The sequence below is a fragment of the Paramormyrops kingsleyae genome, chromosome 19 (genome assembly GCF_048594095.1).
Source record: "Paramormyrops kingsleyae isolate MSU_618 chromosome 19, PKINGS_0.4, whole genome shotgun sequence".
In the NCBI taxonomy this organism is placed as follows: Eukaryota; Metazoa; Chordata; class Actinopteri; order Osteoglossiformes; family Mormyridae; genus Paramormyrops; species Paramormyrops kingsleyae.
In genome coordinates this window covers 28,091,388-28,235,566 of record NC_132815.1, presented here as the reverse complement: position 1 = coordinate 28,235,566, position 144,179 = coordinate 28,091,388, and the positions used below count along the sequence as shown (strand labels likewise).

At 42.1% G+C, this 144,179-nt stretch overlaps 4 protein-coding genes and 1 long non-coding RNA gene across 8 annotated transcripts; 2 read left to right on the top strand and 3 right to left on the bottom strand.

The window, feature by feature from the left end:
* The first annotated feature begins 12,077 nt into the window (after window positions 1–12,077).
* LOC140580934 (uncharacterized) lies at window positions 12,078–12,970 on the top strand. Its single transcript, XR_011984078.1, has 3 exons — window positions 12,078–12,303; window positions 12,618–12,637; window positions 12,877–12,970. It is a non-coding gene; the product is annotated as an uncharacterized lncRNA (long non-coding RNA).
* A 17,713-nt stretch (window positions 12,971–30,683) lies between these two features.
* LOC111838315 (ankyrin repeat and SOCS box protein 2-like) lies at window positions 30,684–74,051 on the bottom strand. 2 transcript variants are annotated; one of them, XM_072702649.1, is made up of 11 exons: window positions 73,788–74,050; window positions 71,940–72,272; window positions 71,438–71,539; window positions 69,323–69,492; window positions 67,662–67,817; window positions 66,900–67,145; window positions 53,504–53,675; window positions 50,317–50,370; window positions 49,304–49,874; window positions 32,861–33,014; window positions 30,684–31,336 (listed from the first exon to the last, which is right to left on the bottom strand). In XM_072702649.1, exons 2-11 carry the CDS (start codon window positions 72,194–72,196, stop codon window positions 31,191–31,193), a joined length of 2,028 nt encoding a protein of 675 aa, XP_072558750.1. In that variant the 5' UTR covers window positions 72,197–72,272; window positions 73,788–74,050; the 3' UTR covers window positions 30,684–31,190. The 2 variants fall into 2 exon arrangements, with proteins under 2 accessions (XP_072558750.1, XP_072558751.1); XM_072702650.1 differs by lacking the exon at window positions 71,940–72,272 and having other exon boundaries at window positions 73,788–74,051.
* A 3,930-nt stretch (window positions 74,052–77,981) lies between these two features.
* On the top strand, window positions 77,982–107,686 carry LOC111838318 (serine/threonine-protein phosphatase 4 regulatory subunit 4-like). Of its 2 annotated transcripts, none has more exons than XM_023801165.2 (24): window positions 77,982–78,332; window positions 79,666–79,739; window positions 89,804–89,906; window positions 89,988–90,135; window positions 94,011–94,084; window positions 96,516–96,622; window positions 96,789–96,896; window positions 97,761–97,882; window positions 98,226–98,348; window positions 98,782–98,945; window positions 100,389–100,508; window positions 100,931–101,008; window positions 101,654–101,737; window positions 101,828–102,007; window positions 102,431–102,536; window positions 103,055–103,202; window positions 103,366–103,510; window positions 103,686–103,724; window positions 103,809–103,880; window positions 104,633–104,696; window positions 105,045–105,135; window positions 105,308–105,369; window positions 105,957–106,032; window positions 106,621–107,686. In XM_023801165.2, exons 1-24 carry the CDS (start codon window positions 78,228–78,230, stop codon window positions 106,652–106,654), a joined length of 2,427 nt encoding a protein of 808 aa, XP_023656933.2. In that variant the 5' UTR covers window positions 77,982–78,227; the 3' UTR covers window positions 106,655–107,686. The 2 variants fall into 2 exon arrangements, with proteins under 2 accessions (XP_023656933.2, XP_023656932.2); XM_023801164.2 differs by having other exon boundaries at window positions 105,903–106,032.
* LOC111838319 (protein Z-dependent protease inhibitor-like) lies at window positions 107,130–120,196 on the bottom strand. 2 transcript variants are annotated; one of them, XM_023801167.2, is made up of 5 exons: window positions 120,081–120,196; window positions 112,242–112,859; window positions 111,133–111,406; window positions 110,485–110,632; window positions 107,130–108,024 (listed from the first exon to the last, which is right to left on the bottom strand). In XM_023801167.2, the coding sequence occupies exons 2-5, from the start codon at window positions 112,831–112,833 to the stop codon at window positions 107,833–107,835; spliced, it is 1,206 nt and encodes a 401-aa protein (XP_023656935.2). In that variant the 5' UTR covers window positions 112,834–112,859; window positions 120,081–120,196; the 3' UTR covers window positions 107,130–107,832. The 2 variants fall into 2 exon arrangements, with proteins under 2 accessions (XP_023656935.2, XP_023656936.2); XM_023801168.2 differs by lacking the exon at window positions 120,081–120,196 and adding an exon at window positions 120,040–120,074.
* A 3,841-nt stretch (window positions 120,197–124,037) lies between these two features.
* Window positions 124,038–130,315, bottom strand: LOC111838317 (photoreceptor outer segment membrane glycoprotein 2-like). The gene is made up of 3 exons (XM_023801163.1): window positions 129,656–130,315; window positions 129,039–129,285; window positions 124,038–124,292 (listed from the first exon to the last, which is right to left on the bottom strand). Exons 1-3 carry the CDS (start codon window positions 130,234–130,236, stop codon window positions 124,038–124,040), a joined length of 1,083 nt encoding a protein of 360 aa, XP_023656931.1. The 5' UTR covers window positions 130,237–130,315.
* Window positions 130,316–144,179: the final 13,864 nt, after the last annotated feature.

Genomic DNA, 144,179 nt, shown 5'->3' with positions numbered 1-144,179 from the left:
TTCAGCAAACCCGGCGATGCCGTCTTTAAAATTTTCTTTCTCTGTGTGGCGTTACTGTCAAATAAAGCTTTCAGGGCACTCCAGTTTCTTTTTATACGAGCCGACATCGTTAATATTTTTTCTTGAGAACGTAAGCAACAGGCATCTCTGGTCAAAGTAAACCAGATCTGAGTCTGTAGTCCTCGGGTGTCACGGCTTTTAAATCCACGAGCAGGTACCCATAAGGGACTTTTGTGGCGTCTTCGAAAGCTTCTAGAAAAAATTTTGAATGCCGCGGGTACATCTGACGTGCAAGTACGCTCGTCTGTAATTTATCTCTGGGGTTTTTAAATAATACGATGAAATTGGCATTCAGATTGATAGTCCGACTTTTCTTACCTTGGAAGAAGAGATTCTGCACCAGATAAATAACACTCAGATTTCTGTGATGCGTATACTTGGTGAAAGCTTTTTCAACTTCGTTATTGTCGCAGGCTTTTTCCATTAGATCGTCAATGATGATTAGGTTGATTTTATTTGGAGGCAAAAGTTCATCGTCACACAGAGACTCCGGAATTCCTTCCACAAATTTAATGTTCTTTATTTTGCACAGCAATTCATCATACAGCGGTTGCCAGCAAGAATAGCACCATACAACATTTTCAGGTAATGTACAATCCACATTTTCCAACAGTCTTTTAATAAAATATGACTTGCCAGAGTTACTCGGTCCCGATATAATACAAGAGAACGGATGCTGAAGTCTATTGTCGAACCCTTCACTAGTAGCCATAAGGTAAGGTCGTGTAGTCAGACTGTAGCTGCCGCTTAGTGTACACGACCTTGAAACACTTGCTGACTGTCTTATTTTTTAAATGGAAACCCCTTTCATCCCGCACAATCTGCTGCGTGGATGTCCTGATCTCTCTAGGGTGGTCACGTGGGTTACTCGCATAGTCCTGAACCAATCCTGTCAGAGATGCAATATTGACAACTTTTGAATTGGTGTTACGCAACGTGATCCCCTTCACTTTCATGCTCGTTTTGTCCTTTGCCGTTCTGTACCCATAAGTTTTGGGTCCCCCTGAGACAAATTCCACAATGTGATCATCTGGGTCCAGCTCGCTTGTTAGTTCACCGAGAAAATCGCCCAGAGGGGGCGCCCAGTCACCCGGTTTGCTGACAAAAATGACAGAGTCTGTATCATGATACAGCGTGCGCCGGCCCAAGTGGTCCATGAGATTGTACAGCTCAAGCCTGGCATAAGCTGTAGTGAAAGCGGCAATAAAAACATTGACCTGCCGCGGCATGCTAGGGAACACCTTTATGTGGCGCCATTGAACCATGGCCACATTGTCATTCAGGAAGGAAAAGTGAGACACATTGACCAGCTTTGAAAAAATGAAGGTGAGAAACTCATCGGGGTCTTTGATGAGCGTAGTGCTCGCCTGATTTATTCTCTGACCAAACTTTCCCCAAAGACTGTTTAGAAACAATTTGGAAATTTGGCGTTTCACTTTGTTAACCCCGATGTTCTCGGGGTTCAAACGGATGCCCTCCTTCTCAAAGTAAGTCTGAATGTATCTCTCTTTATCCTCAGCAGTCGTTGCCCAAGAGGGATAGCCGGAAGCCTCCTGTTTTCCCTTTAAATAATTATTAATATAGCCAGCAAAAAGTGTGTCTGTCCGGTCGGGGAAATGCCAGACCTCATAAATCTTTACGACTTTGTAGCCCTTTTCAACAGCCTTGTTGATTTCGACACTGCACCACGTGCCGATCAGAGCTCTCTGCTCATCTGTATGATTACAGACCCCCCGCGTCTCGGTTTCACAGCATGTTCTGCAAAGTGTGAACATGAGTTTACCGCCGCACCTGTAAGGCAGAACCGGTAGGTAAAGGCCTCTCAGTGGGTAAACTTTGGCTTTGATCACCCCAAAATAGTTTTCAATGATGTCAAAATCACTGTAAATGATTACAGGGTGGCCTAAAGGGTACTCCTTAAACTTGTTGACTGAGGGGTAAAGGCTAGTAAAGTCGTAGTAATCTATGCGCTCATCACTCTGCGCTTTATAGTGCAGTTGCAGAGCGTTAGTTCTGCCACCAAACAGAGCATCCCGTGGATCGATGCGCTCTGGAAAGTCAAATGCCCTCCAGAATGCCTGTACATCAGCCTTTTCAGTCTTCAATTTATTCCACTGGTACTCCCAAATAACATATACATTGAGGTTGTATGTGTTTTTAAGGGCAAAGATTTTGTCCTGAAACTGCTGATGCATGTCCTCAAAACGCAGTTTTGTTACAGGATTCACTTCGTGTGAATCAAAGCATTCTGGGCACCCGTGAAAAAAACACCCAGCAAATTCGTACGCCGTAGAACCCCACCGATTTCGGCATAGCCATCGAGGTAGTAGGGACCCATTTTCACCTCCCCTCTACACAGCGCGTGCTGAATCTCTATTTGTTCGCGATGGGCTATGTATTCCAGCCATTGAATAGATGGTGTGGAATATGCTTTTTGGCGCTTGATATAATTATCCGGAGTGGTTAGCGCGACCGTATTTTCAGGCAGAAAGCTCATGCAAAACTGTTTCATGCACACTGAGGCTATGGTCACACATTGAAAAGGATCTAGATTACAACTGTTGATGATCTCACCCCTGAATCTGAGACAACCCTCTCTTAAGATGACAACATCATTTTTACAGTACTCTGCCATTTCTTTCCTAAAATCAAACACACCCCCAACAACAGTGTCGTACCAATTGTTGGAGTACGCCGCTCCACCGGGTCCGGATGAGAAGGGAACACGCAAAGGAGACTCTCAGTTTGATTATAAATGATGTTTTTATTTAGTAATGCATTCTATTGTTAATGCCTCTTATTGCTTTAATGCGAGCCGGCTCGGGAACAGACTGCCTACACACCCCCAGTGTGTCAGCTCAGCGTGTTCTGGGTGGTAAAGCTTTACGCAGTCTTATATACTTGCATTATTCTGGGTTACTTCCTTGTTACATTGTAGCACACAAGCAAAAGAATAAAAGTCAAGCTGGTATATTTCCATTACGCAGTCTCTCATATCTACTGGGTTCTCGGAATCTTTGTTGTTCACAGGTGCAGACATACTTCTCGGAACAAGATTCCATATAAGGGGCAAGCAGAACATTCGTGGTTATAGGTGTGAGACTGTTCTATGCTTTTTGCAGCAGCTCAATGTTTTGCAGACATATTTCCTGTCGCGCACTCTGTCAGCTCTCCTGCCTGCCGCCCCCACAATTCCCCCTTTTGATCTCTGACCAGAGATCACCCTAGGACTACGGGATTTTTGGGTATCCCCCTTTTGATCTCCGCTAGGAGATCACTTTTGGAACACCGTCTCATCCTGGTCCTCGTCGGGCCCGAAGCCGAGGAGGGGCATCATGTGAAGTCCTGGGGGTTCACGCTTCTCTATGGCGGAGGAGATCAGGCGGACTGACAGAGCACGTAGGCAGGGGATGCAGCAGCACCCGCAAGTGACCAATATTGCAGCAAATGTAGCCATAGATATGAGAAGCGAAGCCACCACATCTTTCCACTGTCCAAACATGGAGGTCAGCCAATCATCCCAGACATTGTGAATCCCAGACTGCTCGTGCATGGTTTTTGAGAGTGTTCGCAACCCCTCTAAAGCTTTGGTGACGGACCCGTCAGGGGCAGTATTGTTGGGAATGTAGGTACAACAAACATCTCCAAACATAGCGCAAACACCTCCTTTCTCGGCCATTCCAGGGCCTCCCCCACACATTATCCCCCCAGACTGGGCCGTGCGGCTGCCACGCCCCGGTATACTTAGCCACCATGTGCCAACCACACGTCGGTGGTCCCCCTTTTCATCTGCCGTCCTCCCATCGTGATCTGCGCCGCTGGGGACTGCTGATTCTTCAACCGGCCAGGGGTAGACTACCCTGCCGGTTTGTCAGGTCGGGGAGTATTCTGCCCCTTGTGTGACCTGAGTTGAGCCTGGTTCGTCCGAATCAGGCGGTTCTTCTCCTTTCGTGAGGTTCTCCTGGATCTCCCCCACGGTTCGTCCTGGCTCCTGAGCCGCGGCGCACTGGCTCCAATGGAACCACGTGTCTCCTTTTCCTTTCAGCCGCATGGCGTGGGACGTCCTCTCGATGACCTGGAAGGGGCCGGTCCACCTGGGCTCGGACCACTTCCGTTTGATGACTTTCAGTAGAACCCACTCGCCAGTGTGTGGTTTGGCCGCGGCTGTCTCTGGTGCAGCTGCCTGGACTTGTCGGGAGAAATCTGAAACGATAACTTGCAACCCATCATAGTATGCTCTGTATCCCTGCCCCCTTTTCTCAGCAGGGTTCCAGGCCAGCTCTCTCGGCGGGCCCGGAAACTGTCTGCCTGTCTGCAGCTCAAATGGTGTGAATCCAGTCCCCTGATTCACAGAACACCTTGCAGACATCAATGCCAGTGGCAAAGCGTCGACCCAATTCATTTTGGTCTGTGCACAGATTTTAGCCAATTTCTGTTTGATAGTTTGGTTCATTCGCTCCACCTTCCCCTGGGACTGTGGGTGATAAACCGTTCCGAACGCGTGTTTTAACCCCAGTGCCTTCTCTACCCGCCTCAGGTCCTCATTTTTAAAGTGCGACCCGTTGTCTGACCGGATTCTGTTGGGGAATCCGTGCCGTGGTATGTACTGGTTGATCAGAAATTTCACCACGGAGGCTCCATCCTCCTTTTTGGTAGGCCATGCTTCTGGCCACCCAGAGAACGCGTCCACGCACATTAGCACGTACTTGAACCCTCTCACTGACATCACCATGTCTGTGTAGTCTATGACTATCTCTTCCCCTGATTTGACACACCTGGGAAATTGTCCCTGTCCCGGTTTGACTGTGGGATGTCAAATTACTCAACATCTGTCTTACTCCAGCATGCCCCATCCCGTGGGCCTCCTCCAACACTGCCTGGCGGAGGTTGCTTGGGAGCGCTAGCTTTCCCTCTTTGTTCTGCCACACACCGTCTGTCTGCTGTCCCCCTCTTTCCTTCCACATTGTCAGTTCCTCTGGGGAAGCTTTCTTTTGTTCGCCTTTCACTATCTCCAAGTTCAGTCGGAGTCCCGGCTGAACCTCTTCCTCCACCGTAACCAGTTGTTTGGCCACTGTATATCCTGTAACTCGCTTTGCTTCCGCATCTGCTACTTGATTGCCTCGGGCGATCGCTGTCCCTGTACCCTCGTGACCCTTGCACTTCACCACTGCCACTCGAGCAGGCAGCAGCAGTGCTTCTGCAAGTTCTCTCATTTCCATTTCATGCTTGATCGGTTTGTTTCCTGCTGTCAAAAACCCTGCTCTCAGCCACTGGCTCAGTTCTACGTGCACCGCTCCTACTGCGTAGGCTGAGTCTGAGTAAATGGTAACTTCCTTTCCCTCTGCTAGTTTCAAAGCTTCAATTACTGCCACCACCTCTGCTCTCTGAGCAGACTGCGCCCCTGTTAGCTTTTCGGCTTTTAAGGTGACGTATGTCTGATCTTGCCTTGCTACTACCGCATATCCTGCTTGCAAACTTCCTGTCTCTGTCCTGAAACAACAACCGTCTGTGAACCATTCCTCTGTTCCCTCTATCTTTTCTGCTTCCAAATCTCCTCTGACTTTTTCCTCCTTCTGTACCCTCCGTTCGCACTCATGAGGTTCTCCCCCTCCCATTCGGTCTGCCATGTTAATTCCTTCATGGGAGAAGTGTAAATTTGGTGCTTCCAGTAGTCTACTGAGCCTCTGTTGTCTGAGCGATGTCATGGTGAAGGTCTGTGAGTTCACGTAAGCCACCACACTGTGTGAGGTTAGGACATGTAGTGCATGTCCCATCACTATGTGTGCTGTTTTTTGAATGATTTTCGCAATTCCTGCTGCGTGTCTTGTGCATGCGGGGTGTCTCTTTTCTGTGGTGTCGAGTTTTATGCTCAGGTACATCAGTACTCTCCTCTCTCCCCCTTTTTTCTGAAACAGGATGGCGTTGACGAGCTCTCCTGTTTCAGAAACATCAAGGTAGAATGGGAGGGAATAGTCTGGCAAGGCTAGGTCCGTTGCCTGGGCGAGGCGTTGTTTCAGGGTAATGAAAGCTTCTTCCGCAGCCTGGTCCCAGTTGAGGAGAGCCCCAAGACGGCGAAGGCCGTGTTCCCGGACCAGGCGTCGGAGGGGCTGTGTGAGCCCCGTGTAGTCAGGTATATATGTGCGGCTGTACCCTGTAAGTCCTAGGAAGGACAGCATGTCCTTCACTGTGGTGGGCTGTGGGTGCTGTAGGATACTGGACCGATGGGCTGGAGAGAGACCTGTCCCTGTGCTGGACAACACTCGACCTAGAAATGAGACAATTGTCCGTGCGACCTGCAACTTGTCCTTACTGACCTTAAATCCTCTGTCTGACAACTGGAGCAACACAGCTCTCGTCCCCTGCAGAGCCGCTTCCGCGAACGGTGCCGCGATGAGGAGGTCATCTACGTACTGTACCAGGGTGACGCCTTCCGGGAGGGGGCAGCCCTCCAGCGCTCGTCTCAACACCTGATTGAAGACACCCGGAGAGAGAGCAAACCCCTGCGGCAGACGAGTGTAGCGCAGTTGCCTACCCCTGTACGTAAAGGAGAAAATGTCTCTGCACTCTTTAGCGAGCGGCAGACAGAAAAAAGCGTTAGCCAAATCAATGCATGTGAACCATGTCTGCCGCGGGGTCAGGTTAGTAAGGGCCACATAAGGATTCGGGACCGGAACGGTGGGAGTGAGCAAGAGGTCGTTCACGGCACGCAGGTCATGTGCCATACGGTACTTCCCTGTGCCTGCTTTCTGTACCGGGAGGATGGGCGTGTTCCACTGCGACGTGGACGCCTCCAAGACCCCTCCTCTCAGCAGGCCTTCTATTGTCTCGGCTATCCCCTCCTCTGCCGCTGGTTTGTGAGGGTATTGTCTAATCCACAGGGGGCCTTCCCCAGGGCGCAGCTGGAACTGCACCGGGGTACAGGCAATGAGGCCAACGTCCGTGGGACTAGTGGACCATAGGGACTCGGGCAGTGCAGCTAGCAGGGCCGCCGCATCTGGATGGTCCATCTTTTCACGCCCGTGATCCCTAGTTATTTGTTCGTGTTGGAGGAGAGCAGTGTCATGTGCAGTAACCTGAATGCAGTACGTGCTGCAGGAGGGTGAGAAGGAAACGTGCGGGACCTGGGTCGGAACCCAGTCCCCCGCGCCCCTGGCCCTCTTCACCATCGGTCCTAAGTCTTTAGCCTGATGTTTAGGGTGGAGGGCCAGGGAGACGTGAGGGACGGCCTCCTGGTCCATTCGGTACCAGGCAAGCTGTTCTGCAGTTAACCTGGTGGCTGAGGCGACCCCTTCAGGACCCACAAATATATTTTCAGAGACAACTTGCCACTGGCGGCCTTCCAGCTGCTCTGCGAAGAGGTCTCCATACCACTCCGTGTCCTCCCTGTCATAGAAAAGGGTCACATGGAGGGGGTCGGGAGGGGGCACATAGGGCTCTAGGAGCGAGATCCAGGGCCGCCACGCGGAGTAAGCTGCCACTATGCCCGCCAGGCTGGGTTCTATCAGGGCCCAGTAAATGTCAGCTAGTGCCTGGTCCTGGACGGGCCGCATCAGACACTGTCCCTTGCCCCATGTCCATGAACTGCAGCGGATGTGTGTGCCCCCAGGCAAGGTGACAACCAGTCCATCAGCACTGCACAGGATTGATGCTCCCAACTTCACCAGCATGTCTCTCCCCAACAAATTCACAGGTACAGAGGGAGACACGAGAAAGGGATGGAGTAATGTCTGTTTCCCCACAACCACTTTGACTGGCTTAGTCACTGGCAGGTTCTGTTCCTCCCCCGAGAAGCCCACAACGGTCACCGTAGATGTAGACAGGAACTGTTGTCCTGGGGCCACGATCAGGGTGGAATACGTGGCTCCGGTGTCCACTAGGAACGGCAGTTCTTTGTCCATGACCAAGAGAGGGAGCATGGGGTCTGCCTCCCCCGCTCCCTGGGCCATCCGTGGGCACCGTCAGGCCTGATTAGGCCCCCAATCCCAGTCATTGCTGGCCAGGAAAGGGAATTGACCCGCAGTTGTCACGCCCTGTACTGTAGGGGCTGCCTGTGCGTGTGGTGCTATCACATGTGGGGCTACGGCCGGCCCCTGACCTCCGGGAAGGACACTTCCGTTCTGACCTGCAGTCCCCGCCGGAACCAGACAATCACGGGCCCAGTGTCCTGTTCCCCCACACCTGTAACAGGCTCCGGGCCGCTGTCCACCTTGCAACGCACCCCTTCTCCCGCCCCGGCCCCTGTATCCCCGGCCCCAAGCCCCTCGGCCTCGACCCCATTGTTGGCCCCACCCGCCTTGTTGGTAGGTGGGGGGCCCATACCACGGGCCGGGAGGTTGTAATGGGGTCCCTCTGGTTGTACCCCAGCCACCATTTGTTTACTCTGTCCCTTCTTTTTCTCCTCCGTCGCCTTTTTCCTAGCCTCACCCACCTGCAGTTTTAATAACTGCGACTGTAACTGTTTCACTTCACTCTCCTCCTTATGTACTTCCTCCTTTGCTCTCTGTAAGTGGTGGACCAGGTGTCTGTCCCACACCTGGGACTCGGCCCCTGGGAGGTCGGGACTATCCAACATTGCATTCCTCACTCCCTCGGGAACTCCCTCCAGAACTGCACGCCTGAACCACTCTCGCTGATATCCCCTTTGTCCTGGATGGCACCCCGTCCGCCGGGTCCAGTCCTCCTTACAGTCATCCAAATACTCTCTCGGGTGCAATTTGGAGTCCCAGAAGAATTTTGGGACCACCGCTCCACTTGGAGCGGGGAACATCTCGCGCAGGACGTCACCCAATTTCATTATCACTCTGGTTAGTTCTATGTTATCCTCTCGCCTAAGAACTCCTGCTCTTGCCTCTATTTCTAACAGAGTGTGTTTGCCCATGGACCTGGCAGCCACAGCACGAAAGTCTCCTAGGGCTAAGTTCTGTCCTGTTGTTAACTGGTCCAATTTCTCTAACCATTGTCGTCCCCCCTCTGCGGGTGGAGGTAATTTATCCGTAAGCACCTGGACATCCCCTATGGAGAATGGCTTGTATCTATCGTGCATCTGACCTGCTTCCCAGAGGGGAGGGAGCTGCATGGCCTCCAGAGTCTTAGATCTAGTTGTCATATGGTGTTTCCTCCCTCCTTCCTGACGCATGTCTCTCCTACCTATACTGGCCCGTTCTTTTTGTTCAATCTGATCCTGCAGTCTCTGGAGTTCTGCCTCACATGCTCTCACAAGGTCATCGTCTCTTAAAGGAGGGTCTTCCTGCAATATCCCTGACAGCGTTCCTGTTATGTCGACTCTGGCACTCTCTAGCCCTTCGCGGCTGTCTGCTGAGGGGTCTGTTTCCCAGACCCCCGTCAATGCCCCCGCTACTTCCACTCTGGAACTTTCTTGTCTGTTTAATAGCGGGTATAGTCTCTCTTTCCCTGACATCCGGGCCCCACGTTTCTTTAACTGAGCCCTCTTCACTCGCGCCCCGAACGGCGTGGATGCTGGACACTCCTCCTCTCCCTCAGAGTCCGTTTCCTGACCTTCGCTCATTATCTCTTCCTCCCCCGAATGTGACCTTGTAACATCATCTCTTTCCTTTACTACTGATTCTCCATTCCGGGAGACATCATGCATTTGCCCCTGTCCCCGTCTGTCTGACTCTATCAAGACAGTTCCCGACGTTATGGTAAATTGGGGACACATATGTGTGACCGGTGCCACCGGGGCGGTGGGCACCGTTCCCCCAGAAGAGTAAGCGGGAGGTGCGTCCAGACACGTTTTAGTTTCGTTTTCTGACGACCCTTTCTTTTTGATCGGTTCCCTGTGTAAATGATCTATTCCCTGCCACAACACTGCCAATTTCCACCATATTCTCCTGTCTTCTTCCTGTTTTTTCCCATTTACCTTTCTTAAGTCTCCCTGCTTCATTTTTCTGACGCGCTGCCTCTTTTGCCTGACTTCCGTGTTCTTTCTCTTTTCGCCAGAACAATTCTCCTAAAGATAGCCTGTCTTCCAAATTGTAACCTGCACATTTAATTACTCCGATCATTCTTTCTCTGGCCTCTGTCACCGCCTTCTCTCTTCGCTTCTTATCTACCTCTTTTGATATTGTCACCTCCATGACTTTTATTTGATCTGACAGAGTTTTCCATGGACGTTTGGGGCTATTTCCCCAGCCTCCATCATCTAATTCTCTGTCGAATTCACCGTCCATTTTACTCTTTCTGACCCTTCTGGTAATCCTGTATTTTCCTTCCTTACGTATTGTACCTGTAAGTCTTACACCGTTTTTCACTCGACTATGTTCTATACTGTAGTCCGACAACACAATCTGTCTGGACTTACCAAGTCTCTTTGCTCATCAAGTTCGACAGCCCAACCCGGTTGGTACTTTTGAGACTTTAAACCAGGGTCTCAGACCCTAAACTTTTCGGGGATCCTACCCCCAGGACTTCTGACCCAGCTCACTGGACCTCGTCCAGTGTTCCTACCGCCCGTCGACTAATAGGGGGGTTGCCACACCAAGGATATCAACACTTTTATTTCTGAGACTGTCTATGACCGTGTCTCCAATACTTCCCTTTACGTCTCCGTAAATTCTGACGGACAGACTGAATGGACACTTCGGAATACTTTGTTTAGTATGTTCAATATACAGATTTCGATAAACAGGCTCTGCTTACCTTTATATTTGGGCCCATATATCCTTCCGTGTCCAGTCAAATCTCGTCCAGTTTAGCCGAATAATGGTGTCCTTCTCATTCCGGACGAGCCCCCAAATTGTTGGAGTACGCCGCTCCACCGGGTCCGGATGAGAAGGGAACACGCAAAGGAGACTCTCAGTTTGATTATAAATGATGTTTTTATTTAGTAATGCATTCTATTGTTAATGCCTCTTATTGCTTTAATGCGAGCCGGCTCGGGAACAGACTGCCTACACACCCCCAGTGTGTCAGCTCAGCGTGTTCTGGGTGGTAAAGCTTTACGCAGTCTTATATACTTGCATTATTCTGGGTTACTTCCTTGTTACATTGTATCACACAAGCAAAAGAATAAAAGTCAAGCTGGTATATTTCCATTACACAGTCTCTCATATCTACTGGGTTCTCGGAATCTTTGTTGTTCACAGGTGCAGACATACTTCTCGGAACAAGATTCCATATAAGGGGCAAGCAGAACATTCGTGGTTATAGGTGTGAGACTGTTCTATGCTTTTTGCAGCAGCTCAATGTTTTGCAGACATATTTCCTGTCGCGCACTCTGTCAGCTCTCCTGCCTGCCGCCCCCACACAAGCCATAAACTCTCTCTTTTCCTTTTCCATCATGGTTTGCACACCGTATGCCTCCGGTGGCGGGTAGGGTCCGATGTAATTTTGATTTTCTACAGCAGTGGTTCCCAAACTAGGGTACGCGTACCCTCGGGGGTACGCAAGAGGCTGTAGGGGGTACGTGAGGGAGCGGGGGGGAATCACGAATTCGAACAACGAGATAGTCAGTAATTCTCACAACAGCAGAGTCGGTGACCTCCAAAAAAGCCGTAAAACCCACAATACAGTCGTGTTTATGTTTTTGTGCTTATTAAATTTAAGTGTTTCCAAAGATTAATCCCACAACTGTAATAAAATAAAAGTCTTGCTTTAACATAAATACTAAAAGAAAATATTGCTTTAATTGCTATTACAGTTGGGTAGGGGCTTATTTAGAAAACATACAAAAAGAGACGCATATAATGTTTAATCATTCGTTTTGTATTTGTCCGGTCCAGGAGGTTCATTTTGGGGATCGTTAAAGTGATAGATCACCTATCTTGATTAAGCCTGATTCGGTTCGTTGTATATATTATTAAAAAGTAAATATTAAGTAATAATGAGAATATCAACAACCACGGGAATTATTTTTTCAGTGAAAACAAATGGTATTAATTATATTTTATGTTCTTGAGTAATCGATAAAATCAGCTTCTGTGTATATGCAAGACATCAATCTGTAATAGTGCAAAATATGTCCAGTTGATATGTCCACCCAGATAGCAGCTGACTCCGATCCGGATCCGCCTCTAGTCCGGCAGATCCGCGTTACAGTCACATCCGTTTTACAGCTGCGATACGGACATGGCCCGGGCCCAGGCTTCCGTGGCGGGAACGCAATAATGTCAGCAGAATCAAAGCAGCTACGGGCCGGATCCGGGGGACGAGCGCGCGAATTTTCATTTTCTGACAGGATCACCGGAGCGTGCAGATAAAGTTCTAGGAAGCCGCTTTATTGAGGTACGTGCAATTTAGTCACATAGTGCGGTCAAACTGTGCTAGAAGTAAATTAGTACCTTTTTGATTTTGGTGGGCTGTTAATTGTTAAGCTAGCTGGCAACTGAGTCTGTGTTAGCTATAGCTCGTACTAAAATAAGCGTGGGTCGGTTAATAAAAGCATGGGTCGGGTAATAAAAGGCAATAATGAGAGTTATAATACCCTGAAATATGTTTTTATTTTAATTAATTGTATTCTTCAGGTGAATTTAGTAGATTAATCGAGAAAATGTGCAGAAACATTTGACATTCAATAGCATATTCGGTCTCCATTTTAGGTTCGGCCACATATTCAAGGGTAAGTGTTTTTTATTCTTCTATAATTCTAGCTGTCTGGAAAAAATAGAAATATCACCGTGTAAAACTGTTGTCTGATAATTATACAAATTAGGGGAAAAACGTTTAAACGTTAATGAAGTTCAGTAAATTAATTTGCTTATATACCTTAAGTTACGGTAAGCTATATGCATTGATTATTATGACAGATAATCTTTAATATTCAACTAACAGCTTTTTTCTTGGTCTTTTTGTTTGCAGATGCCTCTTGGGAATTAAACCATATGTTGAGTAGCAAAATGATGTTTGTGCATAATTTTTCATAATGTATTTTTGTATGTTAAAAATAAAGAAGTTATAAATATCTAGTCAGTACTTGTGGTTGTCGATGTAATTTTGTATAGTTTTGTTTCTAATAAATTTCAAATGTTTAAATTTCCTGAGTCATATTTCATAATGCCAAAAATGCTAGTCTGTTTTTATTTTAGGTGGTGCTGTCATGTTGCTAAATTTCCAGAATTGCCACTTTATTGTGGTGAAGGGGTTTGTTACTCATTTGAATTAGTAGCATAAGAAAATAATTTTGATGTTCAACAAATGTATGCTACTACTTGATTTATTAGTAATATTAAGTATTTTTTAAATCCACAAAATGAGCTGGTCCAGATCCAATACGGATCTGGGCCAGACTTGCCCTGATCTGTCCCAAATGTGGACCAGATTCAGTACAGAACTGGTCCCGATCTGGCCCAGATTTGGGCCAAATCACTATAAAAGAATCCTCATCTGGGGCCTCATGTATAACGACGTGCGTAGAATTCACACTAAAACGTGGCGTACGGACAAAACTAGGAATGTGCGTAAGCAAGAAAAAATCCAGATGCATAAAACTGTGCGTACGCACAGATCTACGCACATTCCCTTTATAAATCCGAATGAGCGTGATATTTTACGTACAGTACGTGAACGAGCCCACAGCCACCCCCCCGACCCACCCATAATTATGTATATTTGCATATGTAAATCTATATGAACGTCCGCTTTGTTCTATGTTGTTCTTAAACAACAATGGATAAACCACGAGGGAAAAAGAAGTATTTCAGCTAGTGCGAAGTGGAGGTCATGTTAACAGAAATCGAGAAAAGAAAAGTGATATTATTTGGTGGTATAAGTGGCATCAGCAATAAACGAAAGTTTATGGAGTGGCACAGCGTGGCGGAGTCAGTTTAAAGTGTTGGTTCCGAAATTTGCACGGTGGCCGAAATTAAAAAGAAGTGGTCGGACATTAAAATCGACGGCGGGAAAAACGAGCGGCCGCTCACCTTAAGAGTCTTAACAGCACAGGCGGAGGTAGCGGAATTCCCGGTCTCATACCCTTTGAGCAACTAGTTGCTGCGATGATTGGGGACACACTTTTATCGGGTGAGGGGGACGCCGATGTCAGCGCGGGTGATTTTTTCTCGTACCATACTTGTTTGAATTAATTGCATGTTTATGAATAACACGTAGGGCGCAGATGCGGTGTTACTTTCGTTTATTCTGTTTGTTTATTCTTACAGACAACAGTACAAGAGGTGCCCCCAATGCATTAATAGAGTACATTAATAGAGTGAAAGTGCTTTCCATTTACATAAGCAAATTCGTTCACTGAAGGTTATAGCAATGTGCGCGCAGTCGATAGCTTCGACTACGTTGGGAAAACCGGACATCGCTGCAAATTGCGCTTTAATATTTGCCTGTTCAACCACAGTGTAAGGAAATTTTATATATCTGGGTGACAAGCGAATTATGCCGTCCCATACAGCCGGCATGGCGCGACTCAGAATTGACTGAGAAATACCCGATCGGTCCGCAAATTCTCGCTGAAAAGCACCTGTGGCTAAGAACCCGCGAGTGGACAGAACTTGTAAAGGAACAGGTAGCCTATAGCGTAATTCCTCATCGTCTGCTTTTGTAATACTGTAATGTTTAGCACACAGCTCCAAAAGGATTGCTCTTGGAAATCTTAATCGACTTAGAAGCCAGTCATCATCATCATTATAAGCTATGTCTTCCAATAACGCAAGAGCTGCCATGGTAGTTGTAATAGTTCGGTCATTTTCTGCACCGTTTTATTGTTACAAATTGATAAAAAAAAATCAGCTGCCGTACATTTGTAAACAACATACAATTAATGTCGGTTTATTTGATAAAGTCCGCGTCATGAGTGTGTGTCTGACACAGTGAAACTGCAGTAGCACTCTTTTGCCAGTAGGTGCCTCCATTTTGCCAAATCGAGCAGAAACTTTTGCGTACGCCTTGTCTGGGGTTGCCGTGAGAATGTGCGTGGCAGTACGCCAAGTTTAGTTTTTATACATCTCGACCTGAGCGTGGAAACGGGCGTGCGCAACATTTTTGTGCGTAAGCACCGTTTATACATGAGGCCCCTGGTCTGGAGCTGGCCCAGTTCTGGTCCAGATAAAGGAAACCGGATCCACGCCGGTATTGGCCTGTTGTGCCAAAGGACACCGGCCCAAGTCCGTTGTGCGGATCTGGCCCAGATCTGGGCCAAATGATTTTTGCTATCTGGGCAGTATGATCATCTGGCAATAGGTCTGTGTGGTCAGACACTGTGCAATAAACAGAATTTTTAGGAACATGGCAAATGTTCACATTGCAGCATGGAAGCAGGGTCACTGTCACAACGCTAACCGGGGAAGCAGAGGCGAGGAGACATAGGATCGGAGAAATGCGGGGTTTAATGAGCAAAAGGAACACACACGAGCGGTAAAGCAGAATGACAATACAATGACCGGACTGGAGAAACAAAAGGAAACGTGGACTAAATATACAGTAATGGACTAATGAAAAGTTTGACAACAATCAGGAGCAGATGGTAAACATGGGGAATCCACACAGGGTTAACGAGGGGGCGTGGCACACGGAAGGAGCGGACGATCGGGGCATGACACTCACTGGAGAGCTTTGTCACAGATAACTTAACTGTCTTTAACAGCGTCTAACCGCACATTAAATAAAGTCCTGCATATTTTTCTATTCTGAGATTCTGCCATGGCATGCACCAGTATGATGGTGGTGCAACCTTCCCAGGACCATAGTCAAAAATATCTGCCACTCTGGTCGCGGAAAACAAGCGGTAACGGAAATATATGAAAAACACGGGAACGGTAAAAGATTTTTTGAAATTTGACGGGAATGGGACGGTACGAGAATGACATCCCACGGGACTGAATGGGTTTTGAAAATTTGCCGGTTAAATTGGACGGGAACGGAAACCCTCCAACGGGAATGGGATGGGACGGGAATCAAAAACCTTTCCCGTGCCCATCCCTACTGTGAAATTCTCCCACCGGAGAGCATCAATCTATTACTAAAATATATTAATAAATTTATTTGGTGGTGAGAAATAATCGACTGTTCAGTATTTATTTTTATGCATGCGGTATTGCAATCTATTTATAGACACTAATTAATAGTCGTTGGTAGCAGGGGGTACACGGCTGGAAAAAGTTTGGGAACCACTGTTCTACAGTGTTCCAAAAATGAGGGAAATAGCCTTTCTTTTCGCTCTCAAAACCCAGAGCTGCAGGAAATGCGCTCAGCTTCATGGGCAGAAAGCAAAGTGAGTCAATGTATCTTTGGTTAAAGTCCTTGTCTGTCACACAGAGCAGTTTGCTGCCCTGCGTGATAATGTGTGAGGTGATGCCATTTTCAACTAAATATTTCATAAGCAGGTAACTGTCATAGCCTTTAGAGTTGTGCGCTATGAATGTACAGTATACCCCTTGTATTTACAGTTGCGGTACTTCTTAAAAAACACCCATCCCCTTTAGCGGACCAGCAATTGCCTGCATAGTCCATTGAGCAGATGTAATTTGCAATGTGAAGACCCACATCTTGTCTGCATTCAAAATCATAAAACACATACATGTAGCGCTCTGAGAGGTTCTCAGGTGCTACTGGCTTGATAAAACACTGATGTTCACACCCATGCGTCAAGTCCTCTTTACAAAAAACACATCTTGTATTAGGTGTACATTTATGTGCCTTTGGGTTTTTTTTTTTAGTGACGACGTACCGTCGGCAACACTTGTCACAATACTTGACCGAATCACACAAAATATAAAAACTGCCGTCTGGCTGTTGCTTTGAGATTTTGTGCTGCTCATAGCAATACCGCGATCGACAGAAAGAGCCACAGTCCTCACAATGGATGTGCGTTGTGGTGTGCTTATGGCACTCGGGACTGAGACACACGTTACAGTAATACTTGCATTTGTGATCTGTTTTAACACTGAATGCAGCGTAACAATAATCACAGACGTATGATTCCCCAAAAAACGCAGTTAAGCTTTTTATGCCAAAAAAATGTTGATCTTGAAGATACAGAAAGATTGTTTTATCACAAGGCTCGGGGTTTGTCTGAAATTTCTTAAAAATGTCAGACTTGTCACAGCGGTACCACACCACAATTTTGACCCCAAGCATTTGCTCAAACTCTGCTATGTTTGAGAATGACACCATGTCTGACTCAGTTAGACCTACTGCTTCCTGCAAACACTTAGCTTCGATCTCAGCAACCTGATGTGGCATGTCGGGGTTTAACAGGCGGACTACACAGTAAGCAAAGCATAGATTATTGCCAGAGTTTTCAGAAACGATAAGCCATCTGAGCTTCTTTTGCAGAATGTCAGACTTTAAAAGCTTTGTTAATTTCTGTCGTTCGGCTGCACCACCATTTCGATTATGAATAATTTGTACGACCAATTCCAGCGTATCATGGCTGAAAACCTCGGCATTGCTCTGTGAAAGGTTATCTATCATCGATAGCAGATCATTTAGATCGATCTCGCCTCGAACATGTATAGCTGTGTTATTGGTTACTGACGCCCCTTGCAGTTCCAACTGTATTATATCCCCATCCCCCGCTAAAGTGTTCACTCTGTCGACCAAATTCTGGAATGTCTGTATCACCGCCCTGTAAACGTCTACTATATCATCATGCTGGATTCCATCAGAATGAAAACACTGCCTTATTTCAGTGTTGTTAAACTGCGGTCTGCGTATCACATTAACATTTGCATCACCATTAGCTACAACCCCACCTTGTTGTTGTACCCCATTATCAACATCCATAATTTCTGGATCCACCTCCTCTGCCCCATCATCATTTAAATCATTTAATAAATTTTGCAAGATGGAGTTAAATTCGCCCGAATTCTCACCGTTCAGCTCTGTTAGCATCTGGTGCAGTTCACAGTGCATTTCCGCATCTGCATCCAGTCCGCTGTCACTCCTAACACCAGATCCGGTCACGTGGATTTCGTGGCCCCCCGTCTACATTATTACCCATATTAACACAGTCCATAGCTTCATCAGTACCATTCTCATTTAACTCATTTATCATGGCAAGCAAAAGGGGGTTAACCTCAGCCGGGCGGTCCGTCATTCATTTCATTTATCAACTGTTGTAGATCAGGGTTAATCGTTGCTTCTCCGTCGTCGTTTACATGCATCCTTCTAGACCCCCCAGCCCCATCAAAACTACACATCCACCGTTTTTCAGACATGTCCCCTGCTTATTCTTTAGATCTGGTCAGACAGATCCGCCAAAAAGTCACACATCTGATCCTGAGAATGCTAGTTTGAGCGCCTTCAAACGCTCCTCCCGGGAATCTGCTCCCGCTGGGGAATTTACAACAGGTAATTGCCAAGGTGTTAAGGGGGAGGTATCTTGCGACCACAGCGGTGGCTCCGTTAAGGCACGGGGTGAGGATGCTGGAACACCGCACGCAGATCCTCCTTGGTCCGATGGTGCACTTTGTGAAGCCCCAGGTCGCTCAAATTCCAGTTGTCCAGTCGGCTGGTTCTGCACGCTTTCTGTTGCTAGCTCCGCTTCAATTTTTTCGGCCGCAGCGACCAGCAATTCATCATCAGCTGTGTCTATTAAAGAACAGTCACTGTTAAGCATTTCATACAGAAAAACCAATGATACGGGGTAAGCGATACAGGCCAACATACCGTTAAAACTATCCGCTCTTTTCCGTTTATGGCTAACTTGCCAGGGTCCGGTCCCTTCACGATTATCTCTGAAAATAACCGTTGCCGTGCATAGCAGTTCACGCAGTTCAGTGTCGTCGTCATTAGCTGCAACTGTGAGCAAAAACACTTTCAGTCTTTTGTCACATTTAATCAGTAAAATCCATTGCTATGTTCGAGAACTTACCGCTATTCCAATCCTCTGTATCACATTGTTGCCAGGAGCCATGCTGTTGTTGACAGCATGGAAAATTCTTGGTCAAAATAACAATAATATGTTTTCACAGCAGAAAAACTCTATAACAGCAATTGTAAAATACATTTAAATGAAAATGTAGCTTACCTCGAGAGTTCCATTTTCCAACGTTGATATGTCGTAGATCAGAAAATGAAGTGTACGCTTCTTTCGCTCCTTGACGTGAGTGTTAATGTGAACCTAGCGCTCACCCCCTTAATAAACCCCCAGCTTGGTGGGGGTATACTTGTCATCTGGTTTACCAATCAATATTCTTTGTTTGATGTACAGTTTCGGGAAAACATTAGCGACGTTTTATGATATTACCGCAAATGGATAATTGTCTTGTGACCCGGTCTATCCCGAGGCAGGCGTCAACAGGTGCGTGGCCCCCCGCTGTTTCATAGCCCCTGGTGTGAACCCCTTTTAGCAAAATAAGAACAGTAGACAGCCCCACCTAGCGGTATGTGGTGAGGCCGTACCACACCCATGCTTCTAAATTTATGTTAAAACACATAGATTCATTCCCTAAAATTTATCGTCTAGGCTGTTCACATACATTGTATTAAACATTGCATTAAAACAGCACGTTCATGTTAAAGAGAATTATTTCTAGTTTAAAACTAGCGGCAGGCCGTCTTTTAACCACCACCGCTTCTGGGGTAATGCCGTATGCTCATTTTAACAAGAATTCGTTGATTCTGTTTGTCTAAAATGTTTATGGCGCTTTTACTTTATTATTCACATTGGTTGAAAAGTGCTTCATTACTTTAAAAACGTCACGTTTAAGGGGACTTATTTGAAATAGCGTTCGCTCCGTTTGTTGTTACCATTTTGAAATGGCTGTCTTACGAATCATTATTCTGGGTTCGCTGGTTAAATGTTTTCTTCAACCTAACACTGCTAAATATCGCTAAAAGTTTTTCTTCTTCTTCTTTAAACACGTTGGTTAAATGTAATAGGTTTAAAATGTTTGTGCTTGTTTCGCATTTGCTCTTTTGTGCTTGTTTAAAAGTTAAAAGTTTGGGACTTGTGTCGTTTGTGCTTAAAATACGGTGTTTTATCTTGTCAGTGTTTCGCTCGGACATGTCTCTACTTGTTTAAATTCCGCCTGCTTTTCTTTCTTTCTTTTTAAAAGTTAAAGTTTGGGACTTGTGTCGTTTGTGCTTAAAATACGGTGTTTCGCTCGGGGCATGTCTCTACTTGGTTAAATTCCGCCTGCTTTTCTTTCTTTCTTTTAAATGTAACACTAAAGTTTTGCCCTAGCTTACGTTCATCCTGCTATATGTTTTATTATTCCTTAAAACGTAATTAAAAATAACACATTAATAAAATACATGTAATGTATTTTTATTCTATTAAAGTCTAACAACCCCCCAAACCATACGCCCCCCTATCGGCAACACGTGGCATAAGCATGTATGGTACCATTTGGCCAAAACCCCTCCCCCCAACCAATCAGGACAAAGGATACGCCCACCTCCCGCTTATGACGTCATAGATGGGAGAGAGCTTTAAGCTCCGCCCAATCTGCCAACTAACCTTTTTTTCCTGACTCTGTGAAATAACAGTGCCACCCTACCCTTGATTTCAAAATAGAGCCTCTTTACATCATGCAGAAATGTTTTGTTAGATTTAAATAACAACAACAATAAAGTAGAAGTAATGACTGATAGTGAACTACTAAATAATATGGATGTATAATAATCAAGTAAAAGTGAAACAGAACAATGAAAATTTTAGTTATAGAAGGATATAGATATTGCTATATGGGTGCTGAAAACTGCAGGGTAATTTGGGGTTACTTGGATGAAGTTAAACTAGTTTCCCCCTTTGTTACATTACATAACAGCACGGTGGGTTAACAGAGCTTTCAGAGCATTGAAGGGTTACCTCTTGAAAAAGGGGCCTGGAATCTCCTAATTGCCATGATCCATGATTAGTGTAGTATTGCCTCTCATAACCGGCGCCCAGCCTGTAAGCTACATAGTACAACAGTCATGGTCCAGGTGACCCAGAGAACCTCCATCATGACCCAGGAGTAAATCTGATCAGCTTATTTCAGCTGTTATAACTGAGAATCACTAAAATGATATTTAAAAATCTGTCATCTGCTGATGATATAAATCTTAGACCTTGTGGTAGAAAAATTATAAATCAAGGACTTAGAATAAAAGTCTGGACCTCTTAGTTTGGTGAGTAAAGAAAATCTCTTTTATTCCAGCAAGTTCAGCAAAGCGCTCCCATCACACTCTGGCACTTGGTACCAAGTCACACCCGCACACAGAGCAACCAGTAGATAAAACATAACTCCCAGGACTTCTAAGTCCTGATTGGTCATGAAACATCAACAAACTAAGCTGAAACGTATAACAAACACAATTCTCCTGCTCCATTGGTTCACTTTGGTAGCAAGGTAAAGTCCACCCATTGTACGGAACTTACTGGAGACAGCCTCGGCTTCTAGACTCTACATGAGATATGTATATAAATATTAATTATATGACATTGAATCACTTTTAATGTTTGGGTGTTCCATTGATTAATGATTAACACATTGACATATTGTCCCTGAATCACTGAAAATACATGGTTAACATATGATTAGTATGATTAACATAAGTATGATTAACATGATGCGATCAATTGCATATAACAAATTATATATTGACTACTACTATTCTATTAAGCTATAACTCGTTGTGCACCAGTTGGGGTGGCTTCGAGTCTCTTCCTGCAATGGTTTCTCCCCCCCTTTGCTCCACTGTCTGCCCCTCCAAGGTCCGAACTTCTGCGGAGCCAACTGCAGGCAGCTATCACAAAGCGAGGTCACATAGTATTCAAAACAATCTCTTCTGGCCTAAGGCCTAAGACATAACAGACCCAATATGCCTCCCCTCCTGGGCCTACTAATGTCCAATTTTACTTCCACACTGTCATCTGCTGATGATATACATCTTAGACCTTGTTAAGGAGGGAGGTTGTGGTAGTAGGGGATTCAATTATAAGAGGTGTAGATAGTTATGTGTGCACCCGTGATAGAGGGTCCCGTACGGTGTCTTGCCTGCCTGGTGCCCAGGTAGGGGACCTTCCAGATCGAGTGGACAGGCTTTTGGCCCCAGCCGGGGTGGATCCAGTGGTCGTGGTGCATGTTGGCACCAATGACATAGGAAAGGGCAGAAGGGCTGTTCTGCAAGATAAATTTATAGAAGTCGCGGATAAGCTTAGAAGCAGAACATCCACGGTGGTATTCTCTGGAATACTTCCCGTGCCACGTGCAAGTCAGGCAAAGTGAGCTGAGATAAGGGGATTAAATGCGTGGCTAAAATGGTGGTGTAGGAAAGAGGGGTTCAGGTTTATGGGGCACTGGAAGACCTTCTGGAACAGGTGGGACCTGTTCAAGCCAGACGGGTTGCACATGAACCATAGGGGAACCAGTGTATTGGGGAGGCATATGTGCAGAATAGTTGAGGAATGTTTAAACTAGGGACTGGGGGGGCAGGGAGGTCAGTAAAGAATTTATGTGGGGAGAGACGGAAAGCCCAAATAAATATTAAAAGTAGACACTGTAAAAGGCCTACGATTAGTGGTCTGTATTTGAATGCTAGGAGTATTAGAAACAAAATTAATGACTTAGAGGCTTTGATTTCTTCAGACAATTACGACATTATTGGAATAACTGAAACATGGATGAGTGACAATGATGGTGATGAATATAATATGGATGGTTATACGTTGTTCTGTAGAGACCGGATAGGCAAGAAGGGAGGTGGTGTTGCAGTATACGTAAAAGAAAACTTGCAGGCAAGGGATCTCACTGATAAAAATAAAAATTCAGAAGCTGTATGGATAAAACTTGATGCTAAAGATTCAAATGGCCTAATTGTTGGGGTTTGTTATAGAGCACCTAATGTAGCTGTAGAGGAAAGCAGAATATTATATGATGATATCAGGATTATGAGTACCGTATTTTCCGCACTATAACGCACACTGCATTATAAGGCGCACCGTCAATCAGTGGTCTATTTTCAAACTTTTTCCACATACAAGGTGCACTGGACTTTAAGGCGCTTTAAGCAAAACAAAACAGTCAGATAAGCCAGTCAACGAAAATTAATTTTACATCACGTGTTCACAATGACTGTCAACATTGTTCAAATGTTTATGAGCGTCTTCACTACTCTTTAACACGTAAAAAAACAAGAGTCTTATACCGCTAAATCAAGTCAGCCTATTAACAATAACTCAAAATTGAACACTTATAATACGGTCCTATACCGCTAAATCAAAAGTCAGCGTATTCATAATAACTCTTGAAATTGTTAATTTATAACACGTGAAGCACTACACAATGCACTCACTTTTCAATACTAAAACATTCAAATCGCTTCGAGTTCAGTATGCACAACAGAAATTAATCCACGTTTAAAGCGCACTGGATTATAAGGCGCACTGTTATTTTTTAAAGAAAATCAAAGGCTTTTTAGTGCGCCTTATAGTGCGGAAAATACGGTAATAAAAATGATGTGGTGGTTATGGGTGATTTTAATTTACCTGGGATACAGTGGGACACAGTCTCTGGCTCTTCTGTAAATGAACTTGAGATGGTGGAATTAGTACAGGATTGTTTTTTTACTCAGTTTGTTAATACTCCTACCAGGGGCCAAGCCCTTCTTGATCTTGTTCTCTGTAATAACCAGGATAGGATTGGAAAATTAGAGGTTTTAGACCCATTGTACGGTAGTGATCATAACATGGTTAAATTCGAGGTTAATTTTAGTGTCCGAAGAGCAAAGTCGAAATTAAAAGTATACAATATTAGGAAGGCTAACTTTAATGGTATGAGACGGAAATTAGAAACTGTAAACTGGACAGAGTTAAATAGCAAAACAGTAGAAGAGGCATGGCAATTTTTCAAAAGCACATTGTTGCAAGTGCAAGAGGACTTCATACCTGTTTCCAACAAAACTAAATCTAGGAAACGACAACCAAGGTGGTTTACTAAGGAAATTAAGAATAAAGTCAGGAGGAAAAGGGCTCTGTTCCACAATTGGAAAATAACTAATGATTTCAAAATTAAGCAGGAGTGTCTAGGTCTACAGGCAGAGTTAAAAAATGACATTAGGCTATCCAAGAGGGATGTAGAAAGAAAAATTGCATTGGAGGCTAAGCATGACAGTAAAGGTTTCTTCCAATATTTTAACTCCAAGAGAGCACTAAAAGCTGAAATCACTAATTTGCAGGATAGTAAGGGACTTATAATTGATAATGAAATTGATATGGTAAATGAGTTTAATGATTATTTTTCAAGGGTGTTCACAATAGAGAACACAAGTAACTTACCACCAATTAATACGAATACAGCATCGTCTATGACCAATATATGTATAACTGAGGTTGATGTGATACTAAGCCTAGCTAAACTCAAAATAAATAAATCGCAGGGGCCTGATGGCATCTTACCTATAGTTTTAAAAGAGATGAGGGATATTATTAGCCAACCTTTAACTTTAATATTCCAGAAATCGTTATCTGTGGGTGTGGTACCATCAGATTGGAAGCATGCTAATATAACACCCATATTCAAAAAAGGGGATAGAAGTAATCCAGCAAACTATAGGCCAATCAGTTTAACTAGCATTACTGGAAAAATAATGGAAGCTATAATTCAAGTGAAAATGGTAGATTACCTAGATGCAAATAACATCATAAAGGATAGCCAACATGGATTTAGGAGAGGTAGATCCTGCTTAACGAATCTACTTGAGTTCTTTGAGGAAGCTACAAGTGAAATTGATCACAAAAAGGCCTATGATGTGATTTACTTAGATTTCCAGAAGGCCTTTGATGTTGTCCCCCACAAACGGCTCTTGCTAAAGCTTAAAGCTGCAGGGATTTTAGGAACTGTGGCAGCTTGGATCAAAAACTGGCTAACTGACAGGAAGCAGCGAGTAGTTATTAGAGGCACAATGTCACAGTGGGCCTCCGTTCATAGTGGGGTACCGCTGGGTTCAATTTTAGGACCACTATTGTTCCTAATTTACATTAATGATATTGACACAAATACATACAGTAAACTGGTTAAATTTGCAGACGACACCAAGGTGGGCGGGGTAGCAGATACTAATCTAGCAGCATAGAGGCTTCAACGGGATCTGGATTTAATTAGCGAATGGGCTGATACTTGGCAGATGAAATTTAACACAGATAAATGCAAGGTAATCCATGCAGGGAGCAGAAATTTAAAGTACAGATATTTTATGGGTTCCACTGAAATAAAGGTAGCTGAATACGAGAAAGATCTCAGTATGTATGTTGATGCTTCCATGTCCCACTCTCGCCAGTGTGGGGAAGCAATAAAAAAGGCGAACAGAATGTTGGGTTATATCTCTAGATGTGTGGAGTTTAAGTCAAGGGAGGTGATGTTACACTTATATAATTCCTTGGTAAGACCCCACCTAGAATACTGTGTGCAGGTTTGGTCACCATACCTTAAGAAGGACATTGCTGCCTTAGAAAAGGTGCAACGAAGAGCTACGAGAATGATTCCTGGTCTTAGAGGAATGTCTTATGAGGAGAAGTTAGCGGGACTGAATCTGTTTAGCCTTGAGCAAAGGAGACTAAGGGGGGATATGATTCAGGTCTATAAGATTCTAACGGGTCTGGATGCTGTTCAGCCAAATGACTATTTCAATATTAGTCTAAATACTAGAACTCGTGGCCATAAGTGGAAATTAGCGGGAGAACATTTTAAAACAAATTTGAGGAAGCACTTCTTTACACAGCGTGTAGTTAGAGTATGGAATAGTCTTCCTGCTAGTGTAGTGGAAGCTAATAGTTACTTCAGCATTAGTTCAAATACAAGAACTCGTGGCCATAGGTGGAAATTAGCGGGAGAACATTTCAAACTGGATTTAAGGAAGCACTTCTTCACACAGCGTGTAGTCAGAGTATGGAATAGTCTTCCTGATAACGTAGTGCAAGCTGAATCCTTGGGTTCCTTTAAATCAGAGCTAGATAAGATTTTAACAACTCTGAGCTATTAGTTAAGTTCTCCCCAAACGAGCTTGATGGGCCGAATGGCCTCCTCTCGTTTGTAAATTTCTTATGTTCTTATGTTCTTATACAGTAGTGAGCTGCTTACAGTATTGCTGAACTGTTTTAGTAAAAATTCTCATTAACGATATTAAATAAGAAAAAGGGCAAAGAAAACTGATTGTTTAATTTTTTTATTTTTAGCATACAACAGAAAAAAAAGATTCGTATAGAACTGGTGTGAAACAAGCCATGCACAATTGGATCCACTAGAACAATTGAAATTTACAAATTTAGTATAAAACAAACAACATCTACACATTTTTCAGTAAAAAACAAAAGTTTCTATATGTTTCATTCTGATTGCAAAACAGTAATATTTATCATGAAAACATACACAGTTGAATGTAAGTTTATGGAATCGCCTGGTTTTCTGTGGCTAAGAAAGGATGTGGTTCTTTAAAATATACATAATCTTCTTACTATTTTTTTATTATACAGGTTCACATACTTTAGAGATCTCTATACTTTAACTCATTTGTCAAATAAGCATATGGCAATGCATGTTGTGTTTGTTGTTTGCTAAATTAGACAGTCTTCATTTATTATTATGACGCAGATTAAGATCAGATCATGTTTCAGGAGCCATTCATGCAGAAATCCAGACAATTGCAAGAGGCTCACATTCTTTTTATGTATTGGTTTAAATACTGTTATGAGTAGTCATATGTCATATTTCATATCATGTCATATGATTTTATGATATATTTTCATATGTCATATTTAGTTACTCATATTTTAAGTACTTTCTCATTCAGAAAAAAATGAAACCGTAGAAACATAATATTTGGTAGGTGTTGTGATACAGACCATTTGTATAAGATAAATCAGATGCAGCTTTCATGATTTGACAAGTAATTCAGTAAGATAACAGTGATATAGAAAATTAACCACCCTGGATTATTCTTATAAAAATTACTTGAGTGAATGTGGCTCTTTATTTTCATCTTCAAATGAAACAGAGCAGTTCATAGAAACATTTTGCAAGTGTTTCAGTTTGGTCTCATAAAAAATGTTATTGATCTCCAATATGTGCAATTTCACACTCAACACACTGTAAAAATGTTAAAATATAAATATATTGTTTCTAAAAATGTACAGACTAATCACTTCAAATATGTCTTCAATCAATACACACACACCTCCTCACACTAATTAGTATTTACCATATTTGATATTTATTTGGTTACTGTGAATTTTGTTCATCCATCAACAAAGTGATACAGGTTTTGACATACACACTTATTCTGTTATGGAACTCACCAATATTGTGATGATTACCAGTAGAAAGACCATAAAAACATGTAAAGTGTCATTCAAAACGTTGGATAACTTTGCTTTCACTGAGGCCTCTTAGCCAATTTCAGGGTACTCTGACATGCCTTGACATTTTAAAATATTTCACCTGTCTAAAAGACATTTATCCCAAAGTGTTACACTGTAACTGTAAATAGTTGATGCATTTGTTGGTTCTCTTAAAGGCATGTATATGTGTAGATTAATGTGACATTTTTATTGCAACAGTATGTACTATAATACGTACTAGTATGCGTACTATAAGTAAATAAGTTCAATAACAGATAGCAAACAGAGCATCCATATGCTAGTCCAAGCAGTCATTTTGTATCTTTAATGTTGGGGAGTAATGGCAGATTGTTCACTTCATAACTGTGATGAGCGCTCCTCATGTCTCAGGAACTTTAATAATCTTCCAGGGATTGGCAAGGAATCGATGAGCTGCATCCTCTCGGCCCCTAACAAACTGAGAATCCTGAGTCTGCATAATTGCATTAGGGGCCGTGGAAGAACTGAAAAGTCACAAATTTAAGAAAGTGTCACATACCTGTCTGAGTGTGTAAACATTAAGGTGAGTTTGAGCATGTAAACACTGATCCTCGTTCCAATGATCAGCTTTATGCTAGTTTGAAAATTGCGCTCCTTTGCATTTTTGCATTAGAGAAATAAAGTACCCAGAATGCATCACCTTTTCATGTTCACACACTATTAAGCCATCAATTCAAATATATATGTGAATGAAGAAACCTGTTAGGCAGAAGAATAACTGACATGGGTTAAACCAAAATCAGAGAGGAAGTGTAACACCGACAGGTACAGAGTGGGGGATGGGCCAAAATAATTCACTGCATAATGATTGGTGCTTTATTGATCCCTGTGGGGAATCTTATTTATTATTTTTTTATTATACAGGTTCACATACTTTAGAGATCTCTATACTTTAACTCATTTTTCAAATAAGCATATGGCAATGCATGTTGTGTTTGTTGTTTGCTAAATTAGACAGTCTTCATTTATTATTATGACGCAGATTAAGGTCAGATCATGTTTCAGGAGCCATTCATACAGAAATCCAGACAATTGCAAGAGGCTCACATTCTTTTTATGTATTGGTTTAAATACTGTTATGAGTAGCCATATGTCATATTTCATATCATGTCATATGATTTTATGATATATTTTCATATGTCATATTTAGTTACTCATATTTTAAGTACTTTCTCATTCAGAAAAAAATGAAACCGTAGAAACATAATATTTGGTACTGTAGGTGTTGTGATACAGACCATTTGTATAAGATAAATCAGATGCAGCTTTCATGATTTGACAAGTAATTCAGTAAGATAACAGTGATATAGAAAATTAACCAAACTGGATTATTCTTATAAAAATTACTTGAGTGAATGTGGCTCTTTATTTTCATCTTCAAATGAAACAGGGCAGTTCATAGAAACATTTTGCAAGTGTTTCAGTTTGGTCTCATAAAAAATGTTATTGATCTCCAATATGTGCAATTTCACACTCAACACACTGTAAAAATGTTAAAATATAAATATATTGTTTCTAAAAATGTACAGACTAATCACTTCAAATATGTCTTCAATCAATACACACACACCTCCTCACACTAATTAGTATTTACCATATTTGATATTTATTTGGTTACTGTGAATTTTGTTCATCCATCAACAAAGTGATACAGGTTTTGACATACACACTTATTCTGTTATGGAACTCACCAATATTGTGATGATTACCAGTAGAAAGACCATAAAAACATGTAAAGTGTCATTCAAAACGTTGGATAACTTTGCTTTCACTGAGGCCTCTTAGCCAATTTCAGGGTACTCTGACATGCCTTGACATTTTAAAATATTTCACCTGTCTAAAAGACATTTATCCCAAAGTGTTACACTGTAACTGTAAATAGTTGATGCATTTGTTGGTTCTCTTCAAGGCATGTATATGTGTAGATTAATGTGACATTTTTATTGCAACAGTATGTACTATAATACGTACTAGTATGCGTACTATAAGTAAATAAGTTCAATAACAGATAGCAAACAGAGCATCCATATGCTAGTCCAAGCAGTCATTTTGTATCTTTAATGTTGGGGAGTAATGGCAGATTGTTCACTTCATAACTGTGATGAGCGCTCCTCATGTCTCAGGAACTTTAATAATCTTCCAGGGATTGGCAAGGAATCGATGAGCTGCATCCTCTCGGCCCCTAACAAACTGAGAATCCTGAGTCTGCATAATTGCATTAGGGGCCGTGGAAGAACTGAAAAGTCACAAATTTAAGAAAGTGTCACATACCTGTCTGAGTGTGTAAACATTAAGGTGAGTTTGAGCATGTAAACACTGATCCTCGTTCCAATGATCAGCTTTATGCTAGTTTGAAAATTGCGCTCCTTTGCATTTTTGCATTAGAGAAATAAAGTACCCAGAATGCATCACCTGTTCATGTTCACACACTATTAAGCCATCAATTCAAATATATATGTGAATGAAGAAACCTGTTAGGCAGAAGAATAACTGACATGGGTTAAACCAAAATCAGAGAGGAAGTGTAACACCGACAGGTACAGAGTGGGGGATGGGCCAAAATAATTCACTGCATAATGATTGGTGCTTTATTGATCCCTGTGGGGAATCTTATTTATTATTTTTTTATTATACAGGTTCACATACTTTAGAGATCTCTATACTTTAACTCATTTTTCAAATAAGCATATGGCAATGCATGTTGTGTTTGTTGTTTGCTAAATTAGACAGTCTTCATTTATTATTATGACGCAGATTAAGGTCAGATCATGTTTCAGGAGCCATTCATACAGAAATCCAGACAATTGCAAGAGGCTCACATTCTTTTTATGTATTGGTTTAAATACTGTTATGAGTAGCCATATGTCATATTTCATATCATGTCATATGATTTTATGATATATTTTCATATGTCATATTTAGTTACTCATATTTTAAGTACTTTCTCATTCAGAAAAAAATGAAACCGTAGAAACATAATATTTGGTACTGTAGGTGTTGTGATACAGACCATTTGTATAAGATAAATCAGATGCAGCTTTCATGATTTGACAAGTAATTCAGTAAGATAACAGTGATATAGAAAATTAACCAAACTGGATTATTCTTATAAAAATTACTTGAGTGAATGTGGCTCTTTATTTTCATCTTCAAATGAAACAGGGCAGTTCATAGAAACATTTTGCAAGTGTTTCAGTTTGGTCTCATAAAAAATGTTATTGATCTCCAATATGTGCAATTTCACACTCAACACACTGTAAAAATGTTAAAATATAAATATATTGTTTCTAAAAATGTACAGACTAATCACTTCAAATATGTCTTCAATCAATACACACACACCTCCTCACACTAATTAGTATTTACCATATTTGATATTTATTTGGTTACTGTGAATTTTGTTCATCCATCAACAAAGTGATACAGGTTTTGACATACACACTTATTCTGTTATGGAACTCACCAATATTGTGATGATTACCAGTAGAAAGACCATAAAAACATGTAAAGTGTCATTCAAAACGTTGGATAACTTTGCTTTCACTGAGGCCTCTTAGCCAATTTCAGGGTACTCTGACATGCCTTGACATTTTAAAATATTTCACCTGTCTAAAAGACATTTATCCCAAAGTGTTACACTGTAACTGTAAATAGTTGATGCATTTGTTGGTTCTCTTAAAGGCATGTATATGTGTAGATTAATGTGACATTTTTATTGCAACAGTATGTATTATAATACGTACTAGTATGCATACTATAAGTAAATAAGTTCAATAACAGATAGCAAACAGAGCATCCATATGCTAGTCCAAGCAGTCATTTTGTATCTTTAATGTTGGGGAGTAATGGCAGATTGTTCACTTCATAACTGTGATGAGCGCTCCTCATGTCTCAGGAACTTTAATAATCTTCCAGGGATTGGCAAGGAATCGATGAGCTGCATCCTCTCGGCCCCTAACAAACTGAGAATCCTGAGTCTGCATAATTGCATTAGGGGCCGTGGAAGAACTGAAAAGTCACAAATTTAAGAAAGTGTCACATACCTGTCTGAGTGTGTAAACATTAAGGTGAGTTTGAGCATGTAAACACTGATCCTCATTCCAATGATCAGCTTTATGCTAGTTTGAAAATTACGCTCCTTTGCATTTTTGCATTAGAGAAATAAAGTACCCAGAATGCATCACCTTTTCATGTTCACACACTATTAAGCCATCAATTCAAATATTTCTGTGAATGAAGAAACCTGTTAGGCAGAAGAATAACTGACATGGGTTAAACCAAAATCAGAGAGGAAGTGTAACACCGACAGGTACAGAGTGGGGGATGGGCCAAAATAATTCACTGCATAACGATTGGTGCTTTATTGATCCCTGTGGGGAATCTTTACACCACCCCCAACTAGCTCTCTGTAGATGGCAGCAAGCTGGTTGTGAAGGGCAGCCACATGTTATAGCATCCAGGGATCTGAGGGTTAATAGGCAGGTTTGAACTGGTGTCATTCTAATCACAGACAGAGAGGCTTAGCCTACTGAGCCACATGCTTAACAAATTACTCACAGATAGCCTCTTAAGTATGTTTTACCCCTAGCAGAGTCCAGCTAGTAAGTGAAGTTTTGGCAGCAGTAGAGTAAGCAAAATACAGTTAAGGTCAAAATACAAAAACATGGGACAGAAATGAAGAAATTAAGGCGTCATATAGGAATATCTCATCCACTTGAGAAAGTGATCTCAAGATCTGAGGTACTAATGAGAATTTATATTGAATCTGATTTAAAGATTTAAAGAGGCGGAGCTGCGCTCCGTTAAGGTGCATTTCGGACATACTGTAAGGAGGCAGAGCTGAGCTGTGCTGGGCTCTGTCCAAATTGAAACCCTGTATGTTTCATGGATTGAATATAAACTTGCATTTTGTCCTGGTTATCCCCCAGCCTTGTGCACTATGCTTCCTGGGATAGGCTCAAGGAACATGAAATACATGAAATCAGGGAGAAATGTCAGTTTTTCTGGAGCTGAACTTATCAGCCAGCTTGTTTGGTTTATTAGCACTAGTTCTCCATAAAGTAAACTTTTAGAAATGCTGTCCCCCCCAGACCTCTCTATGATGGTGTCTGTTAACCTAATAAGGAGCATCTACTCTTGGGAAGCATAGCTCTTCCTGTTCCAGACACAGAGTCTGACCAGAATAGCATGACATGGAGGTTTGACTTGATTTGATAATGTATTCCTTTCCTTTACCAGAATCTTACTGCTAACCAAACAACTGTAATCAATATGTACATCAGAATGTTCATCAATGATTACACCCATCCTTCCTTCCATCCGTCCATCCTATAACCACACATTCCAGCAATAAGCACAAGGCTGGTGTACACTCTGGATCAGATACCAGTCCAATATGGTTTTAGATAAAATTCATAGCAGACAAAGATTTTTACACATACATATATGTAGCAATAGAAATGGCTAAATGTTGGTTTCAGTCAGAAACAAACGAAAGAAATTGTAAATAACAGATGATTTTGACATGCTTACTTGATTTCTCCTTGATAACGCCCCAGTCCTCATAGCTATCCAGATGCTCTATCAGCCTGGCACACAGCTGCACATTGCCAACATAATCCAGGAGGACATCAATGATGGGTCCTGCCCAGCGACTCACTGAAGGCGTGGAAATCATCTCACAGAACTGAGGGTGAAAGACAAAGAACACATATCAAATAACAGGGGGTCCCTGGGCCTATCTCAGGCAGCAGAGAGCACAATGTAGACGTGCACTCTTGATGGGATGCCAACACACCGATCACGGGGCACATCCACGGAAAATCACCCACCATGGCCAAATTAGAGGCTTTCAGCTAGCCTAAATATCTGACTTTGGATTATAAGTGTATTAGCTTATGGACATAAAGTTTGTATTTAGAAATATATATATAATTTCAAGCAGGGACAGCATAAACAGGTGGCAGAGGGGAGGAGAGAGTTCCAATTGTGGCCCATAAAAATTTGGAACATCACTGGATTGGTCTGGGTTTGGGGCCAAATATGATATGCTGTCATGGGGCCTGGAATCTCTAGCGGCACTCCTGAGTTCAAGAAATTACATTTTCTATTGATATTCCTGTGATCTTTGATTTTGCTCAGGTATCGATACTGAAATCTAATCATTGTGTAAAAAGTACAGGATACCATAGATCAGCGGTGGCCAATCTTGTCCGCAAAGGGCCGGTGTGTATGCAGGTTTTTGGGGTAACCTTTAGGTCAGCTGTTCAAACCCAGGTGTGAGGACTCCTCAGCCAATCAGTCCTCGAACTAGTAATATAATTAGGGAGCTGCAGCGAAAACCCACACACACAGCGACCCTTTGTGGATAAGATTGGCCACCCCTGCCATAGATCCATCCATCCATCATACAGCCACTTTTCCAGTATAGGCAGCAGAGTGTCAAAAGATAGTTCTCAGGCATCATGGTGGCTTATTGGGTAGCACTGCAGATTCCAGAACTGTTGTTGAATCATGCATCTTTGGATTGTGGGAGGAATTTGGAGGAAACGGACTTAAAAGACCTGTCAGAAATAACTCTTGGTCATTCTCTGAAACAGTTTCTGTCCTACCAGATCTCCCACACAACATATTTTTTTGAAAGTGTCCATTTGCACCAGAGCAAGTGGTTTGCATGGTTGCATGTCACTTTAATGGCTGAAGGCACCAAAGTCTGATACAAATATATAAAGCATACTACTACTACTGATAATAATAATAATAATAATAATAATAATAATAATAATAATAATAATAACAACAACAACGTGACAATAATATAATAATACAAACAAACAACAACAATAATAATATAGAATTGTTGGCTACTGACACCTGGGTGCAAATAACATCTGCCCTTTTTAAAAAAATCATCCCATCTAATTGTGATGTATGTTTTGCACTGTTTCTATTGTTTACACTGTGAAATTACACTGCATTTAAACTATACCATATATGAATCCCCCCACTTAACCACCTGCCTGTTTAATGACTGCCTAATTTATTTGGGTCAACGAAGGAAGGACAGTACAGTATATTGTTTGCAGTAATTGACCTTTATTTCAATATACCATATCAGTTTACACTGAACTCACCATCCGGTGACTTTAGTTTGATGCATATGCCTTTTATTGCGGAATAGGGAGCCTCCAGTAGCATGTAAAGCACAGACGTTAAGGTTTTCCTGTCTTATACCTTTCTTATGTCTTCAAAAGTTTTTTTAGTTGTTTCATATCTTAGTTAATATATACAAGTGCTATTTTAATCCTATAATGTGCAAAAGGACGCTATAAGTGATTCATTGGATTGCAGTGATAATTTGCGATACATGCCTATAGGTTATTGGCGTATCATTTACAGTGAGGGAAATAATAATTTGACCCTCCCAATTGAATTCCTAAGTTCACCCATATATAAAGAAATGAGGTCTATAATTTCAATGGTATGTTTTTTTCAACATCAGAAGATAGATTTTCAACAAAATAAACAAGAAAAAAATCATTATGTAACAGGTACAAATCAATTTGTCATTTATCTAGGGCAGGGGTGGCCAATCTTATCCGCAAAGGGCCGGTTTGTATGTGGGTTTTCGCTGCAACTCCCTAATTAGATTACAAATTAGAAGACTGATTGGCTGAAGAGTCTTCACCAGAGCATGTGAGTGGAGTGGAGCGGTGAGAATTTCCGCTCCTCGCTGACGAAGCTGTTGGCTCCGCCCGCTCCTCCGCTCTAATTCGCTCTGCTCAACACCGCTCCTCGCTCCACTAAAATTTCCTCCCGCTCCAGTCAAATCGCTCCACGCTCGATCCAATTTAAAAGAGGAACAAATAATCTGCATGCCTAACAAATGTCACCTTAAACCGAAGCCTTATATCAGAAAGAGATATGAGCAACGGCAACATTGCCAGTCAGAACAGAAAATATTTATTTTTAAGCAACATATATAGGCAACAACGGACAGGTTTGGCAATGGCATTCCACGCAAAAATAGGCTTAAAAATAAAGGACAGTGGGCTTAATAGCCTAAAGAATATACAGGCACGTTTTAAATTTCTTTTAAATTTAAATTTCCTTTCATGATGTACTATATTGATTTCTAGCTCCAAAAATCGACATTTCCGAGGGGGAGTATCATGCAAAATACAACCAGACGTTTTGGGAACACCCTGGAGCCATGCTATGTGATCCCAACGCGAAAACATTACGGAGGTAGCTGTGCCCAGAGTGTAGGAGGAGGCAGACATCCCAAGTGTCCTGGAAGTTCCGGGAGTCTCCCGCATATTGATAGCGGCTCCCTGATGCCTGTGTCACTACCGAAAATGTTACACCTACCGAAAATGTAACTTCTGCTACTACGCATGCGCACATTCATCACGCATGCGTCCACGAAACCACATTTTCTGGCACTTCTTTATTACGCATGCGTAATGTACACTTCCACAGGCCCAATACTGCGCATGTATTCACATTTTGCGGCAGACCGTGATTGCGTGATTCAGGGCGTGGACGTCGTGTATCGTCATTCATTAGTCACGTACTGTATTGTGAGATGGGTCATTGATGTTTATATTTGTAGTTCAGCCGTCACTTTAGTGTGGTATTTAAACCATATTGCTTTGCCGATTGTAATATTTGCATCTGTGTGCGCGTTGTTTGTAGTGCCTGACAGTAATCTTACATAAGGTTTTTCCCAAGGGTATTGCTGAATAGATGCCTTTTCTTTAGAAAACGTAATAAAATTGGGGTGTATATCAATCTTGTGTACCCATATTGCTTATCAAGGGGCTGTGATATATGTACAGCATTTTCTAAAAAAAAAAAATCACACCAAAATAATAGTTAAGAACTTTTATTTGCACAACATAAACAATGTTTATGTTGTGCGGTTTGGCCCAAGAAAAAATAATCGGTCGTCTGTCAGAAACAAATATAATTTGCTTAATTTAGCACCACAAGACACAGCTGCCATAACTGACAGGAGTGTGTGGTAATTACACTGATACAATTAAGAAATGAAATGACTAAGGAGAAAAAAAGCAGGCTTAGTTTAAGTAACTTCACAGCACATCGAACTGGAAGTAGTACATAATGGTAACATTAAAGTAATGTCACCTTTGACTGTAAAATTGATGGCCATACCCTGTATTTTACATTGCTCCTTCTGAAGCACATTGGGCATTAAAGGCCTTTGCGAAATAAAATCTTTTAAAGTCGAAGGACTCCATCATTATCCGGTTAAATCTTCTCTTTCTTCTCGCTGTCGACAATCAAAAATCAACAGACGATGAAATGTGACGTGATGCCGTAAAAATAGCACGCCTCCTTCCAGAAGTCGCAAGCGTGCGCATGCGTAGTAGCGGAAGTTACATTTTCGGTAGGTGTAACATTTTCGGTAGTGACAGCTCGCAAATTGAATAAAATGTCCCAGAAACTAGAGCAAGCACACAAGAGCATGCGCGCGAGACAGTAACGTGTCCATCGCGCACATGAGAAAATCGCGCGCACGACAGAATGAGAGAGAGAGAGAGAGATGTATGGATCCCTGTGTGTGTGCCTGTTCATGTAGCCCGTGCTAGACAGACAGCATCCTGATTGGTCTACTTAGCAAAATAAGCCAATCAGATTTCAGTGCGGGCGGGCTTTTATTTAACTTCTCGAGGACCGAAGTTATCGGTTCAGTGGAGCCTTCGAAATTTAGTGTGCTGACTAGAAAAAATTTATTAACAAAAAATTATACATATGGCCAATGTAGAAATTGTCTTGTGTGAAATAAAGTCATTTCCCTTCTTGGCGGGGGGGGGGGGGGGACCTCCCTGAAATTAGTTTTTGCAGGTTGGAATGTCTGAGGAGGTAACGCAAGTTGTAAAAAAAATCTCTTCTTTCTGCAGCAGGAGTGGCACTTACGTGCATTTGCTGGACTTCGCGAGCCACTGAATCTTACGTTACGATCACCTTGCACCACATTAATGAGGATTGGCAACTGATTTCCCATGTTTTGTTGAAAGAGGGGCCTTTTTCACTGCTGCACCGCTAAAAATGTGCAGCGAAAGATCAAAAACGCAAGATATAGCTGACACTGGAGTTGTCAAAAAAATTGATTCTCAGATACTAATCGATATTAAAAATAAGTATCTGATTAGATACTCATTTTCACCATTATTGATACCAACAGTGCAGTTTTCGCCTCATTCGCCACACTTCACACAGCACCACTACAGCTCAGGAGCTCGTGTACGCACGCACACACACACTCGCGCAGCACCTCCCCGCCTCTCAATAGCAGTTGAATGGGCTTGCGCTGGTTAACACTAGGGGTGCAACGGTACAGGTATCCCACGGTACGGTATGTACCTCGGTATTTGGGCCACGGTTTCGGTTCGGTTTAAATACAACACTACAAATAACACAAGAAAACAAATAATAAACTGCCTCTTATTTATGTCTAAAATATCTATACATGTATAAAATTCAAACTTACAAAATGTAAACAAAAACACTCTAAACACTCTATATTCCACTCGAGGCTCTGTGCTTGAGCCAAATCGTTTTCGATGGCTTTGCGCGCTTTGTCATAGAGGTCGGGAATTATAACGTCGCTGAAATGTGTACGGCAGGGCACAACATAACGTGGGTCAAGCGTTTTAATTAAGTGGCAAAACCCCGCATCTTCGACAACAGAAAAGGGTTGCAAATCTTTAGCAATGAACGTTCCCACTGCACGGGTTATTTTCTTATGTTTTTTTTTTTTTTTTTTCCCCTTGTCGTGTCCGGCGGTTTAGCAAGCAGGATGTTAGTCTGGGTGCCTTATTGTGCCAACATTTTTATTTTAACAAGTGGAGCTTTGGATTTAAGCTCCTCTTGTTACTTGAGGTATACTCTTTATTAATCATTTTTATGTCAATGCGCCACAAAGCCGGAGCTGACAGGGGGGGGTTAGTGGGAAAGAGACAGAGAGAGAAAGTGAGAAAGGAGAGAAAGGGGTGAGAGACAGAGGAAGTAGAAAAATAAATAAATACACATAATAAAAATAAAATAAGGAGGGGGGTCAGAGAGAGAGAGACAGGGAAGAGAAATAATACATAACAAACAGTAGAACAAAAAGGAAAGAGTAATAAGAGGACAGCTTCTGCATCTTGCTGCTTTACACCGTATCATCACACCAGCTGCTGTATCTGAAAGATAAGATCCAGGGACACACACAAACAGTATACACACAAAGAAACCAGTGGTACCATTATGACATGGGAATGTGCTTGTGCCAGTATCTGCTTCTGGAATTAAATACGTTAATACCAATGAAAGAAAATAAATATATATGCATGAGCAGACCACCAGGAACACTGTCTAAATATCGTCGTACCCGTATCTGCATCTGAGAGGAGGGAGTGGAAGCCACACACCAACTTTCACACACACTCTCTCACACACACACACCCAGATAAGGGGAAAGAGGGATAAAATAGGGGAAGAGAGCCCTAGGCTCTCTTGTGTGTGTGTGTGTGTGCGCGCATGTCTGTGTGTGTGTGCATTCTAAGTGTATGTGTGTTGATATGAAAGTGTGTGTATGTGTGTGCATGTGCATATATACGTGTATGTGTGAGTGTGTACGCATACGTGTATGTGTGTGTGTACGCATTTGTGTATGTGTGTATGTTTGTGTGTTGTGAGTGTATGTATGAGTGTGCAGGTTAACATGGAATGATTCCCAGTGTGTGTGCGAGGCCACAACAACACCGCCCCGGGGCCCCCAGACGGCCGGGAGAGCCCTGACGGGTCATGAACCCAGCCGCCCCACAGCGGCCAGGTACCCGGGCCCCCGGCACCGGATGGCTGCGCGCCCACCCAAGGAAGGCAGGGAAGGAGGCACTGGGCGCCCCCCACCGGCGAGCACGAGCCAGGAACCCCACGGCCATAGGCGGCAGCGTGCCGGCCCCCCCCGGGAGGCCGGCCACGCAGGCACGGACAGAGCCCGGACCCCGGACCACCCGCACACCCTGCGGGGGCCCCGCCAGCCCCGGGGAGACCCGCCCCCCCCCCAAGACCCCCACCCGGGGGACCAGGGGGACGCCCCGAGAGTCACCAAGCACACCCGCCCCTGACCCCCCCTCCCCCAAGCCCAGATCCCAACCCTCCCTCTCCAGCCCCCGCACCCTCCCTCCCCTCACTGCCGCCCCCACACCGCCCCATCATCCACGTGCTCCCCGTACCAGGACAAACCTGCAGACACACAGATCCATGCATGCACGCATACACACACTCAGACACACACTCCCAGTCACACCTGCTCGTCTTTGAGGTCCGGCCGCAGATGCCCTGGACTTTCTTATGTTTATCGGATGTAGCAGGGTATGTCTGTTGAAAAGCTTTTTCGATAGACACTTGTTTACCTGCAGTTACCTTTTCGTCTGTCCTTCGTTCAGGAACCATTATATCAGCATGACTACGCTTGAGATGCTTAGCCATATTGCTCATGTTTCCATTAGCGTATGGGACACGTGTTAGGCAATGTTTACAAACAGTGGCATTTCTATTAACTGTTTTGACTCCCTGGTCGTTGTATTCTACAGCGACCCCGAAAAAAATCCATAATGGACATTTGTACGAAGCTAGTGCTTCTTCAAACTTCTGCCTCTCAACTGTTCCGCAAGTGCTGGCCATGCTTGTTTGTTTTTCTTTTTTTCTGCGTCTGCTTACCGAGCTGCAGGCTCAGCTCCAGTTACGTCAGTGTGAGAGAGCGAGTGGGTGGAGCCACAACAGTGATTGGACATTAACTCACGGTGGAGGGCTTTCGCTCATTGGCGCTTACTGTTTAACTGGAGCCTGATAAGCATTAATCGCCATTTTCAAAAGGAAGTGCAAAAACGAAATACCGCAGTACACAAGGGCGTACCGGACCGTGCAGCGCATACTGAACGGTCCGGTATTTTACCAAGTACCGTTGCATCCCTAGTTAACACACATACGGAGTTGGCCGGTCATGGCATAAGCTGCAGTTGAAGGCACTTCGCAAGCTGCTTTATTAAAAACAAAAAAAATGTCCTTTGGAATTATTTTGCAGAGGAGCATGGAAAGGCGAATGATGTCAATAAGCCTCTAAGCAAACAGTGCTACAAACATGTGGCGACGAAGTCAAGTAGCACGTTGAACCTGGCGAAGCATCTTAAAGACCACCATCCCGGTCTTTATAAGAAATTTCGCGAGGTCAGTAAAGCTCACGTTCCAGCAACACTGAGCTATTAAACACATCAAAAATGTTAACTTGGCCGGCGCACACCATAACATTAGCCATTTATCTATAAGCAGTTAGCCAACAAACACGTTAGCCGGATGTTATCATTAAGGTAGCGGATAGGCGCAATGGCAAATAAAGTAATATAGTTAATGTGGGAACAGTGCAAAAACGTATAACAAAAATGTGTCCTATAAAATCGTGTAAAATGAGGTAAACGCCCAATCATACTTTTTTATAAAAATACAGTCGTATACTGTGAAACCGATATAACTTTGAAAAATGCCATGATATAAATTTTTGGTCATACCGCCCATCTCTAATCATACCGTTTTATTTTCATTATAAGAACAGGTGATATGCTCAGTCCTCTACAAGCACCACACCAGCCTAAGATAACTGACTGGGTACTTTAATTTCTTATTTTCATTCTTATGCACTTTATCTTAACGTTTTTGGTGTCCACTAGTTCATTGTGTTAAAATGCAAAGACAGTAAAGTTAAATTTCAATTAAGAACATAAGAACATATGTGAGTTATGTTGTTTTGGCTGAATTGTTAATGTAATATGATTCATTAAGACCACCCAGATCATACACAGTAACTTGCATTTCAGCTCTATTTTTACATTTTCAGTGAACTAGAATATTGCAATATTATGCAGTGCGCGTTATAGTGCGGAAAATACGGTAATCGGATTGTGAGCCATGTACCGTGAAATGTATCGTGAGGTCCTTGTAAATACCCACCCCTATTTTATACTTTAATTTACTTTATAGACTTGATATGGTACATGTAGTGGAGGCTGCTGTTAGGATCACTCTCCCAAGTTGCTGGGTCTGATTCTAGTTATGTATATCCCGGAGTGTCAGGGATCCTGAAGAATCTTTTATTATTTAATTCCAGTGCAACATCCTTTCTCCAGGTCTCACATAACACAGGTGCTGATGTAGGTGCTTGGGTGTGTATGGGTGTATGTGTGGTCTAAAAGAAACAAAAGTATGGTAAGTGTACACTCAGCAAACTACCAATAACAATGTCAGCTTACCACCATACATGAATACAGCGATCTCTCTGTCCGCGTATAATCGAATCTGCATGCTAAAGTTAATTATACAAACACAGCATTGCATTGTATAATATGCCCCGCGTTATACAATTATAATCTCTCCCTAACTTAACATTAACAGAGATTATATGCATGAAACTCACGCTTGACATACAATTATATTTCGCAACGAGAATGAAGCGAATGGCGCATTTACTAATTACTTTACTGATTATAACAGGACGATTGCATAGAAATGATAAATATAACCACTTGTATACTGAAGGCGCAAACATAAAGATAACTAGACTTAATATTTGTCTTACCTTTTGGTCATTTACGCACACGAAAAGAATGGACTGGCACTCGCAGTTAGCCCCGCTATTAACTTTACTGTTACTGAACAGAAATAAAATGGAGACCGCAACTAAGTTCATGCCATGCGTGCCCACGTACTACCATGGAAACAATAAACTAATGGCTGCCCCCATGTAACATTATAAATGGATTAATGAAATCAACTAAATAAGAATTTCAATTACTAAATACTTAACAGTTGGGGGGCCTTTTGTACAGCCGCCCCCAAATGTATACAATAGATTTGCTCCTAACAAAGGGCCCGAAGTCCCCAAATTCTCATGGAGTTGAAGGCGTAGCGTTGTCCTCATCTTCCCCCGAAGGTAGAGCTGGGAGAACTACTAGTTTGGCGACAGGTCGGGTGTATACTCTGTCCTTGACTTGCACATCAGCAGACCTAATGTGACCATCAGGGCTGTAATGGGCCTTAGCCACCCACCCCATGGGCCAAAGAGCTTGTGGCATCTGTGGATCTACTATCATCACCACAGAACCCTCCGCAATGTCAGCTGGTATAGTATGCCACTTCTGGCGGATTTGTAGGCTGGGAAGATATAACTGGATGAAACAAGCCCAGAAACGATCAGCGAGTATCTGGGAGTGTCTATCGGCGTCGACTTAGGATGTCTCCTTCAGGATAAACGACTTGAGGTAGAGATCCATCAGGCCGCCCCCATCAGCAGCACATTGGTAGTTACTGGGTCCAGGTCATTCACGTCTGATGGAACATAACCAAGGGGCTTGGAGTTAAGGACCGCTTCTACCTCTATGAGCGCTGTCCGAAGGACCTCATCTGGGACTGGCTGAGCCCCAACTGTTGTGATCAGAGCCGCCATAATGGAGCGGATTTCTCGAGAGAACAGCTCGGCTGGTGATCCTCTCCAGGCGATGAATCTCCTGAGGGCAATTACTGTAGGAAAGAGTCCATATCCATGTTAATTAACAGGTCCAGATGTACACCTCTTGTGGCGAAGCACTTAAATATTATCCCCCATATTTTTTCAGTACGATGCCCCCACTTCACTTCCAGTGGCCCAAAGCAGTCCATCCCAGAGGAATAAAAGGCAGGCTTAAAGAGCCTCAGACGAGCTAATGGGAGGTCTGCCATCTATGGTACAGCAGGCCTAGCCTTCCATCTACGGCAGTCAGTACAGGTGCGCTGATAACGACGGATGGCTTCACGCCCTCGCAAGACCCAGAAAGACCTCCGGATCTCAGCGAAGACCCGTTCGGGGCCTGGGTGGCACAAACGGCTATCATAATCCTGTATTAAGAGCCTGGTGACTGGATGAGATGGGTCAAGGACTACTGGATGCTGGGTTGTCAGCTCTAGGTCCTCAGATCGGCGGAGCCGTCCACCAACATGTATACGCTCTCCAGTTTCATCCAGCTCGGGGAATAAGGTCAGCAATCTACTATTCGAGGGAACAGACTTCCCGGCCTTCAGCAAACTAAGCTCCTCTGGGAAACACTCCTACTGGGCTCTCTGCAGGATCAGCTCCTCTGCATCGCGGTAATCTTTAGCTAATAGGTAATCACTTTGGTTGGCCGCCCCATGCAACTCCTCCGCTGTGACCTGCAAGAGTTCCTTCCAGGTACTCGGCAGGTTTGGTGCAGGGGAGACAAGGCCACAGAAGGTAGCCTTATGGATCTCTGAAATGTCATCCCCTTGGCTTATCACTGGGTATACTGGCCATGACTCTGGGCTCAGGAGGAGGAAAGGGGGTCAATGGGTCCATCTATTTGGCCCTATCAGATCCCTCAACATCTTACCGCAGGTGATGCCATCGGCGGGATTTTTTTCCGAGTCTACATATCGCCAGGTAGACTGCTCGGTGAGGTCCTGTATTTCCGCCACACACGTGCCAATGAAAACCTTAAAACGACATGACTCGGTTTTCAGCCAAGTCAACATCGTGGTGGAATCTGACCACAGGATAGTCCAGGTAACTTCTAAGGTAAGCTCCTTCTCGAGTAATTTTGAGAGTTGAGCTCCGATGAGTGCGGCACAGAGTTCTAACCAAGGCATGGAATGTAGCCGCTTAGGGGCAACCCTGGAGTGTGCCAAAAGGAATGCTAGGTGCACACCACCATCACGGCCCAATGTTCGCAGATAAGCCACCGTACCGTAAGCCTGCTCAGACGCATCACAGAAGATGTGCATCTCTCTGCTAGTGTTCAGTGGGGATATGTCCTTTGGTAAGTACAGTCGAGGAAGGAGGACTTAGGCCAGGACTTGAAGCTCTTCCTCTCAATCCTTCCACTGCTGCAGGAGGTCTTGCAGTAGCAGGGGTTTATCTCAACCCATCTGCTTGTCCCATAGACATCTGACTAGCAGTTTAGCCCAGGTGGTGTAAGGTAGAATGAACCCTAAAAGATAGTAATGGCTGGCTAGGACTTTATAAATATTCTGCATGGTCAGGGCCCCATAATCCACATGACGATACTTGTAACCGAGGAGGTCGGTCTGAAAGTGCCAGCTAAGCCCTAAGGTTGACTCTGGAGCTTCTGATCGATCTTGAGCCAGCCAGAGCTCAACTGTGTCTGACCTCATTTCTTCAGGAAGGTAGCTTATGACGGCTGGCTCATTGCTAGCCCACTGATGCAGTTCACTGGCTCATTGCTAGCCCACTGATGCAGTTCAACCCCTGCTGACAACAGGAGTGCTCGAAGCTTATCCACTAACTGCCTGGCTTCCTCAATGGTGGGTAGGCTTTGTAGGCAACTATCAACATAGAAACATCGCGCAACGGAGCGCTTCACCTCTTCATCTGGAATGCTGTGGTTAGCTACATGGTGCTGTAGGGCAAACACTGCACAGCGAGGGCTACACGTTGTGCTAAAGGGCAACACTCGCCATTCATATACTTCTGGAGGTTCATGTTGATGCAGATTGCGCCACACAAACCGCAGGAGGCAGCAGTCCTCAGGTATCAGGCAGACCTGATGGAACATGCTCTTGATATCTCATCTGACAGCCACTGCATGCTCGCGGAAGCACAAAAGGACTCCAAGAAGTGATGCTCCCAATGTTGGACCCGGCAGCAGGTACTCATTCAAACTCTGCCCTCGATACTGGCAAGAGCAGTTAAATACAAGCCGATTCTTACCATTGTGGCTAACCATGTGGTGGGGTATATACCATGATTCCCCCTCTTCTCCTAACGTCATTGGGTCACCCTTCAACACTGATCCTGCCTTTATGAGCTTCTCCATTTCTTCTTTGTAAGCGGTGGCTTTCTTAGGGTCCCTACTGAGTCAATCTGTGCTTCTCGGGCTTGGCATAACAGCTTACATGTGTGTTTGGAGGCAGGGCATGTTCTTCCGCCGGAGCAGAGTTGCGTATCAGAGTATACCATTCACTTCTACATGGGTGGTCTTGGATTCAAGGATGATGATGGCTTCATGATCCTGCTTGGAGCGGGTCACTAACTTCTCGCTTCTAAATGGAATGGTGTCTAGCTGCCATAATCTCTCTATGTGTTTCATCAGCTCGTTCACTTGGGGGGCCACGGAGGTCATGAGACACTGTTGTGGCTGGATGAGCTGACGGACCAGCTTTGCAGGGCCTTGGAGTGTCCATCCTAGTCGGGTACGGATAGCTGCTGGCCCACCTGGTGAGCCTAGCCTAACAGGTTCAATAGGGGTTATGAGGTGTGGATGGTCACTCCCAATCAGCAGTAATGGTCTGACATTCTTGAATGACCTTATTGGCAGGCCAGTCAGGTGTCTGTACTTCTTCTGAAGCAGCTCCATGGGGTAGGTATGCTCTGATAAATTAATGTGGGTTGCTGTGAAAGCTCCTGTAATGGAGAAACTAATCTTTGGTCTTGCGAATGGAGAGATGGAGAAGGACACTGAGGTGGGAGATCTTCAGGTGTCCCTCGAAGCCCAAGTCTCTGGGCAGCAGCAGGTAGCAACATTGTCCTCTCTGATCCATCGTCTAGCATTGCATACGCATCCAGCATTTGATTACCACTGTGGATGAGGACTCTGGCGACTTTCAGTAACACGTGACTGTCTTCAGTTAGCCTATCCAGGTAGAGCACTTCCGTTGGCGAAACCTCTGCCCGGTCCCCCTCCACAATAGGCTTCACTGCTCCCTTTGAGGCCCTGATGTTGACCTCATGTAAAACCTGTAGATGCCTTCCTTAACACAAACCGCAAGGTTTCTTGAGGTCACATTGTGTTGCCTGGTGGGACCGTGCGCAGCGCCATCTTCTATTTGTCCTTATCCACATGGTTAACTGGTCTTTAGTTAACTTGGAGATCTTCGTGCACTGACTGAGGTGATGCTCCGACTTGTCACAGAACACACAGTATAGTTTGCTTTGGTTCCTCTTAACAAGGCTGCTTTGAGTCGGGGGTTCTTCCTTACTGAGGCTGTCTTTAGTCCCATGGAGGACTGACAAGCCGCTTTTTTTGTGTCTGTCACCCTTAAACACAGGTCTATCTTGGTCCCCTTGGAGGGTATCTGTCCATCAACATCTTGACACCACGACTCATACTTCAGCCAATCTGAAAGGTCAGTCAAGGTGTAGTCCATTCCAAAATGCCTGAACATACAATGCTGGAACTCTGCTTTCTGCTCAGGTGGTAATTTGCTGAGAAGGCGGGCCACATATGAGCGATACTGCAGCTCAGGCTCTCCCTCCGGGCCTAAAGTCTTCAGCATTCCCACCAGTGACTGGATCTGGAGCGCAAACCTCTCGAAGGCAGCTGCATCTCCACGTCTGACGTCAAGAGTGCATCACAGAAGCAATTTTCTTTAGCGCCATCTGATGCGGTTGACCAAACTTGTCATTTAGAGCGATCATAGTGTCATTGTAAGGAGTGGTGGAATGGAGATCATCGGCCACCAACTCTGCCTCCTCCAGTTTTAAATGGTCAGCTAAAACCTGGTACTTAAATAGCACTGTTCCATCTATTGGTAGAAGGTTTTCCAGGGCAGTCTTAAGACGGGCAAACTCACTGGGATCCTGGGTTGTAAGGTTAGGGATCAGTGGACGTGGCCCACGGTAAGCTGATTCAGGCACGAGGTGGTGGCTGGAAGGCTATAACGGTGGTGGCTGCGGCCTTGGGATGCCTGAGGGGTACTGTTGGGGGCTAAACTGATACCCTGGCTGAAAGTGATCCTTAAAGGGACGCAGCTGGGCTAGATGAAGCACAGAACTCTTAAATACTAGGGCAGGTGACGTGAGGCCCAACTGTGGAGGAGGCTACAGAAGTAGTACTTAATTAAGTATTAACAGATACCAGTATTCACATTTAATGGCATTACTTTGTTTAAAAAGTATTTTTTAGTCACTAACCTTTCTAGATCTTCAATCCTATCACCATGAGAGACTCCAGAGAGCTGTCTAAGGATGTCAGAGACAAGATTGTTGACCTTGACAAAGGTGGAATGGGCTACATGACCATCAGCAAGCAGCTTGGTGAGAAAGTGACAACTGTTGGTGGAATTATTTGCAAATGGAAGAAAGACAGAATAACTGTCAATCACCCTGGATCTTGGGCCCCAAGAAAGATTTAGTCTTGGGCGGCATCAATGACCTTAAGAACAGTGAAGGCTAACCCCAGAACTACATAGGAGGAGCTCGTTAATGATCACAAAGCCGCAGGGACCTCATGTTGCCAAAAAAACCATTGGTAACACAGTATGCAGTTATAGTTTGAAATCCTGCAGTGCTCACAAAGTACCCCTGTTCATGAGGGCCCATGTTCAGATCCATCGGAGGTATGCCAGTGAACACCGGAATAATTCCAATGAGGCTTGGAAGTGGTCAGATGATGTGATGTGGTCAGATGAGACCAAAATCAAGCTGTTTGGCATCAACTCTACTCACTGTGTTTGGAGGGAAAAGAATGCTGACTGTAACCCCAGGAACATCATACCTACTGTCAAACACAGAGGTGGAAGCATTATGCTTTGGGGGTGTTTTTCTGCCAAGGGTCCAGGACGGCCACGTAGCATTAAATCTTGGAAGAGAACCTCCTTCCTTCAGCTAGAGCACTGAAAATGTATTGTGGGTGGGTCTTCCAGCAAGACAACAACCCTAAGCTGCTTCAAGAAGAAGCAGAATAAGGTCATGGAGTGCCCTAGCCAGTCTCCGGACCTTAATCCCATAGAAAACCTATGGAGGGAACTCAAGCTTCGTGTATCCAAGTGACAGTCTAAAAACCTTAAAGATTTGGAGATCCTCAAAGAACAGTGGATGAAAATTCCTGCTGAGCTGTGTGTAAACCTGGTGACCAACTACAAGAAACATCTGACAGTTGTGCTTGCCAACAATGGTTACTCCACCAAGTACTAAAGCATGTGTTCCAAGGGATCAAATAATTATTTCCCTAGATAAATGACAAATTGGTTTGTAACTGTTACATAATTATTTTTCTGGCTTGTTTTTCTATCTTTTGCTGTTAAAATAAACCTACCAGTGAAGTTATAGACTTCTCATTTCTTTATTAATGGGTCAATTTAAGAATTCAGCAGGGGGTCAAATAATTATTTCCCTCACTGTATTTATGATTCCATTGACGATTAACATTATCACTTATTGGCCAGCTTGTTGTGAGATAAAAGATCGCATAAAAAAGAGATGCCAAAAAAATAAAATGTTCTTACTTTGGTGTGTGCACGCCAAAGTAAGAGCATTTTATTTTTTTGCACAGGTCCCTTCCGGGGCTCCATAGTCTTTTCTGTGTTTTACTATAGTTTCACTCATAGATTTTCAACTGTCACAAACGGATAAAACATGTAGCCAGAACAGTGTTTATTACAGTATGCAATACACTAATGTATGAAGATTTAGAGATGTTATAAATGGTGCAAAGGTGACATTAAAACAACATTTAAAGAGGGTTGGCACTACCACTACCAGTACAGTGTGCTTGAAATATCAATAAGGACAGCTCTTCCCTTATCAACCAATTCACTTAATGATCTAGTCATAGGAATGAAGCTGTCAGTAAGTGAGGAGTGTCTGATTTATTTAATAAAATAGCACCATGCTCAGGTGCTGCCTGCTGCAGCAGCTCCTTCAACTTATAGTGCCCTACTTATATGTGTAGCCCTTGTTTTGTTCTATGTTGCACATTGGTCTTGGGGAACTAAATTTTGTATCACAGTACTACAGTATGTGTTATCACAATAAAATCCACTTGACTTGATAAAGGGAAAACATGCATGTAATTTTTTTTCTGATCAAGTTACCAACATGTGCAATAAGTATATCTTACACTTGGTCTGATCATAGTGCTGAACGCTCATTTCACAACATGTTATCTAAGATGTCGAACCTACCTGCACTGGAATGTAGTCCTGCACATCAACATTGTAGCGTATGTCATCCCTGGGTCTGTGTAAGGTCTCGATCGGAGGATGTGGACCACTGCCGTACTCACACTGGAAGCAGGACTGGGCATCGCACCCATTATCCAGCAGGTACTTGAGCAGGGTCAGGTACTTCATGCAGAACATAATGGCAGCGGGGAAGGGGGTGGGGTGGGTGGGGATGTAGGCATTGACATTGGCCCCATGCTCTACCAGCAAAGTGACTGTCCGTATGCAGCCCTGACGCACGGCGATCAGCAGGGGGTTAAACGTGTCCAGGTTAGGGTTGGCACCAGCTTCTAGGAGCATAGTGGCAGCTTCAGTGTTGTTGTTGCAGATGGCAAAATAGAGGGCGGTGCTGCGGCGGTCCTCGTACATCTTGGAGCGGTCAGGGGACAACATGGCGTTGACATCAAAGCCTGCCTCTATGAGAGTCTCCAGGACCTCATTCTTGTTACGTTCTGCAGCCAGGTGAAGGGGACTGATCCCACTACGCCGCACCCGGGCCTTGCTAGTAGCCGGAATCAGCATGGACACAATTCTGCATGGAGGAGAGACGGGAGTCAGAATTATGGGAACCAATAATGTCAAGTCCTAAGCAAGATCCAAGCATACTCTACTGCCCCATACTAACAATATGGCTACTCATTTACTTTATTCATTTGAGAATTATTATACTAAATATGGTCCTAATATTCAACATTGAACATTTTTCATGTTGTGTCTCAGATTAAATGAGATTATCAAACCAAGCTATATTTATTTACATCAATATAAGTACATAAGATAAATATGAAATAAAATATGAATATTTTAATTAATCAGTTTTCCAGAATAAAAGCAAACTAAAGTGCATACTGATATGAATGAGTGGTTAGGAGATCAGTAAAGGTTTAAGTGCAGACAACAGCTACGCTAAGCTTGAGTTAATTCCGTAAGTTACGGGAGAGCTCGCAGCACCACTGCAGGCTTTGGTGACTTACTTAACTGACAATTCGCAACAGTAGGAATATGATGCATAGTTCAGCAACTTTTCTCTGCAAAAGCAATGCGGGAGAACAAAGCAGATGTTACACCATTACAAGCTGTGCTGCTTACAGCTGTCGGGTGGTGCTATGAATTTTCCAAGACACTTAATACAGTGGTGTCTAGCTGTGCCTCTGTGGACACTGAATACACTCTTTGTACCAACACAGAAGTGACAAAAAGTGACATCAGGTTATTACTGGTGGTAATAAAGTTGCATGTCAAAATCCCCAGAATGTCATAATACTCATTATTACCAAGCTATGGATTTATTGACTAAACACTCATTTGTATAAAAAGACCTTTTTAAGCTGCTAAAAAACTGAAAATATATACTGTGTTTAAAAGTATAAGGTATTTCCATGCCTTAAAAGGTTTCTAAGGCCAGAAACAACTGAGACATGTATTGTGTGTCTGAGCAGGAAAAAATTGCATTTTAACAAAGTATGCCCATAGATGACAATGAACAGAATATCTGTACTATCCCCCCCACCCCCACCCCCCACCCACCCAAATAACATTCAAGCAACACAACACGGCTGTGGGAAACATTAGAGTCTGCCTAGGGCAGCATTCCCCTGGGACACAGCTGTGCCCATCCCCAAGATATTAAGGCAGTCTAGAGTGCAAAACAAGGCCCAACGCAATATTATGTTGCGCACATTCAGTGCAATGTATAATTCACATATAATCACGTAGAATTTTAAATATAAAGCATTGCTCAGTTCTCAGTTTGACATGTGAAAACCTGGTGCCACAAAAGCATCGAGAAGCAACTTCTGCCCTTTTTCTTTTGAAAATATACAGGGTTTCAAAATTTAATATTAAACTGAATATAAATGGGTTTGAATATTGCACTTCAGTATTAAAAATAGAACAGTATTATGTTTTTTTTTATCATTGTAGGTTTAAACTGTGGCAATAATAGTTTAAATTCTTCAACAAAAATTCCTGACCTCAGGAAAAGGATATGCAAGGGAGAATGAGCTATGGAGATATGCCAGTGTTGTTGCTGATGATAACATACATCAGTTCAGTGCACACCCTTGCTGAAACCAAAGATAAGAGATTAATAATGCATTTGTGGTCAACTAGCTTAATCTCACACTGATAAATTTGGAGAAACCCAACTTGATCCCAATGAAGTAAATTAATTTCAGAAAAAAACCTTTTTTACGCAAAAAAAAGTTTCAAATTTTTTTTTTTTTTTCAAAAAAATATTTTACGCACACACACACACACACATATGTCGGGTAAACATATCTTTATGGGGACCACTCATTAATTTCTATGGGAATAATGCTAATGCTAACTATGACAACCTTAACCCCTACCCAGCCCTAACCTGAACCATAAGTAATTAAACAAAATATGAGACTTCTTGCATTTTTGCTTTTTTGATTGCAGTCACAGATCTTTGTGGGGACCTGAAAAATGGTCCCCACAACTTCAAAATAACAGGTTTTTATTACATTGTGGGGATCATTTGGTCCCCACAATGTAATGTAAACATAATCCACACACCCATACAGTATATATATGTGTGTGTGTGTGTGTGTGTGTGTGTGTATATAGCATTAGAACATATGGAAATTAAGAGTAACACAAGAAAAACTAGTAAGAATTTCTTCTGTTCTCCAAAAAATGACTGATATCCACGTGCAGAGGGGGGGGGGGGCAGAGGGTGCTTGAGCACCCACCCCTTTCCTCCAGGATGCCTCAAGTGCCCTTTTCTTGGGTTTTTTTTTTTGTTGTTGTTGTTGTTTTTTTTTTTTGTTTTTTTTTTAATGTGTATGTGAGTATGGAGCCCTGTCTTTGCCCCTCAACAATAAAATGTAACTATTAATCTCAATTTTGCTAAATAAAAGGATCTGGCTTGCATCAGTCACATGACTGCCATTAACCAATGCACGCCCTTGAGGGCAGAGCGCACTCGTTACGAGACGGGTACGAGCTCGCAAAGTGCACGCGCATTTTCTGCAGGCTGGGTGGTGCGGAGCTGGAGGAGAAGCAGGCAAATTAATTGGAAGGTGCAGACTGCAACAAAACAGTAAATAGGGTGTACAGCGCACACTATAGTCTATAACAACAAATGAATTGAAATAAATGAGCGTGCTGTTTGTGCAACAGCGCGACAAACATTACCTGTCCTTTTATGAACTGCACAAGTAATGGTGGTCATTAACTGCTAGCTAACTGGGTAAGGGTGTTACAAGGGGGTCTGTAGCTCTTTCCACCGTTTTAGGGAACATGTTTTGTTTTAAAGTAAGTTACAGGACTTTTCCCTTCTTTTCTGGAGGGCTTTTATTTCACTAAAAACGATCTAATATGGATATCCACATAATTCCATATTAGATTCGTCATGAATGTGAGTTGTTGTTATTCAGCCTGTTCTATCTTTTTTAACTTTGAGCACCCGCCCCTTTAAACGTCTCTGCACGGCCCTGCTGATATCTAGTTGGATGGCTAAATGAACACCGCTTCAGGTCCCAGACCCCTCCTCAGGGGCACTTTAGCTATTCCATGTATTTATGAAATTTCACCAGCAGCTCACTTAATTCATTAATTATGTTTAAAAAAAAAACCAATGAGATATTGATTAGCTATACAATGTATGCTAGTGGTCAAGTTAAAACACTGATGTATTAGATCCCCTCACACTCCATTCATTCAAGGACGGTCTGGGGTGCCCCTAAGGAGAGGTTTGGAAGCTGATGTTAAGTTGTATTTTCTTCTCCACAAATATACAATTAAATACACTTACTACCCGGATAAATAGCTTTTAGCATTTTCTTTGACTAAGACTTTTGCACAGTACTGTATTTCATATATTTGCACAGAGCAAGGAATTTGAGACCATTGCTCAGTTGCTCAACACCTCAACAGAGATGTTGAATGGAATTTAGGTCAGGGAACTGGGATGATAATGGAAAAAGCTTGATTCTGTAGTCAATAAACCATTTTTGCTTCCCTGGATTTTTGGAGGAAAAATAGACCCACAATATTACAAATTCACCATCATACTACAGTGCAGACCCGGTTCTTTGTATTTAATAATAAATGATTGTGTAAACAAATAAGTACTTCCTACATTATATACACATACTTCACAAGCAGCTATATAAAGCCTCAGGCAGTACCTACCTATCATTCCCACGCTGAGCCGCAATATGCAGTGGAAGTAGCCCCCCCTTGGCTGCTATATTTGCATCAGCATTTTGAGACAGCAGGATCTTCACTATATCGTCATGGCCGTTCTTGCTAGCCTCATAGAGAGCTGTGGCTCCATCAGCTGCCTGGCTGTTCACATCTGCACCTGCAATAAACAAGAGAGTGGCTATGTTACATGGGGCCTACTTGCTGGTTCCAAGCCAACACATAATATTGCTCACCCAGGGCATCATCTATCCCAATTATGACCTTCTGGCAAATGTTTTCCGATAAGGAAAACCAAATCAACACACCACTTACTGCAGGGGTGGCCAATCTTATCCACAAAGGTCTGCTGTGTATGCGGGTTTTCGCTGCAACTCCCTAATCATATTACTAATTAGAGGACTGATTGGCTGAAGCATCCTCACACCTGGGTTTGAACAGCTGACCTACAGGTTATCCCAAAAACCTGCATACAAACCGGCCCTTTGCGGATAAGATTGGCCACCCCTGACTTACTGTTTTTCTTGATTGTTTTGGAGCATTTCTCAAATGACAATTAACATTTGACAATTAACAACAAGTGTAATTTCCACACAAGAACATCATTTCTGATTCTATGAAACAAATTTCCAAATGATTTATTACATACATATGCAAACGGCTTCATACAATTGTCATTATTAATCGCCATCCATCTGCTGCAGCCAGGTGTTACGTGGGCGTCCCCTTCGCCTGGTCCAGCCGCTTGGGTCCTCAGCAATGAGGATCCTGCGAGCCAGATCACCCTCAAGGAAGTGCGCCATATAGCCGTAGGGCTGTAACTGACACTCCCTCACAAAGCAGGTAATGTGCCTCTTTCGGGACTCCTCTAGCAACCGCTCATTCGACACAAAGTCAAACCAGCGGTACCCAAGGAATCTCCAAAGGGACATAGTACCGAAGGAGTCCAGTCTTCATCTCAGCTCACTGGATAGCATCCATGTCTCACAGCTATACAGCAAGACAGGGAGCACCAGGACTCTTGCAAAGACAGGAAGAGTCACCAGAGACATGAATGTCGCTGCCAAGGCAGGTAAATCTCTCAACTAGGTCGACATTCTCCCCACAGACAGATACACTACTAATATCTGTGCCTAAAAAGTCATTAAATGCCTGGATCTTGGTCTTTTTCCAGGACACCCGCAATCCCAGACACTCAGACTCCTCACTCAGTCTCTCGAGAGCCCCGATCAGAGCCTCCATTGACTCCGCTAAGATCAGAGCATCGTCGGCAAAGTCAAGATCAGTAAATCTTTCTTCACTAACGGACACCCCACAACCCTGCCCAACACACAGTCCCTACAAGCATTGAATAGAGTAGGAGCAAGAACACACCGCTAGTGAACGCCAGAATCAACTGTGAAGAACGCAGCGGTTCTCCCTCCATTCTGCACAGCACTCACAATACCAGTGTACAGGACAGCTAAGATGTCCAGCAACTCCTGGGGGACTTCCCACAGGGCAACTCGATCAACTGAGTCGAATGCTTTATGAATATCGACAAAGGTTGCAAAGAACTTCTGCCAATACATGCGCTCGATGAGGACCCTAAGTGCAAGGATACAGTTAAAGGTAGACTTCTTAGGCGTAAAACCAGACTGCTCCAGTCGCTGACAGGCAAAGAAGTGATCATGCATCCTGTTTAGGATGACCCTAGCAAGGACCTTACTCGGCACTGAAAGCAGTGTTATCCCCTGTAGTTGCCACAATCCAGGCAATCACCCTTCCCTTTCCAGATAGGGACTATAAGTCCCATTTTCCAGTCAGTTGGGATGATGCCTGACTACCAAATGGATGCAAAGATTGCCTGCAATGCCAAGAGGACAGCCTTACCACCAGCCTGGAGAAGTTCACCCCGGATACCACAGATCCCTGCGACCTTCCCTATCCCAAGATGATTTACCACCCGTGCAATCTCACTGAGTTTGAGTGGTTCACAGCTGATTGGAGGATCAGCTTCAAGAACTGTGGACCCAGAGATGTCCAACATCCTAGCTGGAGGGTCAGCTTTAAATAACTGCTCAAAGGAGCCGGCCCAGCAGGTCATTGTCATTAGAGTGTCATCCGTAAGGACCGTTACGCATTATGGTCACCATACCTTAAGAAGGACATTGCTGCCTTAGAAAAGGTGAAACGGAGGGCTACGAGAATGATTCCTGGTCTTAGAGCAATGTCTTATGAGGAGAGGTTAGCTGAGCTGGATCTGTTTAGCCTTGAGCAAAGGAGACTAAGGGGGGACATGATCCAGGTCTATAAGATTCTAACGGGTCTGGATGCTGTTCAGCCAAATAGCTATTTCAATATTAGTTTAAATACTAGAACTCGTGGCCATAAGTGGAAATTAGTGGGAGAACATTTTAAAACAAATTTGAGGAAGCACTTCTTTACACAGTGTGTAGTTAGAGTATGGAATAGTCTTCCTGCTAGTGTAGCAGAAGCTAAAACCCTGGGTTCCTTTAAATCAGAGCTAGATAAGATTTTAACAACTCTGAGCTATTAGTTAAGTTCTCCCCAAATGAGCTTGATGGGCCAAATGGCCTCCTCTCGTTTGTAAATTTCTTATGTCCTTATGTTCTTATTCCATCACCCGCCCTGACTGCAAGTCTCCGAAGAACAGAGTCAGATGTGCGTAATTTTTCGATTCCTCTGTAAGCAGGATGTGGGTCACTAGACCACAGAAGGTGAGTACAGACTGGAGTAGCTACTGAGTCATGCACTGCGACTCCTCTCGATAATATCCAGAGTGCCCTGCGAGATGAAACACGTCCTTCTGGGAACACTGGCAACACCAACACAACCCTCTGTAATCTTCAGGATCTTATCACAGAAGGTCTCTCATATCAGGTTAGAATCAGCAGTCAAACCAAAGTGTGCAACTCTTGCGCAAACTGCATGCAAACTCATCAGAAACAGCTTATCTCCCTCAATGAGACATCACTCAAATAATACACTGCTCAAAAAAAATAAAGGAACTCTTTGAAAACACATCAGATCTCAATGGGGGAAAAAAATCATACTGGATATCTATGCTGATATGGACGGAGTAATGTGTTAGGAATGAAAGGATGCCTCATTGTTTGATGGAAATGAAAATTATCAACCTACAGAGGACTGAATTCAAAGACACCCCAGAAATCGAAGTGAAAAAATGATGCAGCAGGCTAATCCATTTTGCCAAAATTTCATTGCAGCAACTCAAAAATCGTACTCAGTAGTTTGTATGGTCACCACATGCTTGTATGCATACCTGACATTTTGCCAGGGCATTCTCCTAATGAGACAACAGATGGTGTCCTGGAGGATCTCCATCCAGATCTGGACCAGGGTATCACTGAGCTCCTGGACAACCTGGCGGCATCAGATGGCCCGAAACATAATGTTCCAGAGGTGTTCTATTAGGTTTAGGTCAGGCGAGCATGGGGGCCAATCAATAGTATCTATTCCTTCATCCTCCAAGAACTGCCTGCATACTCTCCACACATGAAACTGGGCATTGCCGTGCACCAGGACGAACCCAGGAGCCACCGCACCAGCGTAGGGTCTGACAATGGGTCCAAGGATTTCATCCCAATACCTAATGGCAGTCAAGGTGTCGTTGTCTAACCTGTAGAGGTCTGTGTGTCCCTCCATGGATATGCCTCCCCAGACCATCACTGACGCAGCACCAAACCGGTCATGCTGAACAATGTTACAAATAGCATAATGTTCTCCACGGCATCTCCAGACCCTTTCATGTCTGTCACATGTTCTCAGGTTGAACCTGCTCCCATCTGTGAAAAGCACAGGGCGCTTGTGGTGGACCTGCCAATTCTGGTATTCTATGGCAAATGCCAATCAAGCTCCACGGTGCCAGGCAGTGAGAACAGGGCCCACTAGAGGACATTGGGCCCTCAGGCCAACCTCATGAAGTCTGTTTCTGATTGTATGGTCAGAGACATTCACACCAGTGGCCTGCTAGAGGTCATTTTGTAGGACTCTGGCAGTGCTCATCCTGTTCCTCCTTGCACAAAGGAACTGATACCGGTCCTGCTGATGGGTTAAAGACCTTCTATGGCCCTGTCCATCTCTCCTAGAGTAACTGCTTGTCTCCTGGAATATCCTCCATGCCCTTGTGCTGGGAGACACAGCAAACCTTCTGGCAATGGCACGTATTGATACGCCATCCTGGAGGAGTTGGACCACCTGTGCAACCTCTGTATGGTCCAGTTATCGCCTCATGCTACCAGTAGTGACACTGACTGTAGCCAATTAGAAAACTAGTGAAAAAACAATCCGAAAAGATGAGGAGGGAAAAATGTCAGTGGCCTCCACCTGTTAAACCATTCCTGTTGTGGGGGTCGTCTCATGTTGCCCCTCTAGTGCGCCGGCGGGATCGCCGGTCCCAAGGGGTTAAAGACCTTCTATGGCCCTGTCCATCTCTCCTAGAGTAACTGCTTGTCTCCTGGAATATCCTCCATGCCCTTGTGCTGGGAGACACAGCAAACCTTCTGGCAATGGCACGTATGATACGCCATCCTGGAGGAGTTGGACCACCTGTGCAACCTCTGTATGGTCCAGTTATCGCCTCATGCTACCAGTAGTGACACTGACTGTAGCCAATTAGAAAACTAGTGAAAAAACATCCGAAAAGATGAGGAGGGAAAAATGTCAGTGGCCTCCACCTGTTAAACCATTCCTGTTGTGGGGGTCGTCTCATTGTTGCCCTCTAGTGCACCTGTTCTTAATTTCATTACAGTTTTTCTCCATTGGTTTGGCTCATTTCTTGAAACAGAAATGACATTCTCTGTCATGCGCACCAGTCAGGTGATCGCCACTAGGACCTGGAAGTAGGTGATCGTCCGGAAGATAAATAGCGGAGCTTCACAGTCTCTCGCCGCTCAGTCATTGCTAAATGACCCAAGCCTCTTCTACCTCCATCGCTGGTACTGTGAGTACTTCAGCCTTTGATTCCAGCAGTCTGATTGTGTGTATATATAGAACGGGGATTCCGGGGGGAATTCCTACTCGTTAGTTAAGGAGCGTTCTTAGATTAATCGCGTGGTTATCCTACCCTTTTCATGTACACTCCGCGTCTGGGTTACCTTCCATGCTACATTAAATATCCGCTGTCTTCCGATCTTCGCCGTGTTTTGCTACGGGAATTCCTGACAGAATGACTGAGCCCGGTGCGGTTAACCCAGCGGAGTTCGCCGCCATCTGCGACGCCGTTGCAAACCAGTCGGTACTGCTCGATCAGCTCCAGCGTGAGGTCGCGGAATTACGCCAAAGCACTCAAATCCAAGCTGCGTCTCGCGGCGAGGTGGAGGCGCTGCGGCAGGAGGTCGCGAGCCTTCGCGAAGCAGTTCGGGAGCTGGCTGGCGAGCGGCACGCACCGCGGGCGGCGGCTCGTCTTTCTTCCCCTGTTGTTGACTCCCATCTTTCACTGCCTGAGAAATGGAATGGGGTAGACAGGAAGTGCGATGTATTTCTCACTGCGTTAGATTTAGTGTTTGAGCTCCAACCTACCCGATACTCCACAGATAGACAGCGCATTGCACTTCTCGTCTCCCTTCTTACCGGACAAGCAGCGGAGTGGGCTACGGCCATTATTCGGTCCGGATCCGACATAGGGCACTCTTATCCCGAGTTCATTTATGAACTCCGTGCTACGTTTTGTCATCCGGATAGTGAGGTGGAGACCGATTCAAGGTTGTACCATCTGCGGCAGGGGGGCTCGCCCGTAAGCCGTTATACAGCGGATTTTCGCACCCTCGCAGTGCAAACCACCTGGGGTGATTCCGCTCTCCGGACGGCCTACTATGAGGGGTTGGCTCCCCGTATTCGGGATGAGCTTGCCGGTAGGGAGCTCCCCGCCACTTTGGAGGGTCTCATTCAACTGGCCCTCCGGATTCACCAACGGATGAGCTCGCGTCCGAGGCAAATCCCCCGTAACCTGCCACCCACATCGTCTCCTTATCCACCAGCTGCTTTCCCAACATCTGCAGGGGCTATCACCCCACCTCGATCCGTGGACCACCCGGGAGCTGGAGAACCCATGCAATTAGGGCGTGCCTCTCTGACCACAGCGGAGAGGGAGAGGCGTTATAGGGAAGGTCTGTGTGCCTACTGTGCCTCTCCCAAGCACCATCGCGCCGTCTGTCCCCTCCGTCCGGGAAATGGTCAGACCCGGTGAGTCCTGGGAAGAGCTCACCGGGTCCCTTACATCTTTTCTTCACTACTACGGCGGTTTCCCGCCTCACGGTTCCGGTACACCTCCAGTTTGACCACAAACGGGTTAAGACCTCGGCTTTTATTGATTCTGGAGCCGCAGGGAACTTTATTGATCTAACCTATGTCAAACAACTAGGGATGGAGCTGGTGGCGTTACCTCAGCCGGTTTCGATCACTGCGGTGGATGGTCGACCTCTGACCACCAGTCCTATTACTCACCAGACTCAATTTATCTCCCTCAGCATCGGTCAACACCATGAACGTATCCAGTTCCTTGTCACATCCATCCACTCACCTCCCATCATCCTAGGGCACCCTTGGCTCTTTCAGCACGACCCCCTCATCACCTGGACCCAACAGCGGATTCTTCAGTGGGGGTCGACCTGCTCTGAACTGTGTCTACAGACGACAGCGGGGGTGTGTGTCGTTGAGTCCGAGGTCCCCGATGTCGACCCAGAGGCCATCCCCCCTTCATACCGTGACCTAGCGGAAGTCTTCTGCAAGAAACGGGCCGTTAAATTACCTCCTCACCGGCCCTATGACCTCGCCATAGACCTCTTACCAGGTGCGACGCCACCCCGCGGCAGACTTTTTTCCCTTTCCCCCATAGAGACCAAGGCGATGGAGGAATATGTTGCTGACGCTCTCCGTCAGGGCACTATCAGGCCCTCTTCCTCACCCGCGGCCGCGGGATTCTTCTTCGTGAAGAAGAAAGACGGTGGTCTCCGTCCCTGCGTCGACTATCGGGGGCTCAACAACATCACCGTGAAGAACCGTCATCCACTTCCGCTGACCAACACCGCCCTGGACGCTCTATCCGGTGCTACCTACTTCACCAAGTTGGACCTCCGGAGCGCATACAACTTGGTGCGCATCAGGGAAGGCGACGAGTGGAAGACGGCTTTTATCACTCCCACTGGTCACTACGAGAGTCTAGTGATGCCCTTTGGTCTGTGCAATGCCCCCGCTGCCTTCCAACAATTTACTAACGATGTGCTACGGGACATGCTAGATCGTTGGGCATTCGTCTACCTCAACAACATCCTCATCTACTCCCATACCCTAGAAGAGCACATCCAACATGTTCGGGCGGTCCTCAGGCGTTTACTCGCTCATCAGCTGTACTGTAAGTTGGAGAAATGCGCTTTCCACCAGCGCTCCACCACGTTCCTGGGTTTTGTCATTTCACCCCAGGGTGTGGCCATGGATCCCCAGAAGCTGGAAGCTGTGCGTCATTGGCCCCTACCCAGGACACTTAAGCAGCTGCAGCGTTTTCTGGGGTTCGCCAATTTCTATCGGCGTTTTATCCGGGACTTCAGTACAGTTGCTGCGCCTCTCACCGTTCTAACCCGTCCTTCCACCCATCCTTACAGTCTCACTCCGGATGCCATCAACGCATTCCAGAAGCTATGTCACTTTTTTACTACTGCCCCTATTCTTCTTCACCCGGATGCCACCAAACCCTTCATGGTGGAGGTGGACGCCTCAGACGTAGGTGTCGGAGCGATCCTCTCTCAGCGGGGTCTGGACCAGAAACTGCATCCGTGTAGTTTTTTCTCCAGGAAGTTCAACCCCACTCAGCAGCGTTACGGGGTGGGGGACCGTGAACTGCTGGCCATTAAGTGGGCCCTGGAAGAATGGCGTCACTGGCTCCAGGGTGGCAGCGAACCATTCATGGTCTGGACGGACCACCAGAATCTCATCACCATCCAACACGTCAAACAGCTCAACCCTTGACAGGCACGATGGGCCCTGTTCTTTGAACAATTCAACTTCCACATTTCATATCGGCCGGGGTCCAAGAACACCAAGGCTGACGCTCTCTCCCGCCAACACGAGGCCGATGCTCCTCGGATGGATCCGGAACCGGTGGTGCCCACCGCTCGAATATTCGCCCCTCTCCAGTGGGATCTGGAGACTAGAGTGCGCCAAGCCCAGACCACGGAGCCCGCTCCGGCAGATTCTCCACCCGGCCGGCTCTATGTTCCCACGTCCATCCGGCTGGAAGTCCTTTCTTGGGCTCACTCCTCTGCCCTGGCAGGCCACCCCGGTACCAAAAGAACCTTTCAGTACCTCCAGCGCGCTTTCTGGTGGCCTGCCATGGATCGGGATGTCCGAGAATTCGTGCGAGCCTGTCCGGTGTGCGCCAGGGCCAAAACCAACAATCAACCGTTTCCGGGTGGACTTCAACCCCTCTCGGTTCCTCGTCGGCCCTGGTCACACATCGGCCTGGACTTTGTCACTGGCCTGCCGGAGTCGGAGGGGAAAACTACGATTCTCACTATCGTAGACCGTTTCTCCAAGGCGGTGCACTTGGTGGCCCTAGCCGGACTTCCATCGGCTAAAACTACCGCTGAACTGATTTTAGAACACGTGGTCCGTTTGCATGGGTTCCCCAGGGACATCGTCTCGGACAGAGGGCCTCAATTCACCGCCAGGTTCTGGAAGGCTTTTTGCCGCATGATCAACTCCTCTTGCAGTCTGTCTTCAGGTTACCACCCTCAAACCAACGGTCAGACGGAGCGGACTAACCAACAACTGGAACGCTACCTGAGATGCTTTGTTGCGGATAAACAGCATTCCTGGGCGCGCTACCTCATTTGGGCTGAACTGTCTCACAACCTGCACACTTCCGCCGCAACTGGTCTCAGTCCGTTCGAGGTGTGCAACGGTTTCCAACCCCCTATGTTCAACTATCAAGAACCGGAGATGGATGTCCCATCGGCCCAACAGTTAGTCCGTCGATGTCGCAAGCTCTGGACGCAGGCACATTTTGCCATCAAGAGGGCTAATCGTCAGTACATTGCCCAACACCGCCGTCGGCACCCCCCGGGTCGGTTGTTCCATGTGGGTGACAAGGTCTGGCTTTCCACCCAGAACCTTCGCCTCCGCACCGACTCACGGAAACTCACCTCCCGTTTCATCGGGCCGTACCGTATCACCCACCGTCTTAATCCTGTCACCTATCGTCTCCTGCTGCCTGGGACTCTTCGGGTTCATCCAGTGTTCCATGTTTCTCAGCTCAAGCCCTTTGTTACTTCTCCCATGGTTCCACCGTCCCCCGCCCCCCCTCCGCCCCGTATCATTGCTGGTGGTCCCGCTTACACTGTGCGCCGGATCCTCGATGCGCGCCCTCGGGGTCGCGGGACTCAATACCTCGTTGATTGGGAGGGTTACGGCCCTGAGGACCGCTCTTGGGTTCCGGCTCGGTTTATTCTGGATCCTTCCTTGGTCCGGGATTTCCGCCAGCGGCTGTCCTCCCGGCCGGGTCCGTCGGGTGCCGGTCCTGGAGGGGGGGGTACTGTCATGCGCACCAGTCAGGTGATCGCCACTAGGACCCAGAAGTAGGTGATCGTCCGGAAGATAAATAGCGGAGCTTCACAGTCTCTCGCCGCTCAGTCATTGCTAAATGACCCAAGCCTCTTCTACCTCCATCGCCGGTACTGTGAGTACTTCAGCCTTTGATTCCAGCAGTCTGATTGTGTGTATATATAGAACGGGGATTCCGGTGGGAATTCCTACTCGTTAGTTAAGGAGCGTTCTTAGATTAATCGCGTGGTTATCCTACCCTTTTCGTGTACACTCCGCGTCTGGGTTACCTTCCACGCTACATTAAATATCCGCTGTCTTCCGATCTTCGCCGTGTTTTGCTACGGGAATTCCTGACATTCTCAAAGTAACATGGACAAATCTCCAAACCACCTTGCAATTGTTCACAACAGAATGGCATTTCTCATTGATTTCATTAAATTGCAAATGCCTTAGTACATGTCTCAAGTGTCTCAGTGCATCTTTGCAAATGGTTAAGTACAAGTAGCCTGCAGTTAGCACAATGAGCCCACATTTGGCACATTTTCCAAATAAATAGATCTTGCTGATCTAAACTGATTAGCTGATTTTCAGTCTAATGGTTGTTCTCTCCAAAACATGTCAGCATGATTTCATCGTGTAAGTCATCATATGCACAATAGTCTGTTCAAATGTCAAAATTAGTCAAGAACATAATACCATGAACATCATATATGATGTTTGCCTAAAAACTGCAACAGAAAACTGTCCTTAGTGTTTCTCCCTCCTCTTTGTGTCAAATACTCCCTGCAGTACCTCTGCATAGGCCTGTACCCCAGGTTTGGAACCACTGGAGTAGTGGCCAGTAGCAGGCTATATTGAACTTGTGGAGGAGAATATAGAACAATCCTATGTAATTTTCCATTTCTGTTGTGTATGACTCCTCTATATGACTGATTTGATTTTTTTTACTCTATTGTAGAGAATAATGGCATTGGAAGGGAATGAAACACCTCACATCCTCGTGTTTGTTGATGAGGCTGGTTTTAACCTGGCCAAGGGCCGCAGACGTGGCCGTAACATCATTGGTCAGCGGGCCATGGTGGATGTCCCAGGCCAGCGAGGGGGCAATTTAACAATGTGTGCTGCCATATCTGAGAATGGTGTGGCCACACACATCCCCAGTTTAGGCCCATATAACACTCAAAAGCTCCTCATTTTCTTGGACCGTCTTTATACACATCTGGTCCCTGAAAATGAGAGAGGTCTCGAAGGGCCTCACCTACCACACTATGTGATCGTGTGGGACAATGTAAATTTCCACCGTGGGCCGCTCATCAGGGCCTGCTTCACCACCCATCCAAGGATGCTCATGGAGCTACTACCACCATACTCTCCTTTCCTCAATCCCATTGAGGAATTTTTTTCTGCTTGGAGGTGGAAAGTGTATGAACATCAGGCTCAAGACCAGAGATCCCTGCTCCATGCAATGGATGCTGCGTGCGAGGACATCACAGGGGATCAGTGTAGGGGATGGTTGAGACATTCGCGCCGTTTCTTCCCTCGTTGCATCGCAAGGGAAAATATCCGCTGCGATGTGGATGAAAATCTATGGCCAAACAGAGAGCAGCGCATGGATGGCCAGGAGGATGAGGATGGTGGCCAGGAGAGGGAGGGTGATGACAACAACCAGTGAAAGTGTTACTGTGGTTGTGAAACTTTATTTACTGTAAGCCCTACTGTAGGCTAGATATAATTTTTATTGTTTTTTGTTTGTGTTTATATTTCATACATGTACAGAATACTGTATACATTTTTATGTATTCTAATGTATGGAAGTTACTTTATGTGTGTCAATAAAAATGGTTACAATTTCCTTGGCAGTAGGAGTGCAGTGTGTGTGATGTCAAACGTTGGAGGCTGCTCTTACTGTAAAATCCTTTTTTTTTCAGTTTTATACATAATTGTATTCTGTTAGCTAGACCTCTGCCATGGTGACAAAACATCTAGGCATTTTGACTTGCAGTGCTTGCACAATGCCAAAGGGACGATGCATTTTGGGAGCACTGACTATTTATATGGGAAAGGAATTTAGTTTTGACACATGGGTAAACTATTTTGGGAGATATATGAGCTTTTGCAGGTGATCCATGGTGTTGTGCTGAACCATCCAGGTTATTTTGGCAAAAAGCACTAAGTGAATGCAAATGAGCCAAAGCAATTGAGAAAGATCTTTGACATTTTGATGGTACTGACTCTTTATATGGGAAAGGAATCTATTTTGAAGCATGTGTGAACAGTTTTGGGAAAGATATGAACTTTTGCTAGTGAGCTATAATGTTGCGCAGAACTGTAAGACTGTTTGGCCAAATGATCTTATAGTTTTAAGAATGTAATTTCTGTTTCACGAAATGAGCCAAACCAATGGAGAAAAACTGTAACACCAAAGCAGCTGAAACTGATTAACAACCCCCTCTGCTACTTAACTGACCAGATGAATATCCAAGAAGTTTAGTTTACTTGATGCTATACTCTGATTAATAAGCGTTCCTTTAATTTTTTTGAGCAGTGTATGTTGTAATGTATAAAATTAAATTAATTAAAATAAAAAAATTATACATAAAAAAAATCATGAATAAAAAAATATTGTCTTATCTACCAGGTGTTTGGTGCTGATAACTTATAGTTTCACCGCGTGGCAGTGAGGTTGGTCTTTTTTGAGACGTTTTTCTTAAATCATTGTTCAACTTAAGTCATTCCTTTTGGAACCAATTACTGACGCAAGGGTGAGGTATATGTATATCCCATAAATTGCAGTGATACAGCATTGCTGTGATTTTGGTTTCTACAATACATTGTCATTTTGTTGTTCTTGTATTGCCATTTTACTGTTTTTGTGTTTATACAGTATTGTTGTATAAGTACAGTTTTTTTCTATTGTACTATGTCATGAGATCTGAAGAAGTTACTTGTGCATGCAAGTACTTTCTCTTGCCAGTGAAGTTTACATACTGTAATCAGGGACGGATTATGGGTTGTGTGGGCCCCTGGGCAAAATTCAAGGGCCCTTGGCAGCCAAACGCCCTCCCTCCATGTTTCCATCAGAGGCCCTATAGGGTCAGGGGCCCTTGTAGGCAGAGGATCAAAGAATGTAGGCCCTCTAAAATAGACAAACGAAAATACATTGTTGATAAGCATTGCAAATTGTTTTGGGCTAGGGGCCCCACGGGCCCCCTGCACCCCAAGGGCCCCTGGGCAGCGGCCCCACTGGCCTGGTCCGTAATCCGTCCCTGACTGTAATACAGAGGCTTGCAATGTTGAAACTGGTGTCTTTGATATGAATTAGTATCAGTGTGCTAAAGAAAAATGATTAGTCAGTGACAATGAAAAATGGGAACCGACTATCATTCCAAATTTTGCAGCTCAGGAACATACCCTGACAATCTGACAATACATTTAAGCATTATGGTGGCACTGACTAATTCATTGGTGGAATTATTTGCTTTTGAGACACGAGTTAATTGTTTTGGGCAGGTTACAGGCTTTTGCAGCTAAACTTTAGTGTTGTGCTATGTGCCTGAACTGTTTTGAGAAATGCTTTTACAGTCTTCTAAATGTTAAGCATTGATAAAGCATTGATTCATGAAATATGCCAAAACAATCGACAAAAGCTGAAAAACGATGCTGATTGTACTTTTAATTGAAAATCTTCTTTTAATTTTTTTTTACATTTATGTTTAATGCATGTATCAGTACTGCCAAGATGAATTCCTAGTACATGTCAGTGGGCCTGGCCAATAAAGTGAATTGTGATAGTGAGGAATTTTTGGTTTATCCCGATGCTCACCACTTTTGATGAGGAAGCGCAGGGCCTCCACACGGCCACACTGGGCTGCCACAAAGACGGGAGTGATGCCGTACATGTTGGGGGTGCCGACCTTGGCCCCAGCCTCCACCAGCATCTCACAGATTTGCAGGTTGTTCCGGCAGACTGCTTCATGAAGCGCTGTCCAGCCCTGGATGCAGATTTTGTTCACCCCGCCACCGAACTTCAAAATCAGCTCCACCATTTTCACGTTTTCCTGCTCACATGCTGTCACAGCAAAGAATGACACAGCTTGTGCTCATGTGTGCACCAATGGTGAAAATCCTTTCCTCACACTATGCTAATTCCTCAAATATTTATGCAAATTTGACAAACAGTTGAATATGTAGCGGTCTATCCAGATACAGCCTACGTATTATGAAGTGGGGGAAAAAAAATCAAAGTTTATTGAAAAATTGTCAACAGTACGGCAAACAGCAGTAGATGCAGGCAATTAAATGAATTTCCTTGACAACTCACTACAGTGAGTAACAGAAATATGGAAATAAATAAACAGGCAAATAAATAAATAGATGGACGGACAAATAAATGAATATTTTTAAATGATCAGAATAAGTTAAAATAGTAAAAGTAAAGTAGCAAAAAAATTACTGAATGAATAAATGTATGAATTGGTGGGTGAATGAATGAATGAATTAATTAAATGTAATGTGCAAATTCTCCGTAATAATAGCCTGATGAGCTACTGAGCAGCCTTTCAGCCAGCTTACTGAAGCAGGGTACCTTTGAACAGGGGCGTCTCCCGGTCTTTATTAGCAAGGTCAGGGTCAGCTCCGTTTTCCAGGAGGTGACGTGCACAGGACAACTTGTCCCTGGAGACTGCCAAGAACAGTGGGGTCTGCTCCCTCGGGGTGCGCTTGTTGATCATTCCAGTATGAACTAGGGAGAAAGTAGTGTAAAATAAAAGGGCCACATGAGAATATGCAAGTATGTTCGTCATCTTTTCCATGTTTCACTACAAGTTCTGCCCTCCCCATACTAAAGAAAAACATGTCTAAAATATTTTTAAACATTGAAAATTAGCCACTTTACATATCCTCCTGAGACCCCACCCATTCATGTATGTCCATTGTAGTGAACATTTTGTTTTTGCATCTATCTTTTCACTGATGTAAGGAAATGTATTTATTCCTGTTGTACACTAAAGAGGACATGCTGTGAAATTAAAACTAAAAATAAATTTGAAAAAAAATTAATTGTAAGATGTCTTATTTCCTCCAAAGACAAATAACCTCAAATTGAAGGACACTTTTTTCCTTGGGTCTCAGGAGGATATATTTACAAAATGCAATGCATATATGTACATGCATTTGTCTTCCATATGGGAAGGCATAGCATATCTTCATAGTGCATATGTTGCACAAATTTGGAAATGTGCACCATATACAGGGAGGATATATGGGTCTCAGGAGGATATATTTACAAATGCAATGCATATATGTACATGCATTTGTCTTCCATATGGGAAGGCATAGCATATCTTCATAGTGCATATGTTGCACAAATTTGGAAATGTGCACCATATACCATTTATGGTGATCACATCTGACTGGGTGAAATTGATCAATGATCATTATAACTGATTTTTTTCTTCTTCTTTATGTGTCAGGCAGATTACCATCTCATTGACATTTGTATATTTATCACATGAATATAAGGTAATAAAATGGACAGCGTCGCTATTTGCTTATTTTTTTTTTTGACAACTTCAAAATACAGTACCACTGTTACAAATGCTTTTCAAATTAAAGTACTGTACAAATTAAATTACTGAACTGTGTATAATTCTAATATGCTATAATACAGTACTGTACTTTACATAAATATTCAGTTCAATAAAATTTTATTTACACAGCATTTTTACAATGTTACATTGTCTCAAAGCGCTGCATCCTGCTGGCTCATTTTTGGCAGTTTATTGATGATATTTGTCATTGAGAGAAAATGAGTTTCTTTTTCCTGTCATGTTTTCTGTGTCTGCAGCATTCGTCTCGGGTAGCTATCCAGAAGCGGACAAGTTACCACAAGGCAAAGCAGGGTGATCAAAGTAAAGTAAAAAAAGAATTACTGTAGTTTTATTTTTTTCCATATGTTGTTATGTTTAAAAAGACCCAAAATGAACACTGTAAGCGGACTACTTGATGACTTGAATTATTTCAACAGTATTTGTACAGGAATGATTTTGTCCCAAGCTTTTTGATCCTTATAAGTGGTTGATCATTTATAACCGTGATCACTATCAGTGGTTTCCACTGTACGTAAATATAGATAACAAAATATTTAGGTTCTATTAGATCATTAGATTATTAATGGTGTACAACAGGGTTAGAGAGCATATTGCATCTATTTAATAAGTGCTGTTCGAATGAATTATGAGAACCAACCTCTCAGCAGGACAGCCAAGCAATCCAGTGATCCATAGTAAGCAGCCTCATGCAATGCCAGCCAGCCGTCCTTGTTGGGTTGGGTCAGACTCTCCAGATCAGACTTTGCCATTTCCTTCACAGTCTTCACATCATCAGCTGAGATAGCTCTGATCACTGGGTTCTCCTCCCTAAAAGTCAGATTCCTCCTATGTATGACTACTTTTCTGCTTTGTTATTTATTTGCGCATACTCGTCCCCATTGTGTATGTATTGCGTATTTATTGTCCACTCATACCTATATTGCAATGCCTTGTCTTACATTGTCCTTTCTTTTATTGCACTTCTGTTGTCCTGTTTACATTGTTGTTTGTCCTATTGTACTGCTATGCACCTGTCCCATCCCCTGCAACCGTGATAAATGAATTTCACTGCGTTCCTCCAAACAGACATGATTATAAAACTAAAAACTTCTTTAGTACTATCATGCTTCTTACAAAGGCAATAGCTCATACAGAACAAGATAATAATACTTTTACTTTACAAGCCCTTTACCATGAAAATCATTTTCTTCATCAATCCCAGATAATATTTTGTTAAAACCTAAGCTTCTAGAGCCCTATTATTCAAATCACGGCCCTCGAGGTCCAAGCCCTGCTGGTTTTCCAGCCTTCCTTTACCTGTGAGCCAGGTGTGAAGCCTCTGACAAATCAGAATCAGTAATTATTAAACTAACTACCTGGGAGATCTGAAAACATGGCCTGGATTTGGAATCGAGGTCCAGATTTGAAGAACCCTGTTCTAGAGGTATGACAGCCTTTAGATTGACCACACAGTTACTTAGGGAATTCATTTAATGGCTTTAAGGGATGGTGAGTAATTGAGGTGAGGACTGTAGTCATCTCCCAGTTTGCAGCAAGTCAAATAAAAAGGTTTTGTGCCCTTGATTGCATTCCTCTTAGTGCACTTTTTCTCAATTACTTTGGCAGATTTCATGAAACATACTTAACATTCTCAAGACTATAAAAGCATTTCTCAAAACAGTATATGCATATACAGTAGCACAACACTAAGGTTTAGCTGCAAAAGCCTGTAACCTGCCCAAAACAAATAAGTTTTGTCTCAAAAGCAAATACTTCTATCAATGAATTAGTCAGTGCCACAAAAATGTGAAGTATAATCAGCACTGTTTTAACCACGAGAGTCAAAGTGTTTAGATATTTCCTCAGTATGTCAGTGTACATATGCTCCTGAGCTCCACAATTCCTATACTGTACATATTCATGTCAAAGACACCAATTCCAACATTGCAAGGCTCTACGTTACAATACATAAAGCTCACTGTCAAGAGAAAGCACTTACATGTACATGTAATTTCTTCAAATCTCCAGGCACACTACAATAGCAAACCAAAAATTCACATGGCGCTATAACACAAAACTAGCAAAATGGCAATACACGAACGACAAAATGACAACGAAATGTACTGTGGGAACCAAAAACACCGCAATGCTGTATCACTGCAATTTATGAAATATATTTTTTAATTATTTTGAAAGGTTGCTTGACTGTTTTGCATGTGGTGGCTTACACGATGATCACAAACATATATTGTTAGGGTTTAAAATTATTACAGTGGGATACTACATAATCTATTTTGAACAGCAAGACTAAAACAACTGAAAATTGTGCCAAACAATGACAATCGTACAAAACCATTTGCATATATGTACTAAACCATGTGGAAATCTGAGTGAAACAATGAGAAATGATGTTCTGCTGTGCATAAGTCACATTATAGTGTGGCAGTTACACTTCTTGTTTTGCAAATGTTAATTGTCATTTGAGAAATGCTCCAAAGTAATCGAGAAAAACTATAGCACATACAGAGTTTGCTGTGTTGCCTATGATTTCAAAGATGATTTTAAAGAGTCACAGTCCCAAAGAACTCAACTGGTTGGTTGAAACAAAATCTTGGTCTGGAATTTTACGTTCTGGACCTGAACTATCCACCCGTGACAAGCACACAGCTGGCCCTTTCCTGAGGCATGTACACAAAGCCTTATGTGTTTTTGAACTAGTCCATTCTGGTTGAATCCCAGGCCCACAGGATGGCTCACACACAGCTGTACTCACTCTTCGGGTTCTGGCATGACGAGGGTGCCATCATATCGCCGCCAGGCCACCATCCTCTGGCCATCTCGGGTGACGTAACTGCTTCTAGTTGCTCCTACAAGCCTACAATGCGTCAGATGACACAATTACGATGAGCAGTGACTTTGAATTCAAAATCTGCTGCACAGCCTTAGTAATCACTAAGTAATCATTAGTAATGTGAAAGATGAGAATTCTCTGGCTGTGTTGCTTGTGGGCTGTATCTAGGTAAAGGGGTAAGAACTGTCTGTAGGTTGAATAGATGCCACCCCTGACTATCTGCAAGGACTTCACCAAGCACTCCCCCTGTTGTGATAACTTGGGAGTTAACTGACACAGAAGAGATCAGTTCTTCAGCTGCTGTAGTTACATTGTTAATTAGTGATTCCACTATTCTAGTACAAAAGTACAACCTGACTAGATAATTAGTAATTAGCGGTGTAGTGGTGTCCTCTCCAGTTTTCTGTAGGTAGCTTAATGTTACCCAGGTGGGTTTGCTGTGGGAGGGATCACTTCTTGGTCAGCAGCTTGAACATGCTGCCTGGCGGATTGGCTTGGCTGCCTTTGCATTGCAGTTTTGCTGCTTGACGCGACCTGGGCATTGGCTGCATTACTGTCAGCCAGACTGCGTTCGATAGCAAGCTCAAGCAGCTCCTCTTCCGAGAGGCCACTGTAAAGACTGTAGTCATCAGATCCCAGCGTTGAACATGCCGGGCCTTGTAACGTTGTACCAGAGGCCATGCTTGCTCCAGGGAATGGAAAACTGCAATAATATGAATGCTGTTCTTCCACGTTCCTCTTCAATGTGGCAATAGGTCTAAAAAAATTGAAAATACATTTTTTTTCCAGAGGCATTCGTGTCTGGACTCAAGTTCACATATGAATGGATTTGGTCTTGTCACATGCTCGGGTGAATTTTTAAAGTCATGACTCAAACACTTATGACTCTAAAAATCTTTTCGAGTCCATAGCCCTGGTTCCAGAATCATTTTGCCAGAATTTATGTAAGTTTCAGTACAAGACATCCAGTAAAAAGAAGCACAAGGCAGAATGCAAATTTTAGAAAACATTGATAACTAAGGTGACTTGCACAACTTCCAATTTCTATTGACACTTGGAGAGGAAACATAAAGGTAGGTATGTAGGCTAATGCTAGTGAGCTCAAGCAAACTCAAGCTGAGGTGAAACGGTGTTTCTGAATTTCCCAGTGTTTGAGCCTATGAAGATCTGGCATCTTGCCAAGGCTGATCCGGGTTTGATAATAATTATAGATGGAAGGGTGGATAATCACTTCTTTAACTTCTTTTTGTTTTATTCTATTTTTAATTTTTCCGTAGTGCAATAGTATCCTCTTACCAGTGGAATTTCCAATTCCATGTTTCCCCTCTTCCTAATTATTCAAGACCCACCAGAAGTTCCTAAATTTATTTGATGTACTTTTCTAGAGACATACTGGTCTCTGTCCAATGATTAACCACAATGGCAGTCGATACCTTCGTTTCCATTCCTTGAGTAGTGTGCATAGTTATGCAGTGTCAGCATTTTTTCTGCACTACAGCAATTAGCTGTTTAATTAAAGCCAGGGGTGCCGTAAGGGGGAGGAAAGCTAGGATGATTCCAAGGGCCCCTGAGTGACAGGGGCCCTACAAAATTAGGAAAATAACTGGATTGGTTTGGACTGGGGGGCCTAATATGATATGCTTTCATGGGGCCCAAAATCTCTAGCAACGCCCCTGATTAAAGCCACTGCTTAGATAGAATCATCATGTAAACACTGTAGGCTGTTTGGTGTACTTATTTCTATAAAGGTCATATTTAGATTAATAAAGTTAGACAGTGTTAATGTGACCCATTGCTGATCATTAGGATTATGTGTCTGTTAGAGAAAAAAGCCAAAGATCATGTGCTCTGCTCTTCAACACACAGAGTCGATAGCTTCCATAAAACACAACCTTACACCCCCACTGCCCTTAGCTTGTGTTGACCTTCCAGTGCACATTACTGTGCTAATGCTACAATGACAAGCCATACATCAGACATTGTTTCTATGAGCAAGCAAAGGCCTGGATATAACTCTAAACATATTACAATGCTTTGAAAGTCTATTCAAATTTACATTTGTTTAAGATATAATTTTCCCTAAAGTGTTTTAATTTTTTCATATACTTCAGGTTTCACCTGTGAAAGGTGTTACAGGTTCCTTTCTAGAAAATCAGCTATGACAATATGACTATGTACAGAAAGAAACATAAAACCAGCAACTTATTGCAAATAAAGTAAAAACACTGCTTTTCAAAGATCACTTTTCAAAGTAATATTAAACAATGCTTACCTTCTTCCTTGATATTTGTCTTGCTAATTTGCCATTAGCTCTGTTTAGTGGTTAGCTGTGTCGCAAGCTCAGAGCTAGAGATCTGAAGCCGCACTGCCAGAGAGCCCCCTCCGAAGTGTCTAGGGGGTATTTTTGGTCTGTTCACATGATACACGCAGAGTGAAGACCCAACTGTTTTTTTACCTCTCAGGTTGCACACAAGGGAAAGAGAATTTAGTTCTGCAATGGCTGAAGAAGAAAGTAAATCGGACCCAGCATTAGATGGAAGTATTAGGTGGGCCAATTGTCTAACAGTAATACTAACTTCACCTAGAGTCAGACAGTAATATTAGCTGTACACAGTATCAGGTTGCAATGCTAACTGTCTGACAGTCTAACCCAGTATCTGACAGTAATATAAACTTGCCCAGAATGAGACCATGATGCTAGCTGTGTACAGGTCATATGGTAGTGATAAATGTACACTTTTGACTAGTGACTAGGGGCGGACCGGCAACAAAAAGCAGCTCGGGAATTTGTCCTTGATTAGAGGTGGGGGGGGGGGCCTTGGTATATTCATTAATCATCCATTAATCATCGCCTGCGATCAACCTGGTAACACGCCACAATCTACCGATGGGCTAGGCACCCCTGGTATAACAGCTACCGTCCCCTCCAAAAGTATTGGAACAGTGAGGGCAATTTATTTTCGCTGTACACTGAAAACATTTGGGTATTTACCAATGGTATTTACATCTAGACCTAAAGATCTGGTGTTCCATTACAAACGATCACTCTTCTAAGTTGTCTAACATATCTAGATGTAAATACCTGAAAATAAAAGCTGAATTACTGATCTCATCTCATATTCATCTTTTGGTGTCAAACCCAGATCTTTTCAGTGTTCAGCAAAAATAAAAGAATTGGCCTCATTGTTCCCATACTTTTGGTGGGGACTGTATCTAATGCCAGGGTTGGGGAAGAAAGACCAGCCCTCACAAGACCTGCCCACAGGGAAAATTCCCAAACTTCCTGATAGCCAGTTTGCACCTGTTATCCCAACCTATCACAGGGCACATACACATACACATGCTATGGACAAAAACAGATGCCAGGTAGTCTAGGTGCCTGTCTTGTGGGGGGAAACTGGGGTACCTGAAAGGGCCAGGAAACCTCCCACCTCCAATCACTGAACCAGTCATGAAGAATACAAGAAATTTAAAACAATAACTATGTATTTATATCCATTTTCTACACCTACTTGTCCTGTGTAGAATAGTTGGGGGTGTGGAGACTAACCAGGACACTACTGATGGATGGATGGATGGATGGATGGATGGATGGATGGATGGATGGATGGATGGATGCTTCATTTCTCCCCAAGGGGGAAATACAGATATCCAGTAGCTCCTTTTAAAAAACATACTAATAATAAAAATCAATACAGTTATAGTACATAAAGGACAGAGGGTGGAATGCAAAGAAGGGAATAACCCAGGACGGGGCACTGACACATCGCAGGACACACCACACCATTCACACCTGCGGCAGAGACTTGAATGCTCGTCCAGAGGTATGATGTTAACCTGAATGCTAACCAATGAGTCATCAGGCTGCTCCTCGTATACATAATGGTCTCATTAAGTCCATTGGAGTGAATACATGCAATTTACATTAACTAATGTACCTAACAGTATGTTTTTCAACTGTCGATGGAAACCCATACAAGAAAGGGATACCATACAAACGGCACACATGTGAGGCCACCATGCCACCAAACCATAAAATTATTCTTGCCTATAATAATAGTAATGTTATCTTTATTTATATGATTTATAAAATATATGGAAGTTTGTGTATATTTATTTATCTTGTGAAATACTAGTGAATAGGACAATAGACATACAGTATAATTATTATAATTTAAAAAGAGATATATTTTATCAGACTGACTGAGGACTTTAAAATATTTGGTACATTTGGAAAAACATTTAATGTATAAACATGCCATTGTGACAGTTTAAGAGTGAAGCAACAAACTAGGCCAAATATTTACCACAGTATATATAATCCATATACAGTGGCTTGCAGAACACCATGACATAATACCCTGCTCAATCATTCCATGCAAGTACTGTTTGAATTACTAGAATTCCCATAGGAAATTAAATAGAATAAAACTGACATGGCACTTTAAGCTCTTGTTGTTGCTTGTCAGCCAGAGATTCCTTCCACACTTTTCAGAGCCTGTCAACCAGCTGGCGCCTAAGGCCACCTTGCACAGAAAATGGGATGGAGCCAAAGAAAGAGCTAAACAGCTCCTGTCCCTGAACCTGAGCAGGGCAAGTATCCGATTACAGGCAGAAAATACCAGGAATCTACCACTCAGGGACATGGCAATGTAGGAAATGTCACTGACAAAGGTCACTGTCAGATACATTCTCTAGGTCCCTGTTTGATTGTTCTTTCTGTTTATTTTCTTTTTTACTTGACACAATCTGCTATTGTTTGCTTTAATAGAGAGTTATGCATATAAAAATGCTGTAGTTCAGTTTTCAATACCTATAACTTAACAGTGCAAGACCATAAGCCATGACCATAACCACAACCGACATTTTCTCATTTACTGTAATGGAATGTTATTGGTTTGTAGTAGATTCTCTTAGCTGCTTTTGAGATTTTTATTTTACTCCACTGATCTGTGGAGTCTAAAGATGGTCTTAAGATGTCTCTGTGTAAAGCTGTTTTTAAGGTCTCAGGTGAATGCTTTACTGTATGTCTTACCATATATTGTGTTGTGTATTTCTGTATATTTTGAAATGACAGTAAAGTCTGACCTCATTTGTTTTCAGATAAAAACAAAAGACATTTAATATAAATAACCTTTCAGTAAAACAATACCAAGCTTATTTAATGACAGCTTCTCATTCAAAGAAATAAATTTCACTTCAGAACTGAAACTGCCTTTGTTGTGGTTGGCTGTGTAAATGTAAATGTTAAATGCTGTGGAGAGCAAGATACCTCCGTCTTGAATAGGCTGCTGCCTCCCTCTGCTGGTTTCAGAGAACCAGTGGAGATACTGCACACCAGAAGTATGTGCTTAAGTGTAAATTTCCCTACTTCTGGCACATAATCCTAGACTCCATGATTTTCCTAAGTATCTAAGAACGATGTGGCTCATATCGATTTGGTACAACAGCAAATGTTCTGAACAGTTTAGAAATCGTCATTAATATTTAGGCTCAATAACAATGGTCATGCCAAGGTGGGATTCGGACTCAACCCTGAACGTGTCCCACGCTGATCCAACGTGCCGCCCGTTCTTATAACCAGATAATATGACCTTCAAATTCTTATTTATTATTTATTTATTTATTTGTCCGTCCATCCATCCATTCACCCACATATCTATCTATCTATCTGAGGGGGCGCTGACTTGCCAGACACTTTGCCTTGCAGATGATTGCTTAGGGTGCCACTTCAGCTACGACTCCTACCACAGGAAAGGCATTTTCCTATCTGGATCTGTCACTGGTAATGGACATGCATCAAACGAATGTCAAAAACTGAGTTACATGAAGAAGCTGAGGATGCTGCCTTCTATCTTGGGAGATATTTCTGTGCATGTATCGTGGGTACAATAGCTTTTTCCTCCTAAGCCTGCCTGGACCACTGTCTCCATGGAGACCCGTTAGGCTGCTGCAGTATGTGTTAGAGAGGTGAATGCGTGTGCACGGATTTTGAACTCTGAATGTCAAAGCAAGAATCCTTTCTCAGCGTTTCGATGAGTAATAGAACAGTGTTAAACATGCTATTGCATCTATGAGTCAGATAGAGACTCTGCGTTCAAAAGATCTTTTTTGACGTTTTCTTTGCAGTAATTCACTTTAATATTATTAATTATGTAATAGTTATACACATACTAATTAGATACAGACATATTTTAAGTTGAGTTATGCCAATGCAGTACACACTCATAAATCTGAACGAGAATCGCCAGACCAGAGAGGCTTCAATTTTAAAAGACAAATTAAATTATATACAGAGGACAAACGCACTACTGAACTGAATTATTGCGAAAGGTTTATGTTTTCTTCTTTACGTTTATGTGACATTTTTGTTAAGTGGTGAGTGTTGGTATTCCGGCAGTAGAATTTCCCACAAAATAATAAATAAAAAATGGAATGCGTAAAATTTTGCTGTTAGAAGGATCGTTTGACGTCCTCCTCACGCGTCAGAAATCGACGCAAAACTTTGTTGAAAGAAGAGGCGCTCAATCAATTCACTGAGAGACGTTTTCCTGACATCACAGCAGGTCTGCGCTTAACGCGGTACCGTAAAAAGACAAGAGGCTCATCTAGGGGTGGAACACAGCGTTTCCCAAACCAAGAAAGAGACTGTACATATATGGTCGCTGTAATGATTTAATACCATTGGATTCGGAAATAGGAAATAAAACCCATGTTCGGCAACAAAATGACATTGAATCAATCCAATTTGATTGGGCACATAGATGACCTGCAGGACCTTACCATCATCGAAAGACCAATACGGAGGAGTTTAAAGGTATTTCTGTCTATACAGGTCCAGTTATGCTCTGCATTAATCAGATTTGCCGAACTGAACGAGTAGTTGTACTGTAATAAGTGTTTCATTTGATAAATCATAATTGTATTTGTTGTTATTTCATCACAAATGTATTCAGTTCTTACGTGTTTTTTTTTTCTTTTTTTCTCGTTAATTATGTAAACTAGAGATTCGCATGAAATTCAAAACTTCAATTGTAAATGAAATGCAGGTTATACTAACAATAGATTACATGTGATGCGATAACTCACAATATTTATTAAAAGGCATACTCGTTAAATTTTCTAGTTGTTTCACCAGTCGAATTAGTACTGAAGATCTATCAGTTATGCGATCTTGGCAAATATTTGCGCAGTAACATTAACCATTGAATGCAAGTATGCGTTATGCGTGAGGATGTTTGTTATGTGTCATAGGGGATGTATCCAGAAGTGTTTAGATGGTCAGTCCAAACCACTACCACTGCAGCCTTTAATGCAAAACGGGGATTGCCCACTTCGCCACCGTGACGCAGTTTCTGTCAGGGGTCTCTTCCACCAGCTGTGCCTCTCAGGCTTTCCGCTACAGATATCGTTGTTCGGTGTAAATCTTAAGGATTTCTTAAACGGATACTTTAATAGTTTTTTATTTTATTAATAATAATAATAATAATAATAATAATAATAAAATACACTCGTTTTAACAAGTAGTCTCGACATGCCATTCTCTGTTCGTGTTCCCGCATGCAGTTTTAAACTGCGCATACATGTGAATATGTAAGGTTCAGATGCCGTGGGTGGGTATCTCCTGCTGACTGCTTCATAGGCGGAGCCAAGTAGCTTTCAGGAGCTTGAAGGTTTACAGTAACAAAACACATCCCCCCTCTGCTGGCCAACGAACTCCCTGCTCTCTCCTGCTACACTGGGTAAGTAACAAAGGCAGAGGGGCTAAGTCACTTCAGTGGCATGCAGTACAGCCTGTGCCTCCCTCCCAGGGGTGAAACTCTGCCTAGTACTGCAAACTCCTACCTGGCTTCAGCACAGGGTGCCAGGACCTTTCACTGTTGAACACTTTTTCAAAAATCTGTCAATTTCTTTGCACCAAAATTCCTTGTTCACCTGTGGGCACCTGTGCACTTCCAAAGAAAATTAAATTGATGGTGGAGATGTGTGTTCCCATTTCTCTACTCTGATCATGGTTCTGTGTTTGGATAAGTTTCTAACTTAGGGAATTTTATTTGTTTTCCTTTTTTGTGTTCAGGTTTCTGAGCTGTTGTTCTAAATAAATTTCTTTAAATTTCCTACCTTTTAATTTTCTGTTTTCCTTCTCTTAGAGTGCAGAGGAGATTGAGAAGCTGACTGTGGATGAGGACCTAAACGATATTGAGCGAGCTGTGTATCTCCTCAGGTAATGAGGCCTCAGTGAGAATTTTATGCTTACATCTCCTTTTATGGCTGCATATTTACTGACGCAGGTAACGTTAAGTTTCACCCAGCATGAGGTCAGATTTGGACTCGCAGCCATTGTTTGCCAAGCCAAGTTTAGTTATCACTACTGCCCATGACTGAAGTTTTAGAAGATGTGACAATTTAAAGTTTCACTATGTGTCTTTACACTTTTTCTTAGAAAACGATAATAATGATATATCTGTTGCTGTGTGTCTAGAATGTAGTTTTCACAGTAGTGTGGTCAGCAGAAGGTTGAAAAACAGGATTTGTGTGCATCTTGGAGTAGAAAAGGGTTATGAGCATTTCAAAGTACCTGTTAATTTGTCTTAGAGAAATGCATAAAAAAAGCAGTAAAATGTTTAGCTACTTTATTCAAAAGTTTAATTGAGCATGGCCTCGCGATCTCAAGAGCTTTTGACATTCTGTAAATATATTTACCTTTTCTCAGAATGCAAGAAAGCATGGAGCAGAAAAGATGACACATTTGGGGAATAAAACAAATAGGTCAGTCAGTCAGAAGTTCAGGTCTGAGCCATGGAGGGTGAAGGAATTGTATGAAAATAAAGGCACATTTTGGGAATATGAGAAAACCTACCTGGACACCAAAGCAAACACAAAGTGACATGCTGCGGCATTTGCTTACTTTCTTCAAATATCAATGCATTTCTTCATTTTGCTGAGGGATGATTCAATCTCTGGCTATGTCTGCCTCATAGGTGCCTGCTGTGCCCTCTTAACACACTGTCTGTGATACAGAGTGAACTCTTCATTGTACCCAGAAGTGCTGTTTAGCACCACTCAAACCACACATTTGTGTGTGGTCCCTGAGGCTAGAGCCACAAATAGTCACTACACTGTCCATCCATCCATCCATCCATCTATCCATCCATCCATCTTCTGAAACCGCTTGTCCTATTCTGAGAGAGAGAGATAAAACATCTGAAAGAAATTGAAATAGAAGAGCTTTGAATTTATGGTCCACTGGATAAACACAGACATAAGAATAGTTTTAGAGTCTAATGCTGAATGTTTATTGGTTTATAGCTATCATTTTTCTGCCTATACAGTATACGCTGTCATTGGTAAAGGAAAGCTTGAGAATTTTTAATAGAAATTTTAGCCTCAAATAAACCAATGCTGTAGCACGTCATTGTGTTTACGTGTGGGAGGTGTTCCAATTACACGATGGGCGCGTTGTGTATCAACTGTTTTGAAGGAGCTGGACATCAAACATACACATATAAACTTTTGTGAATATCAAATATGAAAATATCAAGCAATTGTCTTCCCAATAAATAGAATCCTACGTTTTCTTGTTATTTCTACTATAGAACTCCAGCCAATTTTTGAGTGTTTTTCTATCCCTTTTTTTATAGGCTTATAATAAATTAATAATAAAATAAATATGTTTTCCCGCAGAAGGGTAGTATGTGGATCATTGCGGAAGTGAATATGCACTTTGTTTTCTGTCTAATGTGACTAATATCGACATTTCATGGATTACTACGGATGTGGTTCAGTAAAAATGTTCTTTTTTTTTTAGCACACAATGTTGCAACTTGGATGACCAGATCGCATAAGTTCTCTGAATTCCAACAATATGTGATTCATGGCTGTGTGTTATACCTATCCAAAGTTATGAGCCTGAGATTAATGAGTGCGAAAATTTATGAATTTCATGTTTATTGGGTTCTAAGGGTTAAATAATCACATTCCTCATTTAGAAGATGCAGAAGCAGTTTATTCTGCTACAATTTTCTGACTCTACTCACTAGTTGTTTGTTTAGTTTTCAAAGCATCTGGGGGTGGTGGGGGGCAAGCAACTTTTTGAGTGGTGCCCCAGAAACGAAAATGCCTTCCTTAGCAGTACCTGTCAGTTGTTCCAGTTCAGTGTTTAACAGATCAAACTCTGGGTGCCCCAACTGAATGGACCTATATGTCAACATGGGGGGTTTTCATGTTAATAGTCACATAGTGAGGACCACTCCCATATTTAAGGACGTGGAATGTTCTGGAATCTATCCTTTTGAGGTTCTGTTGTTATGTTAGTAAAAACTTTCATTAATTTGTAGCAAACCACAGCTATTATTATTTTTATTCTTACCAAAGAGTTCAGCAGCTGTTTGGTTTCTATTGCTTTCTTTTTACCCATTGAATGAATGAATAAGTGAATGAATAATAATAATAATAATAATTATTATTATTATTATCATCACTATTATTATTATTATTGTTGTTGTTGTTGTTATTGTTATTAATATTATATTGATGATGATGATAATGATGATGATGATGATGACGATTTTGGCTACAAGGTGACTGACAATTGCAGGCAGACCTGATGCAGATGGAACTAAGAAATTGCCAACTGGACAGTTATTTTTGTTGAGGTTTTACACACTGAATGAAGAGTAAGAGTAGTTCAGAAAAAGCCATGACCAAGGCAGCCTACGTGGCAATCTGCAATTCATCTTTCATTATTGAAAGAGCTGCTTGCGCTGATTAAGCTTCTGGCTGTCAGGGCCTATCACAGATTAGCTTTGTTCCCTATAGACAATAGATAAGAGTTCTGTCACCAAAGTAACTGATGAGTTTTCGGCTTTGAAAGGATAGGACCAGCGGGAGCCATATACACATTTCAAGCTGACAGAGGCACTGTGAAACAGAAAATGATGATGTAACTAAACCACAAAACTTTCAAATGGAACCTTATCTATAGTAAGCTATATAAAGTAAGGTATATAAAGACTCTTTGTGGACAAATGTTACAGAAAAATGCTAAGAATTTTGCTCTGGACATATTTAATTTATTTTTAATTAATACCCGGCCTAATATAATTGTCTCAAAGCACTTAACAAAGAGTCAAAACCACATAGATCTGACATATAACAGTTAAAGGGGCAGTTCACCCCAAAATCAAAAAAACACTTGTTTCAAACATGCTGTAGGGCTAGCTTCCCATTTAGATTGTTGTGGTGAGAGTTGAAATAGAAATTTCAGTCACAACACATCAAACATATTGGACCTCGAAACAGATGGGTTACAGCAGCAGAAGACCACATTGAGTGCCACTCCCTCCTGTCAGCTAAGAACAGGAAGCTGAGGCTACAGTGGGCACAAGCTCACCAACATTGGACAATGGAAAATTGGAAAAATGTTGCCTCGTCAGATGAGTCTCGATTACTGCCAAAATATTCAGGTGGTAGGGTCAGAATTTGGCATAAACCTCATGAAAGCAGGGATTCATCCTGCCTTCTATCAACAATTCATGCTACTGCTGGTGGTGTAATGCTGTCGGGGATATTTTCTTGGTACACTTGGGCCTCTTAGTACCAATTGAGCATCATTTAAATGCCACACCCTACCTGAGCATTGTTGTTGACCATGTCCATCCCTTTATGACAGTGTACTCGGCTTCTACTGCCTACGTCCAACCGGATAACACGGCAGGTTACAAAGCTCATATCATCTCAGACTGATTTCTTGAACATGACAATGAGTTCACTGTGCTCAAATGGCCTCCACAGACGCCAGACCTCAATCCAACAGAGCACCTGTGGGGTGTGGTAGAACGGGAGAGTCGCATCATGAAGGTACAGCCAACAAATCAGCACCGACTGCATGATGCTGTCATGTCAACAAGGACCAAAGTCTTAGAGGAATGTTTCAAGCCCCTTGTTGAATCTATGCTACAAAGAATTAAGGCAGTTCTGAAGGCAATAGGGGCTCCAACCTACTGTAGTACTAGCAGGGTGTACTTAACATTGCGACCAGTGAGTGTAATTAATTCTTGCAAGTACCATTGTATATATCTCCATTGTTTGGGTGAGTGGTTATACTCTCCACAGTTTGATAATTGTTAAGTTTTCAAATAACCTCTTTAGAAAGATTCCTGCTTTAAACAAAAACTGTATGTAGCATTTGTTGGAGAGTTAAGTTGTGTTACCAACCCAGCAATGAACTAGTCCAGACCTATGTGTAGATCCAACGAGAGCTCATAGTCCTCAAACTAGAGAATATACTTTTCCCTCATTAAATCACTCCTTTTCTCACATTATTATTGTTTTTCATTAGTGACTCTCAGTTCTCCAGGGTCACAAGCTCTGGATACACACTACAGGACTATAGCCCTGTAATCATTGCTAGGCTTCTACCACCTCCATTGGTTATATTGGTTCTTGGTTTTTGGTTATAAACAAGACTGATTCAACTTTTTATTCCTTACTCTGGGAAGCAATCAATGCTTGTCTTAGGGGTCAGATTATTATTTTTTTACTGCACTCATTGGCTTAAGTTCAAAACAGCTCTCCAATTCCTGTCTCAGCTGCAGTTGCCAATATGCCCTTATCCCAAATTGTTTAAACAGCATCTTGCTCAAATTGAATTTAGCCTATTGGCCATGGCAAATGATAATTCTGCTTTTACTGAGTATGATAAGAACATGGGCTCATGTTATTGCCCAACATAGAACCTCTTCTGTTATTTTAATGTCAGACCCACTTTAAATCAAATCTATTTTTAAGTCCTTTTCATAAATTCAAGTTTACCTTTGCTCCTATTGACATGATACAGGTTCTTGATAGTTGGCCCATAACAGCTGATGAACTTGATGAACCCATTCAGCCTGAATCAGGCAACACCTCTGGACTGGAAAAAAAAATGCTTCCCTTGCTTTTACTGGTATTTTACTTCCTTCTTTACAGAGACAGGCATCAATATCACAGGTTAAGTAGCCTCATTGTAATTCCTAAGCATTCATGAACCTTCTCAGCGTTAATGTAAAAGTTTTTTCACACCTTTTAATGTGATTTATTCTAAGCATTTGTACCTAGCTTTACCAGGGTGGTTGTCTCATTTGATGCCGTGAATGACTTGTGCAATGAAGTGGTACTTGCTTTTTGCTTTTCTGAAGAAATTTGAACTTTCTGGATTTGTCTTTTGTATACATTCCCTCTAGCCTCAGTCTTAGTCTGATTATTTCCCACCATTGTGTGTTCAGGACCAGCTCTACCTTTTCAGGGGTTTACTCCATCCATCCATCCATCCATTTTCTGTAACCACTTATCCTGTTAATGGTTTCTGGGGGTTTGGAGTCTATCCTGGAGGCTACTGGCGCAAGACAGGGAACAACCCTGGGGGGATGGGACACCAACCCAATCGCAGAGCACATTCACACACCATTCACTCACACATATGGGAATTTGGTAACTCCAATTAACCTCAGCATGTTATTGGAGTGTGGGGGATAAGCCAAGTACCCAGAGGAAACCCCACAATGACATGTGTCATGTCCTGCTCATCCGATCCTCCTGTGTGCCACGCCCCCTCGGTACCTTGTGTGGAATCCCCGTGTGATCAGCTGTTCCGATTTGCTGTCATTAGGCCTGTGTATTTAAGTCTGTGTTTCAGTTTGTTTCCTCAGTCTGGTCTTTGGGGGCAGTGTGTGGCTCAGCGGGCTAAGCCTGTGTGCCTGTAATCAGATGGTTGCTGGTTCAAACTCAGCCTCAGATTATCTATGGGTCCTTAATCCACAGCTCACTGGGTGCTGTTATGGGTGGTTACCCTTTGTGGACAACTTACTCTACAAAAAAGAGCTAGTTGAGGGAGGTATAAAGACAATTTCCCTAGGGGATCAGTAAAGTATCTATCTTTATTATTGTAATGTCATTCAACATTCTTGCACGTTTCCCTGTGTACGATCCTGAATAAACCCTGTGTTCCTTGACTTCCTGGATTCCAGCTTGTTTCCCCACTCCGTGCTCTATGTGTCATGATAACATGGGGAGAACATGCAAACTCTACATACATGGAACCATGGCAGAGATTCAACCTCTCGCCTCACACCTTATCCCAGAGGTCTTAGGCAACAGTGCTAACTACTGTGCCACCGTTCTGCCCCCATAAATTTTATGTCCTACTCATTTCTTTTGATGTATACAAATGAGATATTGTGCCTCTACCATCTTCCCTAGGGGTCCCTCTTCTTCCTTAGGCTTATTTTTATACAAACCTCTTGAGAAAGCTCAAATTTCATGATTGTATAACATTCATGATCTTACACACAGTCTACTCACAAACCATTGCCACTTGGAAGCTGGAGTTTGGCTTGGAGCTCAGGGAGGGATGCTCTTGTAAGGCTATCAGCAGACTACTTACTACTAGAACACATGCTTGACTAAGCCTTCTATCATTCACAGTAGTGCAGAGAATGCACCTTTGCCTGAGATTTATCAAAATCTCAAGAACATGTGATCATTCAGCCTGTGATCTCACCTAAAGGATTATTAGGAACACCTGTTCAATTTCTCATTAATGCAATTATCTAATCAACAAATCACATGGCAGTTGCTTCAATGCATTTAGGGGTGTGGTCCTGGTCAAGACAATCTCCTGAACTCCAAACTGAATGTCAGAATGGGAAAGAAAGGTGATTTAAGCAATTTTGAGCGTGGCATGGTTGTTGGTGCCAGACGGGCCGGTCTGAGTATTTCACAATCTGCTCAGTTACTGGGATTTTCACGCACAACCATTTCTAGGGTTTACAAAGATGTGTGCAAAGGGAAATGGTGTGCAAAGGGAAAAACATCCAGTATGCGGCAGTCCTGTGGGCGAAAATGCCTTGTTGATGCTAGAGGTCAGAGGAGAATGGGCCGACTGATTCAAGCTGATAGAAGAGCAACTTTGACTGAAATAACCACTCGTTACAACCGAGCTATGCAGCAAAGCATTTGTGAAGCCACAACACGCACAACCTTGAGGCGGATGGGCTACAACAGCAGAAGACCCCACCGGGTACCATTCATCTCCACTACAAATAGGAAAAAGAGGCTACAATTTGCACGAGCTCACCAAAATTGGACAGTTGAAGACTGGAAAAATGTTTCCTGGTCTGATGAGTCTCGATTTCTGTTGAGACATTCAAATGGTAGAGTCAGAATTTGCCGTAAACAGAATGAGAACATGGATCCATCATGCCTTGTTACCACTGGTGGTGGTGGTGTAATGGTGTGGGGGATGTTTTCTTGGCACACTTTAGGCCCATTAGTGCCAATTGGGCATCGTTTACAGTAAATTTTCTTGGTACACTTGGGCCTCTTAGTACCAATTGAGCATCATTTAAATGCCACACCCTACCTGAGCATTGTTTCTGACCATGTCCATCCCTTTATGACCACCATGTACCCATCCTCTGATGGCTACTTCCAGCAGGATAATGCACCATGTCACAAAGCTTGAATAATTTCAAATTGGTTTCTTGAACATGACAATGAGTTCACTGTACTAAAATGGCCCCCACAGTCACCAGATCTCAACCCAATAGAGCATCTTTGGGATGTGGTGGAACGGGAGCTTCGTGTCCTGGATGTGCATCCCACAAATCTCCATCAACTGCAAGATGCTATCCTATCAATATGGGCTAACATTTCTAAAGAATGCTTTCAGCACCTTGTTGAATCAATGCCACGTAGAATTAAGGCAGTTCTGAAGGCGAAAGGGGGTCAAACACCGTATTAGTATGGTGTTCCTAATAATTCTTTAGGTGAGTGTATGTTCACCCTCTGCCCAAAATTTGTAGCATTATTGGAACTCTTTGTTTTCTGGGAGTCAGACTGGAGTCAATGCTCATTGATCACCATTTATAGTATTACAGCTGACCTGTTGTCTTTGTATTGCATGCAGGTTGATATTATTACATTTTTCTCACGTTTGGCACAATGCAGAATTTACAGTACAAACGGTCCTCTACTTACGAATAAGATACGTTCCTAATGGCCGTCCATAATTTTAAATGTTCGTAAGTCGTTATTCAAAATAATTTTAAGGGTATACGCAAATACAAAGAACTAGGATGCTGGAATTACGCATGTTACGCTGCTGCACGGTGGGAGTAGCGGCCATAAGTCATATTAGGCAGAATTTGGTGCGCAGAAACAAAAAACTTGGTGTTGCAGACAGGAAACGGGAGCCCAATTAACATAATTTGGACGTACAGTCCTCTTCGTTCGTATGTCTGAAAGTTCATAAGTTGAAAGTTCGTAATTAGAGGAGCATCTGTATTGGAAATTGCCACATTCTTCAAGGTTACTGCCATGGTTAAAAAGACCTCTTAGAGAGGTGGCTGATGGGTGTGTTAAGAAATGGCAACACTTTATTGCCTATATTGATGTGCTAAAAATTTTGGATTGAGCAATTCAGCCTGTAAGATATCATGGGCACACCTCCACCTGTCTACATGAGTGTCTGTCCATCAGTCTGCCTGTCAATCTAGCCATTCATCTGTCTGTTTGCCTCTCTGTCAGGCTGTCCATCTGCTTACCTGCCTGCCAGTCTGTCCTCAGTCTGCCTGTCCCCCTGTCCATCTGTCTGTCCATTTGCTGTCTGTCTGTTGACAGCCTGCCTGTTCGTCTGTTCATCTGTCTATCTGCCTGCCCATCCATCTGCCCACCTGCCTGTCTCCATCTGTATATCTGTCTATCCTAATTTATGTAATTTTTAGGATGGGGATTTCTGTGGTGGGAATGCAATTTTTGTGGCAAAAAATGTTTCTTGTTTCATTTGCTGTCTGTTCTTTCCAATAAAGAGGAGGAATGGAGCATTTAGTGCTTTTCTTTAACTAAGTGGTTAATCAGGAAATAATATGTTTCTATTTCCCCTTCAGTAGTCTCATCTTTTAAATATAAATGCATTAATTTAGTTAGAACTGTTACGCTTGCCAGGCAGGCGAGCCGGAAAGCAGGCAAATGGAGCCGTAAATAAGGACAGACGGGGTTTATTACTGACGGGATGGCTGACAGGCACAAACATCCACGAACAAACATACAGTAACAATACAATGACGGATCTGGGTAGACTGACTGAGACAAGGACTAAATGCAAAAGACAAGCTACTGGTAACGAGCCACAGGTGAGAACAATCAGGGAATCACACGAGGTAACGAGGTGGACATGGCACACATCGGGATCGAACGGAGCGGATCGTGACAAGAACAAACCTCAGTTTTGAAATGTTTCTGTGATAAATGCAGAATACTCTATATATGGAGTAAATATAGGAATTAAATGACAAGTCTTGAACTGGGCTATGAGCTCAATCTACTCTTTGCACCACTTTTTCTGGTGAGGGTCACAATGGACATATGTTGAGCAGATCAGGCTACACCTCCTAGTATTCTTGAAGCTGTCATCTTATAATGCATTATGTATCCTCATAATGCATTATAATGGTCGGTATAAGAATCAAGGATGGTTTGTACTACATTATGAAGATATTTGTACTGCATTTAAGATGAGAGCTTCATAAAGCTTTCATAATGCATAATAAACATAAACCACAGGACAATTATCCATATTGCCTCAGTCCATCTTGGGCCTAGAGATGACAGTTTCTTCTGTGCATGGTAGAGTTTTAACTTGCATTTATGGGTGCAACGACAAACTGTACACAGACAGTGGTGTTTGGAAGTGTTCCTGAGCTCATGTAGTGATTTCCAATATAGAATTGTCTCTGCAGTGCTGTCTGATGGCCCAATGATCACGACTATCCAATACAGATTTTCGCCCTTCTCCCTTGCATAAGGAGAATTCTCTGGATTTTCATAATCTTTTATTGATATTATTTACCACAGATGATGAAATCCCCAAATTTTACTTTGAGAAATGGCAATATTATCCTTAAATTGTTGCACTGCTTGCCCATGCAGCCTTTCACAGGATGGTGAACCCCTCCTCACCTTTACTTCTAAAAGACTATGCCTCTCTGAGAGGCTCCTTTTAATGTCCAATCATGTTACTGACCTGTTGTCAATTAGACTAATTAATTGTGTCAGTGATTCAAGAATGTCCACAGTCTTCATGTACCTTATGTCACATGATCGGTCTTGTCAGAGGTACCACTGAAGCTTAGTTTTACGGTATTTGTTCCAGGCATGAGAGGAATTTCTTTTTTTTTCGAGAAGAAGTATCCATGGTCTACAGAAAGTGCTCAATAATAACTGTGCCTGTGTTCTTGTTCTGAAATCCAGCTCGGGCCAGGAAGTGCAGAGGGCCAGCGTGGTCATGAACTTGCCCAATCTGGTGCGACAGAACCCTGCTGAGACATTCCGGAGGGTGGTACCCAAAGTCAGGGTGGGCTGAAGTACCATTGAGACCCGAGCATGCTGGGGCCCACTAGCAGTCCTGGTGATTTGAGCTATGTCTCACATGCAGGAAGTGCTCCATGTGGGTGGGATGGAGCTACAACTGGCTGCAGCCTCCTCATTTTTGACCACCCTGCAAGATGACATTGTCCTCATCCAGACGCATACACACTCCATTTTACAGATTGTCCTTCTCTACCTGGAACACCGGGATGCAGGTCAGTGTGTGTCTATTTTAGAGGTCTGAGGTGAAATGCAACCTTTTCATTATGATCAGTTTGTGAAGTCACAGGCGACATGCATGAGCCTCTGAAAGCTTTCAAATGAATTGCAGTGCACAAGACAGCAGGATATCCATATAAGAATTATTTACTATGTAACATAATTAGTATGTACAGTACTGTACTGTGCAAAAATTAAAGAAAATGTTTAACATCATTTATCTGGGTAGTAAGTGTATATTTGCTCAGAAAAAGCTCAACTTAACATTAGAACGTATGCAAATTAAAAGTAACACAATAAAAACTACCAATAATTCCTTATATTCTCCAAAAAGGTACTGATATCTTGGATGTCTAGATTAACACGCTTCAGTTCCCAAACCTCTCCTCTATGGCACCTCAGCCATTCCATGTATTCGTTACATTTGACCACAAGCTCAAGTAATTAGTGAATTTAATTAGTTAACTCAGTGAGGTATTTATTAGCCAGACGAGTGTACTAATGGTCAAGTCCAAAAATATTTTAAATGGGTGGTTACTGGAAATACTGAGGTGACTTTATGAGAGGTTAACCTGACACTTTGACAGACATAAAATCATAGTTTTAAACTGAAAGTTCATTTTAACACCATTTATTTGATCACTGTTAAGACTGACTTTTGCTCATGCAGTACTGTAGCATCCAGTTGTTCACTCCCTGGTGCCATTTGCATCCTGGAATAAGCTGCATTCTGACTGGAACCCAGTACCAGTGTTGGGAAGGTTAACTTCGAAATGTAATAGATTACAGATTACTAGTTACTAAAAAGATTATATTCAAATGTACCCCCTGTTCTTTGCAAGGAAGAGTAGAGGAATAAAGGAAAAAAACACTTATGTTATTCAGAACATACAGCTGGCATTTATTTAACTATAAAATCAACACAAACAGTTGTTTACTTTTCCCCTTTTTTAACCTTTGGTTATCTAGTCTCAGAATAACATAAATTATTCCAAAATCCAAAGAGATTTACATTCAGACCGCCTATTCAATTCTTCTGGAGGTTGTTTTTCTTTTCAGTTGTAAAATTCAATGTCTTTTCAATTCCGTTTGTCAAACCCATTACGGCGGATAAAATAACCAAAATAATAAAATAACTTTCAGCTCTGAGAAAATGATAAATAAATTAAATGAGACCAGTCTTCGTCTACCCGGGTAGTGTTCTGTCCCTTTTCTTTTACTGGAGTGTAATAACATGTCAATGTTCATCTGAACAAAGCGATGGGGATCAAATTCGTCCTCTGGTCTGATGAAAAGCTCCCCTACATGTCCGTTGTGTGCTATTCATCCGCTAGATGTCCTTCAGCAAATCTTTCTGACGAATAGTCTTATGTGGATTGTCAAGAACATAAACCTGCACAAGCAGGGCAACATTTAACAGAGGTGAACATTTCAGGTCCAGAAAGTAAAAAAATTCCCTTAGTTTCCTCTGGTGTAGGTTTACTTTATTCAATCAAGTTTAACTCTAATTAGTCACCTCAAAACAAAAATAGCAAAGCTAAACCTCATAAATTCTTAGCAAGAGAACATTTCCTCACTAGTTATAATCAAATACATTGCTCTGCTATTGTTAGCTAACTGGTGTGGCAAACACTCACCGGAGAATATGATAGTCATTAAATCTCTGTCAAAACACCAACCAGTTACTCCTTGCAACTCATTTAAATTGGATTCCGTTCAGAAAACTATTGAACTGTTCCTTTTTCAGTGTATATCCTTAAAAAGTTTTAAACATTTTTTCCTGTATCGTTACAAGCTGCATCGTTCCTTTCCCCGCTTTCTGTGTACAACCTTTCTTTCCCACCTCACCAGAATACCGATAAGTATGGTGGGCCAGATGGCTTAAGACAATGCAAAAGCCACAAATACAAAAACCACAACACCACTACAAATGCCAAAATGGAAGTGGACCACAATTCAAATGCAGCGGCCCATCTATATTATTTGTCCCGGTTTCTGGGGACAATTAATGCAGGAGGACAGGTGGGTTGCAGAGGGAGGCCCAATCCCAAACCGGTCCCTACATACTCCGCCTCACCACTCTGCCTTCGTTTGTGCGTTCCTGAGATCCGTCACCATGTTGAAGTGTGTCTCAAAGCAGCAAGGGCTAAGGAGGAGTGGTCGATTATGCCCTCCTGAAGCAAGTCAGCAACAATGGTGGCTCGCGCAATTCCACTACCACTTCCATATCCCACAATTCCTAGTGCACAGGAAATAGAACAGCGTGAAAAAAGGAAAAAAATACACAATGTCATGTTCTTGATAATGTAATAATTGGATTCTGTGAAATACACATAGAAAGTCTATGTTACATGTTATAATTCATTGCTGCAGAAAAAAAAGGAAAGCAGCTATTTGTAGCTGGTCAGTACAGCTAGATTTTATCGTGATCCGATTAAGAGAGATTTTGTGTACTTTACAAACTAGAAACCACGCGAAGAAACGTTCATACACAAACCCAATCAACATCGCACCAGCAATCACAATTTATGTTTCATATTTTCCAGTTTTTTTCCTCTACAGATCTGATCTGGTATTTGGTACAGAAGTAATGCGTATGTTTTATGCGTGTAAACTAAGTTAGCTATGGTAGAAATTGTACAATTGTCAATATGACACGTGTACATACCTCAAAATGCTCAGTAGCCGTCATCTTCTCGCATTAGATAAGCTTTGTGCTTTTTTAAATAACTGATATGTCATTAAAGAAAATACAATACAGCTTCTTGATGGATCCATTTTGTCAAATCACTACGTGATGCATTTCCTCTTTCCGGTAAAGAAGACCGTAAAAAGGCACTGCGAGGGCAAGTCTGTCTCAAATCTTCCTTGTGATAATTTCCTTCAGTTTAAGTGCATAGGGCATGTTGTGAGGGTGACTCGGTGGGAGTGTGACTCGAAATGAAGGCGGAGTGTCGAGGGTATAGTTTGGGATTGGGCCGGAGTTTTCTAAAAATTTTGAGTACCAAATGAATTGTTGCTATCCCTCTTTATGCGTTTTTTCTTCCATGTTTGATTTGAGCACAAAATTAGAAATTGAAAAATGAGTCATTATTCATTTTGTGCTCAAAAGAAAAAAAAAAAAAAAAAAAAACAATAAGCACTCACTTTCCATTTTGGTTTTTTCATCTGACACAAGAGGCATAGCCCTCAGATGTGACTTGCGGAAAACATTACCTGCTGAAAACATTTTAGTTAAATCATGGTCCTGTTATATTAATGTGTTCCCCTGATATATAATACACTTTCATTAAAGGAACTTTCAAATGCTTTTTTTGGAACCAGAACCTTTTCCCGGAACCAGGGACTTTTGTCATGTTCACACCACAGAAACTCAGCCAGATTGCTGTTCCTTGTAGGCAGTTCCAGAACCATTTTTCAGTACTTACTCCAGATTAGGTACTTTTCCTTCAAACATGAACTACTGAGGAGTAATAAACTTTCTGATTGGTTGACCACAAGCACCGGCACTAACTAGGAAGTTACACAGAAGTGCAGGAAAAGAGATACAGTACAAGTAGCAAGAACAAATGGAATTATTTTTATACCTCAGCTGAATTTAATGCATTGATTAGTAATTTTTTTGCCATATTTCTGCATCGGAAAATTAGATCAATAACCAATCTACTGTAGCACTGACGGGGCGCATGTCCCAACATGTCCCACGTGCTATTGTAAATAGCCCTTATTGTATTGTTGTTGTTAATGTTAATGGTTGTATTTCCCTATTGTCGCGCGTGTGTTTGCCCGTGTCTTGTATGTACTAAAATAGCCAAATATGCGTCGCCTGTATATTTTGTGTATTTTTTTATGTTGCATGACTCTTTTTCAGTGGTGAGCAATGCATGGCTCGAGACACTGCTCTCAGCTATTGATGTCTTGCCGAAGGAGACGATCAGACAAGAGGTAGCTAAGCACACACATGTACAATGTGTGCACGTCTGTTTTTTTAGATACGCACACACACACGCACGCACATGTAGGGTAAACATATCCTTATGGGGACCGCTCATTCATTTCAATGGGAAAAATGCTAACGTTAACTATGACAACCTGAACCCCTACCCTGCCCTAACCATAACCATAAGTAACCTAACAAAATACAAGAGTTTTTGCATTTTTAGTTTTTTCATAGCAGTCACCGATTTTTATAAAATAGAGTTTTCCCTTATGGGGACCAGGAAACCGGTCCCCATAAGGGAAAAAAAACTGATATTTATCACGTTATGGGGACATTGTGTCCCCATAAGGATAGGTAAACCCGCTCGCACACACACACACACACACACAGAGCTTTGTATTTATATCTTTGGTGGGGACTGTTTATTCATTTCCATGGGCATAACCCTAATTCTAACTATGACAGCCTTAACCCCTACCCAGCACTATCCATAACCATAAGTAGCCAAATAAAATACAAGTCTTTTGACATTTTTAGTTTTTTGATTGCATTAACAGATTATTATAAAATTGAGCTTATTCCAAAAAACTGGTCCCCACAGCAAGAAAATAGCAGGTTTTTATAAGATTGTGGGGATGTTTGGTATACTATATACACTACCAGTCAAAGGTTTTTGCACCAAAGGTTCCTACCACTTTTCTGTTTATTTCATAAACTACATATTTTTCATTCTTGTTAAACATTGGAAAGCTGTTGAGTGAACAACTATAAATGAAAATATAAGTCAAATAAAGCAAGTTTCCTTTATAACATGGAAATAATATGCAAGAGTGCATGTCTGTCATCCTATTGTGTGGTGATGGCATAGTCAAATTCTAGCCTGTTGTTTAACTTTAAATGCACTAGTCAACTGTTTCATCCCATTGGCTGTCACTTAATAATTCATTAAATATCTAATGCTTGTCTAATGATCCACATTATAATTATATTAGGTAGGTTTTTGAATGTTAGTAGTGAGACAATTTGTGAGTCTAAAACATTGATTATGGGTGGCAGATGTCAGCTAGCAACAAAGAAAGGACAAGTAATTGTCACTGTGAGAGGCGAAGGCTATAGTTACAGAGCAATTGCCAAGAAATTGAAAATTCCTTTCCTCCCAGTTGCTTATACCATCAAGAAACACCAACAAACTGTATGTAATCTGGACAGGAAGAGGACTGGTACGCCTCGATCCACATCTAAGCCACAAGACAAGTTCATAAGAGTCACCAGTTTACGTAACAGAAATGGACTAGTAATCAAAGCGCAGCTGAATGAATGCCATGGCACCAGCACGTCAACTTCAACTGTGCACAGAAGACTGACGGAGGCGGGGATAAATGGCTGTGTTTCAGCCAGAAAGTCACTTCTGAGGGTTCCTAACAAAAGGAAAAGGTTTGAATGGACCAAAGAACACAGAAACTGTTATGCAGAAGACTGGCGTAAGGTACTGAGGACAGGAATTGAAGTTTGAAATCTATGGTCCCTCAAGGTTGTGTTATGTGCATCCGCACCGAGGAGAGGATGCTGCCACAGTATGTAACTTCCATTGTTAAGCATGGAGGAGGCAGTGTGATGGTTTGGGATGCTTTGCTGGATCTAAACCTGGAAATTGGCATAGAGTGACTGGAACTGTGAATCAGAAAGGCTACCATAGCATCCTGCAGTGACATGCCTCTCCATCAGGCAACACTCATTGGTCAGTCATTCTTTATTGCAACAGGTCAATGACCCTAAACATACCTCCAAATTGTGTCACAACTATTTGCAAAGGAAAGAAAAAGAAGGAAAGCTGAAGCTCATGGCCTGGCCACCACAGTCACCTGACCTGAACCCAATAGGGCTAGTTTGGGATGAACCGGATAGAAAGTTCAAGGCAAAGCAGCCAACTACTACATCACACATGTGGGCAAAGATCCAGGAGTGTTGGAAGGAGCTTAGACAACAGGATTTAATGTCCCTTGTAGAAAGAATGCCTTGAATTAGCTCTGCTGTTATAACTGCTAGAGGAGGTTACTTTGATGAATCAAAGGCTTGACATTTTCTTGCTGATAAAGGTACTAAAAATGGTGAACACACTGTAAATATATTTGTTAGCAAAGAATACTGAGTGTATTTTTAGTAAATATTAAATGAGTAACTTGCAAATATAGAACATCTCATTCTGCAGAAAAACTTTTGGCTGGTAGTGTATATGACCAGACATATATAAATGCAAGCTGACATGGGTTCAGAAAAATAATTTTGTTTATTGTGATATACCAAGTAAGACATTGCTAGCAATTGGGAAATATTTATAAAATGTAATAGAGTAATGACGAGACTAAATGGCCAGAGGTCAAAATCCGTTTTCCATTTCCTAGGCTCAGTGTTCTTTCCCATTTTACTGACCCACAGATCTTGGGCCCACTGGTATCGAAGGCACAGCTCTCACAGACCCTGCCGGCCCGACTTGCCAGCTGCCGCATTCTGGGGAAGGTGGCTCTCAAGTTTGAGTCCCCACTGTGAGTGTGGCTGTGCCAAATCACTCAAGCCATGACCATCCTTTGCACCATATCCCCTTAGCACTGGGTTCTGCAATCACCACCCTGCACTAGGGCTGGTTAATTGATAAAATTTAAATTTCAGTTACGATTTGCCTGATTCTGGAATTGGTTTGTCTGGGTGAAGGGTAAAGAAGGAGCTACTGCCTATGGTCCTGTCTCTGTGCCAAGACATGGAGTTTGAGGTGCGATCCTGCATGTGCCGGCAGCTGGAGAGCATCGCCAGAGGAATTGGGTAAGAATCTCCTCTGGTCAGTCACTCGAGGCTTCCGCTGATTCTACTCGGCAGTCTGAAAATCTGCTTGAGCAATGTAGAAGAGGTGCTGAGCTGAAGCAGCGCGAATGGATTTGCTTTAATGGGCTGAAAATAGAAGTTCTGGAACATGGTCTCCTCCCCATGCTTTGTGCAACTTCAGGAATTAATTCTGGTGTTGTACATTCTCATCAGTCAACAGAATAAGATGTGTACCTCTCAGGGTCTGGCTTAGCATTCAGCTTGGAGGCTCCAGCATCCATGATCTAGCAGAATATTAGTGTGAATGCAAATGAGGGCATGACTATGACTATGTGTGTGTTTGTGTGACAAGGTCAGACCACAACACAAAGGAGAGGGGCCCAAGCATTACGATACAAGCAATAGGCATGTTTATTTGTAGAAGTGCACGGAGGGGGGGTGGGGGTGGTGCCTTCTGGAAAACCCAGGCCAACATAACAACCAAAAAATCTCTAAACATGAAAATAAATAACCTACAAAGAAATACACCATAAGGACATACAGATAACTGCAGTGTTTCCCTGTCAAAGCCAGGAGAAAATGAGATATCAGTAACAAATGGCAGCTATTCCCTACAAGCCCACCTCACTTAAGAATCCAATAACGATTTACACTATTCACAAATGTATGTACAAACGTGCCATAAATCAACATCAGAAGCAAAGTAATCAAACAACCAGGGAGATCCTACAGTAGAAAAATTGGGGTAACAACCACAGCACATGTATAGCTGGAAGGAGAGAATCTAGACATGCTAAGGAGAAAGATGTAACTCTGTGTGTGGAGCATTCAATTCCCAAATCCCAGGTTCCATTGTCTTCCTAGGGTGGAGCCCACCAAGACGCTGGTGTTGCCAGAGCTCATGGAGCTGGCTCAGGATGAAGGAAGTATGGTGCGGCTGGCTGCTTTTGACACAATTGTCAGCCTCCTGGAGATGTTTGACAGTGGTGAGTGTGCCTAGCCTTCGCCACCTGTCTTGTAGCTCTGTATAGCCTCACTACCTGTTATCTCACTTGCTTTGCTGGGTGCGTTCCACTTCACTTCCTTTTATCTCACCTGCTCTGCTGAGTCTGTTTGGCTTCAGATCCTGTTATCTCACCAGCTCTGCAGAGCTGTTGAGTCTATTCAGCTTCAGCTTCTCACACCCTGCCTGGGCGAGCTTTACATTTCTGTTACTCAACCAGGCAAGTCCCAGTCACCGCTTTAAGACCATCCCACACAGCATGTTTCCTGTGTGCAATGCTGCTTGTTGGGAAGTGTCTCTGGCACCATCTCCACCTTCGATTGCAGAGGATCGGACTCGCATCATCTTTCCCCTGGTGAAGGCCTTCTGTGAGAAGTGCTTCCAGGCTGAGGAAGCTGCCCTGGCCTCCCTGTCATGCCAGTATGGAAGGCTCTGCCACGGCCTCTCAGGTGTGTCGTCTAAGGAGATATTGCTTCTTGCTGGTAGCATGAGTAGCAGAATTGTGACAGGCGTCAATAACTTCACAAATATGAAGTGAAAGATGCACCGCTGTCAGTGAGGTAAACACAGCCTAAGGCAGCCCTTGTACAATTACTGGTCATCCTCAATTCTACATCTGCTTCTTGTACTAAATAACCTCAGGGGGTTTGGGGGAGGGGCTTCAGCAGTATAATCCTCCCATCATGCAGATCTGTAATCTCGCCCACATGAAGCCAGTAGTTCAGGGCTGTTCTACCCACAATGCATCACAAACCAAACTGTTGAATCTTTACAAACTTCCTAAATAGATTTTTTTGTAGATGCATTTCAATGTCCAGTCTACAGTGCTGGTACCTGTCTCTAGAAGAGACCCGTGATCACAAATGTGCCAATTTTTCATAGGGAGCTTCACGGAGGAGCAGCACCTGTGGTTCCTGGAATTCTACAAGAAGCTGTGCATCGTGGGCCTCCAGCAGGAGAACGGAAACAGTGAGGCCCCCACTTACCCCCTGGAGTTGGAGAGCAAGTATGCGCTAGTGCGCAAGAACTGTGCCTACAACTTCCCAGTGAGTCCCCATTGCACTGCTGGGTGACACTGTGCACTATGTATCTGTGCATGTGCACCTGATAAGCAGAGAGAGAGGTCAGCGTGAGTATCTCCTTACATTCACATGTGGGAAAAATCTACCTGCTCAAAATGAAGGTCACAACCTTCATAAAATGAGGAGCATCTGTACATGACTGAGTGGTGGAGGAGTCTTGCAGTGCCATCAGAATGTAAAGAACAGGTCACTGTCAAAACAGGATACACGTCATAGATAATTTTAGAACATAGGACCTGCATTGTGTCTGTTGTCCTCTTTTAATTATGATAAGAATGGGTCAAACCACACTTCACACCAAAGTCTGCAAAGGCATTGCATGCAAGTACAAGTATGATGTGTAAGCGTGAGATGTGTGTGTATCAATGTGTGTGTTTCACACCTACCTATACCTAGACAAACATACCAGGAATTATTTAATCTGAAGTGTGTGACAAAGGCAAGACACTTGCACAGAAACTGGAACTTTGTATGAATTATTAGAATTCACTCAGAAGAAAAAGTCCTTGTATTTAACAAAGGATTGTAGCTAAAGCTAAAAACCTAGTATTGCCATTGTTCTCATCCCAATGTTCCTGCAATATTTTCAGTTTCTTTTAAATAAATTCTCTCATCACATAATCCCTTACTGATTCATTCTTATTTTTCCACATTACAATTTTAACCATGTAGACTTCCATAAAGTTCTACCACCAGGTTCACAGAATAAAGATAATTGCGTTTTCCAAACAGATCACACCAAAGTTTCCTTTGTCCATAATGCAAGCTCCCCTAGTGGACAGGAGGTACTTTCATTTCCATTGATAACTGCAACTTGTTTAATCCCTACTGCAGGCTGGAATGGCAAAAAAACTGTTACATTTGTGTCATTATTTTGGGGGAAATGGTATAGGTTGTAATGGATTGGGAATGAAAATGCTGCCTCTGTCGGAAAAAGTCACTAAGTAAAAATGGGCATAAAATAAGGTTCCTTTCATTACTGTATGCATGTTTATGGGCATTTGTGTGCATGCATACAGTATGTATTTTGAAACCGATATTACATTTTAAAGTTTCTGCACTCAGAGGAACCCAAAAACTTCCAAGCAGTTCCCCTAAAACAGGGGTGGCCAGTCTTATCCTCAAAGGTCTAGTGTGTATGCAGGTTGTTAGGATAACCTTTAGGTCAGCTGTTAAAATACAGGTGTGAGGACTCTTCAGCCAATTATTCCTCTAATTAGTAATCTAATTGGTGAATTGCAATGAAAATTTGCATACACAACAACCCTCTCTGGCTAAGATTAACCATCAACCGCTTTAAAGTGCTTGGGTGTTGTGGTGAGTCATATGATATTAGACATAGGCTATACTGCTCTTTACTGAGTACAGTTTCTTGTTTAATCTGGGTATGTTGTTTACCACCTGCAGGCCATGGTGGTGTATGTGCAGCCTAAGCACTTCCTGTCTGAGCTGTACCCCACGTTTTCCAGCCTGTGCCGTGATCCTGAGATCTCTGTGCGTCGCACGACTGCTGCCGGCTTCCATGAAGTAGGCCAGTTGTCGTGGCTCCTGAAACACACCAGATACTGTACCGGTAGAGTGACCAGATAATCCATGTGAGGGAGGACACTTTGAGGTACTTCAGGTTTTACAAACTGCTTTTAAACTGAAAGTGCATGGCTAAATAGTTAAGTTCTTCTTGTGCTTTTGTTGGTTCTATTTCCTTGAAAGACTCATCCAGCTGTTTCTCATTAACATCAATGACACATGCATGATTATAGGAGACGGCCAACTAGCAGACAGCAAGAACACGTGCTTAAGTGAAATCCAGGTCCTCCTGACTGAAATGGTAACTTACAAATCTTGTTCTAGCTCAAAGTGTCCTCCCTGTCATGGATTATCTAGTCACCCCACATGCTGCTGATTGGGGGGGGGGTATCCCTGACATAAGTTCTTCCTTCATCTTACAGGTTGCCAAACTGTTAGGACCCAGTGTACACTGCATCCACAAAGACCTTGTGATACTGCTGCAGGATGACTCCCTGGAGGTTAGAGCCTAAGCACACTCCTGTTTAGATAGACAAACACTGGGCTGACTTGTGGATAAAGCCTGGAGATTCAGTTGTATCGCATAGTTAGGGTTAGGTTTTGTCTATTCATCCATCCAATAAACCTTTGGTAATTGTGCATTAAAATCTGTAAAAATGTGTAATGTTTACAGAAGCTTATTTGCACCTATAGCACGGCTTTGGCAAATACTATTTTCTATAGTCACGTAGGTTTTAGTTATTTTTGTGTAACTACACAGGTAGTTCTGGCAGCATAACAGTTCTGTATTGTGTGCTTTAATGTTTTATTAAACATGTTAATATAGAAACTTGTGTGACGTTTTACTTATAAATAAGCAGTAATTTTTATCAGAATAACTTTCTTTGGTTTCCAAAATGCAAGCGCCTCCCTGTTGAAGGTTTCTGTGGTAAGCCATGGTATAAGCGGGATAAACCACTTTGAGGTGTGTGGTTATATGAAAACAAACAACAACGACTTGGTGTAATGCGACATATGGTTTATGCCTTATTTAGAGAAGTGAGACTTGACTAAGCCAAACTTTTCTGCTCCTCTGTGTATGTAGGTCTGTTATTTTTGTCTAGCAAAAGAAGTATTAATGGTGTCTGTAACTCTACTTCTTGTAGGTATTAGATGCCCTCATGACCCACTTGCAGGAAACTCTGGAGCTGGCCACTTTGCGGGGAGAGGGCAGTGGGCCTGAGACCAAGGTATCCAGTGCGCTGTCACCTCCGAAACGGTGAACGCCCTCTGCTGGCCTATGGCCTTTACTGCCTCTTGGTCTCCCTGCGTGTCTCCAGGTGAGCATACCAGATCTGGTTCCAGCCCTGGCAGCTGCAGAGCAGAAGGCGGCCGCCTCACTGCGCTGGCGTGTCCATGAGAAGCTACTGCAGAGATACGCCTGCCTGCCCCGCATTGTCTCTGGGGACCAGATCTACTTTCGCTTCCTTCAGAGGATGTTCACCATTGTCACCACCAACGTGAGACCGCCATTGCAAGTTTCTCAGTCGACTTACCGGAATCAATCACCGAAACACAAACACTTTACAGGCAGTCCCCAAGTTACAAACAAGTTCTGTTTCCAAAGTCTGAATTTGTAGGTCATTTGGAATAATAATAATACTGTGCACAATACAGTAATAATAAAAGTAACTACATACTGTACTGTACCTCGAGCTGATGATCCGCTGAAGCTGCGTGTGTTTGTTAGTAGGAACCATTGTATTAAACCAAAATTTTTTATATTATAGGCTCTATGGTAGTCTGATTGTATGTACAAGTTTTCTGGACACTCATATCCCAGGGCCTGCCTGTATATACTGCTATCTTGCTATATGCTGTACATGGACATGCAGATGATGAAGGTTGGCTCAATGTTTATGTCTTGCTGCATCTCTCTTCAGAATGTGCTCCCAGTCCAGAAAGAAGCAGCTAGAACATTGTGCGTGTTCCTGCGGTACAACCGCAAACAAGAGCAACGGCAAGAGATCATAAGCAAAGTGGCTGAGCGTGAGTGAACAGACACACAGGCTTACATGCATGCTTGCAAATTCTGAGACGTTATATGAGCAAATTTCAGGATCTTTTATGATCATTAGCAGAAGGGTAACTCATAAAAGAGCATGCTTAGTAACACAGTTTAAAATTTAGGGATAAAAGCATCGACTAAATGCTAAAGGTAGCAATAGTAGTGAGGTCATAAGTAGCACTACTACTGTAAAGCAGCATTTTCAGCTGGTATACCGTGACACACTGGAATATAAAATTTCAGAAATGTACTTGGTCCTGAACCAACAGGTTAAGAGCAATGTGATAATTGTTATTGGTAAAAGTATGTGTTATTAGTGGTGTGCCGTGGGATAATTACCTTATGAAAAGTGTGCTGGGGCAGAAAAAAAAGTTTGGGGAAACAATGCCATAATGATTCCTTAGCTTTTGTCACATTTGTCACAATAGAAATAGAAATATCTGGACAATAGCAGTGAGACTGTAATGCAGAGTGTGGGAAATTGCCTTCTGTCTTCCAGAACTTGCCCAAGGCAGAAGTTACTGGAATAGGCTGCGCTATTTGGATCTATGTGAAATAGCCATGGACCTCTTCTCTAAATCCTACTTTTGTAAATATTTCCTGGTACTGGCCCTGGAGTTGGTCAATGACCCTGTAGCCAATGTTAGGTATGGAATTTTGAAGTACAAATTTACAAGCAGTTCCCCCTTGGTGTTAAAATTACATTCAGTTTCATTTTATAGTAACGGAACTGGCTTTGAGACGATGAGACTTATTTCTGTGGTGCTATAGATGAGTACAATGGAGTATAGTGAACTTTAACATCCACAGGTACAAACTGTGCCGCATGCTGCCCAGGCTAAAGGAGTCTATCAGGCTGCCAGCAGATAAGCACTTGCTACAGCAGCTGGAGTTCTGCGTACGCAGACTGCTTTGCCGAGAGAAGGACCAGGATGTGGTGGCGAGCGTTCGCAAGGTGAGGTTCTCCCCAGAGAAGGTGCTCTCAGTGTCCATACCTTTAAACTACCAGCAGATGAGAAATTACCCCAGCAGGCCTGTGATGTCAAATTCTGATCAGTTGCAGTGATTTACATTCACTGTTCCATCATTGTGGTTGAACTGCTTCATAAGAAGGATTGCATTTTTTTCAGACTGTGCTGGAACTGGACAAACTAGACATCACCGAACCAGTAAGAAATGCCTTTGACTCCTCTGGGTTCACATTATCATTGTTCTTGGCATGAGTGACCTCTGATATCTCCCCTGTTTGCCAGTATCACAAGCGACATGAGCGAGACTTACTGGACCAGAAGAAAGAGACGGAGGAGGCCCTTTTGCTGGAGATGGTGAGAAATCCAGGGCTCTGCTCTGCTGCAAATTACATCATTTAAGGCATCAGTGTTAATGAATTATTTTATCTCTTTGCACGTTTAATTGCATTTTTGTTTATTTAATTAATTTCTTTGTTTGTTTGATATTCTTTTTTAGGGTGTTCTGTTTGTGTATGGTGTACCTTTTTTAATTTATTTGCCCCAACTATGTTTACTGTCTTGCCCCATATCTTGCACTGTATGTTTGTCTCTCTTCCGTCACTCTTCCGTACCATGCTGCTATATGCACCAGAATTTCCCCCTGAGTCACTAATGTTTGTTTTGTCTTATAAAACTAGGTAGGACACATGATAGTCCTGTAGGTAGCATTATGAACATCTGCATGGCTTGGGGTTTGAGTCCTACCTCCGGCTCTGTGGACATTCCCTGAAAACGAAAGTAACGAAATAGACTAAGGATATCTCTGTCTCCTTGCAGTATTTTAATAATAAATCAATAATAAATCCTTAATTTGCCATTTGCACAAGTACATTATTCTCTTCTTCGACTCCGTCTTGCTTTCCATAGCTTGGAGGTCGCAGCACAGGGTCAGTCAATGCATAACGCCCCTGGAACTGGGGTTACCGGCCTTGCCACAGACATGTGACTATTGTGCCACGGCTGGGGCACGAACCCACTGAGCCACTCGCTACCCCCTTTGTTTCACTTGGATTTACAATGGGCCTTTTAAATGATTGGTACCATGTTGTTTCTCACACCTGGCACAGGAGCAGCTAGAAAGACATCAGAGTGAAGGGAGACTTGAAAGTGACAAGCATTTAGACAAAAAGCGTGAGTAATTTGACTCTTCACCACACCTTATGCTCAGTGGTCTGATTCTGATACCAGTTATGTGCTATGAATCTGGATCGGGAACATCCCAGGTTTGGTCAACCACAATTGTTAAGGGCAATGGACATTGGAATGTTGCTGTTTATTCTTCAGACTACTTAATGAATATTATTCTGGATTTCTATGAATTGTCAATATGAAATGACAAGCCCTGTCCAAGCCCTCTGTGATTATGTAAGAATAATGACCATGACAGCACTAACTTATCTTTTGGCCTGGGTACCTCTAAAGGCTTCGATATGAGGCTGATTGATCACGGTGATTTATTGTCCTCTCTTGGATCTGAAGGGAAAGAGACGAAGCGGACCAAACTGGCACGAAGCCGCTCACTCAGCAGCCACCCCTCTACATCCAAGATGACCACTTTGGAGAAACCTTCGTAAAGCTTTCCACTTCTGTCAAAACTGTAGCGCTCTAAAAATGGACATTTCTGTGTGAATACTTATAGCACCTGTGAAATATTAACCAGTAGCATATTGAATGTTTTTTAGCAAGAATTTGGATTTCATAAATAGTCCTGTAAACACGGCTCTTATCTCCCATTACTCCAGAAAGGGCAAGGAGCCAGGAACCTGCCCAGCACCAGTGAAGGGGCCCATTCCCCCCTCTTCAGGTTAGTATCCAGGACATTGTGTGACATATCTGTCAATGGGGAACTTGGGTTGAATGTAGCACATGCTTCTAAGATAGTTCAGTTAAGGATGGTTCAGGTCGAGAAAGTAAAACTCCAGACCAGGCTTTGTTTCAACCAACCAGTTGAGTATAAAGAGTCACAGTCGCACAGTTCTCAACTTTCTCGACCTAAACTATCGACCTTTGTTTGAAGCATCTGAAACACTCTGAAAGAGCTTGAATCCCTCGTAGATTTAGGCTCCCTGAACCTGCACATAACTCCATTCTCTGCTTGTGCTGTAGTACTATTTTTTGTGTTTCTGTATAGCAGGGAAATGCAGTAGGCATAAAGCATCATTTTAATGTTTTACTGTGTACCATCTTATAAGCCTGTGGTGAGGATTCCAAAGTGAGTGTGGGAAAAGGGGCAGATCGCAGGGTCAAGAAACAGATCAGGAATGTGAGTCATAGAGGAAACGGGAAATAAAGAGCGAGTTATTGTGAAAGCCATAGACAGGCCCTTGTCACTCACAGATGACGGCCTCCGCTCTCACCACTTTGGCCATGCCCCCTCCTCCTCCATGCCAGTTCTGATCCGTAGCAACACCAGCAGCACTCTGGACCATCGGAGCAGCACGATCAAGGAGACCAGGAAGCTAACCATGTATGTGCAATGTTTACCAGCAACTATTGCAAGTATATCACAAAAGATGGATACTGCAGTCCTAAAATGTCTATGAATGATTGGTTTTGCTTTGGGTGATATAATTCTTAAAGACTGTTCAAAATCATTCCAGTAACAAAACTGCAAAAAAATAAAAATCTAAGCAATTTAAATTTCACAGGCCATTTTTTGTAGTGTAGTCAGTTTTTTAATGAAATTAGAATTTTTTCCTAAATATAAGAATTTTTAGCTGGCAAATAAGAATATTTGCTTATTTTCATTTTTTGCAGTGTAGACAAATCACTGAAAGCTAAAGACGACAGATAAAATGACTATAGAGCTCTGATTTACTGTATATTGGAGATGGTTTTGCCATAGTTCAGCTAGACTTTCACTGTCTGTTGTAAATTTGTCATTTGTATTAATGGATACTTATGTATGGTAATTTTTCAAGTAATACATGTAACAATAATAAATCTTTTAAAATGATATTTTTCATCCTTAAACGATTGTTATACATAGCAGAAATTCTTCGAAGCTTCACTTCAAACTCAAGAAATCAGTTTCGCTCCTGTCTTTTCATTGCAGGCAAAGAAAATCCAACTCTTTCGGGATGCAGTAAAGACGGAAATGCCAAGGAAGATTCTCCACCCCTGTCTCCATATTCTCGCATCCTATGACCTATGACCTGCTTTCTCTTCATAGTGACAGTCTGGCTCCACATATGGAGAAATCAGCATCCCTCTGATTTGATTCTCCGACTCTCAACCAACAGACTAGTAAACCAACATACTGAAAAAAACAATCCGTCCAGCTAGCTTAAGCATGTATTTTTCAACGCAGTCCTCAGGGACCCCAGACAGCCTGCATTTTTGCACCCTCTCAGCTCCCAACATACCTGTACTAGGTACTCGATGTACTTGATTCAGATGTGTTGCAAGCTGGGAGGGAGAAAAATGAGGACTGGGTTGAGATGAACTGGCTTAAAGGAATATCAGAATTTGTAGTTTGCCAGTGAGAATACACACACACCCTTTCCTGCCTTATTCCAAAAGTACTGCTATCATTTGTATAAAAAGAGAAAGAGATTAGAACAGTTGTACAGTATGTATTTAAGTTTATTTTTGTAACATAGCATGCATTGCTTTTCTTTTACAGATCTGGACAGATGTCATATGTATTTTTATGAACATAACAAGGTTAAAATCCCTTATTTTGAGCATCCCATTAAAAGTTCAACTACTGTAACACAAGTGATACATGCCCGCTGAGTATGTAATTTAAACATAATGCAATTTACATATCGCTATACACCAGTGCAGGATTTCCCAATTCAGGTCCTGGAGGATCATACTGCAACAATTTAGCAGATTTTCCTGTTGAAATACACCTTATTTGGCTCAGCAACCAATTGCCAGGTTTAGTTGGTGTGTTACTGGCTTAGGTTCTTTTTGATCCTTTTTCGAAACTGTATAAGATAAGCAGTTATAGAAAATCTATACATACTGATATTGTAAATACTTATTTCAACATAACCCTATCCAGGATAAGTAGTTGGAATATTGATGATTATTCAGCAGTTTTAATGATAATGAACATGACTATCCTTTTGTATTTTATGAAAGACGTTAATCATTAAGTTTCCAAACATAAGTTATTTCTAAACAAAAACATAGCATAGGATTAGAAAGTGCATTACACAAAAACCAAGAAAGTGATTTTAAAATGTGACAAAGGGCTGAGGGGATCTGGGCAGGTTCCTGTAGATCACTGGACCTGTCGCAGTGTCACTCCATCACATCAGCTCTTGGTAGGGTCGATCACTCGGCCCATGAACAGGATGCTGTTGGTGACCTCATGATAAACGAGGAAGAGGAAGGGCCGGTTCATTGTGAGGCGGGGGAGCATGGAGAATTCGCTGACGCTGGTTGCCGGGGAAGCAGTAACCGATGTTCCCTCCTCATCAGCCTTAATTACAGCCTTATGCAGTACCTGAAATTAAGATGATATTACTTTCCCGCACTTTCATTTTTTCCAAACAAAATTATATCTTCAAAATTCTTACAGAAAACAAAAATACGAAGATTCCAGAATTTGAATATTAATTTTTGTAAACTTTACCCTGGCTCTTCTCTGTTTGTCATTAATTAAGGGCTTCTTCCTTGCTTTATTGGACCTCCGTCCTACTTCTAGCAGCCTGTTACTAACTGTCCCAGCAGTGCACATCTCACCACTTAATGTTTCCCATTATTTTTGAAGGTCATTTGATGTCATCATCTGATTCATGAGGCACTGCTGGATAAATTGACGGTCATCTTTGGCATTAGAAAGTCTGTTCTACCCTCTACCTGGCTAGTTATTGGTCTTTGCCAGTGTTTCCTGTTTCACATTGTTCTCTGGAAGCATCCTGCCAGCAGAACCAGGATTATACCAGGAGTTAACAATGCAGATTCTTAAACAATATGGAGAAGTCTTTAAATTTTTTCCAGAGCTGTGTGTGTATATATGTACACACACAACACGTACATATGTATGTGTACATACGTGTGTGTTATCTATAATTATATTGTACATCTCTAGAGGAATGCTAGAGGTACTCTTTCACCTATTTATCGGGACTTGATGGATATTAGTTTTACGTGGGATTTGTCTCATTCTCAAACTTACCTAAAAAACTGGACCATAAACAAACACGGCACAATCTCAGGATATCATCTCAGTACAGTTACTGTACAAAAGCTTAGAATTTCACTGTAATGCAGCAAACATTTCCTCCTAAAACTATGCTAAGAAATGATCACTGTATTATCACTGGGATGTGGACCCTCCCACCTTCAGGTTTGATTCCCACCCATGGCTGTGTGTTAATGCGTGTGTGTGTGTGTGTGTGTATGAGGGGGGGTAACAAGTTAAAAAAAACATATAGTTGAACTGGTGTTTCTAAATTGTCTATAGTGCAAGAGTTTGAGCTTTGAAATGGAATAGGCTGCCTAAGAACTCTATGGTTTTGTATGGAATGTGTAAAACACATCACCTACACCAGTGCAAGTGTCTTTTGTCACCACAACTGTAGATGATTATGTGTGTTTAAAAATTTGAAGCTGACTGGTTTACTGTTGGTTACTTTCAGGAAAACAATTGGCAACTACAAAAGTCCTTGATCATCTCTGTTTATTTAAAGAAAGTGTAACTGTTAACTAGAAATGACAGGCTAGCCAATACAATCACATCCATTTTAATGTGATAACTTATGGTGTAACACGCTGAAACATTTTAAAAGTATCAGAACAAAATAAAAACTATTTTTTGTGTCGGTCTCTGTATTTTGACGGTCACTCTCTTGTCAAACACAAAGTGCTTCATATTGATGGTTCAACATCACTCCAAAGATCAAGCTACATTTTAAGATATCTTGCCATTTTCAGAATTGGCTCAGGGCTTCAATGCAACCAAAAAACTAAAAATACCAAAAGTCTTGTATTTAGTTTGGTTTCTTAAGGTTAAGGTTCGGGCTGGGTAGGACTTAAGGCTGTCATAGTGGAGATTAGCGTTATGCTCATAGAAATTAATGGAGAGTCCCATAAAAATATATAAATGTGGACTGTGTGTGCGTGTGTGTGTCCTGCAGTGTACTGACATCCTGTCCACAGTGGATCACAACCTTGTGAAACGTTTCCTGGGACAAACTTCAGGTTCAGGGATTAGTGCTTGATAGATGTATGATGTTTCCTCTCAGCCTGCATAAGCTGTGTGCGGTGGGATGAACTGCAGCCTCACACCCTCAGAGTCGCTGGTTCAAGTCCTACTTCAGGCTGTGTTTGTGATTTTTTTTGGGAGGCCTTTGCCTTGGTGCCCTGTGCTACCTGAACAGGCTCAACATGACCCTGTACAGCTACAGGGAATGGATGGATAGATTAAGTAAGATGTATTGGTTCATAGGTAAACTGCTACCCATGGTATGGCTAATGATATGGCTAATGTTTATGTTTCTGGAATCTTCCTGCAGCGGCTTGTCTTACCAAAAAATGTTTCAAGACCGCTATGTACAAAACTTAATCCACTTAGAAATTGACTCTAACACTGTTAGACATCAAATCTGTTCAGTTCACAAGACTAATTTATATAGGAAAAACTGGCAGACTGGTTTAAACAAAGCTTACATTTACAGCTATGTTACATAGCAGTAACGTAGCTGTAAATGTAATATAAAAAGACAATGAAGAGCAGGGGTTGGCAGCCTGATCCTGGAATGATGGTATCTAGCAGGTTTTATGTCCTACCTAATATAGTTACCATCTGCCAGAGTTCAGGAAGGTTTCATCAGAGACCAGGTAGGATAGAAAACCTGCTGGATATTGGCACTCCTGGATCAGGGCTGCTTACCCCTGATTTAGAGTCAGTGCTAAAACAGTGACATACTGTAGCACCCTGCGACTTGCTTTGCTGACTGACCTCAGACACCTTCAGTTCTGCCGCTTTGCTGAACCCAGTGAGTTCGGCCCTGTTGTCAAAAACATTGTCGATGCCAAGGTCAGGCAGCACCTTTGACATGGCGTAGGACTCCTCCAGCCTGATCCTCGGCAGCTGCACCTCTAACTTGCTGGAGAGGAGAAGAGGCAAAAGAAGCATGAAGCAGAAGTACATGGCAGGCCTACAGAAAGCTACAGGCCTGTGTCCCAGGAAGAGCACATCTAATAAAGCTACAGGCCTGTGTCCCAGGAAGAGCACATCTAATAAAGCTACAGGCCTGTGTCCCAGGAAGAGCACATCTAATAAAGCTACAGGCCTGTGTCCCAGGAAGAGCACATCTAATGAAGCTACAGGCCTGTGTCCCAGGAAGAGCACATCTAATAAAGCTACAGGCCTGTGTCCCAGGAAGAGCACATCTAATAAAGCTACAGGCCTGTGTCCCAGGAAGAGCACATCTAATAAAGCTACAGCAGTATTTCTCAATCCAGTCCTCAGGGATCTCCAGATAGGCCACATTTAACACATTAATCAAGTGTTCTAATGAAATATTCCAGGTCTGGGGGGCTTCCACCAAAGAATAAGCCTTTAAGCTAATATATCTGCGTGAATTTGTGAGAAAAGGACATTTACATTTTCTTGAGCTGCTTGATCCAGCCGAGGAAGCGCTCATTGGTGAGCTCCTCATCGATGGAGGTGTAATCGACATCCTTGTCTGGCAGAAGAATGAGCATGGCGACCTTGGCCTGCAATGGCAACTTCAGGATGCCGACTTTAAGGCTTCCGTCATAGGCCAGGTAGTACCTGTCCACCCTAAACATCATCGGCACTTGCACAGTTTTGTACTTGTTCACAAAGAAGCGTTCTTCCTGCGTGAAGCTGCTGTTAAAGGGAAGCTCCCACTTAGCTGTGGAAACACAAACACTTTGGCTGGTCACCTGTTCCAAACTGTCCTATCAGTCAAACTAATGCACATACGGCAGCCCAATACAGGCAGCCCCAGGTTAAGAACATCTGATTTACGGATAACTCGTACTTATGAACGGACAGCCGGAAAGTCATTACATAAAAAATTTGAGTTAAATACAATGGTTTGTAATAATAAATACATGCATTAATTTGTGACGCTCCAGAAAACATTGTGTGGCTTCAGCCGTTCGTCAGTCAAAGGCACAGTATAGTACCCTATGTAGTTTTATTATTACTATATAACGATAATTATTATAATGTACTGTATTATTTTTCCAACTTACCTACAAATTATACTTATAGACAGACTTGGGGAACAGATCTTGTTCATAACCTGGGGACTGCCTGTACACATATTTAAGTTAATGTTTAACTACATCATATTTTCATATAATATAGTATATAGTATAATACAGTATCTTAATGCAGTTATTTTCTGTACCCCCTTATCCTATGCAGGGTTGTGGGAGTCTGGAGCCTGTGCCAGAAGCTATGGGCACAAGGCCGGGCACATCCCAAGACTGGGCACCAACCTATCGCAGCCCTACGGATAATTTGGTAACCTCAATTCACCTTAGCATGCTTTTGGACTGTGGGGAGAAACTGAAGAACCTAGAATAAACCCCACAACAACGTAGAGAGAAAATGGAAATTCTACATGCTGAACAATATTAGTATAATATTTAGTACCTACTCGCGTCCAAATATTCAAGCAAATCATATAGTACTCCATGGCATGCACATGATAACAGCGCCACATGAAAGCACGTCACCTTGAAAGAAGATGCTGCTGATGAGCATGAGCTGGGTCTTGGGGTCAATGTTTTCAGCTACAGATTTCACGTTGCCACCTGTCCGGCTCCTGATATAATCATTAATAGTGGTTGTGCTGGCCTGGACGTTTGAGAAATCCACTTTGTTGATATCTGCACCAAAGAACTTCTTAGCCTGGTCGCTAAAAGCTTTCTCCACCTCCAGCTGTTGTTGAACAAAGAAGGCCGTGGCCCGGTCTGGCTGAAGTGCCCCGTTCTGAGATAGGTTCTCCTGCAACCCCTGGAAGAGTTCTGGAATTCTTTCTGGTTGGTTGCTTTGCCTCAAGGTTGCCAATGACAGCCCCGCAAGGATCTGGTCACGTGTGACCCCTTGACTGCCCCATAACATTGTGGCTAGTGATGCTGAAATGCTCAAGGGTGAGAAGACTATGTTGTTGTCGCTGGTACTAGCTATCTTGCGGTAAAGATTAGTAGCAAATTCTGTGTTCCTGGCCACCAGTTCGAGGATGTCCTGACTTGTCTCCTGGGCTTGGCCAAATGAGACCAAGGCTACAGAGCACACCAGGAGGCAGAGAAGTTCTGTCTTCATCATGGTTTAATTGTTTTTATTAGTCCACCCTGCAAAAGCCACAGGAATCATTGAGAAATTAGAAACCCAAGACTAATTTTGAAGGGATACATTAATTTAGGCTAATAACTGACATAATAATAACGTTATTTATTTAGGAACTTGGTTGACACTTAACTTGCATGACACTTAAACATACTGCACATACTTACTGACTGTAATCTGTATTGATTTGCATTGTTTACACTTGTTTTATTCTTTTTTTCTTAATTTTTGTTCTATATGGTTTGTTCATGTATGTACCAATACAGCCAAGACAAATTCCTAGTACATGTAGGCAAACCTGGCCAGTAAAGTGTATTCTTATTCTGATTCTTTATTACTAATCTAACTTATTTAAATTCCTCAGGTGTCAATATGAAGATTTCTGCTATATAAGTTTACAATAAGGAAGTTCTAGAAAAATCATATTCTATTAGGATAACATTTATAAACATAGACATTACTGTGGCCTGCAGGCTCATCAATCCCAGTTCCACCACTTACACCACATGTTTGATATGTTCACCTTAGATATAGAGTTTTCCCCATGGGTCAAAATAATGCATCACAGAAATGAAACAGAAGTTTGGAAACCGTGTCTCCACTGTATACAATCAAGCTTTTTCACCTTTCATTAAGGTTTCTGTTACTCATAACAAAAAAAGAACCTTTAGGGCTCTAGAGTGCGACCAAGGGAGATACGGTCTCTAACTCGGTGACTCCAAAAAAACCCGAGAACTCATTCGATGAACAAATCAAACTTATGGTTTTCGGACACTCGGTCGGTGACTAAAACTAACGGTTTGCAAATCAATCCCAAGAGCCATTGTGGCGTTTACTGCGGAAATGTTGCTACACTGATGAATAGGGTAAAATAAATGCATCTATTGCCAATTTGAGACAGCAGTAAATTATTAAATATATATATACAGAATCATTAAAATAATGCACATTACATTTGGCGTTTATACAACTGTTTGAACACGTTTATTTGTGCTTATTGTATGTGACTGCTTACAGTATTATTACTGTACTTTGTCTTTTCATGTCATTTCAAGGGTCCAATTACTCGCACATGTCTTTTCCTGTATTAAAATAAAAGTGCAAATGTGTGATATTTCTCCAGCAAAATTGTTGAAAAGACTAGACTGAATGCAATCAACAATGTAAAAACAGACCATACATAAACAATTAATGTCTTGTAATAACTATTTTATTCATGCTAATGTTATTATTATTATTATTATTATTATTATTATTATTATTATACCAGTGTAATAATACCCATGGTTCAGTCACTTATACTCATGCACAATATGCTTGCAAATATTTTTTAAACAAATTATCACAAGTATAGGCCTATATTTCTATATTTTTCACAACAGTAAATTATTGCATTTCTGTATAATAAAACTATATCTTTCATCAAAAAACAAAGATATTTATTAACTTTGACGTTTACACAACAACGTATGCAAGTTTACTCATGTTCATTTTATGTGTATGTGTGATTGTATTGGTAATATTGTAGTTGTTGTTAACTGTGCTGTAGTCCTTGATACTCATGCACATGAATTTGGCTTAAGTAAAGAAAATAAAAACTAAATATACACGCTTGTTTTTCAGCATCGACACCCTTAGTGCTTTTTATATATTGTTGTTTTTTTTTTTTATTGTGAATAGTCAAGTTGAACATTTTTGTTGAACACCAGCGCCATCTTTCAGTCAAATAACATAATAAATCAAACGGTGTCTGAAGGTTATCTGATCCCATGTCATAGTCAGGCGCAAGAAAAAGACGGAAAAAAAAACAGTGAATCATAGAATCGATTTTAGAATCGATTCATTACAATAGACATTTTGAAAGAATCGAACCAGTAAATTGAGTCGAACTTCCCATCACTAGTTCAAACAACAGACACACATTAGGCTCATATCGTGGTCTAAACCAATCAGAGATACTGTAGGGCGTGGGCCCCCTCTGATTGGCCGTGGTCCAGAGTGTAGACCCGTCAGATAAACAGAGTGGATGTAGCTGCGGATGATGAGAGAAGATGAAAAGAACGATTGACAACTTTTTTGTAAAGAATGTTAAGGCCTGATCTGTCCGAAAATCATAACCAATGCTCTGATATCCTCCTGAGACCTGACCTATTCATTTATGTCCATTGTAGTGAACATTGTATTTTTGCATTTAGTTTTTCACTGATGTTAGGAAACATATTTATTCATGTTGTGCACTAAAGAGGACATGCTGCGAAATTAAAAATAAAAATCAATTTGAAAAAATTTAATTGTAAGATGTCTTATTTCCTCCAAAGACAAATAACCTACAATTGAAGGACACTTTTTTCCTTGGCTCTCAGGAGGATATGGCACGATCAACCTCCTAGGTTATGTCAAGCCCTGATCCAGAGACGACTACGAGCGAGAGCCCACTGAAATTAAAAGGGGGAAAGTTTATACATTTTGAAGAGAATGGCTTGACCAGTCTCCCTGGCTAAGATACAGTAAAGCTGATAATATAATGCACTGCATTTACTGAAAAAGCACAATGCATCTATAAAACAAATTACATGTTGCAATAAGTGTACTGCCGAAGTGTCCAGGCAGCAGCAAACAGATCATCAGACGAGGCTGAGATGATAATCAAGTTTAATGTTGCATAAAATATTGCAAAAGAAGAACTTCCATTCACTGAATTCAAGTCCGAAATAATTCTTCAGAAGAAAAATGGCTTGAACGTAAACCCGACGTACAGCAATGATCGCATGTGCCAAATTTATAGGAGTCATCGCAGATACATTGAAAAACAAAGACGTCTGTGTAAATTGCGAACAGTGCGTACATGGCATTCCTGATCGACGGAGACACAGATATCGTCACAAAGGAATGCGTCATTGTGTACGGTCGTATCTTACGGAAAGGAAGACCGGTGAACATATTGATTGGACACATTGAGGTTGAGCATGCCCAAGGTAAGCCATGTCGTGACATGTAATCTATGTCAATAATATGACTACTGTCTCATTACTGTATTAACCATATGTAATATTCTTATCATTGAAATTGTAAAAAATATATAATAAAATAAAAATTAATGCATGTGACTGCAATGGAGGATGGTCCATAAGACATTGAGCCATGCGATGTTCAGTTTGAAGCCCTTAAAACACTTGCACTTTTAATTTAGATTTTCTGTTTATTTCATTTATCTTGAGATGTTTTAAGTTTAAATTTCAGCTCAGTGAAGCACTTTAAGCACCAACACTTTTTCAGTAAGTTACCTTTCTTGTAGAATTTCTTGTAGAAAGAAAGAACTTTATGTCAACCAGATTGTTAATCATTTATAAGTCAATATTGCCTATATGGACAGCGATTTAATAAAAAAAAAAAGTGAACCTGTAAAACTGCGGTGTTAAATGCGATGCGGTCGAAAATTTGGTGCACCTAACTTTTGTACTGGTGCTCCTAAGAAACCAGTACAACAAGTGCAAAAAATTAGTCTAGAGCACTGACCTTCTGTAAAAATAAAGGCACCAAAAATGGCCAGTGCAGGCATCTTATCATTTCGTCTAGTAGATGAGGATAAATGCTCCCTCACTATTTAGAGATACAAAGTGCAAGTATACCTTACCATTATCCATTAACTCAGCTAAGTCTAGTGATGTCCTTGTTAAAGTTTCTGGAGCGGAGGGATGATGTTAAGGGATGAGCAGAACCAGAAAAGCAGCTGTGCGATTTAAGATGGTCTGACACATTATGTTTTGAAGTAATATAATTTCACCAAGAAGTCTGTTTTTTCCCAAGAGAACCAGATTTCCTCTTGGTATCTCAGCAAGCACTGAGCAACATCAAGTCCTTCAATTATTGATTTACTGAGATTCACAAAATAATAAAGCCCTAATGCCTGAAATGCATATCGAAATTTCAGAGTTTAATGACTTTTGAGATATGTATAAGCACATTTTTAATTGCTTGTGTTACACGTGCATTTTTCACAGAAAACTATATAGAACATTAATTCGATGAATTAGTACAGCGGTCAAAAGAAGTTAAAATGGCAAATTTCTGTCCATGGCAGCGTGTGGCTCAGTGGGCTAAGCCTGTGTGTTTGTAATCACAAAGTCACCGGTTCAAACCCAACCTCAGCATGTCTGTGGGTCCTTGAACAAGGCCCTTAACCCCCAGCTCCCTGGGCACCCCAACAGGTGGCTGCCCTTCACAGACAGCTTGTTCTACAAAGAGCAAGTTGATGGAGGCGTAAAAAGAATTTCCCTGTCAAGTTCCAATTCAGCCTATCAAGTTCATTTGGGGAGAACTTAACTAATAGCTCAGAGTTGTTAAAATCTTATCTAGCTCTGATTTGTAGCTTCCGCTACAAGAGCAAGAAGACTATTTCAGAGCCGGCCCAAGGCATAAGAGAACTAAGCGGCTGCTTAGGGCCCCGTGGCCACCAGGGGACCCCCAAGAGTACATGAAATTACATCGTTTTTTTATTTTTATTTTTTTCATTTATATATGTTTAATATTTCAGTTGATAACATATTGGTAATGAAATCCATTATTCAATTTAAAAAAACACAATATTATTTTAACTGGCTGCTGCAGGATGCATGCACAGTTGGAGTATGACAGCCGTACGAGGCCTGAGGTAATTAGTTAACTTAAATTCATTGAAGAAGCAGCGTCACTGCAGCAAAACAATTAATAATGACACAAAAAAGGACATATCTTTCTGGTGCAGAGGAAAGAAAACGGAAGAAATCAGAGGAAGAGAAAAAACAGCAAGATAAAGGTAAGTTAAAAAAAATGAGTATAAACTAAACGAGGCTAAATTGCAAGCTAATGTTACTTCTTCCGCTTAAGCGATCACCAGCGGCAGCTAACAGCTCGTCAATTCATGCTCGTGCAAAAGAATGAGACGGACAAAAATTACCGATGCATAATAAAAAATAAGCTTTTGTTTTATAACTTTGGTACTGATAACAGTTTAACATTACTTACACTGGACTGGCCTACGTTTGGGGTCTGTGTTATTATATCATTATGTCTTAATGTTTTAGGTGTACAGATGGCTTGCTGCGGTGCCATATAGGTTGATGTTAAAATAACTGTTGTTTGTTGTTATTGTTGTTATCTCCGGATAGCCTGCACTCTCCCTGTGACTGTTGCATCTGCAGAGCGGAGCTTTTCAAAACTCAAACTGATCAAAAACTATTTGAGATCTTCCATGGCCCAAGAAAGACTGAGTGGACTTGCACTAATTCGTATTAATAACAAAATTGCCCATCAGATATCTTATAATGATATCATACACGACTTTGCCTCCAGAAAAGCAAGGAAACACAAATTCTGAGGAAAGTGGAATATTGAGATGGAATGTAGAGTTAGTTTGTCTTTTCATATAAAAATATCCTGTTTGTATTTGACTAATTTGTAGTTCTTCGGTATTTAGCTTTATATTTTATTATTTATTATATTATTTATTTTATTTGTAGTTGATTGTATTGCACTTTTTACATGTTGCAAAAAAATAAATTAAAGTGGTTAAAGTGTTTACAGTAGGAGCATTGTCTACTAGTTTATTTTGCCACTTTTCAGTACACCACATTAAGTATGCCAACTGGAACTGCAAGACTTTGAATGTTAAAGTGCAAATTAACACCTGACTACTCCTGTGGGTTTGCTACTGTTACAATTAAAGATCATAGCAAGGGTAAAAACATTGGTAACACAGCTACAAAAAAATAAAATTTATATTGGGTGTGTTAGATTTATAGTGTGCAAATAATAAAGGATTGACAATAATTAGTCATATTGGTGGCACAGAGGGGCCCCCAAATAAAATTCTGCTTAGGGCCCCCTGAAGGCTTGGGCCGGCCCTGCCCTAACTACACACTGTGTAAAGAAGTGCTTCCTCAAATTTGTTTTAAAATGTTCTCTCACTAATTTCCACTTGTGGCCAAGAGTTCTAGTATTTAAACTAATACTGAAATAGCCATTTGGCTGAACAGCATCCAAACCTGTTAGAATCTTATATACCTGGATCATGCCCCCCCCTTAATCTCCTTTGCTCGAGGCTGAACAAATTCAGCTCAGCTAACCTCTGCTCATAAGACATTCCTCTAAGACCAGGAATCATTCTTGTAGCCCTACATTGCACCCTTTCCAAGGCAGCAATGTCCTTCTTAAGGTATGGTGACCAAACCTGCACACAATATTCTAGGTGGGGTCTTACCAAGGAATTGTATAATTGTAGCATCACCTAAATAATAATCCTGACCTGTTAGAATCTTATAGACCTGGATCATGTCCCCCCTTATATTATATATATATAATGAATAACATAATTACTCAGTTTTGGGGTTCAGATTAATACTATATACGCACTATATAGTTATATATATATAAATGCCGATTATTGTTGTTACACTTATTTTGCTATACTTCGTTGAATTTCAACATAACACTACTTATAACGAGACAAATACTTAGTAACAACTCAATTACTCCTAAAGTACAAATTACGAACAAATCATGAACTAATATTGTCGCTGATTGAGATAATTAATGAATCGTGACGCATATTTTATGAATTAACATGAGATCAGCATGTAACTACGACTTAGTTTGTGGTGGATAAATAATAATAAATAATAGTACAAAGCTACACGTACATTATTTGTGCCCCGTCAAGGTGTTACGGTAGTTTTTTTTGTCAGAATGTGAGCACAGATATCCCAAAGACATGTATCTTAGGTAAGCCCCATCCACCATGTTCACTTTTGTACACTATATGGGACCTAGCCATTCAATGGCAGTAATATATAAAACGGGACACGCGTTGTTTACAAGTGCCTCATCCTCTCCAGAAACACCCCGCACAATGTCGGCCACTACTCAGCTTTCGGCAATGCGTCCACGGAAAACAAGGTCTGAATGATGAAATAATAAGAATAAATCGTAAATGACAAACTAGATTGTGTAGGGAGCTCAACACCACAAATACGCAGTTATTACCACTAAATGATAAACGCAGCATCTCTGAAAGCATATCTGACCACAACATACGACTAGCGATAGAACAACGCAGCTGATTTTCGGCAAAGACAAGCATACTGTTCCTTGAATAATAAATAAGGTTAAAACAAATGCATAAAAACTACATAAATGATATATATCTACCATACGTGATTTCTGAATTATGTTATTTCCAGGTTACTTACGTTTCCTTAGATCCGATGTCTGCGTACAAATATGACGATGCAATACGTGCAGCTGGCGGCGCTGGTTTCGCCAATCACAGAGCAGCTTGTGCACGACAGCGACGCAAGTATATTTTTAGTACATAAGTGCAGCCCATATATTATTTGGTTTTTATCTTATTTAATTTGATATTTTTATTATTTAATCTTATATTATTATTATTGTTCTTCTTCTTATTCTTCTTCTTGTTTTGTTGTTTTTGTCGTCGTGGATGTCGTCATAATTATCATTATTTATTTATTCGTTTGTTTATCTGTCTACTTATTTTTTGTGAGCCGTTTGACAAAAAACATTTGGTGAATCTATGTCTATATATCTATCTATGGCTTGCCAAGAGTATTTATGTAAAATGTCATTATTTTAAATAAAAGGGCAGTAAGAAGAGAATATATCTCTTAACAAAACAAACAAAATAAATGCACATTTGGCTATGTATGCATACATCCTGTATTGTATTTGCCTTTATATACTGATATATACTGGATATATACTGTAGTACTTAATATAAAAATACATGAATTCATCTTTATCATTTATACAATCAATATTTACTGAAAATTATAATTGTACCTTCCCACATAGCAATTAGCATGCTGGTTGTTTAATGTCTGATTGAAATTATGTATGTCTGTGACTCTGTGTAATGATCTGTTTACTCAGTAGCTAAAATGTCATTTAGTGACAGGCAACCTGATTTCAAATATATATCATTTCCCTCTATTATTTAATACAAAATGATTTAACTGTATTTATACAGAAGATTCAAACTACGGTCATTGTTTTTTGACTGTCAGCTCAGATTCTCATCCTATAATCCAGCAGGACCATGTGACAGAAAAAGAAATCCAATTAGCATGTACTTTAGGATACCAATGGATCAAAGAGTCAGAGAGGATATTTTTGTTCAGGGGGTATTAAGTGCATGTAATACAGCTCCAGTACACCTATATCTTCTTTGCAAGAAGGATATCTAACAAGTTTTACCAGCATTATATATATGCCTAATAGAAGTATGGGACTGGCCTGGTCATGCAGTGGGTGGCACTATTGCCTAGGATTTTGTTTGTGTGTGTGTGTGTGTGTGTGTGGGGGGGGGGGGGGGGGGGGTTTGCAGAAATCACATTTGAGGACCAAATTGTCCCCAAAGTGTAGTAAAACCTAACATTTCCTTACTTTTGAGTACATCTTTTGAGGTCCCCATTTGGATAACCTCAGTTTTATAAAAATCTGTGAATGCAATCAAAAAAGTAAAAATGCCAAAAGACTTGTATTTGGGTTGGTTACTTTTGGTTAAAGTTAGGGATGGGTAGGGGTTAAGGGTGTCATGATTGGGATTATGGTTTTCCCATAGAAATGAATGGACGGTCCCCATTTAGATATGAAGACAGTGTGTGTGTGTGTGTGTGTGTGTGTGTGTGTGTGTGTGTGTGTTGCATTTACCACATTGAGAGGACCAAAGGTCCCCACGACTTTGTAAAACTTGTTACTTTTTAGCTAGTTGGACATTTTTCAGGTCCACACGATACAAACCTCAGTTTAAAAAAATAAATCTGTGAATGCAATCAAATAACAAAAATGCCAAAAGTCTTGTATTTTTGTGGTTACTTATAGCTAAGTTTAGAACTGAGTAGGGGTTTAGGATTAGGATTATGCTCAAAGAAATGAATGGGTAGTCCCCACAAATATATAGAGACCTACATACCTCTAATAATAACCTGGTATTTTGACGTGGGGACCACTTACTTGGTCTCCACAAGGGGAAACTCAATGCCTGTCCTTGGTGTGGCATGGTGGTGCAGGGGGTAGCACTGTTCCACACACCTCTGGGACCCCAAATGTGATCCATGCACCCCCCCCCCCCCCACATGGATAGCAGACTCCTTAATGAGTGGAACATTTGAGAGGTGGAATGGAGTTCCTAGGTGAAAAACTGTAGGAAGAGATAGGGCTCAAATATCACGAGAATAAAAGCGATGGGTAACATGATTGCTATGCACAATTAACAGGCATGATGTAATGATATGTATTCTTTCCAAATATAGGATGCCAGTCCATCTCAGGGCACACACACACACACACACACATACAGTACATAGGTCTGTAATTATATCTTCGTGGGGACTCTCCATTAATTTCTATGGGGAAAACTCTAATCACAACATGACGACCTTAACCCCTACCCAGTCCTAACCTTAACTATAAATAAAAATACGAAACTTTTGACATTTTTACTTTTTTGATTGCATTCACAGATCTTTGTGTGGACCTGAAAAATGGTCCCCACAACATCAAAACAACAGGTTTTTATTACTTTGTGGAGGACATTTGGTCCCCACAATGTTATATAAACCTAATCCACACACACACTCACACAACTAGAACTACAGCTAGAACATCAAGGGCCAGATTTACTAAGCAGGGCAAATGTATGTGAGGGTGCATTAAAAAAGCACCAATGGGGTCCCCTGTTCTGTGGGTGATCTACTAAAAATGCTCAAATTTATGAACACAGATGCAGTCAGTTCATTTAAATGATGACCAACCCAATCTACTAAGGGCAGCACAAAATATGACATATTTTTTCCACATTAAATAATGCCGCAATTTTCAGTAAATTGCCTACCGCAAACCTTAGTAAATCATATTGTATAATTCGTTTAAATACTTTTCTCCCCAAATTTTGTGCTTTGAAATGGAACTCCTACAAATGCAGATATAATATGGCCAGGTGCAAAATTTGTCAACACCTGTCCACCGCTAACTGCACGACTTTAGTAAATCCTGACAGTACTATTTTAATGCCACAAGTTAGTAAGTCTGGCCCTAAAAGCGTCAAGGCTAAACAAGAATTCCATAGCAAAAATGTTCTTTCAGGCCTTTTTGGTTAAAGATTGTCACATCACCTGCGGTTTGCAAACAGTTCTGCAGTTTAAGGACACGTCATGAATCTGTATGTAGTTTAATGTAAAGTATTAATAATATAGTGTATTAATTCAATGAGTGATCTTAGTTACAGTAGCTAGTATCCATAGAGCCCTTCATGAGAAGGCGTGTGTTAGTAACAGGCATTTCATACAGCTGTGGGGGAGCTGGTGATGTCAAGATTGTTGTGTAATTGAGTATGATGTATACTTCCAGAAAGCATAACATTTTTAAAAAGTCACAATTCTCTTTCCCACATGTCCAGTGATTTGTTAACTATACACTGTGTATATTTGTTACGGATCTTCTTTGAGCATTAAAATTGGAAATAAATATAGTTATAGGCAGTATTAGTGGTTGGTAGTATGTTAGCATACCTTGAATTTGTTGCCTAGATTATTGTATTAAGGTTTAACCATAGTATGCATATTGGAATACACACTGGATACTACAGGAGAACATTGGTCAAAAATTCGGACATTTATCATTGTTTTCTTATTTAGAATTTGTTCACACTTTATTTGGACATTCTTAACTTCTCTTTCAACCCTTCTTAATTTCTGTGTCTGCACATGGCACTGCATGCCCTTTAATGGGGATTGACAGGGTGTTAACCTATGCTAATTATGAACAACTGGCACGCATTTTCAGTTTATGAGGACAATGGGATTCATCATTATAACGAAACATTTGCGAACAATAACTGCAGTTTAAGAACAAGTCATGAACCTGATGTAGACTTTCCTTAGTACCTTCTTAGAACCTTTCTCAAAAACACATTTAACAAAAAACTTTGATGAAATTGGTGAATGAGCCCAATGATCTTTTTAATGACTTCATTGTTAAGCAAGTTTGCATATGGCACAAAACAAGACACAAAAAAATAATATTCCCCATCCTTTTAAGTACGTATGTGTCATGCTTTCTCCTTCTTGAATCACCTTTTCCGAGATACCACTATGATAAAAAAGAGTTCCCAGAGGTCCATAAGGGGGTCAGGTGGCAAAAAGGATGGGTTTGGGAGGCACGTTGTCAGACCCAGGCTGGGTAGGAGTCTGGAAGTCAATGTTGGGATCATCGTCCACCTGATAGCATTTTCCCAGGTTCTTGATGATGTTGAAGTTGTAGCGAGCAGTCTCAGCAAAGCTGTTCTCCAGGAGCCAGCCATCAGATTTGGAGTCAGGGTCACCCTGCCTCAGCACATTCTCCATGGACGTCTGCAGGTAGCGAACCCCTGTCAATACAGAGAGCTGCAGGAAGGAACCACAGCATGTCAGAGTGGAGAACCAAACATTTTTGCTCTAAAATATCATTGTGCTTTCGATATATCACAGTGTCGGCATAAGATATTAAATGGGAATTTATTGGGGCAGATCTTGCAGTGATTTTGTATTTCATGTTTCTTGTAACCTTTTGCTGCACTCCACTTGCACACACGCTTTGCTCGCCAAGGGCACCAAAAAATGTTATGTGGTTTTTCCAAATTGTGGGGGGCCTGCGCCCCTAACCCACAATGTGGAAGTGTTGACTGTTTTCACTGAGCTTGATCATTGTGGAAGCGAGCCGTCGTCACAACCATTCAATCTGTTAATGGACAGGGCTTCAAATTAGTAATTGCCCCAAACAGAGATACTATACTCTATGCCAGTGGTTCCCAACCTTTTTTAACTCACGGCCCACACAGCCAAACACATACGTTTCCGCGGCCCACTGCAAAAGAATTTAAACGATCCCGCTTTTTGTGTCGGGTTATCTAAGTACTCGGAAGCAAGGCTGTTAATTGTCTTTATTGAATAAACTGGTAATTTATTTAATTATATATCAAATTATGATTTATTTGATTTTGACTAGACATTTTTTATTATATTAACAATATTACAATTTCTATTAATAATAATTGGCGGCCCCCCTGCAATACCGTCGCGGCCCACAGGTTGAAAACCACTGCTCTATGCGCATCCTTATTTGAGTGTCATCATCATTGACTCTACCATTCATTTTATCCTACACTGGCAAAATGCTTTTATTATCAATACCTGTAAGAATTTAATGATTATTTTTGTGTAAACAAATCAAAGCAAATCAGAATCTTTACTGACACATGATCAAGGCCTGTGGATGTTTTTGTTGACACAACTTTCAACCAATAGACACAACATTATGACATTAGGCAATTATTCTTTAAAACAATTAAATACAGTATTAGAAATCAGTATATCTTCCAACCCATGAAGCATTCACTAATGTTGGCTGGTGGGTTAATAAGTAACCAAAAAGCTGGCATGACCAGTGAGAGATAATATGGAGTTGGAGTAATGAAACAATTTTAACACATGAGCATAGGGTGCTGGGCTTTTCCTGGAGATCAGCCTTATTAGGCACATTAACCCAGCATAGGAAAGGTGTGATATTACTCTTGTGAGATGCTCACAGAACAGAATAACACGTTGCTGCTTAATGGACTAAAAATGTATAATTGTTTGGTAACTAAAATACATACTTATTGCGAGCAATCCCCAAAACCTTATTTTAGCTACACTGGTCTATCCTCATGTTCGTCTGCTTTTACTTGACTATTAGAATGATACAAACATCATATTTGATGTACTTGATTAATCTTATGCCTCCGTAAAGAAGTTCACAGGTGAAATTTTGCTATTGCCACACATGCATTTAATGTTATATGGCAATTAAATTAACCTAATTAATTTGCCCATTCAGTCAAAATTCTTGAAAAACATTTAGGTCTTGTATCTTTAACATTAAATAACAGTTAATATTAAATGTTTAAGGAGAGTCAAAGGCCAAAAGTGAACCCAAATGTAACTGATTTCTCTTCATGACTGCATATAGTACAACTCAATAGTCTGGACACACCTATCCATAGAAAGGTTTATTTGTACTATTCTCTATGTTTTAGAATAATTATAAAGACGTGAAAACTATAACATAATATACAGCTCTGGAAGAAATTAACACCACAGCACAATATTTTGTTTCACTCATTTCTCAATATATGGGTGTGCATCTGTGATTAATTGAACATATGGCACAAGACCAGACATAAAAAAAATATTTTTTTGCCAACTGTAGCCTGGTTCTTCTCTGTTTCTCACTGATAAAGGGCTTTTTCCTTGCTTTATGTGACTTTAGTCCTGCTTCTAGGAGCCTGATATGAACTGTCCTGGCAGTGCACTTCACACCTGCACTTAATGTTTCCCATTCCTTTTGAAGGTCACTTGATGTCATCCTCCGATTCATGAGAAACTGACAGATAAGTCGACAGTCATCTTTGGCATTAGAAAGTTGCTTTTGCCCTCTAAATAACTGGTTTTTGGTTGTTCCCAGTGTCTTATGTTTCACCTTCTTTGGTACTGCTGAGCCTTGAAGCAGTCTGCCTTGTAGTGTAGTCCACGTTTTCCCTCGGCAGGATAAGGGTACCCGGACCCCCCCCAGAGCCAAGCCTGGGGGTGGGCTTGATGGCGAGTGCCTGGTGGCCAGGACTGCACCCATGGGGCCTGTCTGGGCACAGCCCAAAGAAGGCATGTGGGTCCCCCCTCCAATGGGCTCACCACCTGTAGGAGGGGCCAAAGGGGTCGGGTGCAGTGTGAGTTGGGCAGTGGCCGAAGGCGGGGACCTTGGCGGTCCGATCCTCGGCTGCAGAAGCTAACTCTAGGGACATGGAATGTCACCTCTCTGGCGGGGAAGGAGCCCGAGCTGGTGCGTAAGGTTGTGAGGTTCCGGCTACATATAGTCGGGCTCACCTCGATGCACGGCTTGGGCTCTGGAACCAGTCTCCTTGAGGGGGGTTGGACCCTCTTCCTGGCTGGGCACCTGTGCATTGGGGTTTATCACGGTGGATGAGAGGGTAGCCTCCCTTCACCTTCGGGTGGGGGGACGGGTCCTGACTGTTGTTTGCGCTTATGTGCCAAACGGCAGTTCAGAATATCCACTTTTTTGGAGTCCTTGGAAGGGGTGTTGGAGAGCGCTCCTCCTGAGGACTCTCTTGATCTGCTGGGGGCAATGCTCACGTGGGCAATGACAGTGAGACCTGGAGGGGCTTGATTGGGAGGAACGGCCCCCCCGATCTGAACTCGAGTGGTGTTTTGTTATTGGACTTCAGTGCTCATCATGGATTGTCCATAATGAACACCATGTTCAAGCATAAGGGTGTCCATATGTGCACTTGGCACCAGGACACCCTAGGCCGCAGTTCAATGGTCAACTTTGTGGTCATGTCATCGGACTTGCGGCCGCATGTATTGGACACTCAGGTGAGGCGGAGCTGTCAACCGATCACCACCTGGTGGTGGGTTGGCTCGCTGGTGGGGGAGAAAACTGGTCAGATCTGGCAGGCCCAAGCATATAGTGAGGGTCTGCTGGAAACGTCTGGTGGAATCCCCTGTCAAAAGGAGCTTCAACTCCAACCTCCAGCAGAACTTCACCCATGTCCCAGAGGAGGTTGGGGACATTGAGTATGAATGGACCATGTTCCACGCCTCCATTGTGGAGGCGGCTGACTGGAGCTGTGGCTGTAAGGTGGTCGGTGCCTGTCGCGGCGGCAATCCCAAAACCCGCTGGTGGATAGGAGTGCTATCGGGTCTTTTTAGCCTGTGGGATTCCGGAGGCAGCTGATGAGTACCGGCGGGCTAAGCGGAATGCAGCTTCAGCGGTCGCTGAGGCAAAAACTCGGGTATGGGAGGAGTTTAGCAAGGCCATGGAGAACGGCTTTGAGGAGATTCTGGTCCACCATCCGGCGGCTCAGGGTGGGAAAGCGGTGCAGCATCAACATTGTTTATTGTGGGGATGGGGCACTGCTGATCTCAGCTCGGAACATTGTGGGTCAGTGGAAGGAATACTCCGAAGACCTCCTCAATCCCACCGACACGCCTTACAATGAGGAAGCAGAGTCTGGGGACTTGGGGGTGGACTCACCTATTTCTGAGGTGGAGGTCGTTGAGGTGGATAAAAGGCTCCTCGCTGGCTGGGCCCCGGGGGTGGATGAGATTCACCCGGAGTTCCACAAGGCTTTGGATGTTGCAGGGCTGTCCTGCTTGACACACATCTGTAGCATCGCGTGGACATCGGGGGCAGTACCTCTGGATTGGCAGACCGGGGTGGTGGTCCCCGTCTTCAAGAAGGGGGACCGGAAAGTGTGTTCCAACTATAGGGGGATCACACTCCTCAGCCTCCCTGGTAAGGTATATTGGGGGGTGTTGGAGAGGAGGGTCCGTTGGATTGTCGAACTCGGATTCAGAAGGAGCAGTGTGGTTTTTGCCCTGGCCGTGGAACAGTGGACCAGCTCTATACTCTCAGCAGGGTCCTGGAGGGTACGTGGGAGTTTGCATGTCTATGTCTTCCAGTCTACATGTGCTATGTGGACTTGGAGAAGGCATTCAACCGCATCCCTCGGGGAGTCCTGTGGGGAGTGCTTCAGGAGTATGGGGTGCCGGGCTACCTTATAAGGGCTGTTCGATCCCTGTACAAGCAGTGTCAGAGCTTGGTCCGCATTGTCGGCAGTAAGTCGGACTCGTTTCCGGTGAGGGTTGGACTTTGCCCTTTATCCCTTTGTCACTGATTTTGTTCATAACTTTTATGGACAGAATTTCTAGGCGCAGCCAGGGTGTTGAGGGTATCCGGTTTGGTGACCTAAGAATTAGGTCTCTGCAGATGATGTGGTTCTGTTGGCCTCATCAGACCGTGACCTTCGGCTCTCACTGGAACAGTTTGCAGCCAAGTGTGAAGCGGCTTGGATGAAAATCAGCACCTCTAAATCCGAGACCACAGTCCTCAGCCGGATAAGGGTGGAGTGCGAAGTGACACTCCATCACTCTCCTTCGTGGATGGCTTGGGGTCTATGCTGCATGACTTTTTGAAGAATTTTTCTCTTTCTGCACTTGTTACAGAATTTGAAAAATCACATATAGAAACAGTAATATGGTGATCCAGAGTTTTCTACATAATCACTGCAACAGCACAGACAGCATGTCCCTCACCTCAAAGAGCCAGATGAGGAGCACGGTGAGGCCGATGGACTGCATGATGTGGGTGTAGTACTCTAACAGAGCCTGCCGGCAGCCTTTCGGCCACAGGTTCAGCTCCTCCACTTGGTAGTCGTAGTTGTAGTGGGCTGAGTTGTTAGTCACCTGGTGCTGGATACAGGGCCGCGGAGAGCTGGGGTTGCAGCAGCTAAAAGGCACTTCGTCACTCAGGTACTTTCCCTCCACGTTGCTCCTCAGTCGGCTAGCATGATGGACATAGATCCAGTGCATGGTACTGTACTTAACATTTTTCCATCAGGTTAAGGATGCTAGCTACATGTTGTCTATATAGTACATGATTTTACCAAACACGACATACTATTTCTTTTTTTTTTTCTTTTTTTTTTGTGAAAGTAGGGTTACACCACTGTCTCTACCATGTCAGAATAAGCTTTATAAACCTATATTATAACAGCTAGTATTTTTCAATAAACAATATTCTAGAACAGGAGAGGCCAATCTTTTCCGTGAAGGGCCAGTGTGTAATTGACCTACAGTCAATGATATACCTGGGTTTTAAAATAGCAAGCACATGGAATTTGGAGATAAGTCCCATTAGAACCCTCACTTACTCTGTCACTTCTCCACGGGACATGTCCAGATACCGATTGCTGATCCACTGGATATGGAACCAGTCACGGAAGCCATCATTGCCACAGCACTGGAACTGGATTTGGAGAAGGTCCACAGTCCGTTTGAGGAAACAACGGCCAGGTGTGTCTGTGTCCTTGTAGAAACGCATGGCATCCTGCAGCCCTATAGACAGCGACTCCTCCAGTTCATGGCGCATAGCATAGCACATGAATGCCCCCGCCAGGAGGCAGAAGGTGAAGAAAAAGGTGCAGATAATGTAGGGGAGCATCAGCAGCTTCCAGCGCAGGAACTTGGTGGTGTCCACACAATCGTAGCAGATCTTACCACCCAGGAAGTTGATGGCACACGCAATGTGGCCCACAGCAATCAGCATGTTAGGCACAGAGTACACCTCACGGTTAGACATCAACTCCTGGCGCCGCTGGATCTCCACCTTCAGGAAGAAGCCAATGCTGAGCAAAATCATGCCTGTCACCACAGACACCCAGTTCAGGATCCACAGCACCTGGGCTAGCTTATCCCGCTTGGTTTTGGTGAAAGTCACTTTCAGGACTGCCATCTTGTTTTCTTAATTTTTTCTTCCTGCCTTTTGACGTTTTGGAGGGGGGTGGGGCACATGAAGGAGGGATGGACTGAAAGAGGAAGCAGATGGGTGCTCAGCTAATCAGCTAAGGGAAAGAGAGTGGTGAGGGAGAAGCCAGGATGGAAAGTCCACATAAGCATCTTAACCAAGAGAACCTTGAAATACTGCAGTACGGCCTCAATGCTATGTATTAAGACCGTGTGAATAACAGGGAAGTGAATACAGTTAAAAACAACAACAGCAAAACAACACTAAACAGTTTTGCTTGATAGATCCTGCAGGTAAATAAGATACTGAAGATGTGACAGATGTTTTTTTTCTCTACAAGAAATGTACTGGTGTCTCACTTGAAGTGGATTGTTATAAAAATAGACTTACAGTATAGTCAAGTCATTTTATTGTCATTTCACATATGAAAATAAATAGTGTTTCTGCAGTGCATCAGACATCAAGAACAAAAAAAACAGTAGAACAAAAACATTGAACAATAAATACTGGATACAAAAAACACAACAATGACGCAGAGCAAATAGCTTTGCAAAGAGATTTTGGGCCCGATGAAATCATATCATATTGGCCCCCTGTCACTCCAGTGCCCTTCGGATCATCCTAATTTTCCCTCCCTTTAGGGTGCCCTTGAGTAGAAATAATCAGTAGGTGCAGGATAGTGCATATAGACTGTAGGCAGTGCAAAATAATAAGATAACATATATTGTCTTTAGCTGACCACACTGAATGGAATCTTCTAAACTTTAAACCGACAGACTTCTTACCTGTATGAGGAGATATTTAAAAATTCCATGTCCTCTGCTGAAGTGTGTATTGTTTACTGACAATCATTCTAAAATCCATTCAGATATATGGTGCAGTTAGTCCCATGCAGGCTGAGAAAGGCAGCCCTGGTGTCTCTATCTTCTGTATCCCCCCACTGTGGTCCACCTTCACTGTCTGACCCCCCCCCCCCCCCCCCCCAACCCTCCATAATCCTCTTATTGCTTGTAAGGTCCACAGGATTTAAACAAACAACCTTTGTCACCTGGGCCAGTCTGATAGCTGTTGCTGATCAACCTTTATTATTTCTTTCTTGTTCCATATGATCAGTTCACATGTTTCACTTCATAACTTTGCAGATAAATAAACTGGTTCCGCTTTCACTTATGAAAATGTCTGCAATTTTACCAATGAATGTCTTCTGCAGGGTGTTCATTGATGATTTCCATGTTAGGTTTATGTTCCTCAGAGATGGGCCTGTACACTAGGTTGTTGTACTGATGACTTAATTTGGATTGCCTTGATCATTTATGTCTGTTACTACGAGGGGTGGAAGTAACAAATTACAACTACTCGCGTTACTGTAACTAAGTAGTTTTTTTTTTGTGTACTTGTACTTTCATGAGTATATTTTTAAGTCTGTAATTTTTCTTGTACTTAAGTATAAATTAAAGTAAGGAATCTACTTCATTACTTTTAAAATTCATTCCCGAGTATGGCAACAATTTCAATTAATATTCAAACTTTTTGACCAGGACCAATGAACCCTGATATTTGGATGCAGCAGGTTTTGATCAAAATCGCACAGTGAAGGAGCTCAGAGTAATTTAAGGACTAAAGGTTTCAAGAAACAAACTTCATGGAGGACAGCAACATTCAAAACAGTAAAAATGACCAGGAAATACCGGAGGATGAGTGCCTCTGGCCGCACATAGAAGAGTCGTTGATGTACAGTACAGAGGGAGGAAAGGAGACAGCGTGCTAAAGCAGTGCAAACTTTGATTGCCACCTGCGGTGCTGATTGATCAATACCATGACATTGTTGTGACATCAGCTAGTCATCAACAGTAGTGGTGTGCGATACTACAAGATTTGGTATCGATGTGATGCCAAGTAAATATTGGGAAAGTATCGCCAATACGATACAGATATCGATGCTTCTTAATAATTAAGGTGGATGCATCATCAAATTGCTAAAGCTGAATTAATTTTCATTACCTTTAAGTGTTTTTGTGATTTTTTTTTTTGATGAATTAGGTAAAACCCAGGACAGAATTTGGGCAAAGTTTATAAGTAAATAAATACTGTAGCGCGGAGGTACTGGCGGGCAGCACGGCATGTTGGACAGCTTCTAAATAGTTCTCAGTAATCACTTGTGTGATTATAAATGTGCTGTGTGTTATGTCATGTATAGTGGTTAATGTTTATCCTTGTTCGTAGTATGTGTGTATGTGTGCGTGCGCCCACCGTGTGTGTATGAGGAGTAAACGGGGCGACGTGCACGGTGATCAGTGCCGGTGTGTGGGTTGAAGTAGTGCGGGTGTAATAAACGGCATCTGGTGATTAAACCCCGAACTATCCCTGCTGTTTAATTATTGCGAGCATGGCTCAGCGACCCACTATTATGATACTTTATTATAAATATTATAGTGTGTGTGAGTCACGTGACAGCCGGGAGCGGCAATTGAGAGCAGCAGTGCGAATACAGACGGCCGCAGTGCATTCGGGAGAGAGATTCAAACTGAAGTATCGATCTCATTGAACAGGTATCGATCAATATCAATACCAACATTATTATCGATATTATCGATACTTGGATCGATCCGCCCGCCACTAATCAACAGAAGACACACCACACAAGCTCTGAGGAAGTAAACAAGCCAAGTTACCAGATGCGATGTTGGCAGCTGCAAGCAAACGTCTCCCTCAAGCAGCTGTTGACAAGCTTATCATCAATTTCATATGTGAAAGTATAGAGCCATTTGCAGTCGTTGAAGAGCCAGTTTTCAAATAATTAATTACCACATTGCAACCTCAAACCAAAGTCATCTCCAGGTCGACTGTTCGTACCAGAATCTGTGACGCTGATGATGACATGAAGACAACTATAAATGCAGAATTAGCTAAAGCCAAATTTGTTGCAACCACCACTGATTGTTGGTCAGCTCATCAGAAAAGTTACCTTGGTGTTACTTGCCCCTGGATAGAAGAAGAGTCCTTGGAAAGAAGATCTGCAGCACTAGCTTGCAAAAGAGTGAGAGTGTCTCACACATTTGACATGATTGCTAGTGCTCTTGATGATGTCCATTGCCAATACAAGATTAGAGACATAGTTATAAGGTCGAGAACTGATAGTGGATCCAACTTTATCAAAGCTTTCCATGTGTTTGGGGCACAGAATAATGTGGGTAGATGAGGATGAATCAGACTTGGATGCTCTTGATGGGAGTAACCATAGTGAATATCATGATGATAGTATAATTCTTGATGAAGACTGGTATGGAATATAAACTACCCTGACATGTGCAAGTCACCTGTTAAATCCTGTGGCAACAGCATATGCTGCTCTTGCAGAGTACATGAATGACACCTTCAAAAAGCTTTTTCATACAACCTTTGCAAAATGCCAGGGCATTTGGCACAAAACTGGGTGATCTCATTTGGCTAGTGAAATGGTAGAGGACAAGTGTCAGCTACAGATCATTCATCCCAGTATAACACAGTGGATTTCAACCTATATCTTGCCATTGAAAGAATAATACGCATCATTGACAAGAAGGGGAAGATTCCATGAGGAGTGTATGTGACGAATTTAAGGTGAAAATGTGAGTAATATTAAATACCATGTATGCAGTCTCTCCCTGTTAAAATCATGACTGGCTTTGTTGTTTATGTTATACACATGCCTGCAGCAGTTGCATTCCTCTGGGAGTATTGTGTCACTAAGAAGCCACTAGTAAAAGCTTCAGACATTCTACAGTCAAAGTCCAGCACCTATATGGGATAGCTACTGCCAGTAATTCACCAACTTCTATCCAAACTGAACAGGTTGCAGACATCAAGCAAGACCTGCATGTCACTCATCAAAGCCCTGCAAAATGGCCTGCAGAAGGGTTTTGGACAAATGATGCTGCAGCCCTTTTACCGAAGTTCAAGTCCTCCTGGACTGACAGAGCAGATGCTATAGAGGCTGATAAGTTCAAATTTATATATTTGTGCGTTGGTCTGGCTGCACACCAGTATAAGTGTGTAAATGTGGTTATATCTCAGTCATGACAAGCCTAAAAGGTTGTTACTGAGCTCCTCAAAATACTACAGTATCATTTTGTGATTTCGTAGCTGTAGCATGGAGTTATTGTGTGCTTTGGGGGTTCGGAGTAAGGAATATGTTGTCCAGTAGATGGCGCTCACACATAATCACTCTATGGGTTAAACAGTGGGCAGGCAGTGACGCAGAAGGAGGGAGATTTTTGTACTTAGCCAGTATTGCTGTATGCATATCTTTGTTCAGTAAATGTCGTTGGAGGTAATTCGAGGTTGTGGCCAATCATTCATTTCAAGACACAACACATTTATTGTGATTTATCTAATTTAACTGTGGATATTTAAAAATATTCAGAGTAATTAAAGTAATTGTGTTCCAATTACAGCCTTGACACACCTGAAACAACATCTTGAAACCACAGAGCATGAGAGAGAGCATAAGCAAAGAGAGTCATTTGATGACGATGATTTCTTCTCCGGACCACTCCCCTCAAAGTCCTGTTGAGCTTGATGGTTACCTTGTGTGTGCCTCGGACAGCATGGAGCTGCTTCACTCCTTCCCAGCCATCAAGAAGCTGTTTGTTAAACTAAATACTGCTCTGCCTGCATCAGCTGCATGCAAACGGCTTTTTAGCTGTGCTGGTCTACTATTCACATCCAAATGCAGTCGGATATATTCCATGAACTTTGAAAATCAGCTTTGGCTGGAATATAGCAAAAGGTTCAGAAAGTGAACTGTCCAAAGCTTTAAGGCTCTTGCCCAGTTGTGTGTAGTTCTCTGGTAAAAGTTCATACTACAGACAAAACTCCTGTTTAATGTTCATTTGTTTAGAACACAAATTTCCTGAATTTGATCCATTCATAAACTTCACCAGTGATGTAGAAATGTTTGAAGTATCTATTTTCTACATGGTTCTCCGATTTGTTTCAGTGGTTATTGATAATTCATAAAATATATAAAATTCAGTAAATATAGTAATTTTTGAGAAGAGTACTATGTACTTTTACTTTACTTTTTTTAACACTAGTACTTTTACTTATATTTAAGTATTATTTCAGCAATGTAACAGTATCTGTACTTAAGTACAAATTATCAGTACTCTTTCCACCACTGGTTACTACCCAGTCATTGAGGCTGGAAGGTTGTCTGCAGTGAAAAGTGTGTGGGAACAGAGGCACAGAGTTCAGAATTTTCCGCTCGAATGGTTGTTTTTTTATGTCCCTGGGTCGAACAGGGATGGAGGGAAAAGGGGAAGGTGTTGAATGACTGCATGGTCTGGTGGGTCCAGGTCAGTTGTTGGTCCCAGTCAGGGTATGACTTTGGGCACAAGATGAGATGTTGACGAGTTAAAAATTGATTTTTGGTAATCAAGCTGTGATGAAATGTATATTTATTTTTGTTAACAAGATGAGATGGAACTAAAATGCCAACTCGTGAACTGTCAGACATTCAAAATGCATGAAGTTTGCTATCAACATATTTAAGCAATGCATCCCTGTCATTAGTTGGATTTGCTGAGGGACGTGTGCAGATCAGATCAGAGCCGTACAGGTGCTGATGCCGTAAACCGACAACCGAGCAAGTGGGTGGAAACACGGCTTCAATGCAAACAGGGTGGCTTGGGTGAAAGGCTGCAAGATTCAGGGACACTGTTTAGTCATAATCTGGCTGAACGGAACACAAAATGCAGAGTATTAAAGGAAGATGGAGAGATGCCCTGTGGCTTCAAAATAGCTGGGAAGAATGCGATGAACCTCGAGAGGCACTTGAAGGCGAGGCACCCCGCTATTTACGCCATGGTAGGTTTGATAGGTTAACTAGCTGCAAGGTGAAATGATATGTCCTGCTATAAGCATGTAAAGTTTGCTAGTCAATGTGATTCAGCAGTCAGCTGTGTCAACTTAAATGGCAAATATGCCTGTGAGCTCATGCACAAAATTTTTTGTATTAGCCAGGTTAACGCTGATTGGCTTAATGTGTTAAGTTATGTAACTTCAGCTTTTTCCAGCCAGGACAAGTAAACTTGAACCTTAAGTACTCTTTGCTATATATTGTCATTTTTGAGTAAAACATATGGGGAGACAATGTGTTGGCTTTTCAGACGTGTTCTGTTCTCCAATATGTCTAAATGGGCGTCATGCTGTTATCGTTAATCCTGCAAGTTTATTCATGTGTACTTGGATTCAATTTATTATGCTAGATCACTTGCATGCTTACCTGAGCATCTGTTGCAATTACTATCAAGTAAAATAGCAATTTGTTGTTTCTAAGCAACTTATGTGAAAGATATGTATGTATGATTTCTTATTTCCAAGGCCAGTACAATAGACAAGTTGTATTTTGTTATCACTCAATTTGAATCTTTATATCTTAATGGTAATTATATTAGCGAAGTAATACCTATATACAAAGAGTAATTGTATTAATGTTATTGTTTTCCTGCCCTAGATGCCAGATAGAACTAGGAACCTAATGCAAAGAATCAGCAGACATGGTCAACTATCCCAGCTGTAATATCCTCAGTATCTAAATAGCAAACTCACTGGAACAAGACACTAAAGAAAAGGCAATCACATGGTGGATTGGACACACTGGTCTACCTGCCCGTACAGATGACGATAAGGATTTCATCCTTATGATGGAGGCCATGGATTAGAAGCTTACCATCCCCAAAAAAAACAAAACAAAAAAACTAAACATTTGTAATTTTCTGAAAGATTAGAATTGTTTTGAGGAAACTGTATTGAATTGCATCAGTGTAAAAACTGTTAAATCGAAGATTATCTTTCTGTGGTTACAGAAGAGCATGTTATTGCTGAAGAAGCTGTTACCAATGCTTTGGACATCCATAGATTAGCACATAGTAGTGATACCTTCAGATTCCTGTAAGTCATGGATATTTCATGTAGATTTAACTCAGGTAAGTGGGTCCAGACAGTGTTGAGTGTTATTTCTAATGTTACTTGATCGTGATGTAATTGTTGATATACTATATACTCAACACAGAATTATTTGCCAGTGAAAAGTGTTATTTATTATATGGAATGTTTTTATGTAACAAATACTATGATAACATGTTAGTAAATCTGATTCTTATGCTATTTATAAAGTTATGATACTTTATTCTACAAATTTCTAGATTTTTATTTCAAATACAGTGGATATAAAAAAAGTGTACACACCCCTGTTAAAATGCCAGGTTTTTGTGATGTAAAAAAAATGAGACCAGGAATACCTGCTGATTCCAGTTTTGAATCCCCAAACCGTGGCTGAGGGGAGGTATAACCCCACACACCGAAGAAGACACTTCTCTTTGGGCATGTGGAAGATGTGAATCTGGTGCCTGCACAAGTCCTTGGAAGCTCAAAGATTTTCCCCTGAATGTTGCTGTGCTGTTCTTATGTGCAGTGTGCTGCACAATATTGCAGCAATAATTTTATTAAAATATACATATTTTTGACCACTTCCTCTGTTGTTTTAAGGCTTCTTTGAGAAGTATTACTTCCTTTTCCTATTGCTGCTCACCATTGCATTTTGTTTACAAGGAAGCAACATTCTGAGCCTATTTTTATATTTTCAACAAATAGATTAATTTATTTTGGTCTTAATTTTGGTTGCTTTGCTGTGTTTTTGTTGATTTTCTAATTAGTTGATGTTTTTCACATTTGCATATGTCTGTTGTGACAATCATATAACATATTTCACCATTGAAATGCATGGGATGTTCCTGTTATTGGCAGTCTGTGCTTTTCTCGCGCAGAAGCTGGGGAGGAGCCAACAAAGTACTAAAGTTAAAGTTTGTTTGTTAAATCTGAAAAATTAGACATTAGATAGAGTTAATAACCACCTACCAGCCAATCAGAAAATAGCATTTGCTGCATGTGATCCCACTGCAAGCACATTATTACATGGTTGCACTCACATACTGTAGGGAATGTAGATAAAGTGGTAGAGCAAGATTTGATGAAGGCGATAGGCAGGGCTCTCAAGTCCCTAAGAGATGTAATCCTACTCCAGACTTTTGATGAAACTTGAGAGCCCTGGTAAAATATAAATAAAAGGATGTGTCCTGTTATGATCGCGATCAATCAAATTGGAAGGAAAAAACCACAACAGTACACATACTCAGATGATGTCTCAAATGAGTTAGTAGGTTGGATGAGTTTTCAGCAACATGTCTGAGGTCAGTGTACCAGAGGGGACATACAGTCTTGGTCTTATGAGCTACTTTGTCAAGCGTTGGTTGGTTGGATTTACAGATAATTCCTCGTAGGAGAACAGCAACATTCATCATAGAATCTGCTCAGTCACTGTTCGCGTTAAAGGAATTTAACCTTTTCACCCGTTTTTTCCTCCACTTTCAAAAAACTTGAATTAAAGATACTGTATTACCCTACGTTTCACCCTTAACAATGCAACAGGTGAAGAAAAAAATTTATGGTGAATAATATTACTGATTTCACCATTGTGATTTGTTTGGACTGTCAGGCCCCAGAAACAGTTTTACATCATGTGTTTTGTTAGACTTCAGCAGATACAACATTTTGTGAGCTGTTTCCATGGACACCGCTGCAGGGTTACAGAATCACCTTATACTGCATTTTTGATTGCCTGACAGAAATGACTCAGCAAGAAACTGAGTTAAATTCATATTTCTGTATGAATAATTTGTCATAAAATATCTGACTAAACATGGTCAATTTAACACTTTCTCTCAATAAATATTGACCTGTTTGCCCCTCAAATTCAACCCAGTTTTTAATCTTGTCTCCCTCTGTCATTGAGTTTGACACCCCTCTTGTAAGTGCAAGCTGTTAATTCCAGTTTTTCTGTAGTACATGGGCTGCCAGTTTGATCTAGTTCTGTTTTATATTCTCATTAGTCTTCAAGGCATTGTCGTGCTGAACACTTTTCTTAAATATTCTTCTATCTTCTAAATAGTCTTATATCCTGACCTCATAGTAAATTTTGCATATTGAATTTAACCTTTAATCTTTCTAGTCATTTAATCTTTCCCCAGTTTATTGTTTGTCTTATGTGGTCCTCTCAGCCTTTAACTCCATTCTTCAACATTCACAACATCTGTTAAATTGTTGTTAACTTTCTAGTTGGAGGTTGAGATGTTGAAAATGCAGTGTTCACTTTTAAAAGATTCTTATTGTTTAGTGGGTTTTTTCTTTTGATTTTTAAACACTGCGTTTAGTTTGGAAGAACTGGTGACAATAATAATACAGAAACATCACGGTACCCATGCAGTTAAGTGCAGAAACTTCTAGTGGTTCATGCTGGTCCTTCTATCTCTCAGAAGACGAGGTTTCACTTTCATCATATAGCTTTAGTTGCAGATCATTTTTCCTCTTTCTTAAAATGCTGAATGGAGGACACAAACTCTGCCCATCACAAATAGTAAAAGGATGGATGGATGGATGGATGGATGGAGGGAGGGAGGGAGGAAATTGAGTAAAGGTGAAGGTTATTCTTTTGCGACAACAAGGTTATTTGTAAACTTCACATATTTGCTAATGGTTGCCTTCCTGTGTATGCTAATGTTAGGCACGTCAGGCATGCAGAAAAGGAGGAAGATAACCATCCAAACCACAGCCCTGCCTTTTAAAGCCATTATTCCTCGATGCACCATTTGTTTAATGATGCAGGTTAGACACCCAAGTAGATGGTTTTCAGAAGCAGCTTTTTACTTATTATCATGTAATACAAAGCAATGGAGAAGTTCACTTATTGCTCAGAATATGCCATTTATAAATGTATTTCTTAAATTTAATACCCTTGCATATTAAAGATTTTTTGTTGCTAGAGTTAATGAGCTTCATTGCCTCTTCCAGCAGGTGAAACAATGTAAACCACCATGCAGAGAGCAGTTCCAAGAAAATATCTATATACTTCCACTTCGTTTGCTTTAATACTATCCGGAACAATAACTGTATGTTTGGCACACACATCCTTTTTAATTCAAAGAATAACAATAATAAATGTCCAGCACACGTGTCCTTTATTTACAAATACTATACTGGGGAATAAAAAACAACCTACTTGCATGCAGTATATAATGGTGTAATGGAAACCCGCTAGTGATGAGGTTTTAAGTATTACTCCCATACAAGTTTTAATATTACTTTCAACAGACCAGTTAGAACCAATTTCTATATTGGATTCATCCGTGTGTATGGAACCACCATTTTGAGAGTTACTGTGTGTTATGTCTACTGTACAACCCTGGTGTGGTAGCTGCTGTAATCATTCACTGGACCTAAGCAGAAACAGCAGTTTGCTCCCAACACCTTAACCTCAGGAAAGAGGTCAACGTAACTTCTGCGATGTTCATGTTTCTGCCTTTGGAGACCATACCTTATTCCACTCTTTTACTCTTGAATTGTACAGCTCACAGCAATGTAGAGAGAGAGTCAAAGTTAGTTCAAAATGCTTAATTGTCACTTGATTCATGTAGACTTCAGATAGTTCCAGGAAGATCTTGGTAGGATATTTGAATGCACTAAATACAGAGAGACGAAACAGAGGTTTTTGGTAATAGTCAAAAAATGATTTACAGTATTCATATAGCACATTGATGTGTGTGTATGGGAGGTATTTCTTGTACATGGTGGCCTGTTGATTTCTTGTACACAATCAGCCGTGTTGCCCAAATGAATGGCAAAGTCATTTAGCTTCTTATTCATAGAGTCTTATTTTGCAGCTTCAGTTAGCATCTAATTTGGAACTTCCCTACAGGAAAGTGTGTTGTTCCCCCTCCATAAATGGACCAGAGAAGAGACAGGGTGTGGTACTCTCCCCCCCAAAAAAAAATGGACCACAGGAGACACACGGTGCCACATGCCCCCCCTTAAATATAACTGCCCCCTGATGGCTACTTCAGACAAAAAAATTTTGCAGTCACCCATTAGGGTGCTTCATCATTCCCAGGAGCCTGAGCTCCTGGTGGGGCCTCTCTTGGTGAATGAATATGGAGGAGGTGGAGGGAGAATATACAATCCAACAAAACCCCCCAGAGAAATGGATCTACAAAACCAGAGTGACTTTCTTGGAATAGGGTTACTGGAGTCTAACCTGGGGGTGCTGAGAGCGTTATATTAAATGGCATTTATGGTGTAGTACCTATTGAAGTCAGTAGGAGGCATTAGTATATATGCAGGCATTTGGTCAGTTCCTGAAGGTGGTGCTGCGTGTAATTTCTGCCTTGTTAGCCACGTGATTTAGCTTTCGTATTAGATACACACACAAAAATAAAATAAGGAATAAAATGTCTGTCTCCTGTTTGATTCATTCATTGAATTGATTGAGCTGAAGATGCTACACTATGCATTAAAATGATTTGATAATATGATTCACCTCAGGATTACAGGAAGTCATGCAAGTCGGCTTCTGGTACATGCATATGGTGTCATCTGTGTCAGAAAAAGGAGCGATATTGTAATGTTAATAGAGGCTACCTGAGGGGGTCATCTGATGCCACCAGGGTGGATTTTTGCAAATCATAGACTATAGAACCAGAGCTATGTTGTATATTTGCCTTGCTTATCTTACAGATGTTGAGATGTGTAAATGGGGACACATTCTGGCTTCTGTGAATATTGGAGCTCCATCAGTGAGGCTGCAAGGAGACAGGGAAGCTTTCCTGTTGTCTAAGACTCTCCCCGTGTCTTGAAAGAAATTGCCAAGGTGAAAGCAGAGCTGATTGAGACAGACTCAGACATTCTGTGCTCATAGAAAACTTCTTGACACTATGGGATACTGTAGATTAGTCAGTGAGTCCTGGTCACCATGGGGAACACCATTGGTAAACAAAAACCCCTCACTGCTTTGTATGTGAATTGTTAGTTTATTTATTTAGTATTTAAATAACATTGGTAAAAATTAAGATTGAAGGCAGATGAGCACAGGATTAGTATGAATTGTTTGTTGTTTGATCTATGGTGTAGCGATCAAAGGAGCCCCCAGGTGAACTAGTACACATGTTCACAGCTGTAGGGACCCGGGTCTAAATGGTGATCTAAACAAGCATTGAATAAAGATACAATTTACTTTTACACGTTTGTAAAACAGATGTCATGCTATCATCTTCATCCTATTTATACTTCTAAGACAGAAAGTAAACATGCTGATAGATAGATCGATATATACTGTATATCGCATCATGATGGATAGGAGCATCGTGAAGCTTCTTTTGTCACATGATAAAGTTTTTAATGCAGCTTTCAGATGATTTACAGTTGGTTTTTTAAAAATGCTAGACTGAATGGTGTAGCTTTGGTTAAAAGCAGTTAAAGTGTCTAGGTCCTCTGTAGCCACCAATACTTACACAATTTTTTTCTGGTTGCTCACAATCACTCATGGTCTAGACCAGGGGGTCTCCAAACCTACTGTCCAGTAGGTTTTCTATCCTACCTGGCTTCTGATGAGCCACACCTGTTCTCAGGTAAATACCAGGGCCAGGTGTGGCTCATCAGAAGCCAAGTGGGACAGAAAACCTACTGGATAGTAGCTCTCCAGGACCGGAGTTGGAGACCCCTGGTCTAGACGCAGGTTTATTGATAGGTAATTTGGTGGGGAGAATATGGAATAAACAGTCTGCAACGAGGGTTCACAGTGACTTTGATCAGATCAGAGTATTCCTTTGCAGTAGTGTTTTGCAACCCGGTCCTTAGGGACATCCAGATCGTCCATATTTTTGTTCTCTCCCAGCTCCCAACACACCCATGCCAGGTATTCAGAGTTCTTGATTGGCTGGAAGCTGGGAGGGACTGGGCAAAGTAAATCTAGCCTGATGAAGGGGTACAGTGATCCATCCATTGTTTGTATCAAATCATCCTATACAGGATCACAAGGGTTCAGAGCATATGCTGGGAGAAATTTGCTAAAAGCAAGAAATAACTGATGCTGGGGCACCAACCCATCGCAATGCACACAAACCACTCACACCTATGGATGTACTTGGGGAGTGGTGAGGTCCAAAGATGAGGCCTTATACGTCTGTAACTGACTGTATTGAGAAAATAAAGCCAATTCAGTGTGTGTCTTAGTGAAGGGAAGGCCAGCAATGGCCTTATGATTTATTCATTAAAGTGTGCCAAGATACTTTGCATGTTGTCTGGTTCTCCTGCCCGCCGCATGTTGATGGTGCCAATTCAGTCCCAGTTCTATCCTCCAAAAATTCCCAAGTGATTTGAATTTGTTTGCAGAAGTTTTACAAAACTTATTATAAACGTGAAATATTTAAAGTAGCAAAATATGAGGTCTAGAGTATAAAAAAGACACTAAGTGTGAGCCTGTGGTCAGACGAAACAGAATGAATACGGAACTGTGAGATGTGGATGTGGTTCTCATGCACAGTGGGGCCCTGACATTTATATATATATATATATATATACACACACACACACACACACACACATATATATATACACACACACACACACACATATATATATATATATATATATATATATATATATACACACACATGGAAACAGGCATGAAATGTGAGTCGGGGGCTTTGTACCCCCTTTATCAAGTATGTAACCTATTTGCATGGTCTTGTCCAAAACCCTAAAACAAATTTTGTAGAGTTTATATATATATGCTTGTTTCTTTTGAATCCAGCATATTGCCTGATAACTGCAAAAACTGTCTTACACACCAAAAAAGGAAATTGACCAACATTTACTACTAGCATGATTCATACAGTTAATTATTTTAATCTTGGTGTTTATTATTTAAATTTTATCAAAAGCTGGTGATCTTGAATGAGCAAGCATGTCATATTCAAAACGTTAGTGCAGCAGAGTGTAGCAAAAATGTAATGAACTGACCATTAATAAAATATCACCAAGGTTTTATATGCAATTTAATT

Excerpts from the sequence above, each read along its gene's own strand:
- LOC111838317 (XM_023801163.1), bottom strand. The coding sequence starts at position 130,236 with ATGGCAGTCCTGAAAGTGACTTTCACCAAAACCAAGCGGGATAAGCTA. Across the intron at positions 129,286-129,655 it reads TCCCGTGGAGAAGTGACAGA|CCGACTGAGGAGCAACGTGG; the intron begins GTAAGTGAGGGT and ends CCATCATGCTAG. Across the intron at positions 124,293-129,038 it reads TCCTCATCTGGCTCTTTGAG|CTCTCTGTATTGACAGGGGT; the intron begins GTGAGGGACATG and ends TCCTTCCTGCAG.
- LOC111838315 (XM_072702649.1), bottom strand. The coding sequence starts at position 72,196 with ATGGCCTCTGGTACAACGTTACAAGGCCCGGCATGTTCAACGCTGGGA. Across the intron at positions 67,818-69,322 it reads CTTGGCTGTCCTGCTGAGAG|TTCATACTGGAATGATCAAC; the intron begins GTTGGTTCTCAT and ends CTTTCTCCCTAG. Across the intron at positions 33,015-49,303 it reads AGGACTACATTCCAGTGCAG|TTCTGTGAGATGATTTCCAC; the intron begins GTAGGTTCGACA and ends TTTCACCCTCAG.
- LOC111838319 (XM_023801167.2), bottom strand. The coding sequence starts at position 112,833 with ATGATGAAGACAGAACTTCTCTGCCTCCTGGTGTGCTCTGTAGCCTTG. Across the intron at positions 111,407-112,241 it reads CAGCAGCATCTTCTTTCAAG|CTAAGTGGGAGCTTCCCTTT; the intron begins GTGACGTGCTTT and ends GTGTTTCCACAG. Across the intron at positions 108,025-110,484 it reads CAGAACTGAAGGTGTCTGAG|GTACTGCATAAGGCTGTAAT; the intron begins GTCAGTCAGCAA and ends TCTTAATTTCAG.
- LOC111838318 (XM_023801164.2), top strand. The coding sequence starts at position 78,228 with ATGTTCGGCAACAAAATGACATTGAATCAATCCAATTTGATTGGGCAC. Across the intron at positions 98,946-100,388 it reads ACTGTGCCTACAACTTCCCA|GCCATGGTGGTGTATGTGCA; the intron begins GTGAGTCCCCAT and ends TACCACCTGCAG. Across the intron at positions 101,009-101,653 it reads TGCAGGATGACTCCCTGGAG|GTATTAGATGCCCTCATGAC; the intron begins GTTAGAGCCTAA and ends TACTTCTTGTAG.